Here is a 144,179-nt window from a genome sequence, read left to right as displayed (position 1 = left end):
CATCTGAAATCAAATGGACTTGCCCTGGTCCAATCAGCTGTGGTCCCCAGGGTGGACATGCTGTGAAAATAGCATAGTACAAATAACACTATGAGATAAGGCCTGTGGCAGGCAGATACCGCCAAAGGCCATCTGGATTAGGCAAGCACCCTGACTTGACTTCAGCCCTCAGTCCTTCTTTGCTAGTGAAAAGTGAAAGTGAAGTCGCTCAGTCGTGTCCAACTCTGCGACCCCGTAGACTGTAGCCCACCAGGCTCTTCTGTCCATGGGATTCTCCAGGCAAGAATACTGGAGAATACAGATGAGCCTGATGGGCTACAGTCCACGGGGTCGCAAAGAGTCGGACATGACTGAGTGACTTCACTTTCACTTTTCACTAGGAAAGAAGGCAAGAATACTGGAGTGGGTTGCCATTTCCTTCTCCAGGGGATCTTCCTGACCCAGGGATCGGACCCAGGTCTCCTGCATTGCAGGCAGACGCTTTAACCTCTGAGCCACCAGGGAAGCTAAGGAAGTGACATAGATACCTCATCAGTGTGGTTAGGAGAATGACCCTGGCATGTTTAAATGCTCTTTAGGGATCTCACATCATTTTATTCTATGTTGGAATAGTCAAGTCTCACTTTTAGTCGGAATACTCATGGCTCACTTTTAGTCTAAAGCCCTGTTTTTATTCTAAAGCCCGTAACTTCACTTTTGAATTTACTCATAGCAGTGTATTTCTATGGCAAATGCTATTTTTCCTCCCAATACAGTCTGCTGCAACATTTCACCTCATTCATTCAACACCCCCCTCTCTCTCTCCCTCCTGTCCTCTCTCTGCCCTTCTCCATTATCTCTCTCCCTTCCCTTCTCTCCATTCTCTCTCTTTCTCCTTCACCCAAGTGTCCTGCTGCTGGAATTCTGTCCTTGTTAACATATGGTCTTTGCTGCAGAATTAATAATCCTTCTGTGGAACTCAGTGAGGGCTACTTACTGTGTTTGCATGAGAAGAGTTAGTTATTCCTCTTTCAAATCTGAACTGTAAATAGGTTCCCCATTGCATAAGAAATGTAGCCTTCCTGGATAATGATACTTTCTATACAAAGCCATTACATTCCCCTAGCCCTGGAAAGAGCAGTTAATGGGCATTATTGTTTAATCATTCCCTTTGCATTATTATGGCACCTGTGCTTATAAATGAGGGATTTAATATATAGATAGCTATCTGTATGCCATTTAGTCATGACAATGAGAAGTCGGTCTGAGGTCTCACGGATATAAGAGTGTACCAGGTTCATCAGATAGTGCTTTCCACCAAATGTTGCCGGCTCTCTCCTAGGGCATACAGAGAATTGCACTTCCTCACTCTCTTGAGGTTAAATGTGGGCCTGTGACTTACTTTGTCAAATGATGTGAGCAAGAATAGACCATGTTACTTTGGAGTGGAAATTTTAAGAGCCAGAGTGTGATTTTTCTACACCTTTCCGCTCTTCCATGGTGCTAGCAATACTACTGAAGCGTGGTTCCTGGGTCCTGGAGACAAAAGGAGAATCCCCAGCTGATCCATGATTGCTTTCTGGTTAAGCTATGGAGATGTGGGGATGTTTGTTACTACAGTGTAACTTAACTCATCCTGACTGATATATAGTATATTTGTGTGATATAAAACAATTTCTCTCATGAGCTGATTCATCTATCCATCCATCTGTTCAAACATATATTGTTCACTTATTATGCAAAATATATTTAAGTTACAGAGAAATAGAACGGACTGAAAGAAGTTATATCAAATAAGGCATGTGATTACACATATACAGAGGCTTGCAAAATAACAGAATTGAGTTCTGATGATGGGTAAGGCATAGTGCTAAGTATGTTAATTAACTTATGAAGGTGTTTCTTTTAAAATTAGAACCATTTCACAGTTTAGGGGGGAAAATTCAAGGCGCACAGAGGTTCTGGCACTTACCCAGCATCACATAGCTAATAAGTAGCAGATTCGGGTTTCAAACTGAGGTGCCTCTGCCTCACAGCTGCTTAACCACCACATTATATTGCCTCTTTCCAAACACTGAGATAGTTCCGCATTTCTTCAAAGAATTTCAAGGAAGCAAAGAAAAATAAAAACCCTGCCCTTTCAGATCCTTGCAACCAGCCGGGCTGTCAGGTTTGCTCTGACAGGTTGTCTTCCCTTCAAAATGAAAAGAGAAGCAGCCTGGACAGAAAGAAAGGCCAGATGTTCAGTAGAGCGAGACACCTGCGTGGCCACCAGCAGAGCCCAGCCTATTAATTCAGGAGTCCCTGGAGTCAGCGGCTCTGCTCAGGGCTTGACTTGACCCACGCAGGGTGCAGCCGCTTGGGCTTCGTCTGATCCAACCAAATAAGAAGAATCTCCACAAACAGCATGTTTCCATACCAACTTAGGAAAATGCGAAGGATCATAGTCAGAACAGACTGGTACCATCATTAATCAACAACCAGGGAGAGAAAATGAAGGGATGAAAAGGCAGGTTCTTGTCTTAGGGGAAAAGATTAGAAATATTGAGGAGCTGGATTTTTTCTTTTTTTTTTTTTGGTAGAAACTTTACCATTTAAGAAATTTTTAAAGCTCTGTAGGGTTTTCCTGGCCATGGACAGAGCCAATAAAGGCAGTCCCAAGACATCCATTCGTTCATCCATTTGAAAGTTACTTTTGCAAATGCTCGCTGTGTAGGTGATTGGGATGTGAATGAAGGTAAACACAATTCTTTTCCTTAGTGAACACATAGTAGTTTTCTTATCTAGAAACTACTCTGTGCCAGGCCTTGTTTTAAGCACTTTGCTTGTATCAACTCATTTAATGCTCACAAAACCCCAAAGAGGTAGGTAGTCTTATTATTTCTCTTTTGCAGAAAGGAAAGCTGAGGCACAGAGGGGTTTAATCTTCTTGTCCAAGTCATGCAGTCTTTGGGATCTGGACCCTGGCGGGTCTGCCTCCAACACTGCCTACTTCACTACATTGTTGCTCACGGGGTCGTGCTCCTCCAGCGCTCAGGTCAGCAGAGAAAAGGAGCTTAGAAACCAAACAGTCTTTTTTAATAGTGTGAACCCTCTTTTGATGGAGAGATCCAGGGAGAAAGAATTGAATTCTACTTGGGGACATCAGGGAGAGCTCCACTGGGAAAGAGACTCTGCAGTGCCTTCATGCAATCGTAAGCCAGGTGGGTGAGCAGAGGGAAGGGGTCCCTAGGTGTAGGCATTTATTCGGGTAAATGTGCAGAGGCGTGAGCTAGCTGGGCTGATCACAGGAGTGCCAGGCATAGCGTGCATTGGGAAGCATGGGAGCAGATGAAGTAAGGAGGGTAGACCAGCAAGATGAATGCAGCTCCAGTATTCCAACCAAGGCATTTCTGCAATAGGGTGTCTGCCTTCTGCAATACTGATATACACTGGAAAGAAAGCAACAGGCTGCTTGACAGATCCCTTCCCAGCTGTATTTTAAAAAGGTGCCTGGCATGAAGGGTTGGCTGGGAAAGAGGGCAGCAGATTTGTTAAGAGAGAGGCCTTTAGAATCAGACAGCTCTGAGCTTGACTCTGAGCTCTCAGTTTCTACCTGTGTGACCTTAGGCAGCTGATTGGACCTCCCACAGCTTCAGCTGCCAAACAAGCTTCTGCAAAGACCATATAGAAAGTGGATGTTCTGTTCCTGGCATGCTTTTTATTGGGTCTGGTTGTGAATATACAACCTAGGAGGATTACCACACACTAGCTGAAGGGGGAAATATGATACTACTGACCTGCCATGAACTGGGTTGTTTCTCCCACCCCTTGGTGGGAAGGATTTGTTTGCAATGATGCATCCCACACCAGGATTCCTTATGCTGGTCTGTTGTCAGCAGAGCTGACATGGGAAACCAACTCACACTCTTGACTTCATATTCAAGGGCTGTAAACCAGCACCACTCAAATCTTATTTATTTTTTTAATTTAAATTTATTTGTTTTAATTGGAGGCTAATTACTTTACAATATTGTATTGGTTTTGCCATATATCAACATGAATCCGCCATGGGTGTACACGTGTTCCCCATCCTGAACCTCCCTCCCACCTCCGTTCCCATACCATCCCTCTGAGTCATCCCAGTGCACCAGCCCCAAGCATCCTGTATCCTGCATTGAACCTGGACTGGCGATTCATTTCATATATGATATTATACATGTTTCAATGCCATTCTCCCAAATCATCCCACCCTCGCCCTCTCCCACAGAGTCCAAAAGACTGTTCTGTACATCTGTGTCTCTTTTGCTGTCTCACATACAGGGTTATCATTACCATCTTTCTAAATTCCATATATATGCGTTAGTATACTGTGTTTTTCTTTCTGGCTTACTTCACTCTGTATAATAGGCTCCAGTTTCATCCACCTCATTAGAACTGATTCAAATGTATTCTTTTTAATGGCTAATAATACTCCATTGTGTATATGTACCACAGCTTTCTTATCCACTCATCTGCTGATGGACATCGAGGTTGCTTCCATGTCCTGGCTATTATAAACAGTGCTGCGATGAACATTGGGGTACACGTGTCTCTTTCAATTCTGGTTTCCTCAGTGTGTATGCCCAGCAGTGGGATTGCCGGGTCATAAGGCAGTTCTATTTCCAGTTTTTTAAGGAATCTCCACACTGTTCTCCATAGTGGCTATACTAGTTTGCATTCCCACCAACAGTGTAAGAGGGTTCCCTTTCTCCACACCCTCTCCAGCATTTATTGCTTGTAGACTTTACATATCAATCTGAGATCTTGTTAGAAGGCATCACAAGAAAAAAAAAAAAGTAACTATGTTTGGTAATGGGCACTGACTTAAGGACAGACTTACGGTGGTTATCATTTTGCAATATAAAGAGAGAATCATTATGTTGTACACCTGAAACTAATAAAGTTCCATGTCAATTACACTGGAATTTTGGGGGTGAAAATATAAAAAATATAATGGACTTCCCTGGTGGCTCAGTGGTAAAGAATCCACCTGCCAACGCAGGGGACTTGGATTTGAGTCTGAGTCCAGACTGGGTTGGAAGATTGCTCTTGGAGAAGGAAATGGCAACCCACTCCAGTACTGTTGCCTGGGAAATCTCATGAATAGAGGAGCCCTGTGGGTTACATACAGTTCATGGAGTTGCAAAATAGTCAGATATGATTTAGTGACTAAACAACAAACGTAACAGCATAAAAGTATAGTAATAATTAAAATTAAAATTTTAAAAGGCAGATTCTCAGTAGGACTATGGTGGACTTGAGATTCTTCATCTCTAACCATCTCCCCATGGGTGATGCCTACACTTCTGTGTCAAGGACTACCTTACAGCATCCTACAGTAGTAAAGTCTCAATCCACAGAGGTCACCATCATCCCAAGACCTTAGACCCAAACCAAGAGTAAGAACACAACCCAATACCCTTCTTAATTGGCTTATTCACTCATCCTCCCACTAAATATTCTATAGCTGCCTATGATATTCCATGTCTTGGGAAAACAATGATATATATACTGTAGGCCCTGTACTCAATGAGTTTGCCCCTTACACAGAGAAGGAAAGGAGGTTATTGGCCATTTTTCAGTAGCCCACTTCACAGCCTTCATCTCATTTAATTCTCCCAAAGTTTCTAAGAAATTGCAATCATCCACTCATGTTGGGTAGTAGGGAACTATAGTTTAAGGAATAAGAGTCGCTTCCCCCCAGATTGGCGGCATTTGGAATCAGGTCTTTGGGGTTCCACTGCTTCGTTTATACTTTACAACCATAAGTTGATTGCATTCTGTTTTTACTTACTTTGAGCTTGACTATGTCTTTAGGTTGAGAAAGTGAAGTTTTTTCCCTCATAAATTTAATTGCTGACATAAAGGGAAAAAAATCCTGATGTAATTGAACAAGAAGATGTTTACAACCCTCTTCAAGCCATAGAGCTGCTAGCACACAAAATTTATAACAGCTAAGAGAGGGGAAATGAAGAGAAGGGGAAGACCAAGACAGATGCAGCTACGGAAATGTCGTGTTAATGTATGGGTTGATGTCCTGACGCTGGCACAGTTAGTTAAGTAACTTTTTGGAGACCATTTAACTACCTAATAAAGATTTACTTAACAAACTCCCAAACTTGCCAGAGCTGGACTTCTAAAAACAACCCTATAAATTACAAAGAAGGTGGCATGTGGAAGAGTCACGGCAGTTATTTAAGGAGAGAATGGAAATGCTGGTGTTATGGAGGCCATTGTCTGGGTGTCTTGCAGCAGTCACTGGAGGGTTTGGAGCCTTTCAGAGGGACAGCACCCATGCTTGCACCCAATCCAGATAAATGCATACAGATGTTCCTTGAACTTGATCAAACTCTCTTCTCAGCATGAATACAAAATTGATTGGGCCAAATCAGAGCTCGTGCCAGTGAAGGCTGGCTGCATACGGAAATAAAATCAGCCACCTCCCATTTACTTAGAAGTCTCCAGCTTAAAATACACTGGAGGAAAATGTGCACTTCACTTTAGAGCAAGAGCCAAATTGCACAGTGACAAAATTATTCCCATCATCATGACAGCCTCAGCCAATCGCTCCCTTTTTTAATGTGCTGAAAGGAGGCAAGTTGGCATCATTAAAAGTATTTTTTTTTCCAAAAATACATTCTGAAATATGGAGAAACTAGAAACAGAAGAAGGGGGGGCCCACACTTCAATCTAATTCTGAGACTGGACTCTTGAGTAACATCTGCTCTGGGCAAGCTCCAAAGGTCCTGAGGAAAGAGGCTGTGTTTATTGCCTCCCACTTCCCTTGGTGGGTCTAGGTTGGCACAGACGTGGATGTGGGTCCTCTAATTCAGCTCCTATTTTTCAACTAGAGTCCCTTTCCCTAGATGATTGTCCCCAGTAGCCTTTCATCTTTACATTTGCTTGATGAACTTCATTTGTATCATATCATTTTTTTTTAAAATGGGTGTAAAATGTATTTGGCTGCACTGGGCCTTAGCTGTGACATGTAGGCTCTTTAGCTGGGGTATGTGAACTCTCAGCTGCAGTTTGTGGGAACTAGTTCCCTGACCAGTGATTGAACTTGGGCTTCCTGCATTGAGAGCACAGTATTAGCCACTAGACCACCAGGGAAGTCCCTGTATCACATCTTTTGATGTGGTCTTTCTGAAGTACTTAGTCTAGGAGAGAACAGATGTTGCATCCTTTCATTTCCTCTTCCCAAATCAGCCCAGTGTTCCCTTCCTCCTCCCCCATCCTTTATTGCCCAATAAAGTTCCAAAAGCCAATCCAGGAAGTTCTGATATTAAAATCACCTAAATGGAAAGGTTAGCCCAGCTAGTGCTCATCTAGCCCTGTCAAGGCATCCCAGTTCTTGGACTATGATGTGAGGCCTCTTCACCCCATCTTTGTCCTTTATCTTCTCCCTCTGGAGAAGGATTTTTACTCAGCCCTAGCGAGTCAGCATGCTCCTCGCTCAGTTTCAGCAATTCTGATGTCCAGATGTCTTATGCCCTTTTAATATCTGTTTCAGATTATCACCCTCACCACTGAGAAGTGACAGCATGCATTTTTTTTTTCTCTGCTGAATCGCATTTTGTTCTTTTTTTGGATTTCATCCTTGGAAATTAGATTTTGCTATCTTCAGTTGTTTCTAGTACATGACTAAGATTTTCTTTCCAGCACATTTATTTAATATCCCTTTCCAGAATATTACTTAAGGAGAAAGGAGTACATTCTTCACATATACCTGTAAGAATATGTCCCACTGTTACTTTAGAGGAAATCAGTCACCAGTGATTTTAAAGATGAAAGATGCACAAATGCACAAATGAAGGAAAACATCCAAATCAAAGCCTAGTAATCCAAGGACAATCATAAATTTCACCTTACAGTTCAGTTCAGTTGCTCAGTCGTGTCCGACTCTTTGCAACCTCATGAACCGCAGCACGCTGGGCCTCCCTGTCCATCACCAACTCCCGGAGTCCACTCAAACCTATGTCCATTGAGTTGATGATGCCATCCAACCATCTCATCCTCTGTCATCCCCTTCTCCTCCTGCCCTCAATCTTTCCCAGAATCAGGGTCTTTTCCAATGAGTCAGCTCTTCACATCAGGTGGCCAAATTATTGGAGTTTCAGCCTCAACATCAGTCCTTCCAATGAACACCCAGGACTGATCTCCTTTAGGATGGACTGGTTGGATTTCCTTGCAGTCCAAGGGACTCTCAAGAGTCTTCTCCAACACCACAGTTCAAAAGCATCAATTCTTCGGTGCTCAGCTTTCTTACATGTCAAGTCAAATCAATTGCTGGTGTCTCCTGGCCTGTCATAGTGAGAAAGATTCTGAGGCTGAGTTCAGACTGCGTGAGAAAATATAGTGGAGTGAATCAGTAATGTCTCCCATGGGCTTGATATAGAAATATAGCAGAACATTTACTCACTTTTAAAAATATTAACTCAGATACACCACAATCCACATTTCCCCTGATATACATACCAGATAAATTTATAAAGTTCAAGAAAAAGTAAAAAAAAAAATTGTAGGGCAAAATATCAAGCAATAGTCCAACAAAACTATTACTTATGCCAAAAAGTTTTATTACACATGATTAACTGATTAACTCTGATTAATGATTGCCAAGACTGCTGGGGTAAGTTCAATGATTGACTAGCAATGTCTGCCATGGATTAAGGAGTGTACCCTATATTTTGCTTTCCTGGTTTTAATATGCCATTTACTCTTTCTTGGGATGGCAATTAAGCAGTAAAGTCTTTGAAAGTATCCCACAGTGTCAGGGCATAAGTTAATCTCATATCTGTTAGAGGAGAATCAGAAATAAGTTGAATTTGGCAAAGCGTTACAACCCTATACTCCAGAATTAGAGAATATTCTCTCTTCCAGCCCATATGGAGTATTTACAGATAGTGACTGCATACTGGTCATAAAGTAAGTATTGATAGCATTTAGAACACCTTCTAAAACCACTTAGGAAAACAAAAGTAAACCTCCAAACAATTTGACAGCCACATGAAAAACTCACCATATATTTGCAAATTTAAAAACATGCTTCTAAATAATGCAAGTGCTGCCTGACATGATTTATTTCTGTGTATATATTTCTCTCTCTTTAAATGAATACAAGTTCCATGGGGCTACATTCAGCACACTAGCACAGGCATAGAGCATTGTTTGAATCATAGTAGGGGCATGTTGAATGAATGAGTGAATGAATATTAACACTTAAGGAATTCTATTCACAAAGTTATCTGAGATAAATGAATAGCTTTAAATATATTTGCCACAAAAGAAGAAAAGTAGAATGTGAGCTAAACACTTGATATTGGAAAATAAATAGTGACTTCAATAAGCAAAATGTAAGGAACTAGAGGAAAAAGGAATGAGAAGCAGAGAATAAAATAATTTTCTGACCCTTATAATTCAATTTAGGTAAAATCTACTAATTTCCAAAGGATATGTAATTATTTTCATATAGAACATTTAAAAAAGATTAGAAGAAGAAGACGGCAGTGTGATTTTATACAGCTAATACAATACTTGATATCCAAACCAGTTAAGGAAGGTTATGTCCATCTCATTTATAGGTTTAGAAAAAAAAAAACAACTTTAAAAATTTAGTAAACAAAACTTAGCAGCATACAAAGAAATGTACAGCCATAAACAAGTAGAGTTTGTTCAAGGAATGTTAATGATAGTGTAACATTAGAAAATCTAGTAATAGAAGTTGCCACATACCAGGTCAAAGGAGAAAAATGATGATCATTTCATGGAGGTAAAATAACATTCAATAAAATTTCGCACCCACTCATATATTTTTAAAAATGTTAGCAAACTAGGAATAAGAGAAAAATTCTTAGCATTTGAAGAAATTTTGTATTTGATATGATTATCTACATAAGAAAATGAAGGCACTCTCTAGACAAACTATTTCATTTTTTAAAATTATGGATACAATGTCAAATAAAACTAGTGTATGTGAATACTATCAACAATAAGTTAGGAAATGTAACTCTGATGTCTTACTCCAAGCAGCTAACAAAAAATAACATTCCTTAGAATAAATCTAGCAAAAGATCTGAAAATCCTTTATGAGGACAAATATAACATGTTATTGAAGGATATGAAAGACTGGTTGAAGAGGTATACCAGGTTCATGGATAGGATAATGTGCTATAATAAAGATGGAAATGTTTAAGACTAATCTATACAATCAATGTAACTTCAAAGATTTTTGTTCATAAAACTTGACAAGCAGACCTTAAAATTCACAAAGAAATGCTGATGACAAGAATAGGCAAGACGATTTTGAATAAGAACAGGGATGAAACATCTGTATGATGTGAAGACTGGTCATAAAACTTAATAAAGACTGGGTTTGGTGGATAGATAATTTTTTTAATGTAAAAATATATTTACAAAGCAATCCAGAATTTGAGAGATAATATTCACAATGAATAAAGCTAGAATACATTTTTAAAAACTCCTAAAATCAACAGAAAAAGAGGCAAAATTGAGTAGAAAAATGACAACAGCAATTTACACTAGAGGGAACACAGATTAACACAAACATTTTGAAAAGGTGCTGAGGGAACTGCAGAGTTTTTTAAGCCATGTCATCAAACTAACAAAGCTTTTGTAAGGATATGTTATATTTGAATGTTTATATTGTTAGTGGGAGGGGAAGGTTTTATAACCACTTTGCAAATGAGTTTGGAGGTATCTGCTGAATTGCGTTGATTCTAAGATGCTTCTCCTTGACCTTCACTTCCACCCCTATGTTTTAACGTTTCTGAAATCCAAATCCATTTTATAATTGTTGATCTCTTACAATTTTCAATGATAGCATTTTGAGTACAATTTACATTAAATGGCCTCATGGCTTTAATAAAATATGCAATAAAGGTGAAGATGATTCCACTGTTCGATCCTGCAGTTAGACTCAGACATATTTCTGTAGAAACTCACACCTGTACACAAACATATATTGTTGCAGCATTTTAACTTTTAAGAATTTTATTCTAAGAAGCTTGGCTTCCCAGGTGGTGCAGTTGGTAAAGAATTTGCCTGCTAATGCAAGAGACACAAGAGGTGTGGGCCTGATCCCTGAGTCAGGAAGATCCCATGGAGGACAAGGCAACCCACTCCAGTGTTCTTGCCTGGGAAATCCTGTGGATAGAGGAGTTCTGCCGGCTGCAGTCCATGGGGTCACAAGAAGTCAGACACAACTGAGTGCACACACAGAGACACATATTCTAAGAAGCTAGTGAAGTTGGTTTCCCTAATTCCTGTATCTGTAAGATGTTTAAGCCATCGATAAATGGGCTTAAATGGAGAAAAATGCATTTTTCCCATAAGAAGTCTAGGAGAGCTGCTTAATTTTTTGACTCAGTGATGACCACAAGAACCCAGATTCTTTCCATTTCTCTTCTGTGCCATGATTGGGTTTCTTATCTCTGCTCTTATACTTGTTCATTTCTTGGTCACAACATCTCTTCTTTAACAATAATGTCTCACGCTTGCTCACTCAGTTGCTCAGTCGTGTCCAACTCTTTGTGACTCTATCGACTGTAGCCTACGAAGTTCCTCCATCCATGGAGTTCTCCAGGCAAGAGTACTGGAGTGGGCTGCCATTTCCTCCTCCAACAATAACGTCTAGGGGCTTCAAATTTACTCTTTCTTCCTGCTATTTCTTTTTACTTCAATTTTTAATTTTTCATTTAAAAGATTATTATTGGAATACAATTGCTTTACAATGTTTTGCTACTTTCTGCTATACAACAAAATAAATAAGCTATATGTATACATATATCCCTTCCTCTTGGGCCATCTCGCCCCTCTAGGTCATCACAGAGTGCCAAGCCGAGCTCCCTGGCTGCACAGCAGCTTCTCCCTGGCTGTCTATTTCACACATGGTGGTGGATACATGTCACTGCTACTCTCCCAGTGCAGCCCAGCCTCCCCTTCCCCTCTTGTCTCTACGTGTCCATTCTCTACATCCGTGTCTCTGTTCCTGCCCTGCAGGTAGGTTCATCTGTTACCATTTTTTAGATTCCTTATATATGCATTAATATACAAAATTTATTTTTCTCTTTCTGACTTAATTCACTCTGTATGACAGACTCTAGGTCCATTCACATCACTAGAAATGATCCAATCTTGTTCCCTTTTAAGATTGTGTAACATTCCATTGGGGCATCCCTGGTGGTTCAGATGGTAAAGAATCTGCCTGCAATGCAGGAGACCCAGGTTTGATCCCAGGGTCAGAAAGATCCCCTGGAGAAAGAAATGAATATCCACTCCAGTATTCTTGCCTGAAGAATTCCGTGAACAAAGGAGTCTAAAGGGCTACAGTCCATGGGGTCTCAAAGATTCGGACATGACTGAGCAACTAACATATTATGTACCGTGTCTTCTTCGTTCATTCATCTGTCCTTGTCAATTTTTAATTTGGAAATAGTTATAGATGCACATGAGATTTCATAGATCATACAAAGAGGTGTTGTTTCTCCCAAAGGTGACATTTTATGCAACTTTAGTATAATATCAAAATCAGGAAATTGACATTGGTACCGTGTGTCTGTGCATAATTCTGTATAGTTTTATCATATATGTAGATATACAAGACTACCACTACAATCAAGATAAAAAGCTATCCCATCAACACAAAGGTTTCCCTCATGAAACTCTTTCTAATACCAGTCACCTTACTCCTTCCACCCATACCTAACTCCTGGAACCACTATTTTATTCTCCATCCTTAACACTAGTTTGAACAGTGAGATACAACCATTTTTTTTGCAAAGCATAGAAAAATAAGATGAATGAAGGGAGTGATAAAGCAAGTATAATAAAATATTAATTATAGAATCTGAGAGGTGATATATGGTTCCTCACCGCACACCTCCTAATTCATCTGTATGGTTAAACCTTTTCATAAATACAAGGTTGGAATAAAATTAATCTAAATTTCACCAATAGGAGAATAGATAAGTAAATTAGTATCTTTCTACAATAGATTATTCTATAGCATTTAAAATGAAGGAGCTTTATAGATAAAATATGGATAAATCTCAAAAATAATATTTAAGTAATAAAAAGGTAAGTTGCAGAGTAAAGAATGTGATGCAATTTGAGCAAATATTCACACAATATCACAAGGATAACCACCATTTTAAAGCTGTTTTTTCCTATTTATTTTCATAATTGGTTATGTGGTGACATCTACATATCATGAAGTATATGGGTGCATCTTGTATTTTTTTATTTTACATATTTACAGTACCTTATTATTAAAGAAAATCTGAATTTAAAAAATGGCACAGGGGCCTGCCTACAATGGAAGGTACTGGCTCAAAATCATGCCGCAGAGAAGCATGAGTCGCCTTACACACGTGTCAGTGTCAGTCTCTCAAACTGTAGGACACAGTTGCCAATTACTACTTTAAAGAACAGGGTACTTCTGGGAGAAAACCCATTATCCTGAAGTGACCTCAATCACCGCTAGCTTGGGATGTTTATAGAGGCCCCATGGCAGTATCAGCAAACAAGAAACCAGGTAAATTTAACACACATTTAGCAATTATTTCACATGCTAGCAAGGTAATGCTCAGAATCCTTTAAGTTAGGCTTTCACAGTTTGTGAACTGAGAACTTTCCGATGTACAAGCTGGATTTAGAAAAGACAAAGGAACCATAGATCGAATTGCCAACAACTGCTGGGTCATAGAAAAAGCAAGAGGATTCCAGAAAAACATATATTTCTGCTTCATTGACTATGCTAATGCCTTTGACTATGTGGATCACAACAAACTGTGGACAATTCTTAAAGAGTTGGGAATATCAGACCACCTGACCTGTCTCCTGAGAAACCTGTATGCAGGTCAAGAAGCAACAGTAAGAATAGACATGGAACAACAGACTAGTTCCAAATTAGGAACAGAGTAGACCAAGGGTATTGTCACCCTGCTTATTTAACTTTTATGCAGAGTGCACGCATGCTAAGCTGTTTCAATTGTGTTTGACTCTTTGCAACACTATGGACTGTAGCCCTCCAGGTTCTTCTGTCAATGGGATTCTCCAGGCAAGAATACTGAAGTGGGTTGCCATGCCCTCCTCCAGGGGATCTTCCCAACCCAGGGATCAAACCAGTGTCTCTTACATCTCTTGCATTGGCAGTCAGGTTCTTTATCACTAGCACCATCTGGGAAGCCCCTATATGAAGAGTACACCAAGCAAAATGCTGGGCTGGATGAATCACAATCTGGAATCAAGATTACTGGGAGAAATATCAGTAACCTCAGATATGCAGATGACTCCATCCTTATGGCAGAAAGCAAAAAGGAAATAAAGAGCCTTTTGATAAAGGTGAAAGAAGAGAATGAAAAGGCTAGCTTAAAACTCAACATTCAAAAAAAAAGAAGATCGTGGCATCCAGTCCCATCACTTAATGGTAAATAGATGTGGAAAAAATGAAAACAGTGACAAACTTTATTTTCTTGGGCTTCAAAATCACTGCAGATGGTGACTGCAGCAACGAAATTAAAAGATTCTTGCTCCTTGGAAGAAAGGCTATGACAAACCTAGGCAGTGTATTTTAAGCACAGATATAACTGACAAAGGTCTGTACAGTCAAAGCAATAGTTTTTACTGGTAGTCATATATGGATGTGAGAGTTGGACCATAAAGACAGCTGAGCACTGAAGAATTGATGCTTTTGAACTGTGGGGCTGGAGAAGATTCTTGAGAGTCCCTTGGACATCAAGGAGATCAAATCAGTCAATCCTAAAGGAAATCAGTCCTGAATATTCATTGGAAGGACTGATGCTGAAGCTGAATCTCCAATATTTTGGCCACCTGATATCAAGAGCCCACTTAATGGAAAAAGACCCTGATACTGGGAAAGATTGAGGGCAAGAAGAAAAGAGGGTTACAGAGGGTGAAATGGTTGGATGGCATCACTGACTCAATGGACATGAGCAAACTCCAGGAGATAGTGAAGGACAAGGAAGACTTGCCTGCTGAAATAAATGGGGTCATAAAGAGTTAGACACGACTGAGCAACTGAACAACAAGAACGCAATTATTCCTGGGAGGATGGCCTTACCATTGCAAGTGTTGGTTATCACTATAAATAAAGCTCATAAAATTAAGCAGACTAAAAGCTTGGATTGTGCAGTTAACAGACATACACAGAATAAATTAAAACAAAACCAAGAAACTGCTCATGCTCTTCTTATCACAAAGCCTAAAACAGTGTCACCTCCAGTGAGGAGAAATGAGTTTTGATCTTTTGAGTATCTGGAAATATTCTTTTTCTCTGTCTGGGTAGCTTTGACAAAGGTGTTTAGATGATAATTATTCACTGAACCATTCCTATGTTTTATGAATATCTCTGTATTTTTCTATGTTTCGTAATAAAAGAAGAGGTGTCCTAAATTTGTATAAATTAAGACTGATGGCTTAGAATAGAGTGTTTTGCTTCAGCATCATATGTGAACTCAAAAACTGATGTCTCTCAGTACTTTGAATGGAGGTGAAGCTGGCCTGTTCAGGGAAGCTGTGAAATGACTCAACAGTAACGCCAGTCATGCCAGAGGGAATCATGTAGGAAATGCTCATAATAAGTTTGAGTGAAATTGTTTCCTGAAATGCAAGAAAAAGGAAGCCTTGTTTCTAAAGTATAATTCTATATATAATTTAAAACAAATGTGTAACTAGACAATAAACTCCATATTCTACTCGGTTGGCCAAAACATTCATTGGTGTTTTTTTTTCCACAACAGAAAAACCCAAACTTTTCAGCCAATCCAATAATTAAATGAGACACTGTTATGTATTTTGCACGACTATAAGTTGTAAATGTAAATTGGCTAAAAGTTTTGGAGAGTTGAGAAATCTTCTCAGAGAGAAAATGGGCTCACCATGTATTTTTTTTTTTAACAGGTGTATAGATGGCTCAGAGGTTAAAGCATCTGCCTGGAATGTGGGAGACCTGGGTTTGATCCCTGGGTCGGGAAGATCCCCTGGAGAAGGAAGTGGCAACCCACTTCTGTACTCTTGCCTGGAGAATCCCATGGAGGGAAGAGCCTGGTAGGCTACAGTCCATGGGGTCACAAAGAGTCGGACACAACTGAGCGACTTCACATTCCATTTTTTCATAACTAAAAATCTTTCTCTCTTAAATGGCATGCCCATCTGCATGAGACTTGTAAGAAATTACACCTGAAAAGGTCTCTACAAATCACCTAGTCTTCTCACAGACTCTTAAGAAGTTATATCTGGAAATATCTTTATAAACGATCCAGTTCCTCCCCATTCTCTCACGTAGAACATGGGAAGGAGAGAGAGAGTCTGCTCTCTTTTAAGGAAAGATTACCCCCCAAAGACTCAGAGATAAAGAAAAATAATAGAGTTGTCAAAAAGATTTCACTCTCCCCGTGGTCTTGATAGATATTTGTCAACTCGTCAGAGTGGCTTGTCATTCTAAGGCTTCACACTTTTCTGAAAAAAAAAACAAAAAAACAAAAAAAAAAACAAGAAGCTTCTAGCTCTACAGCACAAAAGCAATGATTGGATAGAATCTGCACATTCCTAAATCATTACAGAAGAGGGAGGTATGGCAGGATAAATCAGGGTTGAATGGAAAAGATCTACTGTTCGATGAGGAAATATTTATCGTGGGTCTCTGTTGTATCATTTCAGGATCCTGATGTGGCGGTGAAGAAAGGTGATAAGCAAATTCACTTTGCCACAAATGAAATTTCAAAAAATACTTATAACTCATGCCAGGACGATAGCCAAAGAATTTTAGTCTTGGGACAGTTACAAACTACCTTATTTCACACAATGCCTTTAAAGATCAACAAGAGCAACAACAAAAATGCACCAGTGAACTTGAGAAACAATTTTTAAAAGGTGTTGTTTATTTGAAAGCACAAAACAAATATAAATTGAGCTTGTAGATGGCATATTTGCATAACCTATTCTTAGGGTGCCCTTCAATGATATCCAGAGAAAATTTCCTTCCAGTATTGCTTATGTGACTTTGGCATCTGACTGTAAGACAAGTAGTCGCAAGGTATGAAAGTGAGGTGAGGTCTACTCCAGGCACCTGGGGGGTTTACTATGGCTGTTGAGGAAGCACGTTGTCAAAACTCTGCTTTACATGTTATTGGTATATAGGTATGCTTAGAACTTTCTGAAGACCTTAGTCACACAAGAGACATAAGAACCATGTGTGGGTCCAGAGATCAGGAGGGTTGACAGTAAGTAGTTTGGTGGTTCAAGAAATTAAGACTACATGTATAGGTAGCAATGTCATATACATATAGGCTATACTGTTGTTTTTCTCGCTTAGTTAAGTCATGTCCAACTCTTCACCACCTCATGGACTGTAGCCATACATATATGGACTTCCCTGGTGGTTCAGTGGTAAAGAACCCACCTGCCAATGCAAGAGACCCGAGTTCAATCCCTAGGTCGGGAAGACCCCCTGGATCTTCTTCTTCTCCTTTGGAGATCCCCCTTCTCCCCTGGAGAAGGGAATGGCTACCCACTCCAGTATTCTTGCATGGAGAATTCCATGGACAGAGGAACCTGGTTGGCCACAGTCCATGGGGTCACAGAGTCAGACATGACTTAGTGACTAACAGTTTCACTTTCATATATACATATATAGAGATAGGGTAGGTGGTCAAAACTATTTATTGAATGAAGAAGGTAAATTAGATGGAGGTCTGAGAGTAGGGCACTCAAGTTCAGAAATACACATGAACCCAAGTTTGTGAGGACTCAGTTGGCTTCTGGGAATGAGAAAATTCAAGGGGTCTGTCTACTCATCCAGAGAAGGGGGACAGAAGCCCAGTTCAGTGAAGAAGAGTGATGCTAGTACTAAGAGGTAGAGTTTTCAAATTTGAGAATTTCATTCTTGGATTTAAAACACTCAGTGGTCTCCCACTTTTCTTAGGAGAAGGTTCCAATCTTTACTCCTCCCTGACTTCCTTATTTCTCCCTTACTCCTCCTTCTTGTTCTACCCAGGCCTCAACAGATTGGGTGAGGTCCATCCATATTAGGGAGGGCAATCTGCTTTACTCAGCCTACCATTTCAAATTTTAATGTCACCCAGAAACATGCTCAGAGACACACCCAGAATAATGTTTAGCCAAATATCTGAGCTCAGTTAAGCTGACACATAAGATTAACCATCATGCTGCCCTGATCACCATACTCAAGATAAATGTTTAGAGGATGCTAATCCAAGAATCCTCTTGGGTGATGCTGGCCAGGAGATGTAAGATGCTGAGCTCTGAAAGCGGTGCCATAGAAAGGCTATAATTAACTCATTCATAAAAGGAGTTTGTTTGTTTTTTTGGGTTCTCTCCCCTGCCACAATGAATGTTGTCTTTTAAAAGCACCAACTGGCTTTCTACTTTACTGAACTCCAGAAGTCAGAGGAAAAGATTGAGGCCTTTACTCCACAACATGCTTTCTCAAAAAAGCCTGTATCACCTCCAAATTGGGGGTGGGGTGCAAAACAATTTTAAAGCTTTCTGTGTATGAAGAAGCACTATACATATAGTAACATATATACAGTTTATCAATGGTGTTAAAAAAAATGTCTAAAAAAACCTTGCAGGAAGCGGAAGCAGGAAGAGGAGGAGGAGAGGGGGAGGGTGGAGGAGCAGAGAAACACCACACTAAAACCACAGATACCTATAGTTGGAAAGATGCACCTCCTTCATCTAACATCTTAAGACAGCACCTGAGGGACCCAGATGTTCAGAACTTCCCAAAGCTTACACAGGGGCTTAATGAAAGAGCTTCACATGGACCACGATTTGGGGGGATCCTAGACAAATGTATGTTCCATGTTTATCATGCAAAAAATAAATATACCTGTGAGAAGATCCCAAATCTCCACATCTCCTTAACCCACATTCCCCAGTGAGGTTACACTTTGAGGGTAAAATAAATGACCTATCTGATAAAACTACGCAAACATGGTATCCTTAGGAGGATCTTGTCTGTGTGGTATGAGGAGGGACAGGCAGGGGAGACAGAGAACACCCAGAGAACCCGTGATGGCAGAGCGGAAGTGTAGAACCAGAGGAGAGGAGGGCTGGGAGGATTGGGAAGAAGAAATACAGTAAAAGGAACAGCATCCTTTCTGACTCCTGTCCATCCTTTGTGTCTAAAATTGGACTCTATCACTAAAGTCCACCCAGAAAGCTGAGAAGATACGATAGACAAAATGGAAAAAAAAAACTGAGTGACCATTACTACAGTTTTATTTATCATCTGATAATTCGGTGACTTTAGATTCATCTGTGTGACTGTCAGCTTCACAATTTTCCCCAGGGTGGGTTTCATTCATTCACTCACTCAGTCAATGGTTTGTTGAGCACCTACTATGTGGCAAGAATTTCCCAAGGCATTGGAGTTAGCAGTGGGGGAGCACTGACACGGAGCAATAAAAACCAGATTCTGCCCCAAATCCAGGCAACTATTTTTATTAATCTTTTTATTGGAATATAGTTGCCAACAAAGGTCTATCTAGTCAAGCCTATGGTTTTTCCAGTAGTCATGTATGGATGTGAGAGTTGGACTATAAAGAAAGCTGAGTGGTGAAGAATTGATGCTTTTGAACTGTGGTGTTGGAGAAGATTTGAGAGTCCCTTGGACTGCAAGGAGATCCAACCAGTCCATCCTAAAGGAGATCAGCCCTGAATGCTGGGTTGGAAAACAAAACTCTGATGCAAGGACAGGGAAGCCTGGCGTGCTGCAGTTCATGGGGTCACAAAGAGTCAGACACGACTGAGCGCCTGGACTGAACAAATAGTTGCTTTACAGTATTATGTTAGTTTCTGCTGAATAGCAAAGTGAATCAGCTCTATGTTTACATAAGTCCCCTCTTTTTTTTTTTTTTTTTATTTCCTTCCCATTTAGGTCACCACAGAGCGTGAATAGAGTTCCCTGCACTATACAGTAGCTTGTCACTCATTATCTTTTTTATGCATAGTAGTATATGTATGTCAACCTGAATCTCCCAATTCATCCCCTCCTTTCCTCCTTGGTTTGTTCTCTACATCTGTGTCTCAAGCAAATTTTAAACTTCACAGTGGAGCTAAGTACCTAAGACAGGTACACAAACCTACAGTTTATTAAAGTCACCCTCCACCCCATGGTTCATGTCATCAGCATGTTTTCTGACTATGTAAGAGGGAGAAGGGCTGTCAGACCTAGGAGTCCCGCCCTCGTCTGGCAGGCTTCTTCATCCATGTTTAAGGGCAGTTGGGATGAAATGAAATTATGGGAACAACAAAAAAAAAAAAAGGAAAATGCAAAAAATAAATAAATAAACGTTTTAATTGGCTAACTCTGATCTCCCCACTGAGATTGTATCACCGAGTTGGCAGCTTGTCACTTGTGGTTGCTAGGCAACCCTGTGCAGTAGGGTGGACGTGTCAGCCGTGTTTTCTATCTTGTGATCCGAGTCTCCTGGCTGCTGGGGCTGAAGTCTGGCTCCCCCTCCCCATCGACAGGGCTGGGGATGCCTAATGTGGTCCCCCAAATTAGCCTCTGACCCATTGCTCGAAACTGTCGGATGGATAAAATTTCAACCCTTATTCAACGACTTAGCACCTTGTCTGTGACTTTGCTGAAAAGACCCCAGCAAACCTGGCCAGGCCTTCCAAGCCCTCCTCAGGTACATCAGCAGAGCAGGTGTCAGAGCAGAGTCAGGAGAAGCAAAATGCTAAGATTCTTCTTCCTAGGTGCACTACGTGCTGTGGGAGCCTCACTCTGATGCTGTCTTTGATATTCATGTTCATGGAGCCCACAGGGTATGGGCTTTGCAGGCAGACAGAGCTGGGTCTGACTGTCACAAATAAGTTGTGTGCAACTTCAGGCACCTTGCTCAGCCCCTCTGTGCCTCCATTTCCTCACTGCTTAAGTGGAGACGACATTGCTTCTACCTCCAGAGTCCTATTGAACATTTCCTCAGCCAATACCTGTAAAATGTTTGGTATACAGTTAGTGCCCCACAAGATTTAGCAGTTGCTCTACAGGCTTCCGTGAAGAACTCTGAGACATTCATAGTCCTGGAGTTAGAACGGAAGTTAGTGATCACTGAATGTCCTCATTCAGTAAGGAATCTGAGACTCAAACAGTCAGAGTGACATGCCTAAAGCAGCGTCGCTGGGATTGAAACTAGGGGCTCAGTTGCCACCAGGAAACTTTATTAGAAGGAGATACAAAAAGAGTCCTCTTGTGTTGAAAACATCTTGCAGGCAAATAAGAACCAGGGTTTGTGTTGGGTAATCGGAGGAGCACTCAAGAGACACAGCTCCCCAGAAGACAGCCTATTCATCCTGAGCAAGTATTATGTGCTTCAGGCAGGGTCAATGCCTTGGAGAAAATAGCTGGTATTTCCTTGGTGGCTAATAAAATAGACTTCAGAAGAAAGTCCACCCTCCTCACTATGGCATCCAAGACTTCTTGCCTTGGCGACGGTTCCCACTTTAATCCAATCCTTCCCCTCACTCCACTGATCTTCCTGCTGATCCTCAGTCACTACAGGAAGCCCACTGCCTTAGGGCCTTTGCACAAGCCGCTGCCTGTGCTGGGAACATAGATACCCACATGGTTCCCTCTTTCACTTTCTTCAGGTCATAGTTTGAAGAAGACAGTCACATCCTCACTGAGGCCTTTCTTAATCTGTGTATGTAATACAGCAAACGCCCTCCCTCAGGCACTGTCTGTCCCTCTTCCCCGCTTACAGGACTTGTCATGACCTGACATGTTACTGACATGTTTCTTTGTTTGCTGTCTGTGCCCAGCCCCCAACACGACATGGAAAGAAGCTTCATGAGGGTGTGGGGTTTTGTCTTTGGTTCATTGCTGTATTCCCAAAGCCTAGAACTGTGTCTGGCCCACATTAGGTGCTCAACACTTACTGAATAAATGATACCTCTGTCTCTTTACATGGGAGGTTTCCTCCGCCCTTCCCTTTCTTACATTTTCCTTCCTAAATCCTACTCATCTTTCGTGAGACAGCAACCAGCATCACCTCCTTTTGGAAACCATTCTCCACCTCCTCCAGCTAGAACAGAGGCCTTTCCATGCAGGTACACAGAATCTAGCACTTCTTCCTATATCACAATTATCTGCTTACCTGGAGTCCCACCAGAAAGGTGTCTGTTTCTACAATTAGAGGAACAATGAAGAAAAGGGGGGCCTCCTTTGACCAGTTTCTCTGCATGGCTTTCAGGGTCCGAATCCCCTGTTCCACTCACCAATCCCAGAGCCTCATATTATCTTCTCCTTCAGACTGAGCCCCTTGAGGACAGGGCCTACATGTGATTCATCTTTTTATTCCCAGAACATAGTGTAATTCTTGGCACAGTCTATGTTCACAAAACTGTTGCTGAAATGATCACAGCCAAGGGTTTTACTGAGTCCTTGCTCCTAGCCACAAATCCATCTATCTAGTCTAGCACGGTTTCTCAACCTTAGCACTCTTGACATTTGGGGTGGGGTAATTCCTTGTTGGGGATGAGGGGGGTTACCCTGTAAATTGTAGAATGTCTAGCAGCATCTCCAGCCTTTACCCATAAGGTCAATAGCACACGCCCCAGTTATGACAAACACGTCTGTAGACATTACCACATGTCCCCTGGGAGGCAAGCATGCCCTCGGTTGCGAACCACTGGTCTAAATGTTCACTATGAATTAATGAATTCAAACCTCACAGCAACACTGTAAGGAGGTATTATTACTAAATCTCTATTTACAGATGAACAAAGTAAGGCTCAGAGAAGTCAGGAAGCCCCCTGAAAGTTACACAGCTAGGGATTAGCAGAAACAGGATACAAACTGGGAAGTCTGGCTCCCAAGCCCAGACAGTTAACCACCTAGGAGCTGAGGATGGAAGGGAGAGGGTGAAGGTATGTGGATGGGGAAATGGGGCTAATATATGTTGTTTATTCTAACCAGGCACTATTCTAAGTCTTTCTATGGATTACTTCATCTAATCTTATCTAGGCTTTGAAATGGTCATTGTTATTTTTAACACTGTATAGAGGGGGAAACTGAGGCACAGAAAGTGTTCAGCTAACTGATGGTAAAGCAACCACAATTCAGACCCAGTCTGGGCTTCCCTCATAGCTCAGTTGGTAAAGAATCCACCTGCAATGCAAGAGACCCTGGTTCAATTCCTGGGTCGGGAAGATCCACTGGAGAAGGGATAGGCTACCCACTCCAGCATTCTTGGGCTTCCCTTATGGCTCAGCTGGTAAAGAATCCACCTGCAATGTGGGAGACCTGGGTTCAGTCCCTGGATTGGGAAGATCTGCGGGAGAACGGAAAGGCTACCCACCCCAGTATTCTGCCCTGAAGAATTCCATGGACTGTATTATCCATGGGGTCACAAAGAGTCGGACACGACTGAGCAACTTTCACTTTAACTAAGTCTGACTCTAAAGCTCATGTGATGGAGGGTGGATTCCTGCTCTGCTCCCAGTCTGTGCAAAGTCACACCACCCTTCACCCAGCATTCCCTGCCAGGCAAGGCTTGGCACAGTCCCCACATTCCCTCTAAAATAGTCTCATTGCTCCTCACTCAATGTCCCTGACTCTCTGGGGTGCCAAGCCCTGAGGGTTTTGCAGAGCACTTTCATGTTCCAAAATGGTCCTACACAAAGAATCAATTGTGTGGGGAGAGTGGCAGCGGCTTCCCCTGGGCTGGGACCAAACGGGGGAAGCCTTCATCTCCAGCCAAACCAGGCTCAACAGAAGAGCATGAGGAGGGTCTGGTGGGGAGAATTTGGGGCTGTTTCAAAATATTATGGGAGTCTCTTCTTGCAAAAAATAAAGAAGCACTATGGGGTACCTTCCCAATTCTCTTCTTTTCAGTAGTTACCAAAGCAGAAATAGTGTGTTTCAGAGGTGTCTGCTGCCCCAGTATTTAAAATAATGATCAGATCATTTTCCCACAGCCATTTCATCCAATGAGCCCAAATACGATTATTGAGAAATTGCAAGGTCTTGCAGGAAATATCTTTCCTGACCTTGGGCATTGTTAGTCAGGCTGACTCAGAGAAAATAAGATCTCCTTTCATTGTTAGAGATGACACTTCTGCAGCTTCTTCTCCAAGTAAGGGTGACCCCAAGGTGATGGGCAAGAACCACTCTGGAAGAAAATGGATCACCTGTGCACCCAGACACAGCAGCCAGCTCTGCCCATGGGAAGGGGAGGCACTGTGTATGTGGGTGCAAGTGCGACTATTTTTGTGATTCTCCACAGTGCAGCAATGTTAGCATCACCAAGATGCAGGGGAAAGATTATAGTAGGCAGAGCACAATCGATTGTGCTTTTAAAGATTTTTTTTTTTTTTCTTAAAAGCCCAGTTTGATAAGTAGATGTGAATAGTGAAGACAGACCTCAGGAGAAAAGAAGAATGAGGGAAGATGTGCCCCATCAGATACTGAAATGCATGCTAAAGCTAGGATAATTATCATGATAAATATGCATGTGCAGGTACAGGATCAATGAATCAAAACATATAGCCCAAAACAAACAGCATGCGTTCCTTCCTGTTCTCTCTCTCCTTGTTAATAACACACACACATCTGGTACTGCAAATCAGTAAGGAGAGGAAGATGCGTCAGTCAGTGCTCATATGGGAAAACAGAGCGCACTCTAGGCATTTCAAGCAGAGAGGGACTTAATACAGGAAATTCATTACAAATGGATAGAGAACCCAGAAGAATATAGGAGAGTAGGTCATATCGCCCAGAGAGGAACACTACCTCCGCTAGGGCTAGAGAACTGGGAAGGTGGCGTATTCAAGAGCCTAGGAGTCTGCATTCCTGCTGATACTGTTGTCAGAGCAGAAAAAGAACTCTTACATTTCTCCTACCTGCTAATTCTTTGTGACTGTCTCCTATTGGCAGACACTAACACCAGCTGGCAAAGGACTCTGGGAAATGTAGTTCTCAGGTTCACAGTCATGGCACAATAGAGGCAGATATGGGGCTGAGAGTCCTCAGAAAATACCTGGCACAGAAGGGTCACTTGCTAACGCTTTGAAAGGGAATTGGTTAGCAGCTGAGCAAAAACAAACATTTCTGATTCATGCTGTACGGCAAAATATATTCCAAGTGGTGTAAAGGTTAAACATACACCAAATATCAAAATACTCAAAGACAGAAAAGGAAAAGAACAACAAAACAGCAGAACATAATGAGGAAAAATTCTATTTAAGGGTAACAGAGAACTTTCTAGATTGAGTCAGTGAAAGGATCACAAAAGGAAAAGATTTATATACTGGAATAAAAACAACCTCTAATTGTCAGAGAGGGAGGCTACATAAAATTAAGAAACAAATAATCTGGAAGTCATATTTAAAACATAAATGAAAGTGAGCTTAAGACCTAACATTACCAACTAAAAGTGAAGCTTCTACATAACCAGTGACTCACCAACTCCACTAGAGAAACACGGGCATGTGGTGGAATACTATTCAGTAGCAGAAAACAATGGGTATTTGGGTGCACATCAACACAGCTGACTGTCAGTTTGGGGTGAAATAAGCCACAGGTTAATATTGAAATCATTTATTCCATTTTTGTAAAGTTCAAAAGCAGATAAGCTCTGGAACTCCCCCAGTGGTGCACCAGCTAAGACTCCACGCTCTCAATGCAGGCGGCCTGGGTTTGATCCCTGGTCAGGGAACTGGATTTCATATGCCACAGCTAAAGACCCCACATGTTGCAGTTATGACCCAGCATGGCCAAATAAGTAAGTAAATAAATACTTTTTGAAAAGAGATAAACTTTGCTTTAGGAATTCATGAATGGGTAGTAAAATCGTAAGAAAAATCAAGAAAATAATTACCACAAATGTTAGAATTACGGACATTTGGAAGGAAGGCAGGAGGAAAACACACTTGGGAGGGACACTCCAGGAGACTTTAAGGTATAGGAATGTTCTATTTCATAAGCTGTATAGTGGATAAACTAGTGTTTATTGTATTATGATGATGATGACTTAAATTATATATACACACACTTTTGACACATGTCACAATAAGAGTTAAAAATTGGACATGCAGACATAAATAAAAATTTTAAAAATGAAATGATCTTAATAAATATTCAACCAGATTTTGGGTCAAAGAACTGTACATTTAAATAATGAGGTAATTTTTTTCAGTAATATTTTAAAAAATCGTATTAACAAGGATTCTAAACCTACAGTTCTCGTTGTTGACATGAGGGTGGTAGAACAATTTCATTCTCTTGGTGGGAGTATAACTTGGGTAAACATTTCTGAAAAGCTATTTGGCAATGTGTAGCATGAGCCTTTAAAAACGCCTGAGATAAATGACTAGAAATTTGGATAAGTTCCATATGTGAAATTGTGGTCATCTTACCATTTTCGTAGTTGTGAGAAGTTTAGAAACAGTATGGGAGTATGTAAATCATGAGAGATGAAATGATGCATTTAATGATGATTATGTAAAGAGATTGCCATTCTTGTAGGAAAATGCTTATGTTATATTATTTAGTTAGAAAAGTGAACTACAAAACTTTATACCCAACATGATTTCAGCTACTGAAAAAAAAAAAATGCAAAGAAGATTGGAAGGATATCCTACAAAACATTGACAGCAGTTATGTCTGGATGCCAAGATTATGGATATTTGCTTTTTTCTTTTTTTTTTTTTCTGTTTTACAATCTCCTAAAATAAGCAGCTATTATTTTTATGACAGGGTAGAAAGCTGGGGAAATTAATAAAAAATAAAATCCAGTTTGACTCATGATTTTTTCCTTCTCATCATATTACATCTCACTTTGGCTTTTAGCCTGGCTTTGTTCCAAGAACATTCTCTTGTGGCAAGAACACAGGCGGTAAGGTCATTATCAATTACCATTCTTCATTTCTACCTTGACAAAGGGGAACTAATAGTTATTGAGCACTGTCTTGGGCACCATTTTATTCCTACATATTATTCCTGGGAGATAGAAAATATTATCCCCATTTTTAATGTTGAAGAAACTGAGGCCCAACGAGTTTAAGGCACTTGCCTGAGAGCACACAGGTAGTAAACAGCAAGGACGTTTATCTGGTTTCTTAGTTGTTCCGCTCAATTCCCTTCCTTCCCATAAGATGGAGGTGCCCATTAAGACTGCCTGTTGTATCACAACCTTAATAACTTGCCTCAGGAATCGGTCTGTGTGTGCTGAGATACTACCTTCACTGTGGGACTTCAATAAGTTTTATTTAAGTCTTCTTTGTCTCAGTTTCCTCATCAGACAAGTGGGACTACTAATGGCGTCTTCGTAAGTCTGGTTGTGAGAAATCAATTAGATGATGTATTAAAGAGCTTAGCATAGTTCCCAGCACTCAGTAAAAATTAGCTAACAGTTTTCTCCAAGGGGATCTGAGCAGATAATACAGAGTGGTTTGAGGTCATTTACATACTTACTCTTCAAAGTGTTAGTTGCTCAGTCATGTCTGACTCTTTGCGACCCCATGGACTGTAGCCCATTAGGCTCCTCTGTCCTTGGGATTCTCCAGGCAAGAATACTGAAGTGGGTAGCCATTCCCTTCTTCAGGGGACCATCCCAACCCAGGGATCAAACCCAGGTCTCCTGCATTACTGGCAGATTCTTTACCGTCTGAGTCACATACCCAGTGCCCCCAGTGGAATATCATCAGAGATTATCTGGTCCAAGATACGTTTTCACAGATGGGGACACTGGGGAACAGAGAGACAGGGTGACCCAGACCCTCCAGGGAAAAGTGGTCAAAGGTACTACTGTTAGTCCCATAGCCCTTTAATCATTGTACAAAGCTTTTCCCTGACTCTTGACCCCTGCAACCAAGAGCAGAGGTGGCCAGAGTACAGCCTGGAGAAAACAACCATCTATTCACATAAACACTACTCCTTGTGTTCCTATTATCAGCTGCTCTCTTAACAACCCTTAGAGGTGAGCAGGGCAGGTATGAAAGTGAGGAAATGATCTCAGACAGTTTAGGCTGATTTCCCCTGGTCCCATAGAAGAGCTGAGACAGAACCCCTGGAGCTCTTTGTAAAGACTCTGTTGCCTCAGAGTTTTGTGTCTTCATTGCATCACAGAACCAAACTCAGATCTGGGTCTCCTCCAGGCAGAAAAGAAACTGGGCTGGCCCACACGCTCACCTTGATTTCTATCATGAGCCCTATAGTGCCACTATGATTCCGCAGCATCTCATGGTTGGGGAGGCAGCTTCATCCAGCTCTTGATCAGTGGGCCTGACCCCCAAGTCTCTCTCTCACAGCCAGGTATGAGGATTGTTACAGAGACTAAGCCAGTGGACAAAGAGATGTCCCCCTTCTTCCCAAGCCATCCCCTGCTGCCTGCAGCCTTAGGGTTAAAATACCTGCCTTACTTATGCATGACATTAACCTTTGATGCCTTAAAAAACCTGACAGCAACTAGAACTCTTAAGAGCTACTGCGTGCACACGTGCTCAGTTGCACAGTTGTGTCCAACTCTTTGCAACCCCATGGATTATAGCCTACCAGGTTCCTCTGTCCATGGGATTTCCTAGGCGAGAATACTGGAGTGGGTTGCCATTTTCTCCTCCAGAGGATCTTCCCCACCCAGGAATCAAATTCATGTTTTTTGTGTCTCCTGCATTGGTAGGTAGATTCTTTACCCCTGAGCCACCTGGGAAGCCCAAGAGCTTTTAGGGGTATAAATTGGCACAGGATCTCTGGGAAAAAAAGCCTGGAAGCATCTCTTAAAGCTTAACATTTACCTGACTCATTAATTCCATGACTCATTAATTCCATGCCTAGGTTCAAAAGAAAGAAGTGTTTATGTCCATCAAAAGACATCAGTGAAAATGTTTATGACAGCTTTATTAATAATAAGCAAAACAGCAAATAACCTAAATATCAATAGGAAAATCAATAAATATATTTTGGCAATATTCACACAATGGAATTTTGTATAGCTATAAAAAATGAAATGCTACTACTGTATGAAAGTGAAAGAAAGTGAAAGTGAAGTCGCTCAGTCGTGTCCGACTCTTTGCGACCCGTGGACTGTAGCCCACCAAGCTCCTCCGTCCATGGGATTATCCAGGCAAGAATACTGGAGTGGGTTGCCATTTCCTTCTCCAAGGGATCTTCCCGACCCAGGGATCGAACCCAGGTCTCCCACATTGCAGGCAGACGCTTTAACCTCTGCACCACCAGGGTAAAAAAACTCACAAATCTAAAGGTGAGGTAAATAAGACAGACAATGAAGAAAATACATTGTAACAATTCCATTTATGTGAAGTTCAAGGACAGGCAAAACTAATCTGATATAAATTATATAGTGTTTATCATTGCAGCACGTTTGACTTATTAAATAGCATAAGGGAAACTTCTGGGGTGATAGAAATGTTCTGTATCTTGACCATGAGTGGTGCATGCATGGGTATGAACATATGTAAAAATTCATCAAGCTTTACACCTGAGAAATGTACTCTGCTCTATGTATAACTCAATAAAATATTTTACAAAGCAAATCTTGTCCCCAGAGTCACTAAGGATTCATTCAACAGAAACTCAGAATAACCCGTAAGCAGAATCCCTTAATATAAGATTATTTTTTAAAAAGTTTTTATTTTATATTGGAGCATAGCCAATTAACAAAGTTGTGATGGTTTCAGGTACACAGTAGAGTGACTCAGTCATACATATACATGTACCCATTCTCCCCAAACTCCCCTCCCATCCCATCCAGGTCCTTTTTGGTTGTTCATTCTAAATATAATAGTGTGTACATGCCCATCCCAAACTCCCTGACTATCTCTTTCCCCCATCCCTCCCCACTGGTAACCATAAGTTAGTTCTCTAAGTCTGTGAGTCTGTTTCTGTTTCATAAAGAGCCGGAAGAAAAGTTATGATCAACCTAGATAGCATATTGAAAAACAGAGACATTACTTTGCCAACAAAAGTCCATTTAGTCAAGGCTATGGTTTTTCCAGTGGTCATGTATGGATGTGAGAGTTGGACTGTGAAGAAAGCTGAGCGCCGAAGAATTGATGCTTTTGAACTGTGGTGTTGGAGAAGACTGTTGAGAGTCCCTTGGACTGCAAGAAGATCCAACCAGTCCATTCTGAAGGAGATCAGCCCTGGGACTGATGCTAAAGCTGAAACTCCAGTACTTTGGCCACCACATGTGAAGAGTTAGTTGACTCATCGGAAAAGACCCTGATGCTAGGAGGGATTGAGGGCAGGAGGAAAAGGGGACGACAGAGGATGAGATGGCTGGATGGCATCACTGACTCGATGGACGTGAGTCTGAGTGAACTCCAGGAGTTGATGATGGACAGGGAGCCCTGGCATGCTGGGATTCATGGGGTCGCAAAGAGTCAGACACGACTGAGTGACTGAACTGAACTGAACTGAACTGAATACATAGTATACTCTTCTTTCTCAAAGGCCCAGTCCCCAGGCTGGGATAAATATCTCTCCCTTGGGCTGCCACTGGCATTGAACTCACCACACTAATGTTGTGTTTATCTGTCTCCCTATCAGACTGCATAGTACAAGGCTAGGGACTGAGTATCATTTATCTTCTTATCTCAGTACCTAGCTAAGCGCCGGGCTTAGAGCAGACACTCAGTTAACTATCGATGGACAGTTTAAGGACTGAGAGAATGAAAGAACAAATGTACATAAAACACAAGTATGATCTATGACTGCAATCTAGGAAACTGATGCTCAGCTGTGATCTGTAGGAGCATTCTTCAGGCAGACGATGTAGGTCAGCGGTTCTCAATATGGGGAGATTTTGCCCCCCAGGGAACATTTGCCAATGTCTGGGCATATGCTTGATTGTCTAAAATAGGGGTGGGGTGCTACTGCACCTGAGATGATGCTATATATCCTACAATGAACAAAACAGTTCTGTCTCCCCAACACACATGCACACTCACAATCACCCAACACAAAATGTCAATAGTGTCAAAGTTGTGAAATCCTGGTGCAGGGGAACAGGAACTAAACACAGGAAGAACGTTTTGAGCTCAAATATCAACTGGCAACTACTCATCAGCTCTATGACTATGGGTAAGTTGTACAATTTTTCAGAGGTTTCTCCCTTGTACAAACAGAGCTGATGCTACCTTACGGGTAGTCAAGAGGATTACGTGAGCTAAGCTGTGTGAAGTGTCTGCCTCAAAACAAGAGTCTGGTGAGATTAGCTTCTCTTCCCTTCCTCACTCACCATTTCTGATCCCCTTCCCCAGAGGCAGAGATGGGTGATTTTTAATAAGAGAAACAGCCGTCAAGCATTGCTTGTTCTCCCTCTGCTAAAGAAACGACTGAAGAGTGAGGCTGCCTGTGAAGAATGCATTTCATTTGCCAGGCACATCAATCGTCCCTGCTCCTAATGAAATGCATTATTAAAAGATAAAGTCAACACATTCAGAACTCAAGTCCAAGTTGCATCCCAATGTAATCCGCCATTCTCCTGGCATTGCAGGTGTCCTGTAAGACTGCCTCTGAAACATGCCTCTGATTTCCTCCACTCTCCCTTGCTTTTCTCTAAGCCCATACAAACACTCTGGGTTCCCAGGAGATAGTGAGCAGTGTCTCATACAAAGCCACAATTGTCTGCAAGTGGCAGAGACACCACAAGAAAGAGCCTAGCCTTGTACTTTGCAAATGTGAAGTGGAATTTCCCACAGGGCTCAATCTAAGGCTTGCTATATTTGTCCCCCTTCCATTTATGTATTTATGAGAGCGACTGGGCCCTAGGCAGTCCTACACTGGAATCTTGTGTGTGCTAATTATTAATAGTATGCAGTTTGCTGTCCTTGGTGCTGAAAAAGTCTCAGATTCCTAAGGGTTTCTGAGTCACTCTTGCTTTTCCATTACTCACATTGACTAGGGAATGTGATATGACAGGTCATTAATATATATTTTAACATTGTTTTAGCAGATTGCTAATATGGAATACACTGAAACACATAGAATAAATATGATAATAAAAATGGCTAATATTTGCTGAGAGCAGGCTACTTTCCAGGCATTGTTCTTTATTTTATCTCATGAAGTATGTACCATATATTCACTATTTTTCAGATGAGGAAAACTGAAACAATAACAACCCCATTAGCCTGACCTTCCAGTGACAGACACATTGACAATGGAGGAAGAGTGGCCTCCTTCAAAGAGCAACCCCTCCACTTGCCTCTGGCTCCCATCTTCTCTCATCTTCTCAAAGACTTGTCCTATCTTGGGTTCTGAAATAATCAGTACTCCCCCTCCTCAGCATCAGTTTTCTCTTTTTATTTCACCATTCCCATTGGCACACAAACATGTCCCAGTATTTCCCATCTTACAAAAAAGGAAAGCTCTTGACCTCTGAACATTTCCTTATTCCTTTCTTCCTTTTGAAATTCATGAAGGAACAATTTTGAGTTACTATTTCTACCTCTTTACTTCCCATCTTTCTTTAGACCACTTATTCAGACTGTGGCCCTATTCTAAATATACAACAGTCATCACGTTGACAAAACCTATAGTCATTTCTCTGAGTTCCTGTTTTCTCTCCCAGCAACAGTTGGCATAGATAATCATTTCCTTCTCAAAATACATAACTTTTGCCTCTTGATTACATGTCATCAAAAATCCTAGTCTCCCTCCTAATTCTACAGCCTAGATTCTTCATCTCTTTTTCTGAACCTCCCTTGTCCTCCCATCTTAAAATATTAAGCATTACAGGGCTCTGTCCTGGGAAGCCTTCATTTCTGCACTACACCCCTCAGTCAATGACTAATCTCATCAAATCCCATGACTTTAAAAACCATCTATATGTTGATGACTTTCCAATTTACATCTCTAGGTCCAATGTCTACCTTGATCTCCAGACTCCTACATTCAATTGTCTATCTGATCTCTGCTTGAGCATCTTTATCATCTCAAACTTAACAGGATTTTAAAAGACTTCTCTGTTTTCCCCCCAAACTACCTCTTACACCATCCTTCTCCAACCCAAGAATTATCACAGTCACTCAGTTTCTCAAGCTAAAATACTAGTAATCATCTTAGATTTGCCCTCAAAGCTCACAACTAATCCTCACAGTCAAATCCTATAGACTTGGGCTATAAAACACATCCTAATTCTATCAACTTCCCTCCACCTACAAAGCCACTGTTCTAATATCTTCATTATCTCTTTCCCAAATTCCCAAGAAAGCCCATCTTCTATTTTAATTTTGTTTAAATAAATAATCAGTTCAGTTCAGTCACTCAGTCATATCTGACTCTTTGCAATCCCATGAATTGCAGCACGCCAGGCCTCCCTGTCCATCACCATCTCCTGGAGTTCACTCAAACTCACGTCCATCAAGTCGGTCATGCCATCCAGCCATCTCATCCTCTGTCGTCCCCTTCTCCTCCTGCCCCCAATCCCTCCCAGCATCAGAGTCTTCTCCAATGAGTCAACTCTTCGCATGAGGTGGCCAAAGTACTGGAGTTTCAGCTTTAGCACCAGTCCTTCCAAAGAACACCCAGAACTGATCTCCTTAGATTTGTTCAAAAATCAAAACATATAAAAATATGTACACTGCTATGTTTCACTGGCCCATTTACATACCTATGTATCGTAGGTAACAGATTTTTAGATTTTTTTGAGTTGTCCTTACAGACTCTTTACCTAAATATAAGGGAGAGTCTTCTTTCTTTATCAAGTTGCACAGTATTCTACAACAGAACTTATTTAACCAGTAACCTAGCCTTTGAAAACAGGGTTGCTTCCAGTCTTTTGCTTTCTCAAACAATACTTCAACGACCTTATATATAGTATTTTCATATCTGCAATTATAGCCATAAGATAAATTATCAAATATAGGTTTGCTGAGTCACACTTAATTGGTTTCTCTATTTTCTATCTTGACCTCTACACTATACTTATAAATGCACTTACATGGGTATTTTAATACATAAATCATTTTAGGTCAATCTCCACCTCAAAGACCTCCAAGGCTTCTCACTGTGCATGTATGAGATTTAAATGTCTCACTATGAAAGTGGCCAAGATAGTAGAGCAGAAAGACCTTGATATCACCTCCTCCCATGGGATCACAGAAACTACAACTATTTACAGGACAACTATTGAAAAGGAGGATCTACAGATAAGCAGGAAAAGTCTTCTACAACTGAAGATGTAAAGAAGGAACCACAACAAGATGTGTAGGAGGGTTGGAGACATGGTAGAGATAAGACCACATCCCTGGGTAGGCCATTCACACATGGTAAGATTATTACAATTACAGAGGTTCTCCCCCAGAAGTGAGGGTTCTGAGCCCCATATCAGAGCCCCAGGGTTCTGCACTGGGAAGAGGAGCCCAGAGAACATTTGTCTTTGAAGGCCAGCTGGGTTTACTTTTTAAGAGGGCCAAAGGACTGTAGAACCCACTTGGGTTCTTGCCTGGAGAATCCCATGGACAGAGGAGCATGGTGGGCTACAGTCCACGGGGTCACAAAGAGTCGGACATGACTGAGTGACTTCACTTTCACTTTGTCAAACCTACTCGCTGATCCTGGAGAAGCTCCCAAAAAGGCAGGAGGCAACTGGGACTTAACCTGGTGACATAGACACTGGTTACAGTCATTTTGGGGTGCTCATTCAACCACGAGGACACAGATACTGGCGAGCACCATTTTGGAGTCTTCTCTCTACTTTTTTGGTACCAGGAACCAGGCCTACCCACCAGCCAGTCAACAGCAACCTTGGGACCACCAAAGCCAAGAAGTCAGCGATACATGGACAGAGACCCACTCACTAGTAGGTTGGCATTAGCCATAGGCCCTCCTGAGTACCCCAGCTGCTCTGCGAACCAGCCCTACCCACAAGAGGGCTCAGAAGCCAGTGCTGCCCACCAGTGGGTTGGCATCAGGACTGGTAGGCATCATGCTGGCTGCATGAGGATCCAGATCATCCACACTAACTATCAGCCTCTGCGGTAGGCAGGCCCTGTCAACCAACTGGGCTAGGAGCTAGCCACACCTACCAGTGCACCCAAAGTAGTCAGCCCTACCAAAACAGACAGGCTCATTCAGCCCACATAGTGGGTACCCCCAGAGCATACAGCTCTGGTGAACAGAGAGAAATGTGCTATTGGGCCCCATATGATAACTCCCACATAAGGTCACATCTCCAAGTAGGGAAATGTAATGTCTTTCCTAATACTTGGAAATAAAGACAAAATCAGAAAATCAGACAAAATGAGGTGATAGAGGAACATGTTCTTAATGACAAAATAAGACATAACCTCAGAAAAAGAACTAAACAAAGTGATGATAAGCAATCTACCTAGTAAAGAGTTCAAGGTAATGAGTATAAAGACGCTCATCAAACCCAGGAGAAGAATAAACACAGTGAGAAGTTCCAAAAGAGCTGAAACTTATAAAGAAGAACCAAACAGAGCTAAAGAACACAATAACTAAAATTTAAAAAATACACTGGAAGGAAGCAACAGTAGATTTTAAGATAGAAACAGATCAATGAACTGAAAGACAGGGTAGAAGAAATCACTCAAACTGAACAGTGAAAAGAAAAGAAACCAATTTTTTATTTTATGAGGATAGTTTAAAAGGCCTTTGGGGTAACATCATTCAATACTAACATTCACATTATAAGGGTCCCAGAAGAAGAAGAGCAAGAATAAGGAGCAGAGAGCATATTTAAAGACATAATAGCTGAAAACTCCCCTAACTGGGGGGGGGGGGGGGGGGAGGAGGTCAGATCCAGGATGCAGAAAAGCTTCATGCCAAGGCATGTTGTAATCAAAATGATGAAAATTGACAAAAAGAGAATATTAAAACAGCAAGGAAAATATAAGGGAACTCCCACAAGTCTATCAACTGAAACTTGGCAGGTAAAATGGGAGTGGTATAACATACTTAAAGTGATGAAAAGAAAAGAAAAAAAAAAAACCTGCAACCAAGAATACTCTATCAAGCAAAGCCACCATTCAAGTTTGAAGGAGAAATAAAGAGTTCTGTGAAATGGCAAAAGCTAAAAGAGATCAGCACCACTAAACTATATTTACAAGAAATGTTTAAGAGACTTCTCTTTTTTTTTTTTTTAAAGAGACTTCTCTAAGTGAAAAAGACTACAACTGTCCAGAAAGTTAGCATAGAAGGAACAAACCTCAATATAATAAAGGCCATATATGACAAACCCACAGCAAACATTATTCTCAATGGTGAGAAACTGAAAGCACTTCCTCTCCAAGAAAGAACAAGACAAGGGTTCCCACTCTCACCACCATTATTCAATATCGTTTTGGAAGTCCTAGCCAAAGCAAGCAAAGAAGAAAAATAAATAAAAGGAATCCAGGCTGGAAAAGAAGGAGTAAAACTCTGTTTGCATATGACATGATTCTTTACATAGAAAACCCTAAAGATGCCACCAGAAAATTGTTAGAGCTAATCAATGAATATAGTAAATTCACAGGATATAAAATGAATACCAAGAAATCCTTTGCATTCCTATACAGTAACAATGAAAAATCAGACAGAGAAGTTATGAAAACAATCTCATTCACCACTGCAACCAAAAGAATAAAATACTTAGGAATAAATTTACTTAAGAGACAAAAGATCTGTATGCAGAAAACTATATGACACTGATGAAAGAAATCAAAGTTGACACAAACAAATGGAGAGATAAACCATGTTCTTGGACTAGAAAAATCAATATTGTGAAAATGACTATACTACCCAAAGCATCCTATAGATTCAATGCAATCCCTATCAAACTACCAATGGTATTTTTCAAAGGTCTACAACAAACAATTTCACAATTTGTATGGAAACACAAAATAAAACCCCAAATAGTCAAAGCAATCTTGAGAAAAAGAATAGAGCCGGAGAAATCCAGCTTCCTGACTTCAGACTATACTACAAAACTACAGTCATCAAGGCATGGTACCAGCACAAAAACAGAAATATAGACCAATAGAACAAGACAGAAAGCTATCAGCACCTATTGGCACCTTATCTTTGACAAAGGAGGCAAAAATATGCAATGGAGAAAAGACAGTCTCCTCAATAAGTGGTGATGGGAAAGCTGTTCAACTACGTGGAAGAGAATTAAATTAAAACACTTCCTAATACCATAAACAAAAATTAACTCAAAATAGATTAAAGACCTAAATATAAGACAAGATATAAATAAGATATAAATAAGATATAAATAAGATATAAATAAGACAAAATATAAATATAAATATATAAATAAATAAATAAATATATAAATATAAATAAGACAAAATATAAAACTCTTAGAGGAAAAAATAGGCAGAATACTCTTTGACATAAATCACAAGATCCCCTATGACCCACCTTCTAGAATAATGGAAATAAAAACAAAAATAAATAAATGGAAATGAATTAAACTTAAAAGGTTTTGTGCAGTAAACGAAACAACCCTCAGAATAAATAACCCTCAGGAGAAAATAATTGCTAATGAAACAAGTGACAAAGGATTAATCTTCAAAATTCACAAACAGCTCATGCCAACTTGTACCAAAAGAACAGATAACCTTATCAAAAAAGTGGGCAGAAGACCTAAACAGACATTTCTCAAAAGAAGACATACAGATGGCTAATAAGCACATGAAAAAATGCTCATCATCACTCAATTTCAGAGAAATGCATATCAAAACTACTATGATCTATCACCTCACACTGGTCAGAATGGCCATCAGGAAAAAAAAAAAAATCTACAAACAATAAATGCTGGAGAGGTTATCAAGAAAAGAGAACCCTCTTGCATTGTTGGTGGAGATCTAAACTGATACAGGCACTATGGAAGATAATACGGAGAGTTCTCAAAAAACTGGGAATAAAACTACGATGCAGTGCTGTGTGCTGTGCTAAGTTGCTCAGTCGTGTCCAACTCGTTGCAACCCCATGGACTGTAGCTTGCCAGGCTCCTCTGTTCATGGGGATACTCCATGCAAGAATACTGAAGAGGTATTCTGAGGAGGTGCCATGCCCTCCTCCAGGGGATCTTCCCAACCAAGGGATCAAACCCAGGTCTCCTGCATTGCGGGCGGATTCTTTAACGACTGAGCCACCAGGAAAGCCCAGAACTACCACCAGTTCAGTTCAGTTCAGTTCGGTCGCTCAGTCATGTCCGACTCTTTGCGACCCCATGAATTGCAGCACACCAGGCCTCCCTGTCCATCACCAACTCCCGGAATTCACTCAGATTCACATCCATCAAGTCGGTGATGCCATCCAGCCATCTCATCCTCTGTCATCCCCTTCTTCTCCTGCCCCCAATCCCTCCCAGCATCAGAGTCTTTTCCAATGAGTCAACTCTTCACATGAGGTGGACAAAGTACTGGAGTTTCAGCTTTAGCATCATTCCTTCCAAAGAAATCCCAGGACTGATCTCCTTTAGAATGGACTGGTTGGATCTCCTTGCAGTCCAAGGGACTCTCAAGGGTCTTCTCCAACACCACAGTTCAAAAGCATCAATTCTTCAGTGCTCAGCTTTCTTCACAGTCCAACTCTCACATCCATACATGACTACTGGAAAAACCATAGCCTTGACTAGATGGACCTTTGTTGGCAAAGTAATGTCTCTTCTTTTTAATATGCTATCTAAGTTGGTCATAACTTTCCTTCCAAAGAGTAAGCATCTTTTAATTTCATGGCTGCAATCACCATCTGCAGTGATTTTGGAGCCCAAAAATATAAACTGACACTGTTTCCCTATCTGTTTCCCATGAAGTGATGAGACCAGATGCCATGATCTTCGTTTTCTGAATGTTGAGCTTTAGGCCAACTTTTTCACCCTCCTCTTTCACTTTCATCAAGAGCCTTTTGAGTTCCTCTTTACTTTCTGCCATAAGGGTGGTGTCATCTGCGTATCTGAGGTTATTGATATTTCTCCTGGCAATCTTGATTCTACCTTGTGCTTCTTCCAGCCCAGCGTTTCTCATGATGTACTCTGCATATAAGTTAAATAAGCAGGGTGACAATATACCATATGACCCCACAATCCCACTACTGTGCATACATCCTGAGAAAACCATAACTGAAAAAGACACATGTACCCCAATGTTCATTGCAGCATTGTTTACAATATCTAAGACATGGAAGCCTCCCAACTGTCCATCAAACAGATGAATGGATAAAGAAGTTGTGGTACATATGGTACAATACTCAGCCAAAGAAAAGAATGCATTTGAGTCAGTTCTAGTGAGATGGATGGGTCTAGGAGCTACCCCACATCCGAGGTCAGGGGTGGCTGGGAGAAGCCACCTCGTGCCCGAGGCCAGGGGCAGTGGCCGGGAGGAGCAACCCAAGGAGCGGTGGTGGTGCGGCCATAGGCGGGCCTAGAGGAGCTATCCCACGTTGAAGGTACCCCTCGTCCAAGGTAAGGAGCAGCGGCTGTGCTTTGCTGGAGCAGCCATGAAGAGATACCCCACGCCTAAGGTAAGAGAAACCCAATGAAGATGGTAGGTGTTGCAAGAGGGCATCAGAGGGCAGACACACTGAAACCATACTCACAGAAAACTAGTCAATCTAATCACACTAGGACCACAGCCTTGTCTAACTCAGTGAAACCAAACCCATGCCCGGACAGTACCCAAGATGGGCGCGTCATGGTGGAGAGGTCTGACAGAATGTGGTCCACTTGAGAAGGGAATGGCAAACCACTTCAGTATTCTTGCCTTGAGAACCCCATGAACAGTATGAAAAGGCAAAATTATAGGATACTGAAAGAGGAACTTCCCAGGTGAGTAGTTGCCCAATATGCTACTGGAGATCAGTGGAGAAATAACTCCAGAAAGAATTAAGGGATGGAGCCAAAGCAAAAACAATACCCAGCTGTGGATGTGACTGGTGATAGAAGCAAGGTCCAATACTGTAAAGATCAATATTGAATAGGAACCTGGAATGTCAGGTCCATGAATCAAGGCAAATTGGAAGTGGTCAAACAAGAGATGGCAAGAGTGAACGTCAACATTCTAGGAATCGGCAAACTAAAATGGACTGGAATGGGTGAATTTAACTCAGATGACCATTATATCTACTACTGCAGGCAAGAATCCCTCAGAAGAAATGGAGTAGCCATCATGGTCAACAAAAGAGTCCGAAATGCAGTACTTGGATGCAATCTCAAAAACGACAGAATGATCTCTGTTCGTCTCCAAGGCAAACCATTCAATATCACAGTTATCCAAGTCTATGCCCCAACCAGTAACGCTGAAGAAGCTGAAGTTGAACGGTTTTATGAAGACCTACAAGACCTCTTAGAACTAACACCCAAAAAAGATGTCCTTTTCATTATAGGGGACTGGAATGCAAAAGTAGGAAGTCAAGAAACACCTGGAGTAACAGGCAAATTTGGCCTTGGAATGCAGAATGAAGCAAGGAAAAGACTAATCGAGTTTTGCCAAGAAAATGCACTGGTCATAGCAAACACCCTCTTCCAACAATACAAGAGAAGGCTCTACACATGGACATCACCAGATGGTCAACACCGAAATCAGATTGATTATATTCTTTGCAGCCAAAGATGGAGAAGCTCTATACAGTCAACAAAAACAAGACCAGGAGCTGACTGTGGCTCCGATCATGAGCTCCTTATTACCAAATTCAGACTCAAATTGAATAAAGTAGGGGAAATGGCTAGACCATTCAGGTATGACCTAAATCAAATCCCTTATGATTATACAGTGGAAGTGAGAAATAGATTTAAAGGCCTAGATCTGATAGAGTGCCTGATGAACTATGGAATGACGTTCGTGACACTGTACAGGAGACAGGGATCAAGACCATCCCCATGGAAAAGAAATGCAAAAAAGCAAAATAGCTGTCTGGGAGGCCTTACAAATAGCTGTGAAAAGAAGAGAGGCTAAAAGCAAAGGAGAAAAAGAAAGATATAAGCATCTGAATGCAGAGTTCCAGAGAATAGCAAGAAGAGATAAGAAAGCCTTCTTCAGTGATCAATGCAAAGAAATAGAGGAAAACAACAGAATGGGAAAGACTAGTGATCTCTTCAAGAAAATTAGAGATACCAAGGGAACATTTCATGCAAATATGGGCTCAATAAAGGACAGATATGGTCCGGACCTAACAGAAGCAGAAGATTAAGAAGAGGTGGCAAGAATACACAGAAGAACTGTACAAAAAAGATCTTCACGACCCAGATAGTCACGATGGTGTGATCACTAATCTAGAGCCAGACATCCTGGAATGGGAAGTCAAGTGGGCCTTAGAAAGCATCACTATGAACAAAGCTAGTGGAGGTGATGGAATTCCACTTGAGCTGTTTCAAATCCTGAAACATGATGCTGTGAAAGTGCTGCACTCAATATGCCAGCAAATTTGGAAAATTCAGCAGTGGCCACAGGACTGGAAAAGGTCAGTTTTCATTCCAATCCCAAAGAAAGGCAATGGCAAAGAATGCTCAAACTACCACACAATTGCACTCAATTGCACACAATTGCTAGTAAAGTAATGCTCAAAATTCTCCAAGGCAGGCTTCAGCAATACATGAACCGTGAACTTCCTGATGTTCAAGCTGGTTTTAGAAAAGGCAGAGGAACGAGATATCAAATTGCCAACGTCCGCTGGATCATGGAAAAAGCAAGAGAGTTCCAGAAAACATCTATTTCTGCTTTATTGACTATGCCAAAGCCTTTGTGTGGATCACAAGAAACTGTGGAAAATTCTGAAAGAGATGGGAATCCCAGACCACCTAACCTGCCTCTTGAGAAATCTGTATGCCCATCAGGAGGCAGCAGTTAGAACTGGACATGGAACAACAGACTGGTTCCAAATAGGAAAAGGAGTATGTCAAGGCTGTATATTGTCACCCTTTTAACTTATATGCAGAGTACATCATGAGAAACCCTGGACTTGAAGAAACATAAGCTGGAATCAAGATTGCCGGGAGAAATATCAATAATCTCAGATATGCAGATGACACCACTCTTATGGCAGAAATTAAGAGGAACTGAAAAGCTTCTTGATGAAAGTGAAAGTGGAGAGTGAAAAAGTTGGCCTAAAGCTCAACATTGAGAAAACAAAGATCATGGCATCCGGTCCCATCACTTCAGGGGAAATAGATGGGGAAACAGGGAAAACAGGGTCAGACTTTATTTTTGGGGGCTCCAAAATCACTGCAGATGGTGATTGCCGCCATGAAATTAAAAGACGCTTACTCCTTGGAAGAAAAGTCATGACCAACCTAGATAGTATTTCAAAAGCAGAAACATTACTTTGCTGACTAAGGTCCATCTAGTCAAGGCTATGGTTTTTCTTGTGGTCATGTATGGATGTGAAAGTTGGACTGTGAAGAAGGCTGAGCACTGAAGAATTGATGCTTTTGAACTGTAGTGTTGGAGAAGACTCTTGAGAGTCCCTTGAACTGCAAGGAGATCCAACCAGTCCGTTCTGAAGGAGATCAGCCCTGGGATTTCTTTGGAAGGAATGATGCTAAAGCTGAAACTCCAGTACTTTGGCCACCTCATGCAAAATGTTGACTCATTGGAAAAGACTCTGATGCTGGGAGGGATTGGGGGCAGGAGAAGAAGGCGACGACAGAGGATGAGATGGCTGGATGGTATCATTGACTCAATGGACGTGAGTCTGAGTGCACTCCGGGATTTGGTGATGGACATGGAGGCCTGGCGTGCTGCAATTCACAGGGTCGCAAAGAGTCAGACACGACTGAGTGACTGAATTGAGCTGAGGATCTATTGTGCAGAGTGAAGTAGGTCAGAGAGAAAAAAACAAATTTCGTATGTCAATGTATATACATGAAATCTAGAAAACCGTAGTGATGAATCTATTTGCAGGGCAGAAATAGAGATGCAAACATAGAGAAGAAACTTTGTACATAGTAGGGGAAAGAGAGGATGGGAAAAATTGACAGAGTAACATTGAAACATATACATTACTATATTTAAAATAAAGAGCTAATGAGAAGTTGCTGTACAACAGAGAGAGCTCAACCTGGTGCTCTGCGACAACCTAGAGAGGTGGGACAGGGTGGGAGGGGGTGGGAGGGGGTTTCAAGAGGGAGGGGACATAAGCATACTTGTGGCTGATTCCCGTTGTTTTATGGCAGAAGCCAATACAACACTGTAAAGCAATTACTCTCCAATTAAAAATATTTTTTTAAAAAAGAGTGTGGCGAAAAGAGAACCCTGTCGACATTCTGTTGGTGGAAATATCAATTGGTGTAGTTACTATGAGAAACATAGTACTACCATATGATCCAGTAATTCCACTCATGGATATTTACCTGAAGATTTTGAAAACACTCATATGAAAAGATATTTGCCCATCTATGTTCACTGTAGTATTATTTATAATAGCAAAAACATGGAAGCAAACTGAATGCTTATCAATAGATGAATGGGCAAGGAAGATATGGTATATATAAAATAGAATATTCCCCAGCCATAAAAAGAATGAAGTCTGGTCCTTTGCGACATGAATGGCGCTAGAGCAGTGGTCCCCAGCCACGTTTAGCACCAGGGACCATGGGAAGATGATTTTTCCATGGAAGCTGGGGTGGTTATGGCAGTAATGTGAGTGATGGGGAGCGATGGGGAACAGCATTCTTGAAGCATCACTCACTCACCTGCCACTCCCCGCCTACTGTGCAGCCTGTTTGCTAACAGGCCCTGCTAACAGGTACCAGTTTGCTGCCCGGGGGCTGGCAACTCCTTCCCTAGAAGGTATTATATTACGGGAAATAAGAGAGATATAGACAAATCTTACAAGATTTTACTCATGTGTGGAATCTAGATAACAAGACAAAAGAACAAACAACACAAAACAGAAATTGGGTCATAGATACAAACAGGCAGCTTTCAGAGGAGGGGGGTGGGCTATGAGAGAAATAGGCGAGGGGGATCAAGAGAGCGCAGTTGCAGAATAAATGAGTCAGGGGTGTGAAATATACAATGCAGGGAATACAGTCAATAATTACATAATATCATAATTATGAAATAATTATGTGACGGATCATAAGTAGACTTATCTTGGTGATCATTTTGAAATGTATAGAAATAAAGAATTATATTTATATTAATATAGAATTATAATTATGTTGATATACAATTATGTCGTATAATAGGAACTAACACAGTGCTGTGGGTCAGTTATACTTCAAAAACAAAGTCACACACACACACAAAAAGAGATCAGATTTGTGGTAACCAGAGGAAGAGGGAGAATTTAATGAAGGCAGTCGAAAGGTACAAACTTCTGGATTCAAGATAAATAAGAATTGAGGGTGTCATGTACAACATGATAAATACAGTTAATGCTGCTACATGGTATATATGAAAGCTCTTAAGAGAGTAAATTCTGAGAGTTCTCATTGCAAATTAAAAATTTTTTCTACTTCTTTAATGTTGTATATAGATGAGATGATGGATGTTCACTAAACTTATGTTAATCATTTCATATTGTAGGTGAGTCAAATCATGACGCTTTATGCAAACTTCTACAGCACTCCATAAAATTATATCTCAATAAAACTGGAAGAAAGAAATAAATATCTTCTTCTGGCCTCAAAGAAGCTTCAGTGACACTCCATATGAAGCCCTCCACCATGCGCCTCAGTGATAACTTCAATTAAGACATTGAAAAGTGAAAGTGGCCGACTCTTTGAGGCCCCATGGAGTGTAGCCCTCCAGGTTTTCCTTGTCCATGGAATTCTGGCAAGAATTCTGGAATGGGTAGCATTCCCTTCTCCAGGGAATCCTCCAGACTCAGGGATCAAACCTAGGTCTTCTGCATTACAAGAGGATTCTTTACCATCTGAGCCACTGGGAAAGCCCTATTCGGGATACTGCTATATTTTATTTCTTTATAACTCTTACCACTACTAGATAATCCCTTAATATTGTTGCCTTCCTCCTACTAAAATGTAAGCTGCTTTCAGGGCAAGGATTTATCTGCTTTATCACTGTAATCTCTGGTTCTAGAGCAGTGGCCAAAAAAGTAATGCCTGACAACAATTGTTTATTGAATGACTATTAACATCCCCATACATTAACTTCCAGCATCTTTCCCAAAATGCATTTGCACATAGGTAAGGTCTTATGATACATATAGCTTTATATCATTACTTTCTCATCTAACATTACATTGACTTATTTTCCCAGGAAATTAGAAGTTCTTTGCAAACCTTTTTTTTTTTTTTTTTTTTAATGAATTCTGGGCAGTTTATCTTAGGGAGAGATGATAATTATTTCAATCATTCATTTTGTTAGATGCTTTGGTTGTTTCCGCAGTTTTTTTGTTATTTGAATTAACACAATGGTAAACAAACATATTTAAGCATAAACATTTGTCTGTAATTTTGAATGTTCCCTAAAACTGGATTTATTAGGTTAAAAGGGTAAGATCATTTTAAGTCATCAGATACTTTTATGAAACAGCTTGTCAGAAAGATGGCAAAAATTTAAACCCTTCCCAGCAGTAAATCACCCACTCTCGACATTTTTAACGTTATTTTTCAGTATTTACTAGTTTGAGAAATTTCATTGTTTTCTTTTACAATTAAGGACATGGAATATTCTCAGAGGATATATTTTACTGATTATAATAGCATTACAACAATGCCTGTTTCTACAGGCTGAGGAAGAGTTTGACTATACTGAAGCTCAGCTCATAATGTAATCTGACTGTGTATTTTCTGCAATGGAAAAAAAAAAATTAACAAACTTGCAGCATTACCATATAAGTACTACTTGCTTTTCATCTACTTTGGGGAAAGATGAACCTCCTTTATAGTGCAATTTCCAGGAAATGCATTACACTCCTGTTGTTTTCCACATAGGTTGTAATTTCCAGCATCATTGCTACATTTCACAAGAGCCAGGCAGTTTTGAATCACTGATGGATATTCTGAAGAGTCCATCATGAGGGTTACATTGTAGGGCCCTTTGTTTTGCATTTTCTCAGACCATGCTTTTGTTCATAATCCACTATCAATTTTGATAATTTAATTTTATCCCTTTCCCAGGATGGAACCCATGCAACTGTATCAGCAAAGTAACATAACACAGCATCTCTTTTCTTTACTTAAGCTAACCTTGAAGCTAATCTTCAAATTTTCAATAACTGTCTTCCAAAAGTAGGCATCTTATCCAATAATATCAAATTAGCATGTTATAAGGGGTGCTGCACAAATCGCTTACATTGATTCATAGGTGACTTTAAAAATTCAGTGAGCCACGAATCCCACATTATTGATTCATGCTAACAAAACGATGAAACACAGCTAATCTGTACAACACATGCTGGGCAGAATGACATTTACAAATGCAGACAGACAGAAACCAATTGGACATAATTCTTTAAGGATTAAACTTCCAATTAGATGTGAAAATATGAACAGTTTCACAGCTGGGAATTGAGACTTAGCCTCTGGAGTCCAGGTCTAATTTGACCTTGTCCTTGGTTAACCATGTTATCCTGGTGACCAGCTAGTTGAGTAGAACTTCCCATGACTACTCAGGTTAATTAAACTGGTTTGTAAAGTAGAGTGTGTTATCACTTGGACTTGCCTCTTGGACTTTTATTTTATTATTTTTAATATAAATTTATTTATTTTAATTGGAGGTTAATTACAATGAATTGCCTCTTGGACTTTTAATCACAACTGCTTCAAGGGAGGCCTTGCTTAGAGTTGTCACAACTAGATGCCATCACTGTGAAATACCAGAAGAGCCCACCAAAGGGATTGCTGGGACAGGCTATGGATACAACACTTCTCATCTGATACCCTATGAGAATTAAATACCATAAATCTGAAAGCTGGGGAACTGGCTGAACCTGATTTGTTTCTCTTTCTTTTTAAAGAAATCCTCAGGCCTGACTCTCCAGATCTCAAGATCTAGAGAACAACTCTGTCTGCTATTACTGAGTAGTTTCAAGGTTAACCTGATAAACATCACCAAAAAGAACAGAAAATCTACTTGATAACCTTCAAGATAACTCTGATCATCTTAAAATTCATAACAACTCTGCTTATCAGCAAAGCAGAATAGTGATGGAGAAAGAAGTGCTTTCTGCAGCCGTGGAGTGTTAACAGAGAGAAGGCAATGGTACCCCACTCCAGTACTCTTGCCTGGAAAATCCCATGGACGGAGGAGCCTGGTAGGCTGCAGTCCATGGGGTCGCTAAGAGTTGGACAAGGCTGAGTGACTTCACTTTCACTTTTCAGTTGCATGCATTGGAGAAGGAAATGACAACCCACTCCAGTGTTCTTGCCTGGAGAATCCCAGGGATGAGGGAGCCTGGTAGGCTGCCATCTGTGGGGTCGCACAGAGTCGGACATGACTGAAGGGACTTAGCAGCAGCAGCAGTCTACATTTTATTGTTTCCTGGATCTCTCTTCCCAATCTTTCGATAGCATTTCCTACTTTCCACTAGGTTTCCCCAGGTGGCTCAGCAGTAAAGAGTCCACCAGCCATGCAGCAACCACAGGAGACATGAGTTTGATCCCTGGGTGCAGAAGATCCTGTGGAGGAGGGCATGGCAACCCACTCCAGTATGCTTGCCTGGAGAATCCCATGGACAGAGGAGCCTGATGGGCTGCAGTCCATAGGGTCACAAAGAGTTGGACACGACTGAAGTGACTCAGAATGCACACACACACACACACACACACACACACACTCCACTACGCACTTACGTTTGGGGAGCCAGCAAGATTATACCCAAGGGAAAATTCCGAGAGGATGATTTTAGAAACATGTATTCACATTTCTATAATAGTTAGGATTCCTTCTGTTGAAAGTGAGCAAAAAAGCAAGCAAATAAAAAGCTTGAATTATCCTAAGAAAAGAAAGTAAGTATTGGGCACATAGAACCCAAGCATTGCCCAAAGAGCATACAGCTTCCTTAGTCTCAGCGCAGACCTTCTGCTTTCTTAGATTCACAATTATTCAGTTTAACAGAAGTAGAGGAGACTGATGTGTTTACTAGTTGTGGCAGTGTGGAGAGCAGAAATTCCTTAACTTTTGAAATTTGACCTTAAGAAGTCAAATTCAATCTCTTGTACTGATGGGCTGTGGAATCTGGGACAATGAATCTAACCTCATCCAGCCGTGGTTTTCTCATTGTGAAACAGAGTTAACAACCATGAAGTGTATTCCCTGGTGGCTCAGATGGTAGAGTGTCTGCCTACAATGCGGGAGACCTGGGTTCAATCCCTGGGTTGGGAAGATCTCCTGGAGACAGAAATGGCAACCCACTCCAGTATTCTTGCCTAGAAAATCCCATGGATGGAGGAGCCTGGTAGTCCATGAGGCTGCAAAGAGTCAGGACACAACTGAACGACTTCACTTTCTTTCTGTGAAGTGTGTTTGTCACTTAGTCATGTCTGTCTCTTTGCAACCCCATGGGCTGAAAGCCTGCCAGGCTCCTCTGTCCATGGAATTCTCCAGGTGAGAATACTGGAGTGGGTTGCCATTCCCTTCTCCAGGGGATCTTCCCAACCCAGGGGTCAAACCCGAGTCTCCTGTATTGCAGGCAGACTCTACCATCTGGGCCACCAGGGAAGCCCTCACAATGACCATAATCATGACTAAATTAATAGATCAAATGATGTCATCAGAATTCTATTTCTCTCCATCTTTCAACCCTACCTTTTTCTGTGCACGTTTCATTCTTGGGATCTGGGCTAGCTCCAGTTTCTCTTACTGCACTTAAATCTGGGTGAAAGGAAGAAATATCCTGAAAAGTTATGATGCTTATTGATTGCCCTGGAGAACCTAGGTGCTGATTGAAATCTGAGAGTTCTGTTTCATCCAGAATCAATCATGGAGTCAACACCTCCAAAACTGCATGAATGGGAAGATGGAAGTGACAGATTCTCAAGTAAAATGGGGGGCTGTGGTCAGAAGATGGAGATATGGATGTGTTAGAAGCAAAGCACAAATGCATACTATGTTTGCTCAGCTGAAGATGAATGATAACACCCTCTGTGCCAGTGATTCATAACGTTGGTTGCAGATTAGAATCATCTAGGGAGATTATTTTTTTAAAAGAAGAATGTCTAGACTCCAACCCCAGAGCAGTTAAATCAAATACCCTAAGTGGGGCTAAGACAGTGGTATTTTTTTAAAGCACCCCAAACAGTTCTAATCTTCTGAACTCCAAGGTAAAGAACCCTGTCTATGTATACATGTATAGATATAGACCTTCATACAAACTACATGTCCAGATGGGATGCTCGGGCATGAGACTTTCTTTTGAAAACAATTCTATAGGATTAGTCAGAATTCTCACCTATGAAAATTGAAAGACCACAAATTTAGAAGGTCTTATCAATGTCACTATTTCTCAAGCAATTACAGGCCTTCAGAGTTTTGAACGATTTGGGTTATTAATGAGTTGCAGTCTCTGCTCAAATTATGAATTAGCTAAAATCTATTCTGATGTTGTCCAGTTTTTTTCTTGCATAGCTCTAATGATTGTGAGTGCTTCCCTGGTGGCTCGGATGGTAAAGAATCTGCCTGCAATGCAGGAGACCTGGGTTACATCCCTGGGTCAGGAAGATCCCCTGGACAAGGAAATGGCTACCCACTCCAGGATTCTTACCTGGAGAATTCCACGTACAGAGGTGTCTGGCAGGTTACAGTCCATGGAGTCGCAAAGAGTCAGACACAACTGAGTGACTAATACTTTCACTTCACTTTCAATGATTGTGAACTCACAAATTTATGGAGGAACAGGGTCCAAATTCAGAATTTCTTCATAGTCTTGACTTCCTGGAACTAACATATCATTTAGAATTCTGATTCAGAAACTCTACAAAATCACTCCCAAACTATGCTCTCTCCCCCTCTCTCTCCCCTCATTCTCTCCCTGCCCCTCTTTTTTTACATGACAAGCTGCTCCTTAACTTTTCCCTCAGGCCAGTTTCCTCATCTAATCCTCATGTAAGAATATGCTGCAATTTTTACAGGGGCCACGGTTCTCTGGATGCACTGTCAGTAATTTATATGACTCTTGGACACAATGCCCACAGCTTGTTAGAGAGCTGGAGGTTGATCTAGGCTTATTTTTAACTACTTCATTATTATGCTACCTATCTCCCCCCCCCAAAAAAAAAATGAGTGAAGGTGCAGCTGATGAAGCTAGGAAAATTAGAAAACAAAGTGATAGAAGCAAATGTAAACAAAGGTTTTACAGCAATAAAAGTACATCTTTTAAACTTCTCAAGTAAAGTCAGACACTCTGAGACTGGGTCAAAATTTAATTGCAGACTTATGACTCAGACAATAAAGAATCTGCCTGTAATGTGGGAGACCCAGGTTCTATTCGTAGGTTGGGAAGATCCCCTGGAAAAGGAAATGGCAACCCACTCCAGTATTCTTGCCTGGAGAATCCCATGGACAAAGGAGCCTGGCAGGCTACTGTCCATGGGATTACAGAGTTAGACATGACTGAATCACTTTCACTTTCACTTTATGCTGTTTACACTGGCCAGTTCTAAAACAAAATCATGTCTAGGTTACTTGCAAAAGAATTAGCAAAGAGGTGCCAATATAATACTAACAAAAGCTAATCCCAGAGTTGCAAAAATGAATATTAGACACTTCTGAATTCAAGCAAAATATCCTAAAATAGAGCAAAAATTATTTTGCACTGGTAAATATGCAATTCACAAGTCATAAATGTTTATTTGATGAAATCATTAAATACCTAGAGCTAAAATTACCAGCAATACAAGAGACAAATGGCAAAAATTTTAATACAGAGTGCTTGACAGATTGAGTAGATAAAAATAAATACAGATATAAGAGATCTGCATAATATAATCAATACTGATTGAATGGAGTCTCAAACATCATGTCAAGAAGATAATGGAACTTCTTTCAAGAGATCAATTAACACAGTTTTCAAGATTTATATAATATTAGGTCCTACATGCTCAAAATATGAAGAGTTAGTTCAGGTCACATTCTCTGAGCATACACAGAAAACACTAATTTAGAAGAGTGTACAGAAATGTATATAAAATACTCTTTTGTGGGAATATATAATAGGAAATACTCTTCAAAACATAAATAAACAAATAAGCAAACTATACCTAGAGAAACCCAAGCCTTTCCAAATTGAAAATCTCTCTCCTAAATAATGCATTTGTCAAAGAGAAAATTAAAACACTGGTTATAGAGTATTTAGAAATTAATGATCTGAGAAAACACAGAATATTAAAATGTGATGGTCCAAGATTTCAGCCTGAAATTTTATTATTAAACAAGCAATGATGAAAAGAAGTTAACTAAGAAAGGTACATTAAGGAGATTTTATTTTCAGAAGCAGCAAATGAAAACTAAGAAAAGTGTAAGAAAGAAATGAAGGATATAGTTTTAAAATCCCAACGATGTAAGGAAGAAAATGAACACCGTGTATAGTTAACACATAATCTGAATGCTATTTGTCTTTGTAAAAACAATTATTTCAAAAAATAGAAAATTGGCTAATATGATTGGTATGTGCCTGACAGTGGCTAAGGTGTTAACAATGCTCCACTAGGAGGGTACTGTTATTATTCCCATTTTACAAATGAAGAAGCTGAGGAAGACAGGGGAGAAGTAGTGATCACCCAAGATCACCCAAGTGTCAAGTGGCAGAGGTGGGCTTAAATCTTGCCATTCGGCTCCTTAACTGAATTCTAATCAGTGCTTTATATAGCCTCTCAATACTAAGAAGTAATAATAGAATAAAAACTCACACACTGATCAGTTAAAAGATGTGTGCATACTCAGTTGCTCAGTCATGTCTGACTCATTGTGACCCTACGGACTGTAGCCCACCAGGCTTCTCTGTCCACGGGGTTTTCCAGACAAGCATACTGGAGTGGGTGGCCATTTCTTCCTCAAGGGGATCTTTCCAACCCAGAGAGCTTCTGCATTCCCCGGATAAGCAGGCAGATTCTTTATCACTGCACCACCTGGGAAGACCTATTTATAAGATAAGGCAATGTAGAATAAATATATCGATATAATCATATGCAAATAAATTTGGAATTCTTAATGATACTGATGGTTTTCTAGAAAAATATAAATTATAAAAATTGAAGCAGTGGGGATCTGAGCATAACACTAACTTTGGTGGATTTAATAAGTCATATGAAAATCATCACTGAAGAAGATAGTAGGCCTAAATTATTTTAAATGTTAGTTATTTCAAAAAATTGAAAAATAAGTAATTCCCATGACATGTAAATATTTAGGAGAAAATTAAAAGATAAAATGTGTCCTGATTTCTTTAGTGGGGTTGACAGGAGCCTGTTGGTAAGATCTAATAACAATAGCCAAAGAAGGAGAAAAATATTATTTATTGATATTGATATAAACATGCTGAATAAAATACCAGCAAACCTAATTCAGTTTACTTCAAAGAGTAATTCGCCGTGACCAAAGAGATTTTATTCCAGGAAACCAAGGATGATTTAATATAAGGAATCATTTAATGTTTAGAAATCTATTAACATAATTTATCATGTCAGTGGGTCAAAGGGGAAAGACAATAATCAAATACCAAAAAGGTTTTCAACAAAATTCAATATTCATCTCTGACATTAACAAAGGCAAAAATCTTGGATTAGAGGAATACTTACCTAACCTTGTAAAGAGGAGCTCTCACATATCAGCAGCTACACCACACTTTATCCAAGTGGCTCAGGGGTAAAGAATCTACCTGCCAATGCAGGAGACCCAAGAGATGTGGGTTTGAGCCTCTGGAGTAGGAAATGGTGACCCACTCCAGTATTCTTGCCTGGAAAATTCCATGGACAGAGGTACAGTTGCAAAAAGTTGCAGAGTCGGACACAACAGTACACACACGCACAAGCACACACTTTATCCAGCTATGAAACATCAGAAACAGTCCCATTGAAATGCTGGGGGGAAACAGGGCCCTTCCTTTTGAAAAGTTCAGATATTCAAGTAGAAAAGAAAATATTAGTTTAAAAAACAAAACTACAAGGAGCTATCACTTCTCACCTTTTAAATGGCTGTTATCAGAAAGGCAAAAGATAGGAAATGTCAGAGAGAATGGGGAGAAACTGGAACCCTTGTACACTGTTGGTAGGAAGGCAAAATGGTGCAACCACTATGAAAAGCAGTATACCGAAAACTAAAAACAAAACTACCGTAGGATCCAGCAATCCTGTTTCTGGACTTACATCCAGAAGAACTAAAGTCAGGATTTCAGAGAGGTATTTGCACTCTCATGCTCACTGCAGCGCTATTTACAAAAGCCACGATATGGAAACACCTAAGTGTCTATCAACAGATGAACGGATAAAGAAAATGTGGTACCTGTGTGAAAGAATCTTACACCGCCTTAAAAAAGAATGAAATCCTGCTACATGCAACAACATGGATGAAGCTGAGGACATCATGCTAAGTGAAAATAAGCCAGTCAGAGAAGGACAAACCCTTCATGGTCCCAACTTACATGAGGCATCTAAAGCAGTCAAACTATGGAAACAGAGAGTACAAACTTAGTTTCCAGGGATGAGGGGAGGAGTAAAGAGGCATCAGTTCAATGGGTATAAAGTTTCAGTGTTGCAAGATGAGTAAGTTCTAGCAATCTGTTGTACAACATTGTTCCCTATAGATAACAGGATGATACTGCACACTTAAAAATCTGTTAAGAGGGTAGATGTCATGTTAAGTGTTCTTTCCACAATGAAAAGATAATCTCCTATTTGATAAAAGAAAGTAGAAATTCTTTGATGCTTTGACTTTCAGTACAAAGGTTCAGAATCAAATATAAATTATTTCAATGTTAAAAAACAAAGTTAGTTTAATGCCAGGCTGGACACACACACACATTGGCCTCAGACCTGGGTTTGGATTCCTGCTGCTTCACTCACCATTTTGGCACATTACTGAGCTGGTCGAGGTCAGCTTCTTGGGTACAGTCAGCCCACTGCATAAAGGACAGAGAGGATTACACAAGCAAACACAGGCAGAGCCCTTGGCATGGTGCCTGACACACAGCAAAGGCGGACGTCATGACAGCTCTTATGATTAGCTGCAAACAGCATGAGTGTAATCTAGAAAACCCAGGGAGTTCAACTAAAAAATAATTAGAATCACAGAGAGTTCAATAAGATGGCCAGAGGCAAGTGAAGACATACACGGAGCTGTGAGAATCAGTTTGAAGATAGAAGTGCCCAAAAGTCCTCCTGCGACCTGTTGCAGGTACTTTGCATACACTGTCATCTCCGCTGGAGCACCTGCTCGTTCCCTCTTTGCCCATCCCTGGCGGGCAACAATATGTAATTACCATTGAGATTTCAAATCAGTCATCACCTTCTTGTAGAAGCTTTTCCTGACCTCCAGGTCAAATCCCCTGTCATGTACTCTTAACTGGAGCATTTCCCTTGCCGCATTTCTCATGGCAGGAATTCCATATTTATTTGGAGTATTATTGGATTAATGCCTATTCTGCCCTTGAGGCCTAAGTTCTCAGACTATGCAGCTACATGTTGAAAATTATGTTTACATAAAATAATTTAGTCTTTATACACTGTTTATATCATTTTAAAATGTATCCTGTAAATCAGTATATAACATGATATATCTATACATAAAAGAATAAAAAGATATGCAACAACATATTAACATATTACAGCGATACTGTTGCATTGTGCTTAGCCACTCAGTCATGTCTGACTCTTCATGACCCCATGGACTATAGCCTGCCAGGCTCCTCTGTCCATGGGGATTCTCCAGGCAAGAATACTGGAGTAGGTTGCCATGCCCTCCTCCAGGGGATCTATACAACACAGGGATTGAATCTAGGTCTCTCATATTGCAGGCAGATTCTTTACCTTCTGAGCCACCAGGGAAGCCCAAGAATATTGGAGTGGGTAGGTAGCCTATCGCTTCTCCAGGGAATCTTTCCAACTCAAGATTCAAACTGGGGTCTCCTGCATTGCAGGTGGGTTCTTTACCAGCTGAGTTACCAGGAAAGCCCCACAGAGATATTACTTTTCTAAAATTTTTAAAATCTTTTTGGAATATTGAACAATACTTTTGAATGTTTAGTATAAAGTAATACTTTTTTCTCCTTTAGAGGACACATAGAATTTAACAAATTTCTCAATTTTCAAAGAAATTGCAAGAGACACTTTTCTATTTTTAAACAATCTGGTGACAGACATGGAGATGGTCATTCATCAACATACGACCATGTTTAAACACATGTGTTGGGCTTCTGAGGTGGCACAGAAGTAAAGAATCCACCTGCCAATGCAGGAGACACAAGAGATATGGGTTCAGTCTCTGGGTTGGGAAGATCCCCTGGAGGAGGAAATGGCAACCTGATTCAGTATTCTTGCCTGGAAAATTCCATGGACAGAGGAGCCTGGAGGGTGACAGTCCACAGGGTCACAAAGAGTTGGACACAACTGAGTGAGTGAGCACATGCACACAAATACATATTATCTAAAAATGTCTTCTTTGAAAGTTTATCTTCCTAGCCAATCAATTAACATTCCTAAGGAAGAGAACAAAGGATAGAGTACATAAAGGAAGAATCAACAATGGCGATAATAGCTGAAGAAATATTTCAGTCTCTCAAATATAAGAATGAGCCCATATTTCAGCTCCTACAGAATCACATACCCAGCTCTCCTTCAGTTACACACACACACACACACATGCACACAAATTGCCAATAAGTCATTGAATTCACACTGAGCATCTACCACATAGCTCAGTCCTGTGCTAGCTGCTCCCAGGGCTTATTTCCTGTCCTCAATAAAGTCACTGGCAACTGAGACCAACACATCAGGAAGAGGGAACCAATAGCACAAAATGGGATACGCATACTAACAAACAAGTGGTAGACAGTAGCTTTGCACATTTTCAGAGCTAGGCCTTCCCACCCATCACGGGCTGCCAGCAGGACTCCCAGCATTGCTGTGAATCAACTCCCTCACTCTTTCTACTACAGCAGCATAAACAGAAGGACGGCAAGAGGATCTCCCTGTGCTAAGAAATGCATTCAAACTCCTGAATCCAGTCCCACTCTCTTGCCACCCTCCCACCTGGCACACTGCCCTCTAGTCTCTGACCACGAAGCTTGTGTCCACACCGAGCATGTCTTGAAATGCATTTCTCTTTCCATAGCTGGCATTTGGCTGCTTTCTCCCTCTGCAGGACGTCTTCTGACTCCCAAGTCTGAGTCAAGAGCCCATCCTCTATTCTCCCACAGTCTCCAGTGGTTCTTTGGCTACTGTCCTGATCACCCTATGTGTACTTTCTCCTCAACTTTTTTGATTAGCCACTTGATAAAATTCTTTGAGGTCATGTTTACAGTATCTTGATATGCCCAAGTCCTAGTTATGTGACCCAGAACACACTCTGTGCTCAGTAAATATCTGTCACTTTCAATGAATGAATGAAAGGAAGAATGAATAAATGAAATTCGGCTCAGGTTGCTTTTACAACATTGAACTGCCTTTGCCACACACCTGAGAAGTCTTTCCCTTACTAATTCCCACATGCTCTAATCCCCCTCCTTGAAGGTTTACGACAAACACCATCTAACACCACGAAGTCTCCTCTTGGTCACTCAGCAAGCAATGACCTCTCTTCCTTCCAATTTCTATAGTTCTTTAGCAGGATTTCCCACACCGTCTTACCCAGATTGAGTGATGCTTGTGAACATATTTTATACACCCCCCTCATTAATTGATGCACTCTTGATGACAGAGGCTGTGTGTCTCCTCTGTCTTGGGGACTCTTCAGCGACAACCACAGGTTAGATAATAAAGAAACTGGGAAGGATAAGTGGATAGATGCAGGATTAGTTGTTTGAAATTGTTAGTCCAGTGTCTATTCTCCTGTGGTCAGATTTCACAACTTTGAGCAGAAGAGGAAGTGGTAAAGACAAGTTCTTGGATCTTATTTAGAGCTCAGTTATTCTCATCACTGCCACCCTTTCTGGGATGAGTTTTAACTCTGCCTCGCAGGAACTATGTATGGTTTCCTGTAAGTATCTGAATGAACTTAAGGTGTCAGAAGAAACGTGAGACTGTCATCTGGGGGAATGTCACTGATGAAATTTTTTCTGGAAACCTATCCTCCCAGGAGAGGGATGAAATGCCACCTGTACACCATCTTAAAACACACCTCTGAAGAGATACCAGTGGGTGGACCCAGGTGAGGGTAGGGTTGTCTGTGCCTTCCTTTAACTTTGGGGCTCCCCAGAAACACTGTGTCTCTCCTCCTGCCTGGGTTGGAACTCAGCGGCTCCTACAGCAACAAGGGGAGTTATTTTAGGGAGACAGTTGATACTTGGCGAGTCCTCCTACAGATCAGCGATAGCTGCCTGAAATGTTAAATGCCTCCCAGATGGAGACACTTAGCATTTGTAGGAGGAATAATTTGGAGGAGAAAAATGCATTTGTCTTTTTGGCATCCTGTGGATTCCGTTTGAGAAGACAGAGAACACTGCGAATCCTGCTGTCCACATGTCAGTGTTTTCTTGGAATTTTGCAAGTCCCAGTGACAGTGTGGCATAGTCTTCTTAGGAGCACAAAGTTTGGGGATGTGCCAAAACTCAAGGGAAAAGTGCATGGAACTGAGTCTCAGGGGTCAGAGAGTTGCCAGAGTTCCCAGGAAACATCCGGGTTCAGCCTCCCATATGCTACTGGCAAATGCTTCAATCAGGTAGGCCAGATGGTTGAGTGTGGATCTTTTTATGTATAGGGAAGGTTGAAAACATGGATTAGCAGATACACCGGGGCCTTGCATTTGCAACTTTCTTCATAGCCAGGGACAAAAACACCATCTTGCCTCACAAAGCCTTGGTTTCCCCAAGTGAGATGAAGGGACTGGAGTAGATAATCTTGAAGATTATCTTAAAGAACAAAAGTGGCATTGCTCTAAGGGAACATGGAGTTGTGCTTCAATGTAAGCTCTGAAGTGTAGAAAGGGAAGATGGCATTAAAGTGTCCATCATGCCTACTTTTCATGGCAGGGATTAAGAGGCTCATTCACACACAAAAAAACTGAATCAATGACCTTTTTTCACTTATCCACTTTCTGGCATGTATGGCATCTCCAAGGCTCACCAACGAGCTTCACTAATAAGTAATACCTGTGTGTAAGCACCTGCCTGTGGCACTAAACTGAATTAAGACAGTTGGACATCACCATTGCAACGAAAAGAATAAAATAATTAGGAATATATCTACCTAAAGAAACTAAAGACCTATGTATAGAAAAATATAAAACACTGATGAAAGAAATCAAAGAGGACACTAATAGATGGAGAAATATACCATGTTCATGGATCAGAAGAATCAATATAGTGAAAATGAGCATACTACCCAAAGCAATCTACAGATTCAATGCAATCCCTATCAAGCTACCAGCGGTATTTTTCACAGAACTAGAACAAATAACTTCAAGATTTGTATGGAAATACATAAAACCTCGAATAGCCAAAGCAATCTTGAGAAAGAAGAATGGAACTGGATGGAGGAATCAACCTGCCTGACTTCAGGCTCTACTACAAAGCCACAGTCATCAAGACCGTATGGTACTGGCACAAAGACAGACATATAGATCAATGAAACAAAATAGAAAGCCCAGAGATAAATCCACACACCTATGGACACCTTATCTTTGACAAAGGAGGCAAGAATATACAATGGAGAAAAGACAATCTCTTTAACAAGTGGTGCTGGGAAAACTGGTCAACCACTTGTAAAAGAATGAAACTAGATCACTTTCTAACACCACACACAAAAATAAACTCAAAATGGATTAAAGATCTAAATGTAAGACCAGAAACTATAAAACTCCTAGAGGAGAACATAGGCAAAACACTCTCCGACATAAGTCACAGCAGGATCCTCTATGATCCACCTCCCAGAATACTGGAAATAAAAGCAAAAATAAACAAATAGGATCTAATTAAAATTAAAAGCTTCTACACAACAAAGGAAAATATAAGCAAGGTGAAAAGACAGCCTTCTGAATGGGAGAAAATAATAGCAAATGAAGCAACTGACAAACAACTAATCTCAAAAATATACAAGCAACTTACGCAGCTCAATTCCAGAAAAATAAACAACCCAATCAAAAAGTGGGCCAAAGAACTAAATAGACATTTCTCCAAAGAAGACATACGGATGGCTAACAAACACATGAAAAGATGCTCAACGTCACTCATTATTAGAGAAATGCGAATCGAGACCGCAATGAGGTACCACTTCACGCCAGTCAGAATGGCTGCGATCCACAAGTCTGCAAGAAATAAATGCTGGAGAGGGTGTGGAGAAAAGGGAACCCTCTTACACTGTTGGTGGGAATGCAAACTAGTACAGCCACTATGGAGAACAGTGTGGAGATTCCTTTAAAAATTGCAAATAGAACTGCCTTATGACCCAGCAGTCCCACTGCTGGGCATACACACTGAGGAAACCAGAATAGAAAGAGACACATGTACCCCAATGTTCATCGCAGCACTGTTTATAATAGCCAGGACATGGAAACAACCTAGATATCCATCAGCAGATGAATGGATAAGAAAGCTGTGGTACATATACACAATGGAGTATTACTCAGCTATTAAAAAGAATACATTTAAATCAGTTCTAATGAGATGAATGAAACTGGAGCCGATTATACAGAGTGAAGTAAGCCAGAAAGAAAAACATCAATACAGTATACTAACACATATATATGGAATTTAGAAAGATGATAATGATGACCCTGTATGCAAGACAGCAAAAGAGACACAGATGTGTAGAGCGGACTTTTGGACTCTGAAGGAGAGGGAGAGGGTGGGAGGATTTGGGAGAATGGCATTGAAACATGTATACTATCATGTAAGGAACGAATCGCCAGTCTATGTTTGATGCAGAATGCAGAATGCTTGGGGCTGGTGCACGGGGATGATCTGGAGGGATGATGTGGGGTGGGAGGTGGGAGGGGGGTTCATTTCTGGGAGCTCATGTACACCCGTGGCAGATTCATGTCAATGTATGTCAAAACCAATACAGTATTGTAAAAGTAAAATAAAGTAAAAATAAAAATTAAAAAAAAAGACAGATGGACAGTGCAACAATAGCACTTAAAACGTATAACCAGCTTGCAAATGTGTTCTTCCTACATTTGTGCAAAGGAGGTGTGCAAAGATACGTGCACCTTAGTTATCTTCTATGACTTGTCTAAACTTCTTTAAGAATTCTCTCTTTTGCATTGGTGGGTAAACAAGAGTTGGGGGCAGGGGTTGCTAAGGTTAATCGAAATACACTAAGTTTAGTCCTGTTTAGAGCCTCCCTGGTAGCTCGGCTGGTAAAGAATCCACCTGCATTGCGGGAGACCTAGGTTCGATCCTTGGGTTGGGAAGATCCCCTGGAAGAGGATATGGCAACTCACTCCAGTATTCTTGCCTGGAGAAGCCCCATGGACAGAGGAGCCCGGTGGGTTACAGTCCATGGGGTCACAAAGAGTCAGACACGACTGAACAACTAAGCACAGCACAGTGCTGTTTAATGTTGTAAACAATTTCTATAGGAAACTTCTGCATTTCTTTTTTTAGTAAGGTGAGTTTTCCAACTTCCTCCCTCTCTTCCTGATCATTCCCAAGAGATATTCAGGCATTGGGAAGAGAGGAAGGAAGAGGAGGACTCTGGGTGGCTTACATACTTCTGATCCCTCCTTCTCTATGGCAAGGCACTGTGCCCAACTGCTCACTGGTTAGCATTGAGACCTGGAGAAGCCTGGGACAGCTAAATTCATGACCTCTTTTCCCATATTGTCAGGACCCAAATTCTGACTCAACCTCATGTTAGCTGTTGGAAGGGCTGGCTATACTTGATTTTAATGTGACCTCAGGTCTAGGAATGCCATAGCTCCCAGTAACAGGGTAATTTGTCTCATCCTGGTAAACCCCAGATAATACTATTAGCCACACTCTTCCTCTCCCATCTTGATGGATTGAAAAATGTCTTTGTCCATTCTTCATCATGGGCCTCTAGGGTGACTTGAGGATGTTGATGTGGCCTCCCCCTTGTCCTCCAATCTTGTTGCCCCACATTGATGTGGAAGTCTATCTATTGGTGTAGGGGCATCTTGGGAGGTGTCTAAGTTCCCAAATCCCAAACTGCCTCCTGGCTTAATCCTGAAAAGAGGTAAGAGCCTATGTGTTTCCCAATATCTTTTTTGTCCTTAGCTCAAACTGTACTGAGTCAGAAAAAGAGAGGCAGGGATTCCACTTTTTCCTGTCGTGTGAGGATTTCTCCCATATTTTATCCTGCTCTTTTCTGAGGTAATGTTTTTTCTTTTGTCTTCCCTCAGGCTCTAATGATACAAGGGCTGTCTTGATTCTTGTGGTAGATGGTGAAAACAAATAAGCAATATTTTAAAATATTATTTCCATTACCAAATTACTTCTCCCGGTGCTGGAAGAAATTTCCTTGACTTGGAAGTTATTTACTTACCCTCTGTGAACCTTCCCATTATCAAATGAGCTGGTTAGACTTTATCCATTAAAACACCTCCCAGATCTTGTGTCCTAGTTTCACTGCAGCCGTGACTCAAGCTCACAATGGTTTGGAAAGTCAGCCTTCCCATTTAAAAACTTGTTAGGGTACTATTTAATTTATTGGGCATTTCAGCTATGAAAGTGTTAGCTCATCAACCTTTTGCCTATCTAAACTCTACCATGTGTCTTATGCTTTAGCACCTTACACTTACTGTTATTTTATGAAAAATATAGAAGAAGAGAGAAACAAGATGAATCCCACAAGAGAAATTAACTTCCCTTCTCACTGTCTGAAGCCTAAGGCTGATGGCTTTTCAAAAGAAGGAAAGGTAAAGGATTGAAGATATGCCAACACACAGAGTTCCTGGTATACCCTGTTGTGACAAGAGCAGAAAAATTTCCTAATAAATTGTAATATTTGGAAAGCTGAAAGACTGAATACAGTGAAATAAACACAAAATCTATTCAGAAAAATGGTTCAGTGGTCATGGTTGAGGGAATGATGGTTGTTCTCCAGGTTGAGATTGTCTTAATTATTCTAACATATATGTGTTATCTCCACTTTATGCACAATTCATATACGTTGTCTAAGATTGTTTTAATAACAAAAGTTTTTGATACTATGACAGAAATGAACATACTTATGAGACAGAAACAGATTCACAGACATAGAGAAATCACAGATTTGTGATTGCCAAAGAAGAAGGGGTTGGAAGAGGGATGGATTGAAAGTTTGAGATTAACAGATGCAAACTATTATATAGAATGGATAAACAATAAGGCCCTACCGATATATTTAATATCCTGTGATAAGCCACATTGGAAAAAGATATGAAAAAGAGTATAGGTGCTTAGTCGCTCAGTTGTGTCTGACTCATTGTGACCCCATAGACTGTAGCCCACCAGGCTCCTCTATCCATGGGGATTCTCCAGAATACTGGAGTGGGTTGCCATGCCCTCCCTCCAAGAGATCTTCCCAACCCAGGGATCAAACTCAGGTCTCTAAAATTGCAGACAGATTCTTTCCCAGCTGAGCTACGAGGGAAACCTACACAACTAAGTCATTTTGCTGTACTCCAGAAAGTAACACAACATTGTAAATCAACTATACTTCAATAAAATGTATATTTTTAAGTTTGTGGTAAACATGAATGCCACATTTGAGCTATTCTAAGTAAGGATGGGAAGGTGAACCCTACCTCTCAGGAAAACAAGGAAACATCTTCTTGGGAGAATGTACTGTTGAGTTATGACATTCCATTCTCTTGGCCTATTGGGAAATATTTATTAAGGCTGCTGTGTGCCAGGTAATCTGCCAAGTGATGAAAGACTGTACTGCACAAATAAGCTTACAGTCAGCTAGGCAAGGTGAAAAAATAATCCCAACTTAAGTGCTAACATAAAGGGTGTGTGCATGCATGCTAAATTTCTTCAGCCGTGTCAAACTCTTTGCACCCTATGGACTGTGGCTCACCAGGCTCCTCTATCCATGGGATTCTCCAGGCAAGAACACTGGAGTGGGTTGCCATTTCCTCCTCCAGGGGATCTTCCTGACCCAGGGATCCAAACTGAGTCTCTTAATGTCTCCTGCATTGGCAGGTGGGTTCTTTACCATTACTGCTGCTAGAGTGGGCTTCCAAAGAAGCAAAAAGCTGGACACCCAACCTATCCCATGGTATTAATCGTGGGCAGCCAGAGGAGGCCTCGGAGAGTACATGTGTGCTTAGTCACCAACTCATCTCTGACTCTTCGTGACACCATGGACTGCAGCCTGCCAGGCTCCTCTGTCCATGGGGATTCTCCAGGCAAGAACACTGGACTGGGTTGCCATATCCTCCTCCCGGGGATCTTTCCAACCCAGGTCTCCAACCCAAGTCTCCAGCATTGCAGGTGGATTCTTTACGGACTGAGCCCCCAGGGAAGCCCCCAGAGAGGAAATAGCCTTTGATAAACAGAAGCAGTATTTCAAGTTCACCTGGATGGGGTACTTTCCTACAAAAGGAGACAACAAAAACCTCTCACCTTTGGATTCCCCAATCTCAGCTCCACCTGCATTTGAGTTGTCACACCCAAAGAAGTGGGACACAGTGCATCCTCCTCAACCTTTTTCACCCTCCTAATTGATTAGCCTCTAACTAAAAACATCTAGATTAAACTTCTAGCAGCCCTGCACTGCCGCCTTTAATGGCAGCACACAAAACAAGAGGCTGGCATTCTTTGGGGTTGCCTAAACTGTGAAAAATCCTGCTAACTTTTGAAAAAACAACTCTTGCAAAGACTTGGATTTCTGGCATTAAGCCCATTTTATTTATTTATTTTTTAAAAGGAAGGAGATTTTGTAAAATCTCTAAAAGACTGCCTCAAAACTCTCCAGTTCCCAATGCAGTCAGACATCAATAATGTATTTTAAGACTTTGTTTTTTCCATTTCTTGCTGTCTTCTGGTAGTCCTCGGGGGCCGTCATTCTGAGTTCCAGTAGTAACAATCTTAGCCACTGTGAAGATCAGGCCTAGAATCCTGCAATGAACAGCTGGTCACATCCAGGGCCCTCAGTCTCATTCCCTTAATGAGGAACCTGGGAGAGTTTACTGCACCACCAACTCACTCTAACTGACCTCATAGGAGGCTGATTTTCTTTAACCAAATTTACCTTGCAAGCAAAGAATCACTCACGAGGAATAGGAATGCCCTTAAGTTTTAAGATAGACACTCTGCTCTGCTTAGTTGATCAGTTGTGTCTGACTCCTTGCAACCCCATGGACTGTAGCCTGCCAGGCTCCTCTGTCCATGGAATTCTCCAAGTGACAATATTGGAATGGGTTGCCATTTCCTTCTCCCAGGGGATCTTCCCAACCCAGGGATCGAACCCATGTCTCTTGCATTGCAGATGGATTCTTTACCATCTGAGCCATCAGGAAAGCCCTAAGACAGACACTTGTGGATTCAAGTCTGACTCTGTGATTTACTTGCTATGTGATATTGGTAAGTCATCTAACCTTTCTGAGCCTCAGTTTTACTCATCTGCTCAAGAGAAACTGTTCCTACCTTGTAAGAATATTGTTTTAAAATTAAATTTCATATCTGCCATAATGATGCACACAGATTATTTGTTTTAATCAAAGAGTGCTGAATGTCTTATAATGAAAATCAACATTTTCAAGCCTCCCTAGTCCTGAATTCTGATCTCTGGGGGCAGCTACTCTCTACCACTTAATCTGATTCCTCTGATATTTACTTCCATGTATTTAAACACTGCAGATTTCTTCTGTCCTCCCCTGGTTCGGGTCTTTCTTTTTCATACTGGAGATTCCCCACCCTGTGTGGTGGTCAGATTTTGGAAAAGGAGAACGCTAAGGAGCCCTCTGTGACTTCTGTGTGGTGGAGGGAGGTGGGGGGAGCAGGGTGTTGACTGATGGAATTCTTTGCTGGGTAATGAGGTGGTGAGTCAGCCTATTCATTTGGGAACCATAAATATTTCAGTATCTTGATGTCTTTTCTCATGGATCTGTCAGTTCCTCCAGATAAAAATCCCCCAAGCCTGTGGGTGAGGGGAGAAGGGAGCAGTCCCAGTGTTTGCCCATCTCTCTTCTCAATGGTTTGCTGTCCCTGTTGACACCCAGAGTCCTGAGGCTTTCTTATTTACTACCACGGAAATCCCACTTCTGTGTGGCAGGGGTGAAAGAAGGGAAGAGAGGTAGTTGTCTGACTGTGTCAGGTGGGTGCGTGTTGGGGGGGGAATCGGAGAGTCAACAGCTCCATCTAAGTGGTTAATCCCACTCAGCCGCATCTTCTCTAGCATCCTGTGGCCAGTATGCCTGGATTACAACCATCTACACCTCATGGTCCCACCTGTCAACCCTTCCTCTGCTCTCCACCTTCCAGAATCATAGAAATCTCTCTCTTTGTCTGCTCTCTCCTCTCCTGCACTCTGCCACTGTAAGTTAGCACCTCCTTTTCTCCTTGTTTCCCTCTTTACCCCTCCTTCTTCCTTTCTTTCTTTTCTCTTTGCTCCCTCTCTAGGAGGGTTTCAGGAGAGAAAAAAGATAAACTCTTGTGGCCAATCTGCTTTCATCCCCTAACTTTATAGACAGAAGTTCTGTTGGAAGACCTACCTGAGATAAAGAATGTGAAGTCTCTTGTTCAATATCTGGCATATTTGAAGGCTCCATAGCTGCACCATGCCTTCCAGATTTTCCTTGGACAGCCTCTGACATCCCCTCAAAAAGGGTCTGTGGTGGGACAGTTGCAAGATTTTAGGCCAGTGATCCCCAAACTTTTTGGCACCAGGGATCAGTTTCATGGAAGACAATTTTTCCATGGACTGGGGTGGGGGGACAGTTTGGGGATGATTCAAAGACATTACATGTATTGGGCACTCTATTTCTATTATTATTACATCAGCTCTACCTCAGATCATCAGTCATTAAACCCTAGAGGTTGGGGACCCTGTTTTAGGAAATTCCTAGAATGCATGGTGCATCCCAGGAGATGAGAGGGAACCTGATATGCTCTGTTTCTTCAGATCAACCAACTCTGTTAACTTAATTAATCCTCAAGGCAACACCATTAGGCAGCTATTACTATTATTATTTCCATTTATGCCCATGGTTTTAAGATGTAGGCACTATAGCAATGGCCTTGAGCAGCCTCTTGTTCTGGAGAAAGAAAAGAAAGAAGAGAAACATCCCTTGACCCTCTGTCAGTGACCAGACATTGACGAAATACATCCACCATGCCCTGTGAAAACCCTTCTGCCATCAAAGACAAACACAGCCAGACATTAGTTAAAGCAGTGAAAACAGGTATTATTCAGTAACTACTGACAGCAGGGGAAAAGCCAAACTTTATTCCAATTCGTGCAGAAGTGATTCAAGTGTTTTAAAGGAAGGATGAGGGGCAGGGGTTCAGTAGAGTCAGAAGAGAGAAAACCTACAAAGTGTTGATCAGGGTAAATGTGATTAGGCAGCTGTGTCTGCTAGCTGGCAGCCGTGGAAGCTAGGATTCCATCCTCCCACAGAGACTGGGAGCCAGAGGCCCTCGCCTCTCTGATGAGTACATTTCAAATGAAAGGCTTTCAGGTCCTTCAGAAAAACACTTGAGATGTAAGCGATACATATTCACAGCGGTCAGACCTTTTCAGTCAACGGCCAGGAGTTTATTATCAGGTATTGGCTGGAACAAACAGCACTTTCCTAGTAGCACTGAGAGTTCTCAGGCAGGCATTTTAATTGCAGGGCTGGGGTCACCCTAGGGATGTGGCCTGTGGCTGCAAGAAGCCATATTTGGATGGAGCTGTTATGTTATTTTGTGCCCAGAGAACTGCATTTCTCATTACCAGGTCCAATGAAGGTTCAGAATTGTCCTGGCATGAGGACTTGTGCACACATGCACACGCACACACACACACCATAGAGAGTGGTAACTAAGAAGCAAAAATGTGGTCCCTGGGTGTCCTCGTGGCTGAGCTCTCCTGCAGGGCCCCCAATCTATATAAGGTTGGCTGTCTGCAGCCAGCTGAGTTACTAAGATTACAAATGAAAACCAGTCCCCAGAGGGTGCGCCGTTGCTGTAGCACAGAAGGAAAGCATAATTCTTGCTCACACTCGGCTTTGTGATCAGTTTCTCCCCTGGTAGATACTCTTGTAACTTCTTTTTAGGGCTTCCAATCTTACAAAACCCACACACACAGAGCACACAGCATAAAGTCTGCAGGTCAAACCTTTCCCACTCAGTTCACTATGTTGGTCTCTTTCTCACTAAAGCAGAATATTCTTTCTCTGTGGCTGTTTCAAATGGAAGAGCTTTTTATAGTTTGAAAATATATTGAATAAACAGTAACAGCAGTGAAAATAATCATTATTATTTCTGTGTTGATTGCTGTAATTTCCAGTTCCTATGTCCCAACTCTGTGTCAGATACTGTGCTAAGCACTATGTAGTCATTATCTGTAACCCCCAACCCCCGAAACCATGCTGTTCATGCGTGGATATCGTTTTCTGATACATAAGGAAATAGGCCTCAGAGAAGGGAAATTACTCAAGGTCACACAGACAGATAAGAGGGACTGAAATCTAGGTCTATCTATCCAAAGACCTCAGGTTCTACCATGACAATAAGATGCTGATAGGAATAGACTGAATGGATAGGAAGAGCTGGTTTCTTTTTAAGTTTTTTGTTTTTGGTTTTTTGGGGGTTTTTTTGTGTTTTTTTTTTTTTTTTTTACTTTACAATATTGTATTGATTTCGCCATACATCAACATGAATCTGCCATGGGTGTACATGTGTTCCCCATCCTGAGCCCCCCCTCCCACCTCCCTCCCCATCCCATCCCTCTGGGTCATCCCAGTGCACCAGCCCCAAGCACCCTGTCTCATGTATTGAAATTGGACTGGTGATTCATTTCACATATGCTATTATACATGTTTCAGTGCCATTCTCCAAAATCATCCCACCCTCACCCTCTCCCACAGAGTCCGTAAGACTGTCCTATACATCTGTGTCTCTATTGCTGTCTCGCATACAGGGTTATCATTACCATCTTTCTAAATTCCATATATATTCCATATACACGCGTTAGTATACTGTATTGGTGTTGTTCCTTCTAGCTTACTTCACTCTGTATGATAGGCTCCAGTCTCATCCACCTCATTAGAACTTAATCAAATGTATTATTTTTAATGGCTGAGTTTATGTACTCCATTGTGTATATGTACCACAGCTTTCTTATCCATTCATCTGCTGATGGACATCAAGGTTGCTTCCATGTCCTGGCTATTATAAACAGTGCTGTGGTGAACATTGGGGTACACGTGTCTCTTTCATTTCTGACTTCCTCGGTGTGTATGCCCAGCAGTGGGATTGCTGGGTCATATGGCAGTTCTATTTCCAGTTTTTTAAGGAATCGCCACACTGTTCTCCATAATGGCTATACAGTTTCATTCTCGCCAACAGGGTAAGAGGGTTCCCTTTTCTCCACACCCTCTCCAGCATTTATCGCTTGTAGACTTTTGGATAGCAGCCATTCTGACAGGCATGAAATGGTACCTCATTGTGTTTTTGATTTGCATTTCTCTGATAATTACTGATGTTGAGCATCTTTTCATGTGTTTGTTAGCCATCTGTATGTCTTCTTTGGAGAAATGTTTCTTAGTTCTCTGGCCCACTTTTTGATTGGGTCATTTATTTTTCTGGAATTGAGCTGCATAAGCTGCTTGTATATTTTTGAGATTAGTTGTTTGTCAGTTGCTTCATTTGCTATTATTTTCTCCCATTCTGAAGGCTGCCTTTTCACCTTGTTTATAGTTTTGTTTGTTGTGCAGAAGCTTTTAATTTTAATTAGGTCCCATTTGTTTATTTTTGCTTTTGTTTCCAATATTCTGGGAGGTAGGTCATAGAGGATCCTGCTGTGATTTATGTCGGAGAGTGTTTTGACTATATTCTCCTCTAGGAGTTTTATACTTTCTGGTCTTACATTTAGATCTTTAATCCATTTTGAGTTTATGTTTGTGTATGGTGTTAGAAAGATTTCTAGTTTCATTCTTTTACAAGTGGTTGACCAGTTTTCCCAGCACCACTTGTTAAAGAGATTTGTCTTTTCTCCATTGTATATTCTTGCCTCCTTTGTCAAAGATAAGGTGTCCGTAGGTGCATGGATTTATCTCTGGGCTTTCTATTTTGTTCCATTGATCTATATTTCTGTCTTTGTGCCAGTACCATACTGTCTTGATGACTGTGGCTTTGTAGTAGAGCCTGAAGTCAGGCAGGTTGATTCCTCCATCCAGTTCCATTCTTCTTTCTCAAGATTGCTTTGGCTATTTGAGGGTTTTTGTACTTCCATACAAATTATGAAATTATTTGTTCTAGCTCTGTGAAAAATGCCATTGGTAGCTTGATAGGGATTGCATTGAATCTATAGATTGCTTTGGGTAGTATACTGATTTTCACTATATTGATTCTTCTGATCCATGAACATGGTATATTTCTCCATCTATTAGTGTCCTCTTTGATTTCTTTCACCAGTGTTTTATAGCTTTCTATATATAGGTCTTTAGTTTCTTTAGGTAGATATATTCCTAAGTATTTTATTCTTTTCGTTGCAATGGTGAATGGAATTGTTTCCTTAATTTCTCTATTTTCTCATTATTAGTGTATAGGAATGCAAGGGATTTCTGTGTGTTGATTTTATATGCTGAAACTTTATTATATTCATTGACTAGCTCTAGTAATTTTCTGGTGGAGTCTTTAGGGTTTTCTATTCAGAGGATAATGTCATCTGAAAACAGTGAGAGTTTTACTTCTTCTATTTCAATTTGGATTCCTTTTATTTCTTTTTCTGCTCTGATTGCTGTGGCCAAAACTTCCAAAACTGTGTTAAACAGTAGTGGTGAAAGTGGGCACCCTTGTCTTGTTCCTGACTTTAGGGGAAATGCTTTCAATGTTTCACCATTGAGGATAATGTTTGCTGTGGGTTAATCATATATAGCTCTTATTATGTTGAGGTATGTTCCTTCTATTCCTGCTTTCTGGAGAGTTTTTATCATAAATGGTTGTTGAATTTTGTCAAAGTCTTTCTCTGCATCTATTGAGATAATCATATGGCTTTTATTTTTCAATTTGTTAATGTGGTGAATTACACTCATTGATTCACAGATATTGATGAATCCTTGCATCTCTGGGATAAAGCCCACTTGGTCATGATATATGATCTTTTTAATGTGTTGTTGAATTCTGATTGCTAGAATTTTGTTAAGGATTTTTGCATCTATGTTCATCAGTGACATTGGCTTGTAGTTTTCTTTTTTTGTGGCATCTTTGTCAGGTTTTGGTATTAGGGTGATAGTGGTCTCATAGAATGAGTTTGGAAGTCTACCTTCCTCTGCAATTTTCTGGAAGAGTTTGAGTAGGATAGGTGCTAGCTCTTCTCTAAATTTTTGGTAGAATTCAGCTGTGAAGCCATCTGGTCCTGGGCTTTTGTTTGCTGGAAGATTTCTGATCACAGTTTCAATTTCCATGCTTGTGATGGGTCTGTTAAGATTTTCTATTTCTTCCTGGTTCAGTTTTGGAAAGTTGTACTTTTCTAAGAATTTGTCCATTTCTTCCACGTTGTCCATTTTATTAGCATATAATTGCTGATAGTAGTCTCTTATGATCCTTTGTATTTCTGTGTTGTCTGTTGTGATCTCTCCATTTTCATTTCTTATTTTATTGATTTGATTTTTCTCCCTTTGTTTCTTGATGAGTCTGGCTAATGGTTTGTCAATTTTATTTATCCTTTCAAAGAACCAGCTTTTGGCTTTGTTGATTTTTGCTATGGTCTCTTTTGTTTATTTTGCATTTATTTCTGCCCTAATTTTAAAGATTTCTTTTCTTCTACTACCCCTGGGGCTCTTCATTTCTTCCTGTGGCTGTGACCCGGTGCACTAAGTGCAGCCAAGAGGAGTTACCCCACATCCGAGGTCAGGGGCAGTGGCCGAGAGTGCCAGGCTGCGACAGCGCAGGAACATCCAAGAGGAGCTACCCAAGCCAGGAGGAGACACCACGCATCAGAGGTCAGGGGTGGTGGCCGAGAGGAGCTACCCTATGTCCGAGGCCAGGGGAGGCGGCCAAGAGGAGCTACCCCACCTCCAAGGTCAGTGGTGGCCAGGAGGAGACACCCCATGTCCGAGGCCAGGGGCGGCAGCAGGGAGGAGACACCATGTGCTGGAGGCCAGGGGCAGGGCCCGAGGCCAGGGGTGGCGGCTGGAGGAGCAAACTGAGGAACTGTGGCTGCGAGGGTGTAGGAGGGTCTAAAGGAGCTATCCCACGTTGAAAGTCAGGAACGGCGGCAGTAAGGAGATACCCCCGCCCAAGGTAAGGAGCATCAGCTGTGCTTTGCTGGAGCAGCCATGAAGAGATACCCCACGCCCAAGGTAAGAGAAACCCAATGAAGATGGTAGGTGTTGCAAGAGGGCATCAGAGGGCAGACACACTGACCATACTCACAGAAAACTACTCAATCTAATCACACTAGGACCACAGCCTTGTCTAACTCAATGAAACCAAGCCACACCTGCCGGGCAGCCCAAGACGGGCAGGTCAGGGTGGAGAGGTCTGACAAAATGTGGGCCACTGGAGAAGGGAATGGCAAGCCACTTCAGTATTCTTGCCTTGAGAACCCCAGGAACAGTATGAAAAGGCAAAATTATAGGATACTGAAAGAGGAACTCCCCAGGTCAGTAGGTGCCCAATATGCTACTGGAGATCAGTGGAGAAATAACTCCAGAAAGAATGAAGGGATGGAGCCAAAGCAAAAACAATACCCAATTGTGGATGCGACTGGTGATAGAAGCAAGGTCCAATGCTGTAAAGAGCAATATTGCATAGGAACCTGGAATGTCAGGTCCATGAATCAAGGCAAATTGGAAGTGGTCAAACAAGAGATGGCAAGAGTGAACGTCGATATTCTAGGAATCAGCGAACTAAAGTGGACTGGAATGGGTGAACTTAACTCAGATGACCATTATATCTACTACTGTGGGCAGGAATCCCTCAGAAGAAATGGAGTAGCCATCATGGTCAACGAAAGAGTCCAAAATGCAGTACTTGGATGCAATCTCAAAAATGACAGAATGATCTCTGTTTGTCTCAAAGGCAAACCATTCAATATCACAGTAATCCAAGTCTATGCCCCAACCAGTAACACTGAAGAAGCTGAAGTAGAATGGTTCTATGAAGACCTACAAGACTTTTTGGAACTAATACCCCAAAAAGATGTCCTTTCCATGATAGGGGACTGTAAAGCAAAAGTAGGAAGTCAAGAAACACCTGGAGTAACAGACAAATTTGGCCTTGGAATGCGGAATGAAGCAGGGAAAAGACTAATAGAGTTTTGCCAAGAAAATGCACTGGTCATAGCAAACACCCTCTTCCAACAACACAAGAGAAGACTCTACACATGGACATCACCAGATGGTCAACACCAAAATCAGATTGATTATATTCTTTGCAGCCAGAGATGGAGAAGCTCTATACAGTCAACAAAAACAAGACCAGGAGCTGACTGTGGCCAAGATCATGAACTCCTTATTACCAAATTCAGACTCAAATTGAAGAAAGTAGGGAAAACCGCTAGACCATTCAGGTATGACCTAAATCAAATCCCTTATGATTATACAGTGGAAGTGAGAAATAGATTTAAGGACCTAGACCTGATAGATAGAGTGCCTGATGAACTATGGAATGAGGTTCATTACATCATACAGGAGACAGGGATCAAGACCATCCCCACGGAAAAGAAATGCAAAAAAGCAAAATGGCTGTCTGGGGAGGCCTTACAAATAGCTGTGAAAAGAAGAGAGATGAAAAGCAAAGGAGAAAAGGAAAGATATAAGCTTCTGAATGCAGAGTTCCAGAGAATAGCAAGAAGAGATAAGAAAGCCTTCCCTGGTGATCAATGCAAAGAAATAGAGGAAAAGAACAGATTGGGAAAGACTAGAGATCTCTTCAAGAAAATGAGAGATACCAAGGGAACATTTCATGCAACGATGGGCTTGATAAAGGACAGAAATGGTATGGACCTAACAGAAACAGAAGATATTAAGAAGAGGGGGCAAGAATACATGGAAGAACTGTACAAAAAAGATCCTCATGACCCAGATAATCATGATGGTGTGCTCACTAATCTAGAGCCAGACATCCTGGAATGTGAAGTCAAGCGGGCCTTAGGAAGCATCGCTATGAACAAAGCTAGTGGAGGTGATGGAATTCCAGTTGAGCTGTTTCAAATCCTGAAAGCTGATGCTGTGAAAGTGCTGCACTCAATATGCCAGCAAATCTGGAAAACTCAGCAGTGGCCACAGGACTGGAAAAGGTCAGTTTTCATTCCAATCCCAAAGAAAGTCAATGCAAAAGAATGCTCAAACTACTGCACAATTGCATTCCTCTCACATGCTAGTGAAGTAATGCTAAAAATTCTCCAAGCCAGGTTCAGCCTTATGTGAACCATGAACTTCCTGATGTTCAAGCTGGTTTTAGAAAAGGCAGAGGAACCAGAGATCAAATTGCCAACAGCTGCTGGATCATGGAAAAAGTAAGAGAATTCCAGAACAACATCTATTTCTGCTTTATTGACTGTGTCAAAGCCTTTGACTGTGTGGATCACAATACACTGTGGAAAATTCTGAGAGAGATGGGATACGAGACCACCTGACCTGCCTCTTGAGAAATCTGTATGCAGGTCAGGAGGCAGAGGTTAGAACTGGACATGGAACAACAAACTGGTTCCAAATAGGAAAAGGAGTAGGTCACGGCAGTATATTGTCACCCTGCTTATTTAACTTCTATGCAGAGTACATCATGAGAAACGCTGGACTGGAAGAAACACAAGCTGAAATCAAGATTGCCGGGAGAAATATCAATAACCTCAGATATGCAGATGACACCACCCTTATGGCAGAAAGTGAAGAGGAACTAAAAAGCCTCTTGATGAAAGTGAAAGAGGACATCTAGGTTGTTTCCATGTCCTGGCTATTATAAACAGTGCTGCGATGAACATTGGGGTACATGTGTCTCTTTCAATTCTGGTTTAACAGCCTAGATGTCCATCAGCAGATGAATGGATAAGAAAGCTGTGGTACATATACACAATGGAGTATTACTCAGCCATAAAAAAGAATTCATTTGAATCAGTTCTGATGAGATGGATGAAACTGGAGCCAATTATACAGAGTGAAGTAAGCCAGAAAGAAAAACACCAATACAGTATACTAACACATATATATGGAATTTAGGAAGATGGCAATGACAACCCTGTATGCAAGACAGGAAAAAAGACACAGATGTGTATAACGGACTTTTGGACTCAGAGGGAGAGGGAGAGGGTGGGATGATTTGGGAGAATGGCATTCTAGCATGTATACTATCATGTAAGAATTGAATCGCCAGTCTATGTCTGATGCAGGATACAGCATGCTTGGGGGCTGGTGCATGGGGATGACCCAGAGAGATGTTATGGGGAGGGAAGTGGGAGGGGGGTTCATGTTTGGGAACGCATGTAAGAATTAAAAGATTTTAAAATTTAAAAAATAAGAAAACTAAAAAAAAAAAAAAAAAGAAAGTGAAAGAGGAGATTGAAAAGGTTGGCTTAAAGCTCAACATTCAGAAAAGGAAGATCATGGCATCTGGTCCCATCACTTCATGGGAAATAGATGGGGAAACAGGGGAAACCATGTCAGACTTAATTTTTTTCGGTTCCAAAATCACTGCAGATGGTGACTGCAGCCATGAAATTAAAAGACGCTTACTCCTTGGAAGAAAAGTTATGACCAACCTAGATAGTATATTCAAAAGCAGAGACATTGCTGACTAAGGTCCGTCTAGTCAAGGCTATGGTTTTTCCTGTGGTCATGTACGGTTGTGAGAGTTGGACTGTGAAGAAGGCTGAGCACTGAAGAACTGATGCTTTTGAAGTGTGGTGTTGGAGAAGACTCTTGAGAGTCCCTTGGACTGCAAGGAGATCCCACCAGTCCATTCTGAAGGAGATCAACCCCTGGATTTCTTTGGAAGGACTGATGCTAAAGCTGAAATTCCAGTACTTTGGCCACCTCATGCGAAGAGTTGACTCATTGGAAAAGACTCTGATGCTGGGAGGGAATTGGGGCAGGAGGAGAAGGGGATGACAGAGGATGAGATATCTGGATGGCATCACTACTCGATGGATGTGAGTCTGAGTGAACTGCGGAAGTTGTTGATGGACAGGGAGGCCTGGTGTGCTGTGATTCATGAATTCACAAAGAGTCAGACACGATTGAGCGACTGAACTTAGGTGTGCTGCTGCTGCTGCTGCTTAGTTGCTTCTGTCATGTTCGACTCCATGTGACCCCATAGACGGCAGCCCACGAGGCTCCCCTGTCCCTGGGATTCTCCAATCTTTAGGTTTAGAGTTAGGTTATTTATTTGACTTTTTTCTTGTTTCTTGAGGTATGCCTGTGTTGCTATGAACCTTCTCCTTAGCACTGCTTTTACAGTGACCCACAGGTTTTGGTTTGTTGTGTTTTCATTTTCATTTATTTCTATGCATATTTTGATTTCTTTTTGATTTCTTCTGTGATTTGTTGGTTATTCAGCAGCGTGATGTTCAACCTCCATATGTTGGAATTTTTAATGTTTTTTCTCCTGTAATTGAAATCTAATCTTTCTGCTTTGTGGTCAGAAAAGATGCTTGGAATGATTTCAATTTTTTTGAATTTACCAAGGCTAGATTTATGGCCCAGGATGTGATCTATCCTGGAGAAGGTTCCGTGTGCGCTTGAGAAAAAGGTGAAATTCATTGTTTTGGGGTGAAATGTCCTACAGATATCAATTAGGTTTAACAGATCTATTGTATCCTTTAAAGTTTGTTTTTCTTTGTTAATTTTCTGTTTAGTTGATCTATCCAGAGGTGTGAGTGGGATATTAAAGTCTCCCACTATCATGTTATTGTTAATTTCCCCTTTCATACTTGTTAGCATTTGTCTTACATATTGCTGTGCCCCTATGTTGGGTGCATATATATTTAAAATTGTTATATCTTCTTCTTGGATTGATCCTTTGATCATTATGTAGTGTCTTTCTTTGTCTCTTTTCACAGCCTTTGTTTCAAAGTCTATTTTATCTGATATGAGTATTGCTACTCCTGCTTTCTTTTGGTCTCTATTTGCATGGAATATCTTTGTCCAGCTCTTCACTTTCAGTCTGTATGTATCCCTTGTTTTGAGGTGGGTCTCTTGTAGACAACATATATAGGGTCCTGTTTTTGTATCCATTCAGCCAGTCTTTGTCTTTTTGGTTGGGGCATTCAACCCATTTACGTTTAAGGTAATTTTTGATAAGTATGATCTCATTGTCATTTACTTTATCGTTTTGTTTCAAGTTTATACACCCTTTTGGTGTTTCCTGTCTAGAGAAGATCCTTTAGCATTTGTTGGAGAGCTGGTTTGGTAGTACTGAATTCTCTCAGCTTTTGCCTGTCTGTAAAGCTTTTGATTTCTCCTTCATATTTGAATGAGATCCTTGCTGGGTACAGTAATCTGGGCTGTAGGTTATTTTCTTTCATCACTTTAAGTATGTCCTGCCTTTCCCTCCTGGCCTGAAGAGTTTCTATTGAAAGATCAGCTGTTATCCTTATGGGAATCACCTTGTGTGTTATTTGTTGTTTTTCCCTTGCTGCTTTTAATATTTGTTCTTTGTGTTTGATCTTTGTTAATTTGATTAATATGTGTCATTTCTTCAGCGATCAATGCAAAGAAATAGAGGAAAACAACAGAATGGGACAGACTAGAGATCTCAAGAAAATTAAAGATACCAAGGGAAAATTTCATGCAAACATGGGCTTGATAAAGGACAGAAATGGTATGGACCTAACAGAAGCAGAAGATATTAAGAAGAGGTGGCAAGAATACACAGAAGAACTGTACAAAAAAGATCTTCATCACCAAGATAATCACAATGGTATGATCACTCACCTAGAGCCAGACATCCTGGAATGTGAAGTCAAGTAGACCTTAGAAAGCATCACTACAAACAAAGCTAGTGGAGGTGATGGAATTCCAGTTGAGCTATTTCAAATCCTGAAAGCTGATGCTGTGAAAGTGCTGAACTCAATATGCCAGCAAATTTGGAAAACTCAGCAGTGGCCACAGGGCTGGAAAAGGGCAGTTTCCATTCCAATCCCAAAAAAGGCAATGCCAAAGAATGCTCAAACTACCGCACAATTGCACTCATTTCACATGCTAGGAAAGTAATGCTCAAAATTCTCCAAGCCAGGCTTCAGCCTTACATGAACCATGAACTTCCTGATGTTCAAGCTGGTTTTATAAAAAGCAGAGGAACCAGAGATCAAATTGCCAACAGCTGCTGGATCATGGAAAAAGCAAGAGAATTCCAGAAAAACATCTATTTCTGCTTTATTAACTATGCCAAAGCCTTTGACTGTGGATCACAATACACTGTGGAAAATTCTGAGAGAGATGGGATACGAGACCACGTGACCTGCCTCTTGAGAAATCTGTATGCAGGTCAGGAAGCAACAGTTAGAACTGGACATGGAACAACAGACTGGTTCCAAATAGGAAAAGGAGTAGGTCAAGGCTGTATATTGTCACCCTGCTTATTTAACTTCTATGCAGAGTACATCATGAGAAACGCTGGGCTGGAAGAAACACAAGCTGGAATCAAGATTGCCAGGAGAAATATCAATAACCTCAGATATGCAGATGACACCACCCTTATGGCAGAAAGTTAAGAGGAGATAAAAGCTTCTTGATGAAAGTGAAAGAGGAGAGTGAAAAAGTTGGCTTAAAGCTCAACATTCAGAAAACAAAGATCATGGCATCCGGTCTCATCACTTCATGGGAAATAGATGGGGAAACAGTGGAAACCGTGTCAGACTTTATTTTTGGGGGCTCCAGAATCACTGCAGATGGTGACTGCAGCCATGAAATTAAAAGATGCTTACTCCTTGGAAGAAAAGTTATGACCAACCTCGACAGCATATTGAAAAGCAGAGACATTACTTTGCCAACTAAGGTCCGTCTAGTCAAGGCTATGGTTTTTCCAGTAGTCATGTATGGATGTGAGAGTTGGACTGTGAAGAAGGCTGAGCACCAAAGAATTGATGCTTTTGAAGTGTGGTGTTGGAGAAGACTCTTGAGAGTCCCTTGGACTGCAAGGAGATCCAACCAGTCCATTCTGAAGGAATTTCTTTGGAAGGAATGATGCTAAAGCTGAAACTCCAGTACTTTGGCCACCCATGCGAAGAGTTGACTCATTGGAAAAGCCTTTGATGCTGGGAGAGATTGGGGGCAGGAGGAGAAGGGGATGACAGAGGATGAGATGGTTGGATGGCATCACTAACTCGAAGGATGTGAGTATGAGTGAACTCCGGCATTTGGTGATGGACAGGGAGTCCTGCTGTGCTGCGATTCATGGGGTTGCAAAGAGTCGGACACGACTGACCGACTAAACTGAACTGAACTGGGGTGTTTCACCTTGGGTTTATCCTGTTTGTGACTCTCTGGGTTTCTTGGACTTGGGTGATTATTTCCTTTCCCATTTTAGGGAAGTTTTCAACTATTATCTCCTCAAGCATTTTCTCATGGTCTTTCTTTTGGTTTTCTTCTTCTGGGACTCCTATGATTCAAATGTTGGGGCATTTAACATTGTCCCAGAGATTTCTGAGATTGTCCTCATTTCTTTTAATTCGTTTTTCTTTTTTCCTCTCTGATTCATTTATTTCTACCATTTTATCTTCTATCTCACTAATCCTATCTTTCGCCTCCATGATTCTACTATTTGTTCCCTCCAGAGTGTTTCTGATGTCATTTATTGCATTATTCATTGTGTATTGACTCTTTTGTATTTCTTCTAGGTCCCTGTTAAATCTTTCTTGCATTTTCTCAATCTTTGTCTCCAGGCTATTTATCTGTGATTCCATTTTGTTTTCAAGATTTTGGATCATTTTCATTATCATTATTCAGAATTCTTTATCAGGTAGATTCCCTGTCTCTTCCTCTTTTGTTTGATTTGGTGGGCATTTATCCTGTTCCTTTTACCTGCTGGCTATTCCTCTGTCTCTTCATCTTGTTTATATTGCTGTATTTGGGGTGGCCTATTCTGGCAGTTTGTGGAGTTCTCTTTATTGTGGAGTTTCCTCACTGTGATTGGGGTTGTATGGGTGGCTTGTCAAGGTTTCCTGGTTAGGGAAGTTTGTGTCAGTGTTTGGGTGGGTGGAGCCTTTCTTCTCTCTGGAGTGCAATGAAGTGTACAGTAATGAGTTATGAGATGTCAGTGGATTTGGAGTGACTTTGGGCAGCCTGTGTCTTGAGGCTCAGGGCTATGTTCCTGTGTTGCTGGAGAATTTGCATGGTATGTCTTGCTCTGGAACTTGTTGGCCCTTTGGTGGTGCTTGGTTTCAGTGTAGGTATGGAGGCGTTTGATGAGCTCCTGTTGATTAATGTTCCCTAGAGTCAGGAGTTCTCTGGTGTTCTTAGGACTTGGACTTAAGCCTCCGGCTTCTGGTTTTCAGTCTTATTTTTACAGTAGCCTCAAGACTTCTCCATCTATGCTGCTAAGTCGCTTCAGTCATGTCCGACTTTGTGCAACTCCATAGACAGCAGCCCACCAGGCTCCCCCATCCCTGGGTTTCTCCAGGCAAGAACACTGGAGTGGGTTGCCATTTTCTTCTCCAATGCATGAAAGTGAAAAGTGAAAGTGAAGTCGCTCAGTCGTGTCCGACTCTTAGCGACCCTATGGACTGCAGCCCACCAGGCTCCTCCATCCATGGGATTTTCCAGGCAAGAGTACTGGAGTGGGGTGCCATTGTCTTCTCCATCTATACAGCACCATTAATAAAACATCTAGGTTAAAGATGAAAAATTTCTCCACAGTGAGGTACACCTAGAGAGGTTCACAGGGTTACATGGAGAAGAGAAGAGGGAGGAGGGAGACAGAGGTGGCCAGGAGGATAAAGGGGGAAATCAAAAGGAGCAAGACTGGACCAGCCAGTAATCAGTTTCCTAAGTGTTCTCCACCGTCTGGAACACACAAAAGATTCACAGTTGGGTAGACAAGAGAAGAGGGAGGGAGGAGATAGAGGTGACCTGGTGGAGAAAAAGGAGAGTCCAAAGAGGGAGAGAGCAGTCAAGCCAGTAATCTCGCTCTCAAGTAAAAATGGGTACTGAAGATTGGGTTCTTACAGGTACAAAATTGATAACAAATACCAAAAAGCAAAGATTAAAAATCTAGAGTAGAGGTTGGATTTTCAAAAATACAATATATATATATATATATATATATATATGAAGAGCCAGTGCACTAAGCGCAGGCAGCTGCGAGAGCAGGCGCACTAAGCGTGGCCGAGAGGAGCTACCCCACGTCCGAGGTCAGGGGCAGAGGCCTAGAGTGCCAGGCTGCGATGGCACAGAAACAGCCAAGAGGAGCTACCCAAGCCAGGAGGAGACACCACGCATCAGAGTTCAGGGGCAGCGGCCAGGAGGAGCTATCCTGCGTCTGAGGTCAGGGGCAGCCAGGAGGAGACACCCCGCGTCGGAGGTCAGGGGCGGCCAGGGGAAGCCACCTCGCCCCCGAGGCCAAGGGTGGCAGCTGGGAGGAGACACCTCGTGCCCGAGGCCAGGGGTGGTGATCCTGAAGACCCACCCCGAGCCCGAGGCCAGGGGCGGCAGCAGGGAGGAGCTACCCAAGCCCGAGGCCAGGGCCGGAGGCCTGGAGGAACATCCCAAGGAGGGGTGGCAGCTCAGGTGCAGGAGGGCCTAGAGGAGCTATCCCACGTTGAAGGTCAGGAATGGCGGCGGTAAGGAGATACCCCTCATTCAAGGTAAGGAGCAGCGGCTGTGCTTTGCTGGAGCAGCCGTGAGGAGATACTGCACGCCCAAGGAAAGAAAAACCCAAGTAAGGTTGTAGGTGTTGCAAGAGGGCATTAGAGGGCAGATACACTGAAACGATACTAACAGAAAACTAGTCAATCTAATCACACTAGAACAACAGCCTTGTCTAACTCAATGAAACCAAGCCATGCCTGCGGAGTAGCCCAGGACAGGTGGGTCATGGTGGAGAGGTCTGACAGAGCATGGTCCACTGGAGAAGGGAAGGGAAAGCCACTTCAGTATTCTTGCCTTGAGAACCCCAGGAACAGTATGAAAAGGCAAAATTATAGGATACTGAAAGAGGAACTCCCCAGGTGAATAGGTGCCCAATATGCTACTGGAGATCAGTGGAGAAATAACTCCAGAAAGAATGAAGGGATGGAGTCAAAGCAAAAACAATACCCAGTTGTGGATGTGACTGGTGATAGAAGCAAGATTCAATGCTGCAAAGAGCAATATTGCATAGGAACCTGGAATGTCAGGTCCATGAATCAAGGCAAATTGGAAGTGGTCAAACAAGAGATGGCAAGGGTGAATGTCAACATTCTAGGAATCAGCAAACTAAAGTGGACTGGAATGGGTGAATTTAACTCAGATGACCATTATATCTACTACTGTGGGCAGGAATCCCTCAGAAGAAATGGAGTAGCCATCATGGCCAACAAGAGAGTCCGAAATGCAGTACTTGGATGCAATCTCAAAAACGACAGAATGATCTCTGTTCATCTCCAAGGCAGTCCATTCAATATCACAGTTATTCAAGTCTATGCCCCAACCAGTAACACTGAAGAAGCTGAAGTTGAACGGTTTTATGAAGACCTACAAGACCTCTTAGAACTAACACCCCAAAAAGATGTCCTTTTCATTATAGGGGACTGGAAAGCAAAAGTAGGAAGTCAAGAAACACCTGGAGTAACAGGCAAATTTGGCCTTGGAATGCGGAATGAAGCAGGGAAAAGACTAATAGAGTTTTGCCAAGAAAATGCACTGGTCATAGCAAACACCCTCTTCCAACAACACAAGAGAAGACTCTACACATGGACATCACCAGATGGTCAACACCAAAATCAGATTGATTATATTCTTTGCAGCCAGAGATGGAGAAGCTCTATACAGTCAACAAAAACAAGACCAGGAGCTGACTGTGGCCAAGATCATGAACTCCTTATTACCAAATTCAGACTCAAATTGAAGAAAGTAGGGAAAACCGCTAGACCATTCAGGTATGACCTAAATCAAATCCCTTATATTATACAGTGGAAGTGAGAAATAGATTTAAGGACCTAGACCTGATAGACAGAGTGCCTGATGAACTATGGAATGAGGTTCATTACATCATACAGGAGACAGGGATCAAGACCATCCCCACAGAAAATAAATGCAAAAAAGCAAAATGGCTGTCTGGGGAGGCCTTACAAATAGCTGTGAAAAGAAGAGAGATGAAAAGCAAAGGAGAAAAGGAAAAATATAAGCATCTGAATGCAGAGTTCCAGAGAATAGCAAGAAGAGATAAGAAAGCCTTCCCTGGTGATCAATGCAAAGAAATAGAGGAAAAGAACAGATTGGGAAAGACTAGAGATCTCTTCAAGAAAATGAGAGATACCAAGGGAACATTTCATGCAACGATGGGCTTGATAAAGGACAGAAATGGTATGGACCTAACAGAAACAGAAGATATTAAGAAGAGGGGGCAAGAATACATGGAAGAACTGTACAAAAAAGATCCTCATGACCCAGATAATCATGATGGTGTCCTCACTAATCTAGAGCCAGACATCCTGGAATGTGAAGTCAAGCGGGCCTTAGGAAGCATCGCTATGAACAAAGCTAGTGGAGGTGATGGAATTCCAGTTGAGCTGTTTCAAATCCTGAAAGCTGATGCTGTGAAAGTGCTGCACTCAATATGCCAGCAAATCTGGAAAACTCAGCAGTGGCCACAGGACTGGAAAAGGTCAGTTTTCATTCCAATTCCAAAGAAAGGCAATGCCAAAGAATGCTCAAGCTACCACACAATTGCATTCATCTCACATGCTAGTAAAGTAATGCTCAAAATTCTGCAAGCCAGGCTTCAGCAATACGTGAACTGTGAGCTTCCAGATGTTCACGCTAGTTTTAGGAAAGGCAGAGGAACCAGAGATCAAATTGCCAACATCCGCTGGATCATCGAAAAGGCAAGAGAATTCCAGAAAAACATCTATTTCTGCTTTATTGATTATGCCAAAGCCTTTGACTGTGTGGATCACAATACACTGTGGAAAATTCTGAGAGAGATGGGAATACCAGACCACCTGAACTGCCTCCTGAGAAATCTGTATGCAGGTCAGGAAGCAACAGTTAGAACTGGACATGGAACAAGAGACTGATTCCAAATAGGAAAAGGAGTATGTCAAGGCTGTATATTGTTACCCTTTTAACTTATATGCAGAGTACATCATGAGAAATGCTGGACTGGAAGAAACACAGGCTGCAATCAAGATTGCCGGGAGAAATATCAATAACCTCAGATATGCAGATGACACCACCCTTATGGCAGAAAGTGAAGAGGAGATAAAAAGCCTCTTGATATAGTGAAAGAGGAGAGTGAAAAAGTTGGCTTAAAGCTCAACATTCAGAAAACAAAGATCATGGCATCTGGTCCCATCACTTCATGGGAAATAGATGGGGCAACAGGGGAAACAGTGTCAGACTTTATTTTTGGGGGCTCCAGAATCACTGCAGATGGTGATTGCAGCCATGAAATTAAAAGACGGTTACTCCTTGGAAGAAAAGTTATGACCAACCTAGATAGTATATTCAAAAGCAGAGACATTACTTTGCCGACTAAGGTCCGTCTAGTCAAGGCTATGGTTTTTCCTGTGGTCATGTACGGTTGTGAGAGTTGGACTGTGAAGAAGGCTGAGCACTGAAGAACTGATGCTTTTGAAGTGTGGTGTTGGAGAAGACTCTTGAGAGTCCCTTGGAGTGCAAGGAGATCCCACCAGTCCATTCTGAAGGAGATCAACCCCTGGATTTCTTTGGAAGGAATGATGCTAAAGCTGAAATTCCAGTACTTTGGCCACCTCACGCGAAGAGTCGACTCTTTGGAAAAGAGTCTGATGCTGGGAGGGACTGAGGGCAGGAGAAGGGGATGACCGAGTATGAGTGGCCCGATGGCATCATGGACTCGATGGAGATGAGTCTGGGTGAACTCTGGAAGATGGTGATGAACAGGGAGGCCTGGCGTGCTGCAATTCATGGGGTTGCAAAGAGTCAGACATGGGGAGTGACTGAGCTGAACTGAACTGATGAAGTTTTCTTTAAAAAATAGGGGTTTTTTTTTATGAAGTAATAGTAGGTTATAAACACGAAAATTAAAGGAGTTATACAGGACTTAACAATAGAAAAAAAAATTTTTTAATTAAAGAATGATAGTTAAAATAGTAAAAATATATCTAAGACTTTCTCTGGTGTTGTTGTGGGCATTGTGGGGTCAGTTCATTTTCAGATAGTTCCTTGATCCGGCTTATATTTCTCAAGATCTATAGGCCCCTTCCTATGTAGTCGGCACTAACTACAGGGTTTTAATGTATTGCTCCTGTCACTTCCAAGGAGGTTCCCTCTGGTTTACCTTCTTCTGTTTGCTGGTCTCTTCAGTGTCTAATTTCTGCCCTGACACAAGGGGGCGGTGGTGGGCACTGTTTTAGGCTCAGTTGTTCAGTCGCGCTGTGGGAGGGAGGGACGCTGGAAACAAATAGCACTGGCGTGTGCTCGCAGTGTCTCAGCCACACTGGGCCTGTCCCCACTCACGGTGTGTGTGCTTTCCCTGTCTACACTGCTCAGGCTCTGAGTTGCTCCCCCGAAACCATCCGAGGCCAGCCCTGGGCTGCATGCATCTCCCAGGTCTAAGCCGCTCAGGTTCAGGCACTTGGGTGGTCCTCAGAGACACAGACTCAGTTGGGCCTGCGTTTTGTGCCCTTCCCAGGTCTGAGCAGCTCAGGTGATGAGGTGTTTGGTGAGCGCGGTCGCTGCGACTTATCACCTCCCCTGTCCCTGCCACTCGGTTTTCTGGGTGTACAGTTGGCGCACCTTCTCAGGCTGATGTTGACTGTCCAGAATCCCAAGCAGACTTAGTTAGCAACGAAGCCTGCTTGCAGTTTGGTAGATGATGCCTCTCTGGGGCTGCCATTGCCCCCTTCAGGCTCTGGCTGCCCTCGCCTGCCTGTCTCCAGAGGGGGATGGGCCAGCCTGCAGCCAGCTAGCTCTCCTCAGTCCTTTGTTCTGTGAGCAGGCCTGGTGGCATCTTAGGTTAGGGCTTTTCACGTGGTAGCTATCCCACAGTCTGGTTTGCTAGCCCAAGTTAGTTCCCTCAGATTGCCCTTGGGGCATTCAGGCCCGGTCCTTACTCTAAGCAATGCAGCCTGCGCCTCCCTGCCCAGCCCCCTCTTGCTAGTGGCAGATGCAGGCGTCTGTGCTGCTTCTCCGCTGGGGGAGTTACCACATGTAATCTGTGGGTTTTAATTATTTATTTATTTTTCCTCCTGGTTATGTTGCCCTCTGTGGTTCCAAGGCTTGCCACAGACTTGGCAGTGAGAGTGTTTCCTGGTGTTTGGAAACTTCTCTCTTTTTAAAGACTCCCTTCCTGGGATGGAACTCCATCCCTACCTCTTTTGTCTCTCTTTTTATCTTTTATATTTTTTCCTACCTCCTTTCGAAGACAATGGGCTGCTTTTCTGGGTGCCTGATGACCTCTGCCAGCATTCAGAAGTTGTTTTGTGGAATTTACTCAGCGTTCAAATGTTCTTTTGATGAATTTGTGGGGGAGAAAGTGGTCTCCCTGTCCTATTCTTCCGCCATCTTCTCTTTTTAAGTTTTTTAAAAATAGTTTTATTTCGTTATGGGCTGTGCTGGGTCTTCACTGCTGCGCAGGCTTTTTCTCTGGTTGCGGCAAGTGGGGCCACTCTGTAGTTGAAGTGTGTGGGCTTCTCATTGCAGTGGCTTCTCTTGTTGCTGTGCACAGGTTCTAGGGTGGTGGGCTTCAGTAGTTGTGGTTCCTGGGCTCTACAGCGCAGACTCAATAGTCATGGCACACAGACTTAGTTGCCTCATGCATGTGGTATCTTCCTGGACCAGAGATTGAACTCACATCTCCCGCACTGGCAGGTGGATTCTTTACCAGTGAACCTTGAGAGAAGGCCTGAGAGCTGGTTTCTTAATTCAGCTTCAGCAATATCAAGGAGGGCTTCCTTGGTGGTTCAGACAGTAACGAATGTGGGAGACCTGGGTTTGATCCCTGGGCTGGGAAGATTCCCTGGAGGAGGGCATGGCAACTCACTCCAATATTCTTGCCTAGAGAATTCCATGGACAGAGGCGCCTGGTGGGCTACAGTCCATGGGGTCACAAAGAGTCAGACAGGACTGAGTGACTAAGCAGAGCATCAATAGAGGTTCAAAATCCCATTAGATAAGGATGCTATCATCTGAAAGCTCCAGATTTATCTTGTAAATAAGATAGATAAATAGATAGAAGGAAGTAATGACACCAAGCTATCACCAAAGAGATAACGATTTTTCCTGATGATTCAGAATGACCCTCAAGAAGGAATTTCCTCTACGACATCTCTAGCAGATGGTCATCCTTGTGATAATTCAACCTCTGAAGTCTATTCTAGAAGATTGACAATCTGAAAAGATTGTCTTTATAAGTTCTAGTAATTTTTAAAAAATGTTTTCTAATCTGATAGGCAAAAGACTGCCTTTCTCTTCCTTATACTTCTTAACAATAAAATAATACCAGCTGAGATTTATTTATAATTTTTCATGTGTCTCAAGTACTTTCTGAATTATTTGACTTAATCTTCAAAACAGTTCTTGAATGTAAATATCCTTTTTTTTTTTTTTTTCAGAAGTTGAGGAGACAGACTGAGTGCAATGGAATGCTCTCCAGAATCACATGGATAAAAAGTGGCACAGCTGGGATGAGGTCTGGATCTATGAAGCTCAGGCCAAAAGCATGGAGCAAGCACAGTCCTTTCCTCCACCTACTGCCCTTTGGATTTCTTAAGAAAGAGCTCATGCATTTTCCCCCCTCCTCCCCTCCCTCTTGGCTCTTTCAACTCTTCATTTTCTAAAAGGATTGGCAATGGAAATAATTTGAGTTCCACATGCTAAAATGAGGCATGAGAATGGAAAACCCAGGCTTATTTTTATAGCATCTTAGTGTTTTACTTGAGATGGCAAATGGAGAATGTCACCCATCTGGTCCCATCTGGAGGAAGAACATTTTGCTTTGAGACCCCTGGGTTCTTTGGATGGGAGGAGAACAATGCTGTGGCTACATCTAGCTTCTCATCCTGTGAATCTCAAGGGCAGGTGAGAAGTGAGGCTCCACCCTCTAGTGTAGCTTGGCAGGGCCAGGGGATGGGGGCTTGGATGAAGGTGAGGGGGTTGTTGCTTGATTAGTTGCTAAGTTCTGTCCAATTCTTTTGCAACCCCATAGACTACAGCCTACCAGGCTCCTCTGTCCATGGGATTTCCCAGGTAGGAATCCTGGAGTGGGTTGCCATTTCCTTCTCCAAGGGATCTTCCTGACCCAGGGATCAAACACATGTCTTCTGCATTGGCAGATGGATTCTTTAACACTGAGCCACCTGGGAAGCCCCAGGGTGAGGTAAGGAGGCCAAACTGAGACTTAAACAGAGCAGAGGGCAAGTAAGTAGGCCTAAGGGAAAGTGAAAGTCACTCAGTCCTGTCGAATTCTTTGCAATCCCATGGACTGTGTATCCATGGGATTTTATCCATGGGATTCTTCAGGGCAGAATATTGGAGTGGGTAGCCTTTCCCTTCTTCAGGGGATCTTCCCAACCCAGGGATTGAACCCAGGTCTCCCTCATTGCAGGCAGATTCTTTACCAGCTGAGCTACCAGGGAAACCCTGAGCCACCACAGAAGTAGGTCCAAACAGGTTTGCAAAATCAGACAGATGGAGTAGGTTAGAGCTTGAGCTCCCCCACCTTCATTCAGCACACTGGGTCTCAGTTCCTCTTACTTAGCATACTCCCTCCCACCACAGGACTCTGAACACACTGTTCCCTCAATAGGGAATGCTTTTCCTTTCCTTTGCCTCAGTAACTTCCATCTGTCCTCTCAGACTTCAGCTCAAGTGTTCCCTGACTTTCCAGACCAGCTGAAAGCCCTACATTTTACATTTCCCTACCACTATACATCTCTCCTTTCTGTGATAATCATATTTACAAATTTATATTTATTTCTGAGTTTGTTGTTTGGTCACCAAGTCCTGTCTGACTCTTTTGCGACCCTTTGGACTATAGCCGCCAGGTTTCTCTGTCCATGGGATTTCCCAGGCAAGAATTCTGGAGTGGGTTGCAGTTTCCTTCCCCAGGAGATCTTCCCAACCCAGGGATCGAATTCAGGTCTCCTGCCTTGCAGACTGATTCTTCACCACTGAGCCACCTGACCTAATATTTATCTTCCACATTAAGAATTAGCTTTACAAGAACAGGCCAGTCTATCGGTTTTTCACCAATGTTTTCTTGGTCCCTAAGAAAGTGTCTGGAACAGAGTAAGGGCTCAAAAATATGTATTTGAATTGGAAGATGAATTAATAGAAATGGGGAGAAAGGGTGGGTGCCAGAGAAGCTGGAACAAGCATCAGAGACAACTAAAGTGACCAGGCACATCCCATGGGGCTGTCACATATGGTCATCTAAGGCAATTGGTACCCCCTGGCTTGGTACAGGGCATGACCCCAACGACTGTAGTTGGTGGCCTTGTCAGTGTTTCCAGATGATGCAGAGATGCCAAATCCATTTAAAAGTCAGTGACATAAGAGGTACATTTCATCTTTTGCTACCCCTTTAAAGCAGTTCCACCTCAACTACCGTACTGGTTCTCACTGGTTTAGACAGCTCTACAACCCTCACTTGCAACAGTAAGCAAGGGGTAAATTCCACAGAAACCAGGCTGTCTTCATGGATTAAGTTGATGAATCCACCTCAGAGATGATCATCTTTATTTATGCCTGCCTTCCACCATGCTGTTTGGTTTCTGAATCCATCATCCTCAAATAAAAAGCCTATTGCCTTCCCTCTGGGAAATTCACATCTTTTAAAAGGGTGATAAATGTCCCTACATTTTCCATCCATGTGAGACACTGTCAGAGTTCTCCTTCATGGGCCCATTCTATGCCCCACTGACCTTGTAGTTCCCTGATGTATAATGCAGGGAGGAAGGGAGACTTGCTCTCTCCTTAAAATTAGATTCATTAAAAGACTCAAAAATAAAACTTTGAGACCAGTTCAGGAGAGGAAGACCAGGCTATTTTGTTTCTCCCCCACCCCCTACTATAGACACTGCCTAGTGATTTACTTTTAAAATCAGGCAATATTCTCTCATAAGTGGTAGGTCTAACAGGACATGCCTTGGCAAATCCATATAATTCATCTGAGGATGCTCTCAGCTACATGTAATAGAATGGCTTAATAACAGATAGGTCCCTCCTTCATATAACAAGAAGATGTTGACATTGGTTCAGTGGTCAAGGGTCTCAGACCAGCATCTCTGCAGGTCTCTAAGCTTTTCCCTCATGGACTGCTCTGTTTCAGGCATCATAACCAAATGTAGGTAACACCAAGCAGGAAATGCGTATGCATGCGCATGACTCTGTGTGTGTGTGTGTGTGTGTGTGTGTGTTTAGTAATAGCAGTAGTAAGAGTGATAGGTTAACTTCCAGTTACAAAATAAACGAGCTACACTTGTGAAATGCACACTGTGGGGAACATAGCCAATAAGTAACATCTACATATGGTGGCAGATAACCACTAGACTTATGATGGTGGCCACTTTGAAATGTATAGAAATATCAAATCACTATGTTGGCATCAGGGACTAGTAGAGTGTTTTAGGTCAATTATACTTCAAAAAATAAAAAGGCCTCACAGAAAAAGATATCAGATTTGTAGTTATCAGATGAGGAGCGTAAGGGGTAAGGAAATTGGATAAAGGTGGTCAAAAGTACAAATTTTCATTTATAAGATAAATACTAGGGACATAATGTGCAACATGATAAACATAATTAACACTGCTGTATGATGTATATGAAAGCTGTTGAGGGCAAATCCTGAGTTCTCATCAGAAAGAAAAAATATATATATATTTTTTTTCCATTTCTTTAGTGTCATCTCTATAGAAGATGATGGATGTTCACTAAACTTAATGTAGTAATCATTTCATAATGTATGGAAGTCAACCCATTATGCACACTGTAAACATATATAGTGCTGTGTGTCAATTATATCTCAATAAAACTAGAAGAGAAAAAGAGTGACAAGTTAAGGGCCATCGCTCCCCTGTTATCAAGAAAGCAGAAACTTTCCTGAAGGCTCCATCCAGCAAACTGTTTTCATCTCCTCAACCAAACCTATTTCATTCGCCTACTCTAGCTTCAGAAGAATCTAGGAAATCAGTAGTTTTAGTCCACTACATTTCTACCTTGAACAAAACTGAAGTTCTTTTAATAAGGAGGAAGAGTAAATCAATGTGAGGCTGTTATCTTTCTGAATTCTCAGAGCAAAACATCTTGGGTATCCTGAATTATAGTACTCTCCAGGCATTAGAGCATTCTGCAAAGACTTCTTCCTATCAAGGAAAACTCCCAAGTTCCTTGGGAACTTCCAAGCAGCAGCAATGGTGGATGATAGTGAGATATGTATGAATTGTTGTTTTTGTCCTTTAAAGATTTTCTTGATGTGGACCATTTTTTGTCTTTATTGAATTTGCTACAAATAATGCTTCTGTTTTAAGGTTTTTGGGTGCGAGGCGTGTGGGATCCTGGCTCCCCAATCGGGAATTGAACTCACAGACCTGAATTAGAGGTTGAAGTTTTAACCACTGCAGTGCCAGGGAAGTTCCTGTATGAATTGTTAATCAGGGTTTATACTCTCTGACTTTTCTCTAGAGATAGATAAACAACGTACTTTTCTTGGCAACTGAGATCCAATTTGTGTACCTGATGGTTTAAATAAATAATTCTGCCTTAGGACATATCCATTACCTAGCAGGCAAATGGAGTTCAGCTCTGTCTCGGTGAGATTAGAATGGGAGAAACTGCCCTCACATACGTGTGGATTCTGATTCAGCATCTGCTTTTATGGGTCTGTCTGCCTGAGCTCTTGTAACAAGTCTGCTAGGATCCTTCATCTCAAAGATTCTACCCATGTTCCACCCAGAACCCTGGCTAAAACAAACAAGGATTTGGACGAGAATTTTAAAATCAGCTTGGTATTTAACAAGCTGGGGGTGGCATCCTGGCTTTGTTTGCTTCCTTGCTTTGTGACACTAGGCAACTTATTGGGCCTCACTTTCCTCAAATGGCCACCGGGAACACTGATACTTACTTCAAAGAGTGATTTTTGCAAGTTATATAAGGTAATGTTCACAAAATGTCTAGCACGGCAGATGTTAATGAAATGTTACTCTTACTAGCATCTCTCTAAGAAAGCAGAATTGAGAGAGATTAAGACAGTAAACTCTAATTTTCATCAAAATCTGGCCAAACCAAGACTCAGGTTTCAGAGAAAAGAATGTGGTCTTTGGAGTCCTCTAGAAATCAAGTTCAGATCTCTTCTCAGTAACTGGATAAACTTGGATAATCTATTTCACCTTCTTGAGTTTCAGTTTTTTGTCTGTATAATAAGAGAAAAGAATGCCCACCTTACTTAGTTGATTATTCATTCAACAAACACAAGTAAGTTCTTACTATGTGACAGACACTAGGAATATAAATATTGAAAAGTAGTTCCTTTCCCTTGGAATGTAAAGTCTAGTGGGTGAATGTGCAGTGTTTTCACTTATTAAAAATGTAATAGATGCTTGATGCTTTAATTACATAATCTCGTTTGAATTCACAAAACTTCCCGACGAGATGTAGACTGTCATCCCCATTTTACAAGTAGTGAAACTGAGTTCAGAGAATGTAAGGAAACCACCCAAGAGTGCACAGTAAATGACCATACGAAGATCTGCACACAGGTCCGAGGCCCTGGGCCCTGGAAGCTGAGCATGCGGCATATGCAATCTATCTCACTGCACTCCAGGGAACTGAGGCTGCATTTTCACTGGGGCCCTGTGAGCAACTTCAGCCTCCTGCCTAGGTGAAGAGCTGCGTACAATCATGGCGACTGCTTTGATCTCCACCTGCCTTATGGATGCAGACGCACATGGGTTTGCTTTAATCAGCCTTGTATATGAGTTGCAAAAATGACCAAGTAGCAGGGGCAGGCCTTCTATGATAGCAGAACAAACGTAAATAGCCTGTGAGACCAGCAGCCTGGCATAAATTACTAGGGGTCCTTGGAAAGCACAGCTGTATCTAAAGCATATGATTGCACAGATACACACACAGAACCCATCAAGATTGCATGATGACTGTCCTCAAAGTTCCCTAAGTTAGGTGCAATAGAAAAATGGGTCTAAATGCTGCGAAGTAAATGAACAATGGCAATGATAACAATTCCATGTATTGAGCAGTTAGTAGATATCAGGCACATGACTAAGCAGTTTATACGCACTGTCTTATTTTCCTTGTCAACAGTCATTTGAGTTAGATACCAGATCATCCAAACCTTACAGCTGGGCGAGCTGGGGTTTAGAGAGGTTGAGTCACTTGCCTAAATTGTCCACTGGGGTTCCAAATAAGGCCCTTGTGAACCCCACACTCTAAATGTCGCATCTTTATAAACATGACCCGACCCATACTTTCACGTATGGAGACACTGGAGAGCCTCAGTTCTCCCCACGCCGATCACCGCCTTTGCCCCGATCCATGTCCCACCCCATTCACTCATGCGCGCCTTCTTCCCAGCTCATTCTCTGTTCCCATCACCAATGCCACATCCCCAAAGAGAGTGACTTTCCTGCGGGGTGCGCCCTGGTCATGTGCTCCCCAAATGTGTTGGGAGGGTACCCAGGCTTTTTCACATCTTTATGTCTTTGCAATGCTTCCCCTCCAGAGGAATCAAATCAGAAAATCCTCGGCTCACATCTAGGCTTCGTTCCCTCCTGCTGCGTACACTAGGGCAATCATTCAACCTCTCTGAGTCTCCTTATCTTCATCTATAAAATGAAGACATTAATATCTATTTCCTGGGGTCTTCATCAGGCATAAATTAAATGAAAATGTTGGGCATGAAACCAAAGGATGAGATGGTTGGATGGTATCACTGCCTCGGTGGACATGAGTTTGAGCAAGCTCTGGGAGTTGGTGATGGACAGGGAAGTCCATGGCGTCACAAAGAATTGGACAAAACTGAGTGCCTGAACTGAACTGATGAAAATTGGAAAGACACAGAAGTGCCTAACAAATAAGAGGAAAACTAATTGTTATTCTTTTCCCTTTACTTCTTATGAGGAACCCAAATCCTTTGAAACCCAAATTGAAGCCTCTTCGTTTTGTATACAGGTAGATTTCATCATTTCATTTCTGTGTTCTGGGAACTTTTTGTATCTCTTTCTAATTAGCACTTCTCACATTTTAAAAAAATCTGTTTACCAGACAATCTTTTCTATCAGAAAATGAGTTCCTCCAGGGAAACGGCCTTCTTTTATTTCTGTGTGTACCCCAAAGGGCCTAACGCTGTCCCACCATGGGAAAGGACGATTCACTGTTCGCCAAGTGAATGCATTAAGTTGTATTAATACTCACTTATCCACACAACCACCTGGAGGGGGTGGGCACATCTTGGAGAGCAGACTCGCTGGATTTTTTTTTTCTTTAGTTTTATAGATTATGTCACATACAGCATAAGAGCATCTGTACGAACCTAAGAGAAACCAAGCATAATCAAACAATACAGCTTCCTTCTGAGCACCTGTCGTATGCCTTGCACTGGCTGTTTTACATACATCATCCCTAATTCTCACGGCGCTCTTTACAAGGTCATTTGAACAGGGGCTTCCCTGGTGGCTCAGATGGTAAATAATCCGCCTGCAACGCAGAAGACCTGGGTTCGATCCCCAGGTCAGAAAGATCCCCTGAAGAAGGGAATGACTACCCACTCCAGTTTTCTGGCCTGGAGAATTCCATGGATAGAGAAGCCTGGCGGGCTACAGTCCATGGGGTCGCAAAGAGTCAGACACGACTGAGAGACTAGCGTGTACACTTTGAACTGGAATGAGAGAAAGAGATGCTCAGCTATGCTTGCAATCTGCCTCCCTCCGACTCTCTGCCTCTTAAGAGGGGAAAGTTTTTCTCCAGTACATGGGCTTTGGTCTACCCGGCAGCATGAGGGTTAATTTAACTTGGCTGGGCCATGAGTTGCCCGGACATTTGGTCAAACACTCTGGAGATGTCTATGAGGGTGTTTTCCAGTGAGATTAATATTTAAATCCACACACTGAGTAAGGTAGATTGCCCTCCCTGATGTGGTTCCCTTCATCCAGTCAGCTAAAGGCCTGAATAGGACAGAAAGGCAGATCCTCTCTCTTTGTGTCGTCGTTTTTACCGGAGTATAGTTGTCTCATAATGCTGTGTTAGTTTCTGCTGTACAGCAGAGTGGATCAGCTTGATGTTGACATATACTCCCCTTTTTGGATTTCCTTCCCATTTAGGTCTGCCCCTTCATGGATCACTGCCTTGTCATGGCAAGGGGCTTGTGTAACTCAGTGAAGCTATGAGCTGTGCCATGCAGGGCCACCCAAGATGCACAGGTCATAGTGGAGAGTTCTGACAAAACCCTGGTGGAGGGAGTGGCACACCACCCCAGTATACTTGCTGTGAGAACCCCATGAAAACCATGGAGTCATGAAGGATAGGGCACAGCAAGGCGACTGAACATCAACCCATTTAGGTCACCACAGAACGTTGAGGAAAGTTCCCCTGGGCTATATGGTAGGTTCTCTCTTAAATAAGAGGAAACTCCTCCTGGCTGACTGCTCTGAGCTGAGAGAATATTTTTTTCTGGCCTTTGAACCTGTGAAACAGTGGTTCTCCTTGGGTCTCGAGCCTGCCAGTGTTTGGACTAGAACTTCCACGGTGGGATTCCCTGAGTCTCAGGCCTTCAGACTCTGACTGGAACTATGCCATCAGCTCTCCTGGGTCTCCGGGTTGCCTACTGCAGATCTTGGGACATCTTAGCCCCCATAATCATGTGAACTGATTCCTTCCAACCTCTCTCTCACATATATGTTAATATATGCATCGTTTGGATTTTGCCAAATAAACAGAATCACTGGTTCTGTATCTCTGGAGACACCTGGCCAACACAGGCAGTATACAAATCATGCTAAAAGAAGGAAGAAAACTAAAGAAATAACATAGGTTTGTTTGATATACATTAAAATAACCTTAAAATACAAGAGCAGGAAGAGAAGGAAGAAAAACAGAAAGGCCTCCTAGGTCAAATATTTGGGGCAATAAAGAGGAATAAGAAAGACCGTTTGGTAAGGAGTCATTCCTAAGTATGAGAGAGGCTGAAACAGAATAAAAGAAAAGTTTTAAGATACAGGTAGGAAATCAGAATTTATTCCCTTCTTTGTCATTTTTCAAGAGTTTGAATCAAGCTTTGGTTTGTTTTCAATTACATTTTCTTTTTAAAATTAATTTATTTTAATTGGAGGATAATTATAATATTGTGATGGTTTTTGCTGTATATCAACATGAATTGGCCATAGGTATGTTGTAAAAGACAGGGCCACATAGGGCTGTACCTATATGTAGGCTACAATGTGTATTCATATTCCCATGTATAAGTTAGCATTTAAGGTGAATTATGATTTGTGAGAATCTCTCCCTTTATAAATATATATACATATATATATATATGAGAGGGAAAATATATATATATAAAATTTCCTTTTTCCTTCTTTCCCTCCTTTATTGCCTCTGTCCTACTCAATGGAACTAACTTATTTAGGTAAAGATGCAGAAATGTATCAAGGTGGCCACACAGAACAGGGGCCATTATAACTTGTCTCACTTTCGCTTCCTTTGGTCCCTAAATTCTCTGAAAGTACACATTTACATGCACAAGGTTTGAAAAGTTTCATTCTTATAAGAGTTAAAAATTCTTGATTTTTATATACTCAAGTGTATATCAGAACCACAAAATAATTTTCACTGACAAACTATGGTTCTCCATTTAAAGGCATTCTTTAAAATAAAACTATTTCCTCTTGGTTCTCAAACCCAGATCATTATTGGTCAGGCCATGCCCTCATGAGGACGCAATGGGGGAAAAAAGCAGAGTCAGTTCTTGGATTTCCCTGAAAAAAATCTGCTGCCTTTAGCATTCCAGAATTCCAGAACACTCATTTCTCTGCCACCAAAGTTTGAAAAGATATGTTAACATCAAGATAACTCAATTTATAAATTGCAGAGACAGGATTTGGATCCAGGTGTGCCTGACCCTAAAGCTCATGTTCCTATATGCTCATTTCTGCAAGCGTGTGCATGCTCAGTCATTCAGTCGTGTCCAACTTTTTGTGACCCCTGGAACTGTAGCCCACCAGGCTCCTCTGTCCATGGGATTTCCCAAAGAGTTACTCCCACTGGAGTGGGTTATCTCCTCCTCCAGGGGATCTTCACGACCCAGGGATTGAACCTGCATCTCCTGCATTGGCAGGCAGATTCTTTACCACTGAGCCACCTGGGAATAGCCAGGATCAATAAGTAGGTACCATATTAGGCCAGTGAGACTCCTGCTGCTGCTGCGGCTAAGTCGCGTCAGTCGTGTCCGACTCTGTGTGACCCCATGGATGGCAGCCCACCAGCCTCCCCCATCCCTGGGATTCTCTAGGCAAGAACACTGGAGTGGGTTGCCATTTCCTTCTCTAATGCGTGAAAGTGAAATGTCAAAGTGAAGTCGCTCAGTCGTGTCCGACTCTTTGCGACCCCATGGACTGCAGCCTACCAGGCTCCTCTGTCCATGGGATTTTCCAGGCAAGAGTACTGGAGTGGGGTGCCATTGCCTTCTCCAAGTGTGACTCCTAAGCAGAGACAATTCCACAAGCCAGCTCCACTCTGAGAAGACGCCCCATCAATCAAACAGCCACAGATCTCCTCTGAGGACTCGATGAGGATCAGCTGGGCCACCAGCAAGACCAGTCTCCACTGGTCAGGCCCTCTCAGATATGCTGCTACTGCTAAGTCACTTCAGTCGTGTCTGACTCTGTGCAACCCCATAGACGGCAGCCCACCAGGCTCCCTCGTCCCTGGGATTCTCCAGGCAAGAACACTGGAGTGGGTTGCCATTTCTTTCTCCAATGCATGAAAGTGCAAAGTGAAAGTGAAGTCACTTAGTCGTGTCCAACCCTCAGTGACCCCATGGACTGCAACCTTCCAGCCTCCTCCATCCATGGGATTTTCCAGGCAAGAGTACTGGAGTGGGGTGCCATTCCCTTCTCTGTATCAGATATGGACCCAATCCAAACCAGCAGTGGGGTCAAATAATCCCTCAGATACTCAGTTGGTAACCAGGAGGCATGATCTGATCTACTGACATTTATTGTGGATAAAAGTATCAAGTAATTCATCTCTTCTGGGCTTCGGGTCAGAGATTTTCAGTCTAAACTTTTACTTTATTTTGCTCTCAAGTAGAAATAGGCGATTAAAGATGTCTGGTGAAATTTGCTTTTGAGGTAAAAGGGTGCTAAGACTGTATTGGAATGTTCTAAAGTGCTCCAAATGTCAGATGGTAATGGTCATAAAAAGGAAAGTCGAATGTTAAAGATAAATTGCTGCAATTGAAATGCCATAAAATATGATAGTATCTTTCAGAATTTTAACATTCATGGAGGGTCAGAACTGCACGAAGACCTCAAAATGCTGGCCAACTCCCTCATCTTCAAATCCCCAGAACTGATGAAACTGAGCACAAGCCAGAACTTGAACCCCAATTTCTTGACTCTCAAGTCAGTGAATTCACTCACTAATTTGGAATGTAAGCACTAAATATTCATGATGGATGATTTAATTTCCGTCCTTATGTCAAGTTTCACTGATACCACACTCATCAGAAAACTCCCCAGGACCCTCCACTGAGGAAAGAATTTGGGTGGGGGAGGTATGGCCACAGCAGGTGTCTTGGGATATTTTTCTAAGACAATATTTCAGGTAGAATATGTTCCCTGCTGGATACATTTGAGTAACATTAGATATTATTGTTGCTTTCTTGGAGATTCTGAATTCTCTTGAGCTTAACAAAAGTATTTAGAAATTTAGCAATAGAGAACACACTTACTCATTCTGCCTAGCAATCTGGTAGCACTTTGCAATCCATATCTGTCAACGTGACTCCTGAAAATCATGTCTGACTCTTTGCAACCCCATGGGCCATAGCCCACCAGGCTTCTCTGTCCATGGAATTCTCCAGGCAAGAATATTGAAGTGGGTTGCCATTCCCTTTTCCAAGAACTATTCCTGACCCAAGGATCCAACCTGGGTCTCCTGCATTGCAGGAAGATTCTTTACTGTCTGAGACACCAGGGAAGCCCCTGAATCCCTAAGCCTATGTCTAATTTTTCTCTCTTTTCTGAGAATAATAGAATCCATTGGAAACTGGGATATGACATTATTCTCTTCATCCTTGATAGCAGAATATTTCTGGGGCCAATGGGGGTAAGCCTTATATAGAAATCTTGTAGGAGAACTGAGCCTGTTAATGCTTATGAGGTTAGGGAGAGTGTTGCATTCTAAAAAGTTTCAACTTGTACTTCTGCCAAGAGTACAGAACCAGTGAGGAAAAATGAAGAGAAAGCAAATATGAAGGAAGTGGAGGAGTAACGGAGTTTCTGACCATTTGCTTACCATCCTGAGTGACTGACTAGGTCTCCAACATCAACGTGCATCAGAATCTCACAGTCTCTGATTCAGAAGCCTGAGTCGAGGCTGAGAAGTTGCATTTCTAGCAAGTACCCAGGTGGTGCTGATGCTGCTGATTCAGGGTCCACACTTGAAGAACCACTGGCCCAGACCAGTGGTTTGGGATATCTGGCGTGAATGCTCAGGTCAGTGGTCTGGGAGCTTGTCAGCAGAAAATCCTTTTGTATATGACCTCTCTTGTCCTGATGGTTGTTGGTTCCCACCAGCATCCGTGGTCACTTCATCTCAGCCTTCCTGTAATGAACCACTTCCCCCACACCATCTTGGTGGGAATGCCCATCAGGTATTTCCACTCACCACTGGGCATAGAGAGGATGCCTAGTCCAAGCCACAGAGCGGCCTTGCTATACTCTTAGACCAGCAAAGGGGAGTGGCAGGTAAACCGGGGAGGGGGGGGGGGCGGGGCGGGGTAGAATGAGGAGTAGGGCAAAGATTAAATTGATTCTTGCTGAGAGATAAGCACAAAAATATGGTGCCATACCTGGATCATTTTTCATGCATCTTGAGATCCTGGTTATTTTAGCAGCTTTGACTATAGTCTCATCACTGGTGTCAGTATACTACCTTAATTTTTTCAAAGCACCATCTTAAGAAACTTACCCCAAACTGTCACATTTCTAATCTAAGCCAATCAAATTCTTCCTCCTGGAAATTAAACACAAATACCAAAACCATCTTCCAACACTGGAGCCCTGAGAAGTGGGTCCATTCATTGCTGTGACCCAGGTCCTAGAACCGTCCCAGCTCCCTGAGCCTGCTTGTCCAGCTTCCCTTTTGTTTCTTAGTGTCCCCTCATTTCTCTTTACCAAAATTCTTTTTTGCCCAAGTAAGCTGTCTGACATAAGATTCTTCCAAAATAAGATATCTGGAGGTCTATGTTTAATGCAGATTAAAAAATAAAGCAACAACAGAACATCTCTGGAAAAAGAGAGGAGTTGGGATCCAAAATCCAGGTCACTTGGTACCCATAATACATGCTGCCACTCTTCCAGGAATACTCCCAAAGAATTTCTGAAAAACTTTAGACTAGAGCACAAGTAGAAACCTTGCCTATAATACCTGCTTGGGTTTTGGCTCACTTTGGCGACCAGTGAAAGATAAGGGTTGGGATTTATCTGATCATTTAAAAAGTTGATGGATAAAAATATTGTCTGCTTCTTTAAGAGTTTTAAGTATAAACTCCTATATTGGAGTTGGACCACAACGAAGGCTGAGCACCAAGAATTGATGCATTTGAATTGTGCTGCTGGAAGAATACAGCATGCTTGGGGCTGGTGCACGGTGATGACCCAGAGAGATGTTATGGGGAGGGGAGGTGGGAGGGGGGTTCATGTTTGGGAACGCATATACTCCCGTGCTGGATTCATGTCAATGTATGGCAAAACCAATACAGTATTGTAAAGTAAAACAAAGTAAAAATTAAAATTAAAAAAAAAAAACTATAAACAGAATTTTAAAACAAAAAAAAAATAAAAACATTCAAAAAAAATAAAAAATAAAAGTGAATTGTGCTGCTGGAGAAGATTCTTGAAAGTGCCTTGGGCTGCCAGGAGATCAAAACAGTCAGTTCTAAAGGAAATCAATCCTGAATATTTATTGGAGGGACTGATGCTGAAGCTGAAGCTCCAATACTTTGGCCACCTGATACAAAGAGCTTACTCACTGGAAAAGACCCTGATGCTGGGAAGACTGAGGGCAGGAGGAGAAGGGGGTGATAGAGGATGAGATGGTTAGATGGCATCACCAACTCAAAGGACATGAATTTGAACAAACTCCAGGAGATAGTGAGAGATAGGAAAGTCCACAGGGTCGCAAAGACTGAACAACTACAACAAAATATTGCCTGCTTCTCTGAGAGTTTTATGTATAAACTCTTATATTGTATCATCCCAGAGAACATCCCCAAAAGACCAAGTATATCTGTGTATAAAGTAGGAAATAAGAGCCACAATCGAGCCCAAATGCATTAATTTCTGCATAAACTGCTGAAAAGCAGATATCAGCAAAGATGTAACCAATGAGGCCCACACAAGGGAACCCCTAGAAAGCTTTCCTACACAGCCCCAAACAGAAGCTGCTTCACGGAAGTTTCAAGGGAGGAAAGAAATGCACTTGAATCAGCTACGTCTTAATATAAGATCTTTCCCTCCTACAACATCCTCTGCAGGACAGCTCATTAGAAGCAAGTCACTGTCATCAGACAACAAGCCCCCTTTACCAAATTTAGGGCATTTTTGCCTCTAGAGATAGATGCTTCACTTTGGAGCGTAAGGGCTCTGGGAAACTTAAATCACACAAGTTGAGCACAAGGCCATTCTATTCAGGAGACTGAAGGCTCAGACTTTAAGAGTGCTTGACAGGTTCATTCTCAGGCATAATTTAGACTGGAATCAAAGGATGGGAAAGTCTTAGACACTCTTATTACTAAACCAGTCCAATCAGACAGTTGGGGTGGAGACCCTCTGAAGGCTAACTGGTTCATTCAGAGAAGGAGGACTCCAAATCCATACAAGTCCATCCAGGGAATCTCCAGAGCTGGAGATCCAGACAGGTGTATTTATAGGATGGGGCCATTCAACGGAGAAAGGAGTAGGAAGCATCTTTAAGGAAAGTCAGATACTCTGAGGGCCACTTGGTGTTTTCAACAAATAGGGGCCTCAGACCCCCTGGAGAAGTTCAATCATGTTACAAAAATAAACATTTTCTGCAGAAGAATTCTCATCTCAGTACCTTAATCTATAAAGGGATATTAAGGCTGAAAGCAGTTATTAAACAATCCATCTCATGCTTATTCCTAAATGTGAAAACCATTCCTGACCTAGGCAGGAGATGAAAACAAAAGAGCATCCTTGAGTAATATGGGGAGGAGGAGTGGAAATGTGGGTGTCCTGGAGCCTGACATACAGAAGGGAGTCATTGCGCCACCAGCTCTGTCGCCCCAATGCCACCATTACTTCCAACTGTACCCGAGCTTCTGCCCATTTAATTCTCAAATCATCTGTACACATATCCCAAGATGCCCCCACATTTTCCTACAAGCTGCCATTTTGCTTAGACTTGCTTTCTGTTACTTGCAGCCACAATAGTTTAACAGACACAAAGTCACGGTCCTAGAAAAGCTGGTTTTCATGATCTCATCCTCTTTCTTGCTGCTGGAAAATGCCTACACTGAATGCGGCTCCATTTGAAGAAACAAAATTCCTCCAATTATGTTTTTGCTCTCAGACATCTGCATGGCATTTCACAGTCCACAAGCATTCTTATAGCTCCACTAATTTGGGATTCTTATACATTTGCAAGGTTAAAATTAAGGAGGGTTGTTGATGTTATCACAGTTCTATAGATAAGAAACAGAAGGCTTGAGAGATTAATTAGTTCTTCCGAAGATCTCATGGCTCATATGTGGTGCAACCGGGTATACTGAGTTTACTGCTAGTTCAGTTCAGTTCAGTTGCTCAGTCTGACTCTGCAACCCCATGAATTCCAGCACGCTAGGCCTCCCTGTCCATCACCAACTCCTGGAGTTCACTCAAACTCACATCCATCGAGTCGGTGATGCCATCCAGCCATCTCATCCTCTGTCGTCCCCTTCTCCTTCTGCCCCCAATCCCTCCCAGCATCAGAGTCTTTTCCAATGAGTCAACTCTTCGCATGCTAGAGTCCTAACCATTCCAGTCTCTTATTTTGTTACCCCCAGACTCTGATTTCCCCTCAACACAGTGTATTTAGAATCCAAACAATTGGATTCTGGCCCCTGGACATGTCATGTGATCTTGAGTAAGTTACATAACTGCTCTGAATCAGATTCTATATTCATGAAGAAGTCCCACAAAAGAGATTTTTGTGCAGCCTGAATGAAATTATATGCAAGAATGTGTACTCTGCAACAAATTGACCCACAAATGGGAGACCTGAAGTCATTCTTCCATGACCATCCTGAGACTGGGCCAAGTGGAATATGTTTTCATAAAGGGACACAATCACTCCTGAAATGTCAATGTTTTGTGTTTTCCTTCAAAAGGTCAAGGTTAAAGATGCTCATTTTCCTGATGTGCCTGAGATAAGTCTTAATCTAACTCTCCATCCCAGGTCTGCGTTGGCCAGGCTTCCAGAATCATCTTTTTCCCTGGGTAGGACTGAAATATCAACATTTGGAGTCAACAGGTTTGAGGTATGGGCAGATGTCACTACGAAAATATGTTACCTAGGGAAGGAAATTAATTCACTGAATGACTGTCAGCCTACCTTCCTGAAATCACATCAATCAATTCAAAAAAGTCCCCTAAGAGGGTAAATAAGCACTGATGGTGACAATTCTTAGTGTTTTTCTTACTAAGGGAGAATACAATTCCACATAGCAGGTCCTCATGAGCACCTATGAGGACCCAGAAGAACATACAGAGCATGAAAGTAGGGAAGTGGGGAAGAAAGAAGGAAGCAGGTTCCTGATCCACAGAGGGGTACTGGGAAGAACACTGGACCATTGATTAGATGCATTTGACTCGAAACTCCTGATAGTCATTAGCTATCAGTATGGTTACGGGCGGGCTTCTCGGTGTCTTATAAAAAAAGGAGATAAAGATCGTGCCCCACCTGCATCCGAAGGCTTTTGTAGGAACCAAGTGAGCTAAAGAAAGTGAAAGTCGCTCAGTTGTGTCCAACTCTTTGCCACCCCATGGACTACACAGTCCATGGAATTCTCCAGGCCAGAATGCTGCAGTGGGTAGCCTTTCCCTCTCCAGGGGATCTTCCCAACCCAGGGATCGAACCCAGGTCTCCCACATTGCAGGAGGATTCTTTACCAGCTGAGCCACAAGGGAGGCCATGGAGCTAATGGAAGAGGGAGTGTTTTGAAAGAAATTATGATGGTTTGGATGGAGGGTGAAGGGAGCAGAAGGTCACTGGATGACCTCCAGGTCTCTGGCTTAAGAAACCAGGATATAAAGGAAGAAAAACACTTTGAGGAGGAAGCATTTGGTGTGGGTTGTACTGAGTGTCCTATGCTAATGAGACATCCAAGTGGAGATGTGCAGTAGCCATTGAACACACGGAAATACTGAGCCAGACATCCTCAAGAACTGGAACAAAAATCAGACATTTCATCTGCCCTCCCCTCTCAGCTGGAATCACTCTGACAGCCAGTCCTCCAGGTTCTCTATTTATTATTATTAATCCCCCAGGGCCCCAAGACCCCTCCACAGTATCCTCTCCCATTCCTTCCACATAAATCAGCAGAAGAACTGTGCCAAGTCCCGGGTGATAAATGAAACCCTTCCCCAAAGAGTTTGGCCCAAACCCAAGCAGCAGCTTGCCTGTCGATTTATTGTCTGTTTAAATCATTCTTCCCTCTTATGACAAAACGTTAATGACAAAATATAGGTGATCCTCCAAGAGAAGGAAAAGCTATATTTTTGCAGCTGGAAATTAGAAATATATTATTAACAACGAACATTAATTATATATTTTAGTGCTCATATGGGAGAGGTGATGGGGCATAATTTGCAGAGAGGAACAGCAGTTTGCGGGGACCCTGGAAATTAACAGGATCATTTTATTAAGCATGAATCCTATTTCCTGCACCCATGAATATTTCATTTGGAATATTTACTCCATCCTCTTATGCAGCCATTGCTTCTCAGCCAAGTCATAGTTTTAGACAAGTCTTTTCTCTTTACTGATCTTGTTCTTGAGAGAAAGACACTTATCCAGAAACAATGTGTATTTCTGGAAAAGAGTATCCTGAAAACAAAATTAAAATTTACTTGTGTGTGTGTGTTTAGTTGTATCCGACTCTTTGTGAGCCTTTGGACTGTCGCCTGCCAGCTCCTCTGTCCATAGGAATTTTCAGGCAAGAACACTGGAGTGAGTTGCCATGCCCTCCTTCAGGAGATCTTCCCAACCCAGGGGTTGAACCTACATCTGCTGTATCTCCTGCCTTGCAGGTGGATTCCTTACCCTCTGAGCCACCAGGGAGTCTGTATCAGCGATGGAGGCTCCACAGCTTCTCGAGATTGTGAACAGCTCTGCAGGAAAGGATCTGAGGTGTTTTCAGTGTTGCTGCCACTTATCACTGAAGTCTTCCGATCATCTAATTCCTGGGCCCTATGTTCTCCCATGGTGCCCCATCCTGCCCCCATCAGAGTCCCCACTGCTGCTGCTGCTGCTAAGTCACTTCAGTCATGTCTGACTTTGTGTGACCCCAGAGATGGCAGCCCACCAGGCTCCCCCGTCCCTGGGATTCTCCAGGGAAGAACACTGGAGTGGGTTGCCATTTCCCTCTCCAATGCATTAAAGTGAAAAGTGAAAGGGAAGTCGCTCAGTCGTGTCTGACTCCTAGCGACCCCATGGACCGCAGCCTACTAGGCTCCTCTGCCCATGGGATTTGCCAGGCAAGAGTACTGGAGTGGGGTGCCATTGCCTTCTCCAAGAGTCCCCACTAAGATGACCTAATTGCCTCTCAATAAGACACACAGTCCCCTCAATGTGCCTATCTTTCAAATGGAAGGCCAACCACAGATTTTTGAAAAATTGTGCAGCTTGTCAGAACTGAACATTTGAACATGCAGCATTGCAAACATACAAATAATACCCCTGCAAATACGGTAAACTTCCTCAGAGCAGTCGTGCTTGCATTTTTTAATCTGTGTCCCTAGCACGCACACAAGTCCACCCCTTCTACTTCAGTGTACTCTATTAAAGGAAATATCACTCTTTCTTCTGCTTACAGAATATAATATCATTCCACGCTCACAACCGCACAGCAAGAAACTCTTCATTACATACAGTCTTAACAGAAGTAAAGCGACCTTCAGAGAGGCTAAGAAACAAGCTCTCCAGGGCACATGCTGGTGCATGCTAGAACTGGCTTTGAACTAAAGGCTGATCCCAAAGCTTATGTATTTAATCACTGTGTATAACACGGCTCAAATGTCTCCATTGGGGGTAAACTTGGGAAGGATCATACTAATCTTAATCCTAAACAACTGCAACAAGGATCATTTATTGATGGCACAGGAAGAGCTTAGCATGCATTAACTCATTTAGCTCTCCTGACAAACACGTAAAGTAGGTGTCACTGTCTTTCTTGGTTTTATTTTGTTTTGTTTTTTGATGAGAAAAGTGAGATCAAGCAACTTGCCACACAAGGACACGTGGCTTGTGTGGAGTCAGAAATAGACCCTACATCTTTCCGACTCCAAAGCAGAGGACTTTGCCTTGGCATCAAAGCAGCAGTCTCTTCGGATAAATACCCAGGAGTGGAATTGCTGGATTCAATCCTTAATTTTTTGAGGAATCTCCATACTGCTTTCCACAATGGCTGCACCAATTTACATTCCCACCAACAGTATAAGAGGATTCTCTTTTCTCCACATCCTCACCAACACTTGTTGTTTCTTGTCTTTTTGATACTATAATAGTCTGTCTAACAGGCGTGCTGCTGCTGCTGCTGCTGCTAAGTCGCATCAGTCGTGTCTGACTCTGTGTGACCCCACAGATGGTGGCCCACCAGGCTCCCCCGTCCCTGGGATTCTCCAGGCAAGAACATTGGAGTGGGTTGCCATTTCCTTCTCCAATGCATGAAAGTGGAAAGTGAAAGTGAAGTTGCTCAGTCGTGTCCGACTCTTAGAGGCAAACACTAATTTGAAAACATATATACACCTCTATGTTTATTGCAGCATTATTTACAGTAGCCAAGATCTGGAGATAACCTAACGGCCCATCGACAGGAGAATGGATAAACATGTGGTAAATGTACACAATGGTATACCCCTCAGCCATAAAAATGGATGCAACCCTACCATTCGCAACAACATGGATGGATCTAGAGGGTACTGTGCTTAGTGAAATAAATCAGACAGAGAAAGAAACTCCTGATGATTTCTCTCATCTATGGAATAGAATGAAAAAAAAAAAAAAAACAAGCAAAATAAATGAACAAAAAAACAAAAACAAACACACGGATACCGAGAACACAGTAGTGTTTACTAGAGGGAAAGGTGGGGAGTGTGAACTGGTAAAGGCGGGGAGTCCACTGTATGTGACGAATGGAAACTAAGTTTCTGGTGGTGAGCACACTATACTGTATACAGAAGTAGAAATATAATTTTGCTCCCATGAAATTTATATAATGTTATAAAACAATGTTACCTCACTCAATCAATCAACACAGTCTCAAAGATTTATGTTTGTTGATTTCTTACCTTTTGCCCAGAAGCAGCTAATAATCGTACGTTGCACATCCAAAACTATCTTATTCCTGTTTGCGCCAGGCTGCAGACCCAAAAGGCCCAGTCCTGGACCCCAGCTCTCTGCCTCAGGGTCCCTCTAGGCCTTCCAGATAAGGCACTACTTCTCCAGTCCAAAACTTCTCTGATTTGGAAATCCAGCTTTGTCTGGAGAAAGAACTCTACTGGAGAAAGGTCTATAAGAGACAAGCTCTTTAATGAATAAAGATCACTAGCGTGGCTTTTAAGTGCTGAGAATTTCCCATTTGTGTATGACTGCAACCCTAAAGAAATGACATGATGTTTATTTGTGTGTGCAGATAAAATTATGCAGAACTCCCTGATTACAGTACACAGGTCAAGGGACTTCCCTGGTGGTCTCTTGGTTAAGAATCTACCTTGCAATGCAGGGGACCCAGGTTCCTCCATCCCTCGTTGGAGAACTAAAAATCCCACATGCCTTGGAGCAACTAAGCCCGTGCACCTCAATTACTGAGCCCATGCGTCACAAGCAGAGTCGATGCACCACAACGAAAGTTCCTGCATGACACAAGCAAGATCCCGCATGCCGCAACTAAGACCCAACACAGCCAAATAAATAAATAAACATTAACAAATAAAGCATGACGCTCAAAAGATCATTTAGATTTCATGACCTGGGAACTTCATCATGTAAACACATGAAGGGGGGGGAAAAAAAAAAGAGGGAAAGAAGAGTACATATGGAAACGTACATAGTGTATGATCACAATTATGTAAATTACCTAAAAGGTGTATGCTGCTGTTGCTGCTAAGTCGCTTCAGTCGTGTCCGGCTCTGTGCTACCCCGTAGACGGCAGCCCACCAGGCTTCCCTGTCCCTGGGATTCTCCAAGCAAGAACACTGGAGTGGGTTGCCATCTCCTTCTCCAATGCATGAAAGTGAAAAGTGAAAGGGAAGTCGCTCAGTCGTGTCTGACTCTTAGCGACCCCAAGGGCTGCAGCCCATCAGGCTCCTCCGTCCATGGGATTTTCCAGGCAAGAGTACTGGAGTGGGGTGCCATCGCCTTGAGTATAAATACACCAAAATGTTAACAATGGTTGCTGATAGGTGACATTATAGAGACTTTTAGTTTTCTTTTTAAATACTTTGTTGAAGTCTCCAAATTCTTCTCAATGAAAATATTTGCTTTGGTCATAGGAGGAAATAAACATATAAGTAACTACAACCTGTTAGATTATAATAGTAAATTTTACATGGAGGTCTCATATAGATTTTATACAGTCTTGATATCAAATCAAGATTTGATAGTGAACTTGAAAGGAGAATGGGCTTCCCCTGTGGCTCAGCTGGCAAGGAATCCACCTGCAATGAGGGAGACCTAAGTTCGATCCCTGGGTTGGGAAGATCCCCTGGAGAAGGAAATGGCAAACCACTCCAGTATTCTTGCCTGGAGAATCCCATGGATAGAAGAGCGTGGTGGGCTACAGTCCATGGGGTCTCAAAGAGTCGGACATGACTGAACGACTTCACTTTCACCCACTCCAGTATTCTTGCCTGGAGAATCCCATGGATAGAAGAGCGTGGTGGGCTACAGTCCACGGGGTCTCAAAGAGTCGGACATGACTGAACGACTTCACTTTCACCCACTCCAGTATTCTTGCCTGGAGAATCCCATGGATAGAAGAGCGTGGTGGGCTACAGTCCTTGGGTCACAAAGAGTTGGAAACGACTGAGCGACTAGCACAACACTTTAGAAGACGTAATTTCACTTGGTCCTAGCCAAAAGGCTGAAAAGCAATAGAAGCCGTAACTTCAGTGAAACATAAATAGGTCCCAGTGGTTGTAACAAGGTCCAGGTACTTTTCCACTGACTTTTTTTTCCCTGAAAATAGCAATGAATAAAGTGCTTCTTTCAAGCCAATAATGAACTTTATACCCATTTTCTAAGCAACTCAGTTTTGAGAGGTACTCTTAATTTTGTATTAATGAAAACTTGATTTTAAAAAATTAGAAAGTTAAGTCTTGAGGGCTGTCAGTCCATTTTCTAATGACCCAGGTTCCCTTCTTCAAGGTCAAAGCCATAACTTTAATATGAAAATATATGTTCACAGTGGTCCCTACCGATGCCTATTAAGCCAGGGATGAGGCAAGAAGCAGAAAAGATCGACAGTACATTTTCATTCAATCTCTCTTAAAATAATGAAGCATGTGACTTCATGCCATTACCTTTTAATGATCTTAGCCCAGTTAATAGCACAGTAATATTCCAAAAAGAGCAGGGAATTATTTTCAAATTTAATTTTCACTGCAAAAGTGAAAGGCACTCTATTTTTTTTTTTTTTTTTTCCTGCCAGAGAAGCTGTCTGCTGCCTATGACTGCATTAGCTCTGCTACATTACAGCTGAGCTAATGGATCAAAACCAAGTGATTAGTTTCCTACTCTTTTGAGCATTTCCAAGTACTGACTGAGTGGTCCGAGAAACACGGACATGAGTTTTCAACATCTACATGAAGTTTGCTTGACTTCCCATCAAGTCAAGGCCTTTTGACCTTCAACAGATTTGACTTGGGATTCATTATACATGTTCCTTTGGGCATCTGGGTTGCAGGAAATAATCAGGGAAGAGGCCTCCTGGGGAATATAATACAGACTCCATCCATTCTCAATTCTTCAGGCTTAGATAAAGGCCCCAAAGATTCAAAGTGGCCTAATGCTAGGACATTCATTCATTCATCAGATACTGCATGCCAGGCTCTGTTCTAGGCCCTTGGTCCACTGTACTCAACACCACAAAGGTGGTTCCCTGTGGAGGAGCATATGACAGCAATTTTCTGAGGGTGGGAATTCCTCAAAAAAAGATGCTCTGAGTTGTAACAAACATGATGAATTTAATGGGACCTTTTGTTTCAGAGGGCGGATAGGAAAAAGAATGAAAAGAATAACATATTAGGGAAATTAAATAAATAGTCTTGTTTAGGCTTCAGAGATAAAGCAGAGCAGGCCTCTGACCTTGCTTCTAACCTGCCTGGACGTTGCCCTGACTGGGAGTGACTGGGAGTGACTGGGAGTGACTGCCTGCTAGGAGAGCAAGACTCCTTAGATAAGAAGGGGGAGGAATTTTGAGATTGTTGGGATCCTGGAGGGGCCCAACCAAGCCCCAGGCTTAGCAACATTCCAAGTTTTACAAGACAAAACAAACAGCATTAACATGAAACCAGGCTTGCAATTTGGTCACAGATTAATGATGGTATCATTTTGTGCCCTGGGATTATAAACAGGAACCCTGAACTGCAATCTTTGAAGTCTCACCTACAAAGCGGTCTTGCTGCCTGGGACCTTTCCCCAATTGGGACTCCAGATGTGCTGTGTCACGGGACTTCCCAGTGCTGTTTAAGTGTGGATGTTGGTCAAAACCCAATTTGGTAATGTACACTCTGCTCTATTTCCCTTTTCTTTTAATGTTAATATATTGAAGTAAGCTAGATAATTTTCTAATAAATATTTGTATCATTTATTTGTGTATAACAAGTGGCTTATTTTGTTAATAAATCCTTTGAACCTGAGACAAAAGTGAAAACTTTCAGCAAAATGTAAGCCAACTTAAATACTTACATAGACTGTAAGATGCATTCCTAATAATAGTAGATGTGGAAAAATTAAAGTATATCTTTGAACCACAACAGGATGCCACTATAAACCCAACAGAATGGCTGAAGTTAAAAATAAGACTGCCAATACCACATGTTGGCAATTATGTAGAGCAACTTAACTTTCATTTATCAGTGCTGGGAAAACAAAATTGGTCCATCATTTTGTAAAAAGTTCTGACAGTTTCTTATAAAACTAGAAACACAACTGCACTATGACCCGGAAGTTCTACTCCCATGTAGTTACCTGAGAGGAATATCAGTAGCAGCTCTACAGCTCTATTCATAACAGTCCAAAGCTGTCACTGTTGTTTGTCAAAACGAGAATCATTGAACAAACTGTAGTGTCTTCATTCAATGGAGTGCTGCTCAGTAAGCAAAGAAAACGAGCTACTGACCCATGCAAGCGTGTAGATGAATATCACCGACACTGTGTTAAGTTAAACAAGCGACACACAGAAGAATGGATACCGTCTGCTTCCATTTATATCAAGCTGCTGCTGTTGCTGCTGCCAAGTCGCTTCAGTCGTGTCCGACTCTATGCGACCCCATAGACGGCAGCCGAGCAGGCTCCCCCGTCCCTGGGATTCTCCAGGCAAGAAGACTGGAGTGGGTTGCCATTTCCTTCTCCATTATATGAAGCTACAATAGGCAGAACTAAGCTATGGTGGGAAAAAAATCAGAACAGGTATTATCTCTGCAGAAGGAAGCGAGATTGATAGCAAAGAGATTCCAGGAACTTTCTGGAATGACAGTAATGTGTTATGTCTTGATAGGTTCTTGGGTTCACAGAAGTAGTCATTTATCAAAACCCATTTAATTCTACACTTAAAAACTGTGCATTCTGTTATATGTAAATTTTACAAGGAAAAAACTTGTAAATAAATGTTGAACTCATATTAAGGATATGCATGCTGATGTCTGCAACCTACTTTGAAATGCATCAAAAACACAAGCTAGGACTACTTCCCTGGTGGTCCAGGTAGTTGAGGATCCACCTGTCAACGCAGGGAACATGGGTTGGATCCCTGGTCTGGGAAGGTTCCACTTGCTATGGGTCAACCAAGCCCATGGGCCACCACTCCTGAGGCCTGCATGCCCTGGAGGCCATGCTGGCCAACCAGAGAAGCCACCAAAATGAGAAGCCTGCACATCACAACGAGGGAACAGCTCTTCCTCTCAGCAGCTCAGACCCAGCACAGCCAAAAATAAATGAATAAATAAAACACAAGCCGGATGGATGGGTGGGTGGGAGAAAAGAAAGATGGGTATCTAGAGAGATGATACATGGATGGATATATGATTAAGCAAAGTGAAGTGAAAGTGGAAGCTGTTCAGTCATGTCTGACTCTTTGTGACCCCATGGGCTATACAGTCCATGGAATTCTCCAGCCCAGAATACTGGAGTAGGGAGCCTTTCCCTTCCCCAGGGGATCTTCCCAACCCAGGGATCGAACCCGGGTCTCCCACATTGCAGACGGATTCTTTACCAACTGAGCCATAAGGGAAGCTCATGATAAAGTAAACAGAGTTAAAAATAATTCTAGATACTACGTGGTTAGTATATGGGTTTTCAATGTAAAATTTAACCTTTGGGTATGTTGATATTATCATAAGAAGACATTAGGAAAAAGTACCTTTGAATCAAGTGGCTCTGGTAGATGAAAGGTGTCCCCAGCATCGTTCCACCTTCCCACTTGCCGTTTTTAAACTCTGTTTCCCACTTTGCTTCTCACTTAAAAAGTCTATCATCCCCACGTCGTCTTCTGAAAGCTCTAGGTCCTTCCCGCCACCTGTCCATTAAATAAACAAAACATACAAACTCGTTAAGGTTTTTAAGATAGGTATGTGTATGTAATCTTCACTCTGGGGTATGTATATTTAAATCCAGTAATTCATTTAACATTCATTAATGAAGTATCGTTTAAATGCTCCATCACCTCATTTATTTCTCATATTTAAATATAGTAACTGCCAAGTTTCGTGCAGCTTCTGTGTGCTAGCTACTGTGCTAAGTGCTTTCATAAATTATTGTTATTATTGCAAAAAACCTTGAGACTTAAAAGGCACTATCACTGATTTACAGATGAGGAAACTGAGGTTCAAGCAGTTGTAGTAATTGTAAGGTTGCACAGCTATTACATGGCAAAGCCAGCATTTGAAACCAAGGGTGTCTGATTTTGAAGCCCATGCATTTTTAACAGGCAATAAAAGGTGATATTTAGAAACTGTTTTAGAAACTCTGATTCTAGAGGGTGAAAAACCACTGTAATAGACATTGTTGAGCAGAGTTGTTATTTTTAAGGGTCTTATGGAAATTTTGAATAAATAAAAACTGAAATACCCCAGCCTATTTAAACCATTACCTCCAGCAATTCCTGTAGCCTAGTTTCTTCTCTACTTCCCAAACACACCTTGTATTTTTTAAGCATGCTGCTGCTGCTAAGTCGCTTCAGTCGTGTCTGACTCTGTGCGACCCCATAGATGGCAGCCCACCCGGCTCCCCCGCCCCTGGGATTCTCCAGGCAAGAACACTGCAAAAAGAGAAAATCAGGGATAAATCTGGAAAAACAGCAGACCAGCCATCACCAAAATCCTGAGATCAAGTGACTTCTATAGCTGATGGTTGAATTTGTTGTTTCCTGGGGGCCACAGCGGGCTTCCCGGGTGGCTCAGTGGTAAAGAATCCACCTGCCAGTGCAGGAGATGAAGCTTGGATCCCTGGGTCCGGCAGATCCCCTGGAGAAGGAAATGGCAACCCACACCAGTATTCTTGCCTAGGAAATCCCGTGGACAGAGGAGCCTGGTGCTGTATGCAGGCAATGGGGTCACAAAGAGTCAGGCACTATTAGTGACTGGGCTTGCACACACAGAAGCCACAGGAAAGGGCGAAACATCTCATATTCCACTGCACTTGCTTTCAGATAAAAGACAGCATGCAAACATATCTGCAGGGGTGATTTTTTTTCTTTTTCCTGGACAAGAATCTACCATATTTCTACCATTCCTGTTAGGAAGCAATTATATCCTTATTCAAGAATATTAACAGTGAACAGTATCTTTGACTTTTTCTTCAACAGAAAGAAAGCATTGTTCAAATGAACAAACTTTCAGGAATACTCCTTAAAGAAGAATATAACCTTAACAGAACTCTGTGAATATTTTGCTACAAGCTGAGAATTAGGTTCACATACTTAGTTTCAAGAGAATCTTATAAAATATTGATTTAGAACTTGAAGACTCAAAATAAATGACTAAGTTAACCGGTCTTTTGGTTGATATTGGGCTGCAATGGAGTCACGATCCATTTCTCTAACAGAAATTCATGGGGCAGAAATTTGGAGTTCTGGGTTATAACGCACACATTTATCCCGTTGTCATTAAATACTGCAAATGTTTCTTACCTGGATGATCAATTAAGTTGTGACAAAACTCCCTCACAATATACAGCACTGTGTGGTTTTAGAAAGCATTCAGCCTCTCTCTTAATCAACACACATCTCTCTCTTCAAGCTCTCATTTTTGTACAACACACACAGCAGGCACTATCATTTCATTTTACAGATGAGAAAACAAAGAAAAGGGATTTGACAACGATTACAAACTTGATAGTTGGAGTAGCCAGGATTTGACCTTGCCTTATGCGTCTGAATAGTATATGAATAGCAATTGTATTAGAAATTGCAATAGCAACCATTGTAACAGTAGTAATAGTAGCAACAGCAATAACAGTAGCAATAGTTAACAGTAAAGAAAACGTCTCAGCTTCTAGCAGGATGCTTTGCAATCATTGGTCAGCGATTCTCCAGCCTCCCAGTATGATGAAGACGTCCCGAGCTCAGCAGCTCCCTCTCCTGGAGGATTCAGGAAACCAGAGCCTGTCCCAAGTCTGCTGCCATTTTGACAGTTCCTCACTGCTGCTCACTGCCGTCTTTGAAGCCCACAGTGAAACAGAGGGACTTCCGCATGTGTGCTAAGTAGCTTCAGTCATGTCCGACCCTTTGCAACCCCATGGACTGTGGCCCGCCAGGCTCCTCTATCCATGGGATTTTCAGGCAAGAATACTGGAGTGGGCTGCCATTTTCTGCTCCAGAGGATCTTCCCGACCCAGGGACTGAACCTACATCTCGTATGGTCTCCTGCATTGGCAGGTTGGTTCTTTACCTCTAACACCACCTGGGAAGCCCAGGGACTTCTGCCTGGATCAATCAAATGCACAGATTTCCTGAAACCTTGCAGAGATTTGTTGCAATGGGAGACTCCCAGAGGAGGATCTGACCCTATCGTTCTTGGCCAAATCCAGAGATCAAGCTTATTCAGATTCACCTGTTGTCTGACATCTTTTCCATCCCTTCCAATTCAAGATTGCACAGGTGAGGTTTCCAAATGCTTTGAGGTGCTGCTGCTGCTGCTGCTGCTGCTAAGTCACTTCAGTCGTGTCCGACTCTATGTGACCCCATAGACGGCAGCCCACCAGGATCCCCTCCCCCTGGGATTCTCAAGGCAAGAACACTGGAGTGGGTTGCCATTTCCTTCTCCAATGCATGAAAGTGAAGAGTGAAAGTAAAGTTCCTCAGTTGTGTCCGATTCTTAGCGACCCCATGGACTGCAGCCTACAAGGCTCCTCTGTCCATGGGATTTTCCAGACAAGAGTACTGGAGTGGGGTGCCATTGCCTTCATCGGCTTTGAGGCACATCCATCCTTTATTTCTCCTGCCCCTATGTCTTATAAGTGACAGAAGTTTTGAAGGATTGTCAGAATAAGATATGAATTATATGTTCGTGTTAGAGTTCATGAGCCATAGATGTGTTCTCATCCAAAGCAAATGAGAACTGGCTCCTTGAGCTCTCACATCCAGTACAAACTGCCACATCCAGGCTCTGGAACTCAGGGTCTCCCCACAGGGTATAGACTAACCAAAAATACAATGGCCTTTATGTAATTTTTTTAATGCAACAACACATCTTTTGAGGACTAGCACACAATTTTACAGACTTCTATGTTTTCACAAATGACATAAGGCTAATTGCCTACAAGTCACCAAATGAGTTATCAGAGATTATAGACACTGGTTTTAGGAACTAACATCACTTCCTGAAGTTCTCTGAAGACCTTGCTTGAGTGTTTTTTGAAAGAGTCATCAGGCCAGGCGGATTCCCTCATGCCCCTTCTCACGTGCAGTAGAAATGTCATTCATGCTACACAGTACTGGAGAAAGCATCTGAGTTGCCATAAAAGAGGAAGAAAAGTTTATTGAAATTGACCTGAACTTTTGCTTTGGCTGCTAGTGTGTGGCTTGCTTCTCTCTTCCCGAGCTCTTCATTTTTTCATTATCAGCAACTCACCCTCTTAATTACACAAAGAAAAATAATGCCTCTCCAGTGAGGCTGCAGTCTAGTTCTCTGACTGGCTGAGCGCTAAAGTGTGGAGGTGACTCGTGAAGATGTGGGGTGGAGGAGGGATGGGGTCCTGCAGCCGGGAGAGAGACAGAATGGAAGGAGAGTCTGCGGCACATCACTTCCCAGTCTCAAGGGCTGCTCATTAGGTGAGATGATTTATATAAAGCACCCAGTACATAATAAATGCTCAATAAACAGTAGACCCTCTCATTCCCCTTCCTGGAAAACACAATCCATTTTCTACCTGCTGATTAATTAGCGAGAGTGCTGCATATCAGAGGGATGCGCCGTGCAGAGCGTGGACAGTTGATTCATCATGAATAATGTAATGTCACAATCTGGACTATTTATATTCAGATGAATTGTACATAATATGCCACACATGCTAAAGAGGAACATTAATATTTAGCGTTCCAAGCTAAGCTGGGATGATTCATTTGGTTTTAACTTTGTCTCATCTTTGCAGAATTTTCAATCTTCTCTCATTTTAAAGGGGCATGATAAGAAATGTCTTCCAAAACATAGGTAGGACTTGCTGGCATGTTGCTAAAAGCCTATGACAGTCATCAGCTACCATTTATTGGGCACCTTTTGTATGCCTCTCCTGTACCACTTACCTATATTATTTCTAACCTTTGCAACAACCTAGTCAGTGGAATGTCCTTCTCTGCATAGTTCCAGTGTGTAAACTGAGGCACATGGAGAAAGGGAAGGAATTTGGCCAAGTCCTGTAGCTGTAAGGCGACCTTGGGACTCCAGCGTTCTTACTCTCCCTACCAGTGCTCACCTGGCTGTTTGGATTATTGTAGTGCATTCCATAAACAGAAGTTCTCTCACCACAAGAATAACAAACTTCGAACATTTCAATTTCACATCGCAGATGTTTCTGAATGATTATTACTCCTCCTGGCTTAATGCACATGAGACGAGTGTCTGTGTATAAGATCAGGTATTTAATGACCCAGGATGCCTTTCTGTCACCCACACTGTTCTTCAAATCCATTCAGATTCCCTCGGTGAAGCCCCTGAACTTGGTCCCCTGGCAAAGCTAGAGTGGACAGCTGGGCACCTGGCTGTTATGCCCACCCATGCCTGCCTCCATAAAGGCAGACACCCGTGCTGACAGCAGTATCAGACAGTGATGAGCTCTGATGGTCTGGGGTTTGTTGGCTTTGCAGGTCTAGAATGGGGTTACCTTCAAGGAGCCTCCTTGATTCTGCAAATATTTGTCGAGTGCCATGATGCACAGCCTAGCGCTAAGTGCTGAGTTTAAGGGAGATGCACCCATCTGCACTCCATTCCTGTCTGGACCTCTATCATGGCGCATGGCAGCAAATCACATACAGAAGTGCATAGATGGCCAGGTGCCATGATAGTGAAGCACATGGAGGTTATATTAAGAACACGCCTCCCTGGTCAGGAGGCCACTGAGGAAGTGCTGTTTGTCTGAAACATGAAGGATGTTTTAATTTAATTTAGCCAAGATGGCTGAGTGGGAGGAAACACGTGACTAGAGGAAACAGGGCACCTTTGAATTATAAAAATGGTAGAATTTTTCGGAGCCAAAGGCTCAGTGATAAAGAATCTTCCTGCAATGCAGGATATACAGGAGACACGGGTTTGATTCCTGAATCCGGAAGACCCCAGGAAGAGGAAATGGCAACCCACTCCAGTATTCTTGCCTGGAATATCCCAGGGACAGAGGAGCCTGGCAGATTACAGTCCATGGGGTTGCAAAGCGTCTGACATGACTGAGTGACCGTGGATGCACACCAAAGGAGCTAGTGAGAGAAGAGACGAGAGCAGAAGGTAAAAGCCTGGCCCAGGACCTGAGGACGTTTGCATTTATCCCAAGAGCAGTGGGAGTTATTAAAGTACCGCACACAGCCCCAAATTATGTGTCCTTTTCTTCAGTCCCTATGGCTGGTCTGGCAGACGAATGGAGGGGGCCAAGAGTGGACACTGCTGCTCCTTTCCCACCCCCCAGGCACCAAGTGGCATCTCCCAACCCATCACAACACCTTGGGCATCACCACCAGGAAGTCTGCTCTGGACCTGCAGACCTGTCTTAGGTACCCCTCGTATGCCCTGTAACACGCTGCACTTTCCCCATCCTAGCACACGTCGCTGGAGAAGGCAATGGCACTCCACTCCAGTACTCTTGCCTGGAAAATCCCATGGACAGAGGAGCCTGGTAGGTTGCAGTCCATGGGGTCGCACAGAGTCAGACACGACTGAGCGACTTCCCTTTCATTTTTCACTTTCATGCATTGGAGAAGGAAATGGCAACCCACTCCAGGACAGGACTGAAGCGACTTAGCAGCAGCAGCAGCAGCAGCAGCAGCAGCAGCAGCAGCAGCAGCAGCAGCACAGGTCGCATTTTCCATTTCCCATTTACTCCCACAGAGTAAATTTCCCATTTACTCTTCTGTAGCATTACTGGTCTGTAAGTTCTATGAAGGCAAGAATCACACTTTTCTCATCTACACTTAGATTCTCAGTGTTCCAACAATGTTGATCTCCCAATAGGCATTCAATAAACCTCAACAAAATAGGTAACAGCTGAGTATCTACAATGTATCCTTTTAATCCTTTTATACACATTAACCCATCCAATTTCCCCAATATCCCTACATACCAGGTTCTATCATTATCCCCATTGTAACAGATGAGTAAACCGAGGCTCGGAGAGTCTAGATAACATGTCCAGGGTTATGTGGAGCCATTGAGTTCCATAGTATGTGCTCTCAACCACCAACACTACAATGAATAACAAAAGAAAGAAATTCTGATCTGTTACAGCCAGCATTTAATTATCTGTGTTAAGGGTTTAAAGCAGTGGTCTGCATCATTCAAAACAGTGAGTAACTGCAAAATAATCCCCAGTGGACTTGGTGATACATATGGGTTGTTTTTGTGTGTGTGTGTGTGTGTGTGTGTTTTTTTTTTCAGTAGACTGACCTTCGTAAATTACCACTTGAAATAGCCAATGACAAAACCAATTCCTGTTCCCTAAGCAGCAATCAAACTAATGAACAGGAAGTAACTAAGAACTAAATTGGCTAAGCCAAAAAAAGCATTCAATCAACAAATTTAATTAGCACTTTCTCCCTCTGCAAGCTCCCACCATCTTCCTCTGCTCCCCATCACTGCCGGATTTCTCAGAATCATATCCCACACCTGTCATCTCTACCTCTTTACCTCCTAGTCACTCAGCCTGAAATCGGATTTTTGTTCCCACAGCTCTGCTGAAGTCTACACAAGGTCACCAGTGACTACTGTATTGCCACATGGGATGGCCATCTCTAGACATTTGATCCTATGCCACATCTGCTCTTTGAAATTCTGTCCCAACCCCTTGGACACTGCTGCCTGCTCTTCAAAGCAGACTAAAGGAATCCAGAGGACCACACTTTGGGTCTCATATCTCTATGATTGGGAAAATCCCACACTCTCCCTCTGCCCTGAGTTTTAACTCATTTTAACGCTATGAGATGCATGAGACCAAGCTGAGACTCTCTCTTTTTCCTCTCCAAATCTTATAGGACGACCCAAAGAATTTTGATAAGGCAGTAAGTACTTCAAGGCAATTGGAAAAATGTTTGAATAAACTAAATTTCCATATAGATAGCACCATGTTGAATTCTGAGAGCTGCAGTCAGTGTCACTGAGGATCTAACCAAGGAAATTAGTTTTGTTTGGATTTTTATTCTAGCGGGATTTTCTGTAAGAGAGGTACAGAGTTTTAGCGATGAGGGACTCTAGCGATGATGTTAGCCTAGGAAACTGCTATGTGTGTGTGCTAAGTCCAGTCTTGTCCGACAATTTGTGACCCTATGGACTGTAGCCCACCAGGCTTCTCTGTCCATGGGATTCTCCAGGCAAGAATACTGGAGTGGGCTGCCGTGCCCTCTTTCAGGGGCTCTTTCTGACCCAGCGATCTAACTCGCATCTCTAACATCATGTCCTGCATTGGCAGGCGGGTTCTTTACCACTAGCACGCCCTGGGAAGCCCATACACTTAAATGTTATAGTAAGTGCAAGGGACCTGGGCATTGACAGTCACTTGAACCAAAACCTTTAGTTCAGCAAATTACCAGCAGTGTACCTTTCTGCACTTACCTCGCTGAGACTGAAAGTCCTTGTGTGAGAAATGAGGCTGGAAGTAGAGGGGGCAGTGAAGAAACAATGGAGTGGTCTATGCAGAAAGGTCTAGACATGGAGGAAGTGCTTAATGAGTGCTCCTTTTCTCTCCCCACCCTGTAGACATATATATATAAACACACGCACATATACACACAATGGGATATTACTCAGCCATAAAAAAGGAACACTGTGGATCAGTTGAACTGAAACAGATGAAGCTAGAGCCTGTTATATAGAGCGAAGCAATCAGAAAGAGAAAAACAAATATTGTATATTAAAGCATATATATACGGAATCTAGAAAAATGGTGCTGATGAGCCTATTTATAGGGAAGGAAGGGAAATGCAGACATAGAGAGTAGGTTTGTGGACACAACAGGGGAAGGAGAGAGTGGGACGAATTGAGAAGGTAGCATTGACATATATGCATTTTGTTGTTACTAAGTTGTATCTAACCCTTTGTGACCCCAAGGACTGTAGTCTTCAGGCTCTTCTCTCCACAGGATTTCCCAGGCAAGAACACTGGAGTAGGTTGCCATTTCCTTCTCCAGGGGATCTTCCTGATCCAGTGATCAAACCTGAGACTCCTGCATTGACAGGCAGATTCTTTACCACTGAGCCACCAGGGAAACCCTTTTAAATACTACCATGGGTAAAACAGATAGCTAGTGGGAAGCTGGTGTGTAGCACAGCAAATACAGCCTGGCACTCTGTGATGACCTAGAGGGGTGGGAAGGAGGGTGATGGGAGAGAGGTTCAAGAGGGAGGGGATGTGTATATTGTTATGACTGATTCACGCTGCTGCTGCTGCTAAGTCGCTTCAGTCCTGTCCGACTCTGTGCGACTCCATAGACGGCAGCCCACCGGGCTCCCCCGTCCCTAGGATTCTCCAGGCAAGAACACTGGAGTGGGTTGCCATTTCCTTCTCCAATGCATGAAAGTGAAAAGTGAAAGGGAAGTCACTCAGTCATGTCCGACTCCTAGCGACCCCATGGACTGCAGCCTACCAGGCTCCTCTGTCCATGGGATTTTCCAGGCAAGAGTACTGGAGTGGGCTGCCATTGCCTTCTCCGTGATTCACACTGCTGTACCACAAAAACCAACAGAACATTGTAAAGCAATTATCCTCCATTTGAAACAAAACAGAAGTACTTCCAGCTCACTTCACAGCCATAAGTTGACCCACATTTGCAGCCCTTGAAGTTGGACAGGGCCATTGACTGGTACCATCCAGTGAAGTGAGAGTGGGCATAATCTGTGTCACTTCCTGGTGGAAGCATTCAGGGGCTCAAATAAGATGCTCTAGCAGAGCAGTCTCATCCCTGTTGCAGCAACCTGGAAGACACGAGCTCAAAGCAGCTTGTATTTCTGAGTCACCACCAGGAGGGCAGCCCTGGAAAGTTGCCTAAACAACTGTGGCATTTACATGCGTGACACATAAACCACAGTTGTGCAAAATCACCATATTTATGGGTTGATCTGTTGTTAGCCCATCCTGATTAAATACGTCACTCCCTGAGGTTCCTTGTATTCTCAGTGAGGGAAGCTGGGATGAATGAACCTCATCTCTTTTCACCCACAGTCCTCACTCTTCACATCTCCCCTCTCCTTCCAACACCAGAATCTAACCTCTTAATTTGACTTCTGAAGGACCTGAGGCTCAGAGAAGTGTGGCATCTTGTTCAAAGCCACACAGCACATAAGTGGCAAAATCAGGCCAAGAAGCCAAGTCCCCTTCCTTCCCTACAGCTCTGCTATCCTGCATACCACACCACCACCCTAAAGCTTGCAACTTCCAACGTTAATAATGTTCTGAGCTTCCATACCTTTTAATCACTGTAAGTGATACAATCCATGCTACATTAATGCACTAATTACCAAAGAGCGCATTGCCATACCCTGATCACTAATAAGCAGGATTGTCAATCTGCCATCCTGTTCACCAGAACATGCGAAATGTTTCCTGACTTGTTCTCAAGGTTTGGTGTGTGCGAGGAAGACTTAACACCATGAACAATCCATTCATTTCCTGTTGACAACAGTCAGGTGGCACTTCCATTATTACTTTTAGTCAACTAAGCAGAATCCAACAGGGCCCTGGTAGAAGGTGGCTGAGAGGACAGGTAGAGCGGATGAGTAGTTCTGCAAAGAAAACTCCTGCCTGGCTTAGATCCTCATTTTTCCCACTGTGCGTTTTTCAAAGCCTCAGTTTTCCAGTTACAAAGTGGGAATAAAAGTAGTGCCTGCTTTGTGGGGCTTTCCTGGGAATTCAACAGCAACGTGAACATGAAGTCCTGAGAAACAGTGAGGGGCTCAATTGATGTTGGCTGTGATTATGATTGCTATTTAGGGATAGTCTTAACAATTAATTTTTTCCCAGAAGTGTAAAGGAAAACTGGTAAAGAAAGTGGGGTAGCAGACGTTACCATTTATTGGACACTTGCCCATTCAGTCACATGATCCTTTTTGAACATTCTATCTTCTAACTCTTATCACAACCCTTTAAACTAGGTGTGAGCATCCCTACTGCACAGACAAGGAAACTGAGGCTCAGAGAGGTTAAGTAACTTGTCCAAGGCCACACAGCTGGTAAGTTGTAAGTAATGAAGCCAGGATTTCAATCCAGGATGACCTGCATTTTTAATTTTACATGTCAAAACAATGTGCTAATTCAATTTCACTCCTCATAGATTTTCTGTCTCCAAATATCTTTCTGGTTATGTACTCTGGGAAATCTATAGGCCCTCCTGCTTGAGAGCAGAGGCATATGAACACTCCCCAGGGCTGTCATTTGGGTCATATTCCCTCACATGAGGTGGCTCAGATGGTAAAGAATCTGCCTGCAGTGCAGAAGACCTGGATTCCCTCCCTGGGTCAGGAAGATCCCCTGGAGAAAGGAATGGCAACCCACTCCAGTATTCTTGCCTGGAGAATCCCTTGGACAGAAAAGTCTGGCCAACTACAGTCCATGGGGTTGCAAAGAGTCAGACAGGACTGAGTGACTAACACTTACACACTTTCAGTCAAGCACTTGCTGAGCATTTGCTAGCACAGTGCAGGGTCCTGGAATCACAGAGATGGATAAAGATGTGGCCTTTGCCTTCAAGGCCATCAGGGTCCAGTGAGGAAGAGACTGATGTAAATGTGAGTCCATGACAGTAGCCCTGACAGAGCGCAGCCAAACCATGAGAATTCAGAGGAGAGGGGGTTACCCAAGGGAGAATTCTCAGGGGAAGTAAAACCTAAGGCAAGTTTTGAAAGATCAATAAATACCTACATGCAGATCTGGGAGAAAGGGCGTTCCAGATGCCAGATCAGGAAGTGCAGTCAGACATGAACAGGGGAACTGTTCTTAGGAAAGACAAGCAGCCCATTCTGCTGGAGTAGCTATGTGTGTGAAAGGAGAGAAGAAACAAGACTCTAGAGCAGGGCAGGGAATACACCGACCCTACCAGGAAGCAGTCCGGGATGGGCATATAGATGTTAAGCTGGGGTGGGCATATAGATGTCATTGTTTGCTGCGTGAAGCCAGGAAGGTCTAAAGCAGCAGATCTGAACCTTGGCTACAGAGGAGCCTTTTTCAATTACGTGCCAAGTAACTTCAGTCACAGCCAACTCTTTGCGACCCTATGGACTGTAGCCCACCAGTCTCCTCTGTCCGTGGGATTCTCCAGGCAAGAATACTGGAGTGGGCTGCCATGCCCTCATCCAGGGGATCTTCCCGACCCAGGGACTGACCCTGAATCTCTTATGTCTCCTGCATTGGCAGGCGGGTTCTTCACCATTAGCACCATGGGACCCCAAACCAGATCAATCAAATAGATGCTTTGGAGGTGTAATCTGGACACTGGTCCAGACTCACTGGGCTCATCAGGCAATTCATGGCCAGGGTTCAGGCCACCTGTTTAGAGGCAGGAATAACATCCAGGGGCTCATGCTAGGGAATTAAAGTCTGCATGAGGAGAAAGGACCAGACTCAAAACAACAATATTTTAGGAGCTAAAATTGACAGTTCTGATTGATGAGGTGTGGGAGCTGAGAGAGTGGGCAGGAGGAGACACTCCATTTTATATATATTTTCCTTATGTTATTTCTCTTCGCTTTATTGCACTTCACAGATGCTGTGTTTCTTTGCAAATTGAAGGTTGGGGGCAACCCTGCCTAGAGCAAGTCTGTTAGTGCCATTTTCCCAACAGCATTTGCTCACTCTGCCAGCTCAGATGATAGCTAGCATTTTTTAGCAATCAAGTATTTTTCCTATCTTTATTTATTCATTTATTTGGCTATATTGGGTCTCAGTTGCAACATAGGATCTTTGTTGTCATGCAGGAACTTTTGTTTCGGAGCATGGACTCTAGCTGAGGCATGCAGGCTTCAGCAGGCGCTGTGCATGGGCTCTGCATTTGCAGCATGGGGGCTCTGGAACACATGGGCTCAGTAGTTGCAGTGCTTGGGGTTTAGGTGCTCCAAGGCACATGGGATCTTTGTTTCCTGACCAGGGATCAGACCCGCATCCCCTGCACTGCAAGGCCGATTCTTAACCACTGGACCACCAGGGAAGTCCCCAGCAATGAAGTAACTTTTAATTAAGATGTGTACATCTTTTTTATACATAATACTATTGATACTATAAACTTAATAGAACTCAATATGGTGTCAGTGTAACTTTCATATGCCCTGGGAAACCCAAAGATTCACGTGACTCACTTGATTGCTATATTTGCTTAATTGCTGTGGTCTGGAACCAAACCTACAATATCTCCAAAGTATGCCTGTGTATATGTGTGTGTGTATATATATGTGTGTGTGTGTGTGAAAGTGAAAGTGTTAGTAACTCAACTGTGTCCAACTCTTTGCAACCCCATGGACTGTAGCCCTCCAGGCTCCTCTGTCCACAGGAGTCTCCAGGCAACAGTACTAGGGGTGGGTTGCCTTTCCTTCTCCAGGGGATCTTCCCCACCCAGGGATCGAACCCAGGTCTATTGCATTGTAGGCAGATTCTTTACCATCTGAGCCACCAGGGAAGTCCCTATGTATGGGCTTCTCAGATGGTGTTAGTGGTAAAGAACCCACTTGCCAATGCAGGAGATGCAGGAGAAAGGGGTTCAATCCCTGGGTGGGAAAGATATATATGTGTGTGTGTGTGTGTGTGTGTGTGTGTGTGTGCATGAGGCTTCCCTCGTGGCTCAGAGATCAGGAAGATTCCCTAGAGAAGGGAATGGCTATCCATTCCAGTATTCTTGCCTGGAGAAACCCTTGGACAGAGGAACCTGGCAGGCTACAGTCCGTGGGTTCACAAAGAGTCAGACACAACTGAGCAACTAACACTTTCACTTTTCATACGTGGACACACACACACACACACACACACACACACACACGACATGTTGCCAAAGGTTCTAACAAGCCCATCAGCAATTGTAGGTGTTTCCCATCCCCATGGTGGTTATCTACAAGAGTCCAAAAAGATTACAACAGTTCAAGAAAGCTTGCCACATGCTGCAAACACTGTCTTCAATACTCGGGGGTCCACATTCATTCCAGTTGCCCTGCACGGTCAGGAGGGATTTGCGCTGAGCCCATACTCGCCTCTTGAAGGAGAAACTCCTAGAGAATTCCACGGGAGGAATGAAATTGCTGTCTCGTTAGCGCATTATTTACTTTGACACAGAATTCTAGCAGCTGCAGCTTAGGCCCCACTGTTCACATGGTTAGGTAGGAAGTGTAATGGGAATACCATTAATTTGATGGTTTTAAAGGAGGTGATTTCCAATTTGAATTATTCTCAAGTTGTGAAATGAGTCTGAGCCAGTTTGTAAAATGGCAAGAAGTCAATGCACCGTATAACCTTGATTTTTTTAGAGTCTCGATGCCATGCAGAAAAGAATTCTCCTTCGAACCTATTATAAGAGGGTTAAAAAAAAAATGCCACCATTCTCCCACCCCTTAGGCAAATTAGCAAGACAAATGTTAGCAAAAAGCTCTGCAGACGCCCATTATTTATAAAGGGGAGAGGAAAGAAGCTGCCATGAAATAAATCACACTGACAGTTCAATCAAAAAAAAAATCACAATATATTATTCATGCTGCTTCTCAAGAGCTGGAAAGAAACTGGACAGGGGGAGCCAAATATGTATTTGAGTGCTTTATTTACCCATAATAACAATTTGAATTCCTAAGGTACCTCTGTTTAATGAAATCTGATGCTGCACTGACATGACAGACTCACTCAACACGCTTTTTTTTTTTTTTTTTTTGTATTTCAACCCTGAACTGGTGCTGTTCTAGGCACCTAGGCTGCCAAAGTAAACAAGACAGGGGAGACCTCTGCTTCTGTGAAAGTGAAATCCAGATGTGCGTGAGTAGACGGGCAGGCAATAAACAAGCAAACGCGTGGACCACGGTCAATGGTTGGCTTAGTTGCTAAGTTATGCCTAATTCTTGCAACCCCATAGACTGCAGCCTATCAGGCTCTTCTGTCCATGGAATTTTCCAGGCAAGAATACTGGAGTGGGTTGCCATTTCCTTCTCCAGGGGATCAAACATGGGTGTCCGGCTTTGCATGCAGATTCTTTACCAACGTGGTCAGCGCCCTAAAGAAAACGAGACAGGGATTTCCCCGGTGGTCCACTGGCTAAGAATCCAGCTTCCAGTGCAGGGGATGTGGGTTCTATCCCTCGTCAGGGAACTAAGATCCCACACGCCACAGGGCAACTAAGCCCACACCTCACAACTACTGAACCCACACACGGCAAAGATCCTGCAGGCTGCAATAAAACCCAGCACAGCCAGAAATCAACCAGTCTATTAATAAATAAATATTTAAAAAAAAAAACTAGGTGGTGCAGCAGAGACCAGCTGAGGTGCTGCTTTATGGTGGGGATTGGATGAGACTCTGTAGAGGTGATATTGAAGCTGAGTGGCAGGAAAGAGCCAATCAGAGGGAATCTAGAGAAAGTGTGCTCGAAGGAGGGTCCGCCCCAGTGCAAAGACCTGGATGTAAAAGGAGGGTAGGCATGCCCAGTGAACAAAATAGGTCCACGGGTCGTGAGGCAGTGAGCAAGGTAGAGCAGGTAGGAGGTGAGGACTGGGCAGGAGGCAGGAGGTTCTTGCCCAGACAGGACTTTGCAGGCTGTGAGAGACTTTAATTTTCATTCTGAGTACAACAGGAAGGCTCCTGGAGGGCTTTAAGTGGAGGGGGTGACATGATCTGATTTAAGTAAATTAAAGACCCCCTATGGTACTTCGCATTTTGCAAGGCTCCAGGAAGGATGAGACGGAGAGATGCAGTAAGTGGGGGTGGGTGAAAGAAGAAATCCTCAGAAAGATGAGCTACTGCAAGACATGGATGGTGAGAGGAAAGAGTGACCCATGGGAATAGCTTCCTGAGTCAAATTGTTAAATCATCAACATTAACACATCCGAGAAAAGGTGATACTTTGCAGGGTGAGGGGTTGCCCTGGCCAGAAGAGAAGGATTTGGAAGAGCAAATAGGGTCAGGTGTGTCTCGGAGAAGGGGAGGTGCTAAATCCCAGAAACACAAGAAATCCATCACTGGAGATGAGATGGGGTGAGGATGGTACCTTCGCCTCGTAGGCTGAACCAGTGGTTCTCAACTGGGGGTGATTCCATCATCTCAGGGACTTACGGCAACATAAGGAGACATCCCTGGTTGTTACCTCTGGCAGGGAGGATACTACTAGTATCTAGTGAGTAGAGGCCAGGGGCAATGCTAAACATCCTGCAAGGCACAGAACAGCTCCTCAACACAGAAATGTCCTGCCCCCAATGTCTGTAGTGCTGAGGGTGAGAAACCCTGGGTGTCCTGCAGCAGCAGAGGCGGACAGTCCTTATTCTTGTCTCTTTCACATAATGGAAAGCTATAGTTGAGACAGCACTGATGGTGGGGTCCCCGGAACAAAGTCTATCCGTGATGATCAGAGCCACAGCAGTAGGGTCAGTGTCTCATTAAACCTGTGCTACAAACATTTGCTCCTTCATCTGGAGTGATTACCACTAGGATCACGATTGCCATCACTAAACCCAAGAAGAAATGCTGGGACTTTTTCTGTATCTGGAAGTTGCCTTGACCCCACCAACACCCCCAAGAACCCCTGAGCTTTCAAGACTTCCTCTTTAGAGGGAAAGAAGCCATGAAAATGAAGGTCCACCAATGCACACTGAGAAAAACAAGCATTGCAGTGTGGGATAAGCCGTGGGTGGCCTTCCTGACAGCTTGTTTTTAAATACTTTTGAACGAAAAGGCGTCGCCTCCAAGAAACTGTCTGTGTGCTGGCAGCTCCAAAAATGGAAGCGAAGCCCTTGTGGCCGGTATTCACAGACATGCTGATGAGGAGTGCTGCTAATTTAAGCCCAGTCTCAAAGGTGCCCATGGCCTCCGTGGGAAATTAGCACTATTCTCAGGAGAGGACAGTTCATCAACCTACAGCAGCCACAGGAATGAAGAAAACGAAAAAGCACTGAATGGCCTCTCACAGAGGGGGGGTTCCCAAGAGGTGTGTTCACTGGGACGTTGCTCTCTAAGCATTTTCTCCCCAGCCTGGGTTGAGCTGAACAGAATAGATTATTAGGGTTTAAGATGCACTTCGATGCTATTTAAGTGGTAAGGGGCCAATTATGTCCCCCGTATCACTTTTTTTTGTTCTCTTGGTGGAATTCCTTGCAAGATATTTAAACAAGGAACTTTAGCCAAATCAAAGCACAAGACCACTTTGCTATATACTGGGCCAATGCCCGATACCACAAGGCTGGACTTTTAGAAAAGGTGAGTCCATGCAGCATAGATTTTATCCACCTTCTTCTTAGCCCAGATGGGAAACTTGACTGGACACAGTGAAGAGCATCTCTGGACATCAGGCTTATGGCTGGTGCAATTCATGCATCTAGGTGCATGGGGTGGGTATGGAGTGGGAGGATGTGGCTGATCTGGGCCTTGAGCTCAACTCACGCACTCAGATGCAAGGACAGAACAAGAGAGAGGGAGCTTAGCATGGTAAATGTCTTTAAAAACATCCTGGCTTTGGCCCCTCAGTAAATGTGGCCCAAGTAAGGGTTTCCACGTTGGTTAATCACAATGGCCTCTCTCCCTGCCTCACAGCTGGGAGCTGGGATGGGCTGCACTGAGGACTGTAGCCCACCAGGCTCCTCCGTCCATGGGACTATCCTGGCAAGAATGCTGGATTGGGTTGCCATTTCTTTCTCCAGGGGAATCGTTCCAACCCAGGGATCAAACTTGCATGTCCTACATTGGCAGGCAGATTCTTTACTACTGAGCCACTAGGGAAGCCCTCCCCACTAATAAAGAGCCCTATTTATAAGCAATCCTGAGATTAAATAAAACTAGTCTTCCTTCCTCTGGTGACAAATATGGGTAACAGGTACAGAGAAAGTGAATGCCTGAAGGTGAAATGCAGACCTTGGAAAATGTCCTTCATCCACGTGTTTCTTCTTTTCTCCAGCAAAGCACAAAATAGCTTCCTCAGCTTTTGTCTTGGGACTAGGAATAAGTATGAGCTAAGGTCAGACCTGGGTGGGTAAGATCCATCCCAGTCTCTTTCACATCTGCTCCTGGATACTTCTCCAGCCTTTTCTGGGCACGCTTCCTCATGGGTTGACCCGTCTCCTGTCATCCTTTCCAAGCAACTCAGGAAAGCATTTATTCATTCATCAAATGTTTATTGCACACAAGCATCTTAGGTGGGGTCCCTCAAAGCAGAGGCTGAGAAGGGAAGTGGGGGCATGCGATTTATTGAGGGAAAATACTTCAAGAAACAATTTCAAAGGGAGGAAGCAAAACAGAATAGTCAAGGAGAAACCCCAGAGCAGGGCTGTGGCCCCAGATAGAGTCTAGCCTTGACATGACTGATCTGTAGAGGGAGAACTCTGGCAGTGGTCAGCAGACTCTGTCTGTAAAGGGCTATGCTGTAAATATTTGAGGCTTTGCAGGCTATATGATCTCGGTAACAACTACCCAAGACTGCTGTCGTAACAGGAAAGAAGCTGGGAGATATGTAAATGAATGGGCGTGGCCATGAGGTCAATGTATCCACCCCCACACCCCCCACCACTGGCTTGGAACACTGAATGCAGGGGTAAAAGCTGTGCCTGCCCCACCCACATCCACTTTACGGCACTGCTGTGTCCAGGCATTAGCTGCTATGAATATCAGCTTCTAATAACTTTTAATAACTGCCACTGTCCCCCTTATCCAGAAAATTGCCTGAAGCTAATAGAAACCACCTTGCATTAGAATTGAGTGTTTCCCTGGTGGCTCAGGTGGTAAAGAGTCTGCCTGCAATGCAGGAGACCTGGGTTCAATCCCTGCGTAAGGAAGATCCCCTGGAGAAAGAAATAGTAACACATGCTAGTATCCTTGCTTGGAGAATCTCATGGACAGAGGAGCCTAGTGGGCACCATGGGGTCGCAGAGTTGGACACTACTGAGTGACTAACAATAGATGTATTAGCAATTACACTCTCTCTCCTCATCTGCCCAGAAGCAGCCCAGTTGACGCCTGATGGAAACAGAGGTACAGAGACCAACACTCTTGCTCACAGAGGGATATCCTAGTGGTACCTAAGATGCTCTAAAGTTGGATCAGCAAAATTATTGGACCAAAAATGACCTTTGTCCATTCAACTCAATCCCTGAGCCTAGCACAGAGCCTGGAAAAGAGCAGAGGGTGTAAATGTTTATTGAATAAAATGAAACCTTGATACATCAGTAAACTTGGGCAGGGTTGGCAAGGGAAGGCATTCTTTCAGGTCCTCAGACACATCAAAGGCTTTGATACATACTGCTGTCTGCATTAGCCTGCCTCTCCGACCCTGCTTGGTGTACCTAACCTGCCTAGTTTCTCATCGTCCAGTTCTCAGTGGAGGTCGGTCTGCCCCCAGCCTGAGTTCTTCGTTCCCGATCTGTGCCTTTGCCTGCCACAGGGGGAATAATCCTTCCATAGTATACTAGGTCTTTAAGTTTACCCCCATCTCTCCCACTAGAATGCTGGCTCCGTGGGGACAGGGACCTCCCTGTCTTGGTCATGTCTAAGATCTTAGCATCCAGCATGGTGCCTGACACATGGCAAGCCCTCAGTACAATATTTGAAGACTTGAAAGTCAAGCTCATTCTTTGCCATTTTGACTCCACATTTCTTTTCATCCAACTTTTAATATAAAAATTTCCCTAAACTTCCAGAAAAGTTGAAAGATTAGTGCAGTGAATACCACTTAGATTCAATAACTGTTACTATTTGACACTCTAATTTTTTTTTAACTAATAGTAAACATTCTTTAGGCATTTATAGTATGCCAAGTCCTGGCTAGGGTGCTTGGCAAATATTTCTTTAATCCTGACAAACAGCAGAGAAGAGATGTACCATTATTCTTCCCATTTCTCTGATGAGGAAACTGAGGCTTAAAAAAGTTGTTATATCACTTTCCAAATTCAAAGAGCTAGTATTTAATATTACCCCAAATGTGGCTCAGTGGTGAAGAATCCGCCTGCAGTGCAGGAAACCAGAGTTTAGTCCCTGGGTGGGGAGGAGCCCCTGGAGAAGGGCATGGCAACCCACTCCAGCATTCTTGCCTAGAGAATCCCATGAACAGAGGAGCCTGGAGGGCTACGGTCCCTGGGGTCCCAAAGAGCCTTTAATATTAGATCAAACCTAGAGCTGGTGTGGTAGCCTGAACTTCTAACTTCTAGATTATACTGTCTCGTGAACCCACAACAGTGTAACGTGCTGGAGAAGCCCAGAGAGTATTGGATTCTGTTATTTCCGGGGAGTCTAAGAAAGCTTGTGGAGGAGAGATGAAGCCAGAGAAGGATACAAACCTGAAGTCTGGCGGCCAGTCATCAGAGATTAACTGCAACAGCGTCTACCCCAATCTCTTCCTTCCCTGCCATACATCTCTGACACGACCATTATTAGTGACTGGGCTCAGAAGCTTGCCACCTTGTATGATCTGAATTGATCCGGTAAAGAATTCTCTGAAAAGCACCATTAAGATGATTTATAGTCTAATTTCGGTTGCTATAGATTCCAAGTCAGACTTATGACTGGAGAAAGAAAAAAAAAAAATCCCCCACTCACTTGGAATTCAGGCAAAAGTTTCGGTATTGATGGAGAAGCATGGCTGGCTGGGAAAAGTCATATTTTTTTAAGTTTACAGCTACCACTCCTAGTTTGGGGTTGCTATAGCAACCGAGGGCGGGGGAGGGGAGGAAGAAGGGAGGCGGCTCCGCAGATCCCCGGCTAGTGAAAGCTGATTGATAGGTCTCCGGAACGCTGTTAAGACACTTCTGTGCAACGAGCCAGATAACATTAGTTTATTTATTAAAATGCATGTTAAAACACCAGTCGTTTCTCTTGCCGCAGCATTTCATCCTAATCATTGTTGTTAAGGCATTGTTAAGAGGCTGCTGATAGGGACGGAAGGCGAGCCTCATTACCGAGCCAAATGCCATTTTGCTGGGGGTGATTTTGCGCTGGGCTCGCAGCAGGCCGGTGCAGGGGAGCGTCATTACACTAATTTGGCGTGATGGATTGCTCCCCTCTCCCGCGCTCGACCCATCCGGGCTTCCAAGGAGTTTGAGGCTCGGGCTCATCCCAGGAAAGACTTCTGTTCCCGGCTGTGAGGCGCTCCGGCTGGGCTCGTGTCCAGCTAAGGTCTCTGAATTCCTGTCTGCCCTGTCATACAGGCTGACAGCCTGGCCGGGCTGAGTGGCAGTTCGCGCCCTGAGCATAGCTAGCGTCACCGGGCACTCGGGGCCGGCGTGTATGGCCTGTCAAAGGTGACACTACTCAGGAGACAGCCTACAGTGGCAGCCGAGACAGGCTGGGCAAGAATCCCAGTCTCACACTTGCCAGAGTTGTGACTGAGGGAACCTCTCAAGTCTCTGTTTACCTGTCTGGACATGGGCGTGCTGACGTCGCTTCCCTTCATGCAGGGCCGATCACCTGCGATTCACTTCCCTTAGCGCTCTACATGCACGGAGCTCATTCATTCCTCACAAAGCCTGATGAAACAGATACTTCTCCATCTTGCAGATGAGGAAACTGAGGCTTAGGGAGGCTCAGAAACCAGAGGAGCCTTGTGGCTCCCAGGGTTTGGAGAGGATTAAATGAGATGTGTGTAGACTTCCTGAGCATGGGACAATGTTTGTACCATACTTTGTACAGTTAAGTCCCCTGTATACAAACAAGTCCCCTTCCAACAGTGATTTTCTAAGTCCAGTTTTTTCCTAAATACAGCAAAATTGGCCTCGGTACCCAACTAACCCAAGAGGCTATACAGTACTCTACTGTAATAGGTTTGGTACTTTTCAGGTAGCTCAGTGGTAAGGAATCTGCCTGGAACACAGGAGCCACAGGAGACATGGGTTCAATCCCTGGGTCAGGAAGATCCCCTGGAGAGGAAATGGCAACCCACTCCAAGTATTCTTGCCTGGAGAATCCAACGGACAGAAGAGCCTGGTGGGCTACAGTTCATGAGGTCGCAAAGAGTTGGACATGACTTAGCAACTGAGTGTGCACTCACTGTAATAGATTTATAATAATTTTCACACAAATAATACATAGAAAACAAACGTAAGAATAAAGAAAACATTTTTAATCTTACAGTACAGTACCTTAAAAAGTACAGTAATACAGGACAGCGACTGGCACTTCTTAGTAATACCAACTACATCACCACCTCTTTTCCTCTTGCTTCTGGATAGCCTGGGCTTGAAATAAGGTACCATACTACTGTATTCTATACAGTACTGTCACAAAAGCACAACCACTCATAGAGGATGCGTGCAGGTGATAATATATGCCAGAAATGTGAACCGACTTAGGAGACTGGACATACAAATGCACGTTTGCATCTTTTAAAGCTCACAGCTTGAAGGTTTGTATGTATTAAGTATGTACTATTATTTTCAGAGTTTTTTACAGCTTTGTTGAGGTATAATTGACAAAACTGCATATATGTAAAGTGTGTGACGTGATAATATGATACACATATACTCTGTGAAATGATTACCACAATCATTAATTAACACGTCTGTCACCTCACATAGTTCCCTAGCTTTTGTGCAGTGATAAGGCTGAAGATCTACTCTTCCAGCGGAGTCCAAGGATACAGTACAGTATTATTAACTGGAGTGACCATGCTATCTATCAGACCTCTGAATTAGCCTTAAGGCTTATGCCCTTTGGCCCAAATCATTATTGTTTGTGGGGATCTTGGCGTTGACAAGTAGTATTTCCCTGCTCACCTGAAGCTCATCATGGTGACATTTGTCTAAGAGCACAAATGATCTCCAAGCAAGAGTTTGACTCTTTCTATTCCTCATAACCATGGCTTCCCTGGTGACTCAGATAGTCAAGAATCTTCCTGCAACATGGGAGACCTGGGTTCAATCCCTGGGTTGGAAAGATTCCCCTGGAGAAGGGAAAGGCAACCCACTCCAGTATTCTTGCCTGAAGAGTTACATGGACAGAGGAACCTGGAGGGCTCCAGTCCATGGAGTTGCAAAGAGTTGAACATGACTGAGCAACTAACATTTTCACTTTCACTCTCATGACATTAATCTTCACACCAGCCCCATGAGATGAGCATCATCTCAACTCTACAGGTGAAGACCTTCAGGTTCTAAGACATGAAATCGTGGGCCTGGGGTCACTTAGCTGGTAAGAGGCGTTATGGGAGTTGAATCCTTGTCTTCATGGTTCCAGTACCTGGCCATTAACCCTTAAATTCTACTGTGAGTGTACCACATAAAATCACGGACTCAGTATTAGGGGTTCTCCCACAACCTTAAATGTGCACGTGATGCATGGATTTCTCTATACTATCTCTGAGCAAGAAATTATTCAGGCTTAGCTTGAACACCTGAAGGGAACTCAACTTTCTACAGAGGACAGCTTCACTGTTAGAAAGTTCTTCCTTACACTATACCTAAACTGCAGCCATCACTGTCCTATAATTGGGGTTTGAGTCTCCAGAGCAAGGTAGATGACCATACATTTCCTGTTTATGTGCCAGCCCATTCTATCGAATGTTTGGTGTAAATCATCATGGTGCCCACCTTAGAGTCCCTGTGTGCTGATTTATTTGTTTTCTCACTCACTGATCCACTTCCTTATCTAACCATTCTGCAAATATTTGTCGAGGTTCTTGTGTGCACCAGGCACTGTACTAGACACTGGGCTACAGTGCTGAATGGGACAGGCACAGTTCCGCCTCTTTGTGGTTTATATTTTAGTTGGGGACGAAAAAAAAAAAAAAAACCTTTTTAAAAAGTTGTTTGATGCTGATTCTTAAGAATTATAAAGGAAAAACAGAAGATTCTATGAGGGTCTACCAGGGCAAGTAGGAATTTTTTTTAATTGTTTTTTAACACCAAAAATATTGTGTATTGGGGTATAGTCAATTAAAAATGTGGTAGTTTCAGGTGAAAAGCAAAGGGACTCAGTCATATATATACATGTATCCATTCTCCCCCAAACCCCACTCCCATCCAGACTGGCACATAACACTGAACAGAGTTCCATGTGCTATAAGATAGGCATTTGTTGGGCAGTGTGTACATGACCTTCCCAAAGTCCCTAACTAACCCTTCCCTGGAGGAATTTTTTTTTTTAAGATTTTTTTTTTTTCACACGGACCATTTTTTAAAGTCCTTATTGAATTTGTTACCATAGTATTCTGCTTTATGTTTTGGTATTTTGGTCACCAGGCATATGGATCATAGCTCCCTGACCAGGGATTGAAACTGCACCGCTGCATTGGAAGGTGATATCTTAACTAGTGGATGGCCAGGGAAGTCCTAAGTAATGGGAATTGATTTGACCAAAAAGATGCTATAAGGCAAGAGAGGAAAGCATTCCAGGGGCAGTGAGCAGCATGTGCAAAAGTCCTGTGGTAAGAAAGTGATAAGCTAAAGGAAGAGTGTGTCTGTAGAGAGTCAAGGGGAAAGAGACTGAGAGATTTGACTGGAGTGTGTTGTGGACAAAAAATCCCCATTCCTTGTGCCTCCTCCAGCTTCTCAAAGAGCAGATGAGGGGAGCAGGAACAAAGTCCTAAATGCTGGAAGCAAGTCAGTCAGGCTGATTAATATCTCTTCTGGACCTGAATATGTCTGTGAATGTGTTTGAGCGATTGTTTCCTTATGTAAGTTGACAACTATGTTTCAATAATGTTTCCCCAAACCCCCTTTCCTGCAGGATTCTGGTTTTAGATTGTCTAAAAAGAGAGCTTATGGGATTTTGAAGGCAGCGATTAAGCAGCAGCCATTACCCTGACAAGGTCACAGGGTCTGACATGCTGGGAAACAGTCACAGATGTTCTTGGGAGATTCGGGCTCATCCTCACTCTCCTCTGCACCACACTGAGCTTGTCTGCCTGACCACTGGCCCTGCTGACCATTTCCCAGCCGGGTGCCTGGCTTCTGACTCTCAGAGATGGAGCCACACTGGGTCAACGGGTCCCATCTCTTCAGCTGGATGTGCCTGCAGCCTCCTGTCCACTACCAGACTGGCTGGTGACTTTTTCTGATGCCCCAGCTCCCCTCTCCAGGCCCCCATTTCCCAGCTTCTCACACAGGTTTGTGAAGTCTGATTGCTATGAGAAATCCTTGATCCTGTTATATTCCTCATGACTCCTCCCTTATGATGCCTGCCTCAACCCAAGAGAAGGGACCAGGAGGGAAGGGAAGGGAAGGGAAAAGATGGGGAGACGACAAAGCAAGATGACCTGATCCTTAGATCTCCTCCGGCTGACTTGTCCCCCAGCAGGAAGGGGCCCAGGTTAGGACCTTCTGTGGCAGGCACCTCTTCTGTTCTTGTCTGATTTGAGCAAGTCAATTTTGTTGGCCTATTGACCTTCACTTCATAACTGAGGAAAAAGCAAATGCCTTTCTGCCATCAGGAAAGAGGGTGATGACTTACAATGAGCATTTATGTGCAACCAGAGGTGAGAATGGAAGTCTAGATCCTGCTCTTTTCACTTCTGCCATTTTTCATCAATGTCTCTGTGACTTGCCCATGAAAGCTTTCTTAACTCATACCAGGGGTATTTTATGCCTCTTTTAAATAGAGGGGTGGAGAGGCTCAAAAGGCAAATTCCAAAAGTTCTCACAGCTGTTAAGTAGCCGAGTCAGAATGCAGTCTCAAGTTCTGTCCAGTTCCAAAGCCCAGGCTCCTAACCAGTATGCTCTGTTGTACTCAATGAATGTAAGTTTCCCTACTCTACCTGCTCTCCTCCTTATACTTAAATCCAATTTTTATTTCAAGTCTGAGTCCTAGACCCTCTGTAAGTTTTTTTTTCTGTGATTAATGAAGTCCACAGAGAACTCTTGCTGCATTAATTCCCAATTCCCATTTCTCCATTTCTATGGTGTGGCACTTAATGATTTTCTTTTCTTTTCTTTTCTTTTTTTTTTTTTTAATTTGACTGCACTGGGTCCACTTCTCCTTAGCTGCAACATATGGCCTTCTTGTTGCAGTGTGCTGGATTCTGTTGTTGTAGAGCATGGGCCCCAGGGTACTGGCTCAGCAGTAACACATTGGGTTAATTGCCCTGTGATATGTGTGATCTTACCCAAGCAGGGATCGAACCCATGTCCCCTGCATTGGAAGGCAGATTCTTAACCACTAGACCACCAGGAATTCCCTCTTAATAATTTTCTAATGCTTCAAGAGTTACCCTGGGAGTTGGTGATGGACAAGGAAGCCTGGTGTGCTGCAGTCCCTGGGGTCACAAAGAGTTGGACACGACGGAGCAACTGAACTGAACTGATCCTTCAAGTGCACTGTACTTTTGACCCCAACCCTCTCCCCCTCCACCACCACTTTAAGATCTGAGAAGGCACCTACTATAGAGTGAAGATCAGGGGATTTGGAGATTGGTTCAAATGCGTTTTGAGTGGCTTTGGAGGAAAGTCAGTCATCTCTCTGAGTCTCAGTCTGATTTATGAAGTCAGAAGGTCATAATGTTGCCTTAAAGAATTAATGAGAAAACTATTTGCGAAGCAATTAGCAGAGTGTCTGACTCATAATAGACCCTCAGAATGAAAGCCACCACTGTTATCACTGTGTGTTTATTTCTTGTGTGCTGTCTTAGTGTGTGATGAAGGGGAGACAGATAGTATGCGTTCAATAGGCAACTATTAATAGAATGGTCCATTGACGATTTCATTAAGAACTTACTGAGATGTCATTTTATTCCAGACAATGTGTGAAATATTTGACTGTAAAGATTTTTAAAGTCAAATAAAATGCCCCTGTCTTGGACACATGAGCATGATAACTATACTAGAAAGTGGCAAATTCAATAATAAACTCACAGGGTTTTATGGGGACCTAGAGGAAGGGCATTTATCAAATCTAGGAAGGCTTCCAAGAGGAGGACTCAAATTGACTCCTAAAGCATAGAAAAAATTAGTCTATGATCTCTGTGATGGCCTTCCAGCCCCCAGAACTTTGTTATCCTTGCTGGGAGTCAGTTAAAGGAACGGCAGGCAAAGGAGTGGTGTTTGTGCATCTGTGAATGGGGCCCCAAATTCACATTTATAGTAATTGTTTTTGTATCTTAGGACTCCTGTCTAGAGGATGGATTCGTTAGAAATAAGCCCCCTGTTCATCTTCACTTGACTTCAGCTTTTCCTTCTTTGCAGTAAACACACAAGCCATTCTGTGAGCTCTCTCCCCTTCCTTTTTACATACCATGTGTATTCTTAAAAGCAGCTTGACGAGAAACAAAGGTTAATTCTGCAGGGAATAAATTGCCAAAGCCATGTTCTTATTTGAAGTTTTGATTTAGGGAATCAATGTAGGTTTTTCTTTACTTTGCAAAGTTCCTTCTCATCTCCATCTAAGGCAGATCCATCAGCCTGACTCTGTGTATCAGCCAGAGATTTTGATTCTGCTATTTAAAAGATAGGGCTTTCCAAGTGGTGCTTAGTGGTAAAGAACTTGCCTGTCGATGCAGGAGTCATAAGAGATGCAGGTTCAATCCCTAGGTCTGGAAGACTCCCTGAAGGAGGGCATGGTGACCCACTCCAGTATTCTTGCCTGGAGAATCTCATGGACAGAGGAGCCTGGTGGGCTACAGTCCATAGGGTCATACAGAGTCAGACACGACTGAAGTGACTTAGCACACAGCAGCACATTTAAAAACTTTCTCCTGCATCCAGTGGGAGACTGGCTTTGCCTGTAGGACCTCTGTAGGGTGCTTATAATAAAGAACTTCTGGAAAGGGGTGCTCAGTTAGGAGGCTTCAACCTCCACAACCTGGCTGCATACAGGATGCTGTAAAGTCTGTGGGTAAGAACAGGGCTGGCAGTGCATAGGTAGAGCCCCTGAGGATGGTGCATTTATGAAATATCAGAAGGTCACCAAAGCCATCCTCAGACAGTGCTATTGAAGTGCGGCTGTGTTCCCGCTGAGAACCTCTGAGCGGCCCTGCCTGGTCCTTAGTAAGGAAATCAAGCTGGGACTCAAAACACTTCCTTACAGAATGCTGCATAACTTGGAGTGTTTGGTAGATCTTGGGATGCTTCATTCACCAAATATTAACAAACACCTACTATGTGCCAAAATGGTAACAGACAAGCAGGGCTGTCCCCTATTTTTATGAAGTTCTTGTACCGCGCTCAGAAAGAAAGTGAGGAGTTGGAATCTACTCCTGGAGGTATGAACTCATGTGACTGTCTCTGCCAAGATGGTGTAATTTTTCTCATCCATCTATTCAGAGAGGGCAACTTTCTCTAACTCATACAAAGATACAATCTACACTAGCTCAACTCTGGGTATAAGACAATCATCATGCTTGCTCTTATCCTAGAAGCAGGTGAGGAAGGGACCAGAAGATAGGCATTGTAAGCAGCTTAAGAACTGGGTCCACATATTTTTCCCATGCTTAAGTAGTCCAGATATGAGCTACATTAGCATACCCTCTTAAAGGACCCTGAGAAGAATGTACACTCAAAAATGCATTCATTGAATAGTGTGAAACGTGCCACAGGTACGCTGGGGGATACAGGCAACCAAACAATATTTGAGATGACTTCAGATTATACCAAGTGCTAAGAAGGAAATGAATACAGTAAGTCCTCTACATACAAACAAGCTCTGTGCTGAGAGCATGTTCATAAGTTCAATTTGTTTGTAGGCCAACAGTGTTAACCTAGGTAACTGACTAATGCAATTGTCTATATATCGCTGTACTGCAATAGGTTTATAACACTTTTCACACATATAATACATAAGAAACAAACATAAAAAAATAAAATATCTTTAATCTGACAGTACAGTGCCTTGAAAAGTACAGTACAACAACTGGCCTCTAGGGGCTGGCATCGAGTGAACAGGCAAGAAATAAAGATACTGTACTCTCTTCAGTTTGTAAAATACAAAAGCACAACCACCTGTAGAGGATGCCCGCTTGCAACAATGTATGCCGGATACAAGAACTAACTTACACGATTGAAAGTTAGCAACTTGAAGAGTTATATGTAGAGTACTTACTGTAGTGTGATGCTAGTGTAGTAAAGGGGAAAGGGTGTCACTTTGCCTAAATAAACAGTCAATGAAGGCTTCCGGGGCTTCCCAGGTGGAGCTAGTGGTAAAGAACCCTTATGCAGGAGACATAAGAGACATGGATTCAATCCCTGGTTTGGAAAGAACCCCCAGAGAAGGAAATGGCAACCCACTCCAATATTCTTGCCTGGAGAATCCCATGGACAGAGGAGCCTGGTGGGCTATGATCCATAGGGTTGCAAAGAGTTGGATACGACTGAAGTGACTTAGCAAAGCACAAAGGCTTCCTAATGATCAGCCTTTGAGCACAGACTAAAGATGCAAAACACCTAGCCATTGAAAAGTGGGGATCGGTGGGACTCAACAAGTCCATCAGTCTAACTAGAGGATGGTGGCATGGATTTTCCAGGGCCTTTATTTGAGGGAAGGAACGTTTCCCAGTGATAGCAACTGCACTTCCTTCTGGTCCTGACATTGCTCTTATGCTCAGAATCGATCGATTCCTTGCTATTCTTAGTGGGCAGAAAGTCTTTGCAAAACTTGACCTTTCCCCAGTGTTATCCATAGCACTAATAGCGATGCTGTCAGAGATGTCCACTAATCATCACACATCAGGGGGCTTTCTGAGTTCAGTGCACTTGGTTCAGAATTTCTGCTGCCGTTGGAATGTGTCAGTGTTTGCTGAAGTCTTTCTTTGCAGGAGTTCAATTATGGTATCATATTGATTCATTTTGTGTCATATTTTTACATGCTTATGTGTCTGTTTTCACCAATAAACTATGAGTCCTTTTGAGGAAGGGTTTTGTATTTCCCCACTTTATGCTTTCAACACAAAAACAGTGTATAGCGCAAAATAGGTAGTTAACACTTTTGTGTTGTGATGATCCCAGGATGGTCCCATACCCAACGGTGTATTGCTGTGCTATTTTTGCTAACTCACAACCCACTCCAGTATTCTTGCCTGAAAAATCCCATGGACGGAGGAACGTGGTAGGGGGTCCATGGGGTCGCAAAGAGTTGGACACGACTGAGCTGCTTCACCAAGATTAACAGACAACCAGAAGATCCAAAGGTTTCCCTGGTGGCTCAGATGGTAAACAACCTGCCTGTAATGCAGGAGACCTGGGTTTGATCCCTGGGTTGGGAAGATGCCCTGGAGGAGGGCATGGCAACCCATACCAGTCTTCTTGCCTGGAGAATCCCCATGGACTAAGGAGCCTGGCAGGCTGCAGTCTATGGGGTCACAAAGAGTTGGATGCAACTGAGTGGCAAAGCACAGCACAGATAATCCAAAGTCACCCTCCTAGACTGATGATATTCACCTGTGCATCATAAATGACATAAGAACTGGGTCCATGAACTTTTCATCCATAGGGAGTCTAGTATGAGCTTCCCTATCATATCCTCTTACAGGACCCTGAAAAGACTTTATCCTTATAAATGCACTAGCAAATAATGTAAATTTTACTGAAGATTCCATGGGCTAAATAACAATTATACCCTGTAAAATTCAATAGCCTAAAATCTCTCTTTGAGTTTTCTTTTAGCCAAAGTCCACTCATGCATACTGCCTGGAGATCATATATTTCTCTCCCTAATTTCCTAAAGAACTCTCAACTTCATTGACATCTCTTCTCTATTTCTCAGAACATCTACCGTTGCCAGAATAATTGTCCAAAGCTTCTTTTCTAAACAATTCCTGTATTCCGTTCAAGCAGAGTTTTCACAACAGCTTCTAAGAGAATATGAGAGTTGCCATAGTGTTCACTCTATCGTCCTTGCAGTGTTTTGAATATAATAGATGTTCAATTAATAACCAACCAAATTCACAATAGCGCAGTGAAATCTATGCCACACTGTGTTGTGAAGAAAACAAAAGCTTCTAAACATTCTAATACTCTCTGAGATCTAACCCATTTGTCTGTTGCAAGGGGAGTCTTTGCTGAGTCCCACCATCACTAAATGGCAAAAAAGAGTTTCCCTGCCCTAGGCTTGCAAATGGGTCATTCACTTCTAAGCTTGTACACATACATGTGGGTGAGTATAAGCCACTGGTTATTTTATGGTTTAGAAGGTAGTCTCATGCCAAAACCCAGTGGTGCAGGGACCCCAAGTAGTGACTGCTGCACCAATTCCTCCTTCCCTACAGTGGCTTTTAAAGTATCTACCTGTCCATTGCCAGGGGAAAGGATAATAAGGGAGTTTGGGATGGACAGGTACATACTGCTATATTTAAAATAACCAACAAGGACCTACTGTATAGCACAGGGAACTCTGCTCAGTGTTATGTGACAGCCCAGATGGGAGGGGACTTTGGGGGGAGTATGTGAAACTCACTCAGTTGTGTGTGGTTGTTTGCCACCCCATGGACTATATAGTCCATGGAATTCTCCAGGCCGGAATACTGGAGAGGGTAGCCTTTCCCTTCTCCGGGGGATCTTCCCAATCCAGGGATCAAACCCAGGTTTCCTGCATTACAGGTGGATGGTTTACCGTCTGAGCCACAAGGGAAGCCCATGGATACATGTATATGGGGCTGAGACCCTTCACTCTTCACCTGAGACTATCACAGCATTGTTAACTGGCTACATCCCAATGCAAAATAAAACGTTTAAACTTTGAAAAAGAAATCTACCTTGTCAAAAGCCCATAGTAGCTACCCGATAACCCTGCTCTGAGCTTCAGCTAGTGAGGCCAGAGCAGGCATATGACCCTGGCTGAAACAGTCACCTCTCTCCTGCGTATCTGGAGCTGAAGCATGGAGATGCAAGTACAGAGCTGAACCAGAAGGTTCAGTAGACTGATACATAAATAGATGAATGAGAAGAGAAACTGGACTAAAGAGAGAAGGGATTATGTGGTCAGGGAGATAGATTGAGGATTCATGGTGATTTTAGTTTCCATGATGCCTCTTGCATTTGTTTCAATGAGATTCTCTCTGCATCCTTTTAACAGCGTCACTTTCCAATTGTCTTCCTTTGACTGTGTCTCTGGCTCATGAAGCAAAGTCTCCCCGTCCAACTAGCCCTTTCCACCCGAAAGAGACAACCATTCCTTCTCTGTGAGCAGCCCATACTCCCTGCACAGACTCTTTTTAACATATCAAACTGCAATTCATCATGTAAAGATTTCTGCCTTACAAGGCTGTAAGCAGACTGAAGTCACAGTCTATGATTTCACCCCGTATCCCTACTATCTAACTCCACACTAGGGACATAGTAAATGCCCAATAAAAGTCTGCTGAATCAAATTACAACAGTGTCATCTGCAGAATCGATTTGTTCTAAACCTTTACTAAACTTAAATCATTAGAAATGTTACCAAAAGGTAGTCATCTATGTTCATCTATCCTCAATTTTCCCTGAGTATTTCAAA

This window comes from Ovis aries, chromosome 24 (genome assembly GCF_016772045.2).
Source record: "Ovis aries strain OAR_USU_Benz2616 breed Rambouillet chromosome 24, ARS-UI_Ramb_v3.0, whole genome shotgun sequence".
Lineage (NCBI taxonomy): Eukaryota > Metazoa > Chordata > Mammalia > Artiodactyla > Bovidae > Ovis > Ovis aries.
Note: the sequence above shows the minus strand (reverse complement) of the source record.